This window comes from Staurois parvus, unplaced genomic scaffold, assembly GCF_062004578.1.
Source record: "Staurois parvus isolate SC_StPar_1 unplaced genomic scaffold, SC_StPar_1.0 ptg000151l, whole genome shotgun sequence".
Taxonomy (NCBI): domain Eukaryota; kingdom Metazoa; phylum Chordata; class Amphibia; order Anura; family Ranidae; genus Staurois; species Staurois parvus.
In genome coordinates, this window is record NW_028317947.1 from 7,966,827 (window position 1) to 8,091,407 (window position 124,581).

Consider the following 124,581-nt stretch of genomic DNA (forward strand, 5'->3'; position numbering starts at 1 on the left):
GTAAAGGAGAGCGACTGAATGCCAAAAAGGCTACAGGACAAATAGGGGGACACAGAGAGGGGGGATTAGAGAAAGAATCCCTGACATAAAAAGGGAATGGAATAAAAGGGGGAAATGGGCTGGAAAGAAGGGAATCGTCCAGAAGATAGGTGGTGAAAAGACTGAGGATGCACAGGGTGATGAAAATCTAACATCACATGGAGTAATATTGGCTATATTTTGTTCGAATTTTGGCTGATTCCTGATGAACTTGCTGAAATTCACCCAGTGGGAGACTCTGTCATTCACCTACCCCCAACCAGGGGCGGACTGATCATTTGGAAACTCGGGCACTGCCCGAGGGCCCGGGGTCAGTAGGGAGCCCCATGAGATGCCCCTGGTACCTTTTTCATAGGCTTTTTTGAGTTTGGGCAAGGACACAAGGGCCCCATGATCCCCTATTGCCTGGGGGCCCCATGAGTTGTCAGTCCGCCCCTGCCCCCAACCGACATCCTTAATAGAACATCAAAGGAGTCAAGTAAAAAATTGTCAGCTCAACAGTGACTGCGTCCAATCAGATGCAGCCGCTGTTTGGGTATTTTGACAGCTGGTGGAGCTGGCTGTCAGAATAGAATAGATGCCATGTGAGATTCAGCCATCTGCGCTGTGTAGGAGGAATCTGTTGGACCTCATGCACACGAGATTTTTTTTTTCTTCCCTGGGCACCTTTGCTACAGCGGAGGAAACCGCAACTTAAAAAATGCACCCAAAGCCTTGTTTTGCATGCACGTTTGGCGGTAATGGTTATGAAAATTCTATTGGCCAGAACATTATTTCAATATGGTCATTAGAAGACATTAACGCACAAACGCTTTCAAACATGCCTAGAGTTAGTATGTTTGGCCTTTTTTTCATCCAAAAGTTCCTCTTTAAATGTACAAGCGATTTTTTTTTCTGCCTCTAAGCCTGTGTTCACACTGATGCAGTGCGAAATTTGCACCGGTTTCTGTGCGATTTCTGCACCGCATCATAATCGCACCCCGTTCACATGAACCATTGCGGGTGTGTATTTTAAGTTAACGAGACCCCGAAATCAGTTCGCAAAAACGTGGTGCGATGTGCAGAATCGAACCTCATGTGTGTGAACACCCAATGCGATCCAATTCTGGTGCAGACTAAAAAAGGGTGCGGATGCCATGCAATTTGAGCCATACAAAATGTATGGCTCAAATCGCAACGCAAAGAAATAGCATGTGATTTGCACAGGAATGCGGTGTGGTTCCTGTGCGAATCACATGCGATGTGCCACACCGCATCAGTGTGAACCAGGGCATGGACGCATAGGCTAGGATAGAGGACCATTTAGATGCAAGAAAAAAAAAAGTCAAACGCTTGTAAAAGCACCATTTTTTATATCCTGTTTGCGCGAGGCCTTAGATTTAGATCTATATTTGTACAGCCAACTTAAAGGCTCATGCACGCAGACGTAAAAAATGCTGCCCTCAGATCTGTAAATCATTTTATTTATTTCAGGTACTTATATAGCGCTGTCAATTTACACAGCACTTTACATATATATTGTACATTCACATCAGTCCCTAACCCTCAAGGGGCGTACAACCTAAGGTCCCTAACTCACATTCATAAATACTAGGGCCAATTTAGACAGGATCCAGTTTACCTACCAGCATGTCTTTGGAGTGTGAGAGGAAACCAGAGTACGCAGAGGAAACCCACGCAGGCACAGGAAGAACATGCAAACTCCAGGCAGGTGGTGCTGTGGTTGGGATTTGACCCAAAGACCCTAGTACTGCCAGGCGGAAGTGCTAACCATTTAGCCACTGTGCTGCCCATAAAGTTTCTTTACGGATCTGGACACAGCAGTATTGTTTGCTATGAGCCCAGACACACAGCTGCGTTTACATTCAAATTGTGCTACGTAAAAATCCGTAAAAACAAAACAGATCATTCTGTATATGTGGTAACTTCTGTTTATTCTCATGTAAATGCATGTACATCCGCACACATGTAAATTTAAGCTAGAAAAATGGAAGAAGAATTTTGTGGATCTTTATGGTACCTTAACACCTGTTTATAGAATCAATTTAATGACCATTAGCTGCACTTTCTTTATGCAGGATCTTGCTGCCATCCTCTGTCAACAAGATCCTGTGTAGATATTAGGGAATTAATTACAGCCATGTGCATGAGATCTAAAGTATATATCAGGGGCAGACTGACCAGGGGCGGACTGACAACTCATGGGGCCCCCGGGCAATAGGGGATCATGGGGCCCCTGCGTCCTTGCCCAAACTCAAAAAAGCCTATGAAAAAGGTACCAGGGGCATCTCATAAGGCCCTTTACTGACCCCGGGCCCTCGGGCAGTGCCCGAGTTTCCAAATGGTCATTCTGCCCCTGGGACTGACAACTCATGGGGCCCCCGGGCAATAGGGGATCATGGGGCCCCTATGTCCTTGCCAAAACTCAAAAAAGCCTATGAAAAAGGTACCAGGAGCATCTCATGGGGTCCCCTACTGACCCTGGGCCCTCGGGCAGTGCCCGAGGTTGCAAATGGTCAGTCCGCCCCATTGCTCATGGGGCCCCCGGGCAATAGGGGATCATGGGGCCCCTGTGTCCTTGCCAAAACTCAAAAAAGCCTTTGAAAACGGTACCAGGAGCATCTCATGGGGCCCCCTACTGACCCTGGGCCCTCGGGCAGTGCCCGAGTTTGCAAATGGTCAGTCCGCCCCTGGGACTGACAATTCATGGGGCCCCCGGGCAATAGGGGATCATGGGGCCCCCGTGTCCTTGCCCAAACTCAAAAAAGCCTATGAAAAAGGTACCAGGGGCATCTCATGGGGCCCCCTACTGACCCCGGCCCTCAGGCAGTGCCCGAGTGTCCAAATGGTCAGTCCGCCCCTGGTATATATGTACTGTGCAGTCTAACATCCCATGTTGGTGTAAGGGATCATTTACACCTCAGTCTCCATGCTTATCACATGGTTCCTCCTGTGCGCTTGCATGCATTTTTAAGATGTTTGCAGCAAAACAATTGCAGTGCGTTTTTGCGATTTTCCTTAGGGCTCATTCACACAGTGACCTGCATTTTCCTACATGGCATTAATGCAGTTGTTTTGTATTTGTGCTAATCTCATTGCAACACAGCTGGGAAGTGTAGTGAGCTGCAGTAAAATGCAGACATGTAGCCTGTTACGGCAGTGGAATGGAATGCAGAATGCTTGTAACTGCATTTTTGCGTGATTACAGGGCAGCACAGTGGCTAAGTGGTTAGCACTTCCTCCTTGCAGTACTGGCACCACCTGTCTGGAGTTTGCATGTTCTCCCTGTGCTTGCGTGGGTTTCCTCCGGGTACTCTGGTTTCCTCCCACACTCTAAAGACATGCTGGCAGGTGAATTGGATCCTGTCTAGATTAGCCCTAGTATGTGTATGTATGAATGTGAGTTAGGGACCTTAGATTGTACACCCCTTGAGGGTTAGGGACTGATGTGAATGTACAATATATATATGTAAATGCACTGCGTAAATTGAGCTATATAAGTACCTGAAATAAATAATAATAATTACATAAATTTACTCTAGGTTCACACCTATGCAGGTTACGTTTGACCCGTTTTTGCATTTTAAAATTTTTCTTGTTGTGTCTTATCTCTAGTCTAACCCTAGGCTTGTGTTTCTTTCTGTTTTTTTTTTCTCATCCCCCACATCTCTTCTAACATTCTGCTAAAACTTTGTAATAGTACTGCTTGGACCTTGAAGAAGGGGACATACCCCGAAAGCCTGTTCTCAAAATTGTATGTTAGTGCAACTAAAAAAATTCACGGACAGTACTCAATTGTTTCTTGTTGCTAAGCAGGTTTAAAATGCAAAACGCATCAAAAACCTGTAAAAAAAAGCCTCAACAATGCACTACATGCTTTTCTGCAGCATCGCCATTGAAGTCTGTAGAACCAAAAATTGCAACGCTTTGCGTTTAAGAAAGTCCCTGACCCTGTCCAAAAAACACACCGGGTGAAAACGCATGGATGTCAACCTGTCCCATAGGAAATCATGTTAAATGGACTGTACTGCGTTTCTGCAAAGTGCTGCGTAAAACGCTTAGGTGTGAACCTGGGGTTAGTGTTACTTTGTGACACTTCAAATACAGTTAAAACAAAAACGGTTTGCACTGAAACATTCGCTGCACTTGCAGCCTCACTGACATGACAGCAGCCTACATTCACACTCTGTGCATGTCAGAAACACACGCCAAATCGCACGCTTTCCCAGCTCATGCAGAAATGTGCTGCATTTTAGCACAGTGGTGTCATTACTTCCTAATGGCAGCCCCACACATCTGCTAATACACACATTTTCGTATGTGCCAAATCGCATGATACTGCAGCACCATGTGGTTCGGTGTGGCGTGATTCTGCAAAAGGATCGGGGACTGCTTTGCACGTTTCTTGCCCATAGGCAGCCTATTAAAATGAAAGAGCTGCCCTACATGTGATGTGCGGAAACTGCCTCTCTGTTGCACCTTCACGGTGTGAATGAAACCCTATTAGGGCCTATTCACACCAGATGCAGTTTGATGCATTTTTGACTGCATTCCAATTGCAAAGACCGTCCAAAATCTAGGCTATCCTATGGGTATAGTTCACACCACTACAGTGCAGTGCAGTGAAAAAAAGCACAGCATGCTGCATATTTCCCGCACAGCAAATGAGTAAAAACACATGTAAACGTGCAAAAATGCACCTGAATGCTTTGCAGCGCACATAAAACCCCACAGAATGAAAGCATACCTCCCAATTTATGAACTTCAGAATGAGAGACATCCGAGGGAGGAAGTGACCTGTGGTGTGCGTAGCGTGCCATGGCAAAATGGGTGTGGCTAAATACAGTGGGAGGGGCCTAAGGGGTGTAGTTGAACAAAACCCAGGATTCCTGGTACCTATAAAATAAGATTTGATTGCTGTGCCACAAGCAAGTGTCTCACGGACACAAACCCCTGCACAATCATTAAAAAAGAAAAGAATAAAAAGCTTCTATTACAAATGGTTTTGCACAAACTGTGAAAGAGTGTGTTACACAAAATGTGGAAGGATTCAGCAATGCATGACATACAGAGTGCAGGATTCAGGAATGTGTTACATACAGAGTGCAGTATTCAGGAATGCGTTACGCACAGAGTGCAGGATTCAAGAATGCGTTACGTACAGAGCGCAGGATTCAATAATGCGTTATGTACAGATTGCAGGATTTAGGAATGCGTTACGTACAGACAGCAGGATTCAAGAATGCATTACGCACAGAGCGCAGGATTCAGGAATGCGTTACGTACAGAATTCAGGATTCAGGAATGCGTTACGTACAGAGCGCAGGATTCAGGAATGCGTTACGTACAGAGCGCAGGATTCAGGAATGCGTTACGCACAGAGCGCAGGATTCAGGAATGCCTTACGCACAGAGCGCAGGATTCAGGAATGCGTTACGCACAGAGCGCAGGATTCAGGAATGCGTTACGTACAGAGCACAGGATTCAAGAATGCGTTATGTACAGAGCGCAGGATTCAGGAATGCGTTATGCACAGCGCAGGATTCAGGAATGCGTTACGCACAGAGAGCAGGATTCAGGAATGCGTTACGCACAGAGCGCAGGATTCAGGAATGCGTTACGTACAGAGCGCAGGATTCAGGAATGCGTTACGTACAGAGCGCAGGATTCAGGAATGCGTTACGCACAGAGCGCAGGATTCAGGAATGGGGTACGTACAGAGCGCAGGATTCAGGAATGCGTTAAGTGCAGAGCGCAGGATTCACGAATGCATTGCATATAGAGTGCAGGATTCAGGAATGCATTACGCACAGAGCGCAGGATTCAGAAATGCGTTATGTACAGAATTCAGGATTCAGGAATGCGTTACGTACAGAGTGCAGGATTCAGGAATGCGTTACGTACAGAGCGCAGGATTCAGGAATGCGTTACGTACAGAGCGCAGGATTCAGGAATGCCTTACGCACAGAGCGCAGGATTCAGGAATGCGTTACGCACAGAGCGCAGGATTCAGGAATGCGTTACGTACAGAGCGCAGGATTCAGGAATGCGTTACGTACAGAGCGCAGGATTCAGGAATGCGTTACGCATAGCGCAGGATTCAGGAATGCGTTACGCACAGAGAGCAGGATTCAGGAATGCGTTACGCACAGAGCGCAGGATTCAGGAATGCGTTACGTACAGAGCGCAGGATTCAGGAATGTGTTACGTACAGAGCGCAGGATTCAGGAATGCGTTACGCACAGAGCGCAGGATTCAGGAATGCGTTACATACAGAGTGCAGGATTCAGAAATGGGGTACGTACAGAGCGCAGGATTCAGGAATGCGTTAAGTACAGAGCGCAGGATTCACGAATGCATTGCATATAGAGTGCAGGATTCAGGAATGCATTACGCACAGAGCGCAGGATTCAGGAATGCATTAAGTACAGAGCGCAGGATTCAGGAATGCATTAAGTACAGAGCGCAGGATTCAGGAATGCATTAAGTACAGAGCGCAGGATTCAGGAATGCGTTACATACAGAGCGCAGGATTCAGGAATGCGTTACGTACAGAGCGCAGGATTCAGGAATGCGTTACATACAGAGCGCAGGATTCAGGAATGGGGTACGTACAGAGCGCAGGATTCAGGAATGCGTTAAGTACAGAGCACAGGATTCACTAATGCATTGCGTATAGAGTGCAGGATTCAGGAATGCATTACGCACAGAGCGCAGGATTCAGGAATGCGTTAAGTACAGAGCGCAGGATTCAGGAATGCGTTACATACAGTGCGCAGGATTCAGGAATGGGGTACGTACAGAGCGCAGGATTCAGGAATGCGTTAAGTACAGAGCACAGGATTCACGAATGCATTGCGTATAGAGTGCAGGATTCAGGAATCCATTACGCACAGAGCGCAGGATTCAGGAATGCGTTAAGTACAGAGCGCAGGATTCAGGAATGCGTTAAGTACAGAGCGCAGGATTCAGGAATGGGGTACTTACAGAGCGCAGGATTCAGGAATGCGTTACGCACAGAGCGCAGGATTCAGGAATGCGTTACGTACAGAGCACAGGATTCAGGAATGCGTTAAGTACAGAGCGCAGGATTCACGAATGCATTATGTATAGAGTGCAGGATTTTCTCATGTGAGCTCCATTTACATGCCTTTGCAAGCCTTTGTTGAGTTGCGTTTACTTGTGTTTGCAGTGCGGTCACGTGCGTTTCAATGCAAAAAAATGCAGCATGTGTTACTTTTTTGAATGCATGTGAAAGCGGCTCAGTGGTGTAAACTAGGCTCACTGAAATACATTCTTTTTTTTTGTACTGTGTTTAAAAACGCGTTCGGTAGCATATGGCGTAAACGAGCCCTACAGCAGACAGTTAGGTAATATTTGGGCAGCGTGCAGCCAGGAGCGTCCTTTAGGGCACAAGGCCAACCAGCAGTGTGGATGAGGTGCAGAGTGATACATTGAGGAAGCAGACACACAGGTAAATCCATGGAGGGAGGGAGGAGAGAGATCAGGGCAGCAGAGAGGGAGGGGACAGACGCAGCACGCAGTCCCTGTCCCTGCCTCCGCCACACATCCAAGGTCCTCTCCTGACTAGCTGGGGTAGAGCTTGTCCCCTCCTACACTGCACACACCAGCATTGGCTGCACCTAGACTGGGGAGCATGGAGCTGATGGTAGGACTGCACACCTCTCTGCCAGCACAGGGTTTTCCTGCTGTCAGTTTCACAGCTTTTAATTAAAGCATCCCCCCCCCTCCAACCTTAGCCAGCACTCCCTCCCTCTGCCTCACTCCCTCCCTCCCTCCTCTGGGAAGCTAGGGGGAACAAAGGAGGAGGGGGACAAGCAAAGAGGGGCAGACTGGGAGAAAGAGGGAGACAGGCTGCAAAAAAAAGAAGAGAGGGGGGCAGGTGAAAAATCAGACCAGGATTAGACATCCTTGGAGAGAGACAGCTGAGGCTGCAGAAGAGCGCACCCTGCAAGCGAGCGGAGAGACAGCTGGCCACACGAGGCTGCGGGAAGAGACAGGTGCTATCTATGTGCGGAGAGCGTCTGGCACCTGCTGCAAGACAAGGGAGACAGAGGACAGTCATCTGATTTCAAGGAGACGTCCCCCCTGCTTCTCCCCCAGGGACTATCACAGCTCCACGTTACAAGCCCATTTCATTTTCCCTTTATTACAGCCAGCCCCAGGAGACAACCGGGGGGTGGGGGGGGGGAATCCTACCACTATTTTTGGAGGGAGGAGTTGCCATCGTCAATTTTTGTCACTTGTACCCTCTATCCGTTTTATACAATTGATCTGGTAACACCGGGATTTCATTTTCGGTGCTCAGGAATTCCATCGTTATTGGACGCCCTCTCTTAATGCCTCCTCGTTTTTATTCGTAAAAAAATACACCGCAGGTTTTCATAGCCATCAACCTAAATTTCAGGCGTTTGCCCATAGGGATGCTCAGTGTATCTTCTTAGCCTTCTAGTGCCTCGATCTTTTGGGGGGGCTTAGCCCCCTTTTCTGTTCCGCTTGACCATCGTTACCCCCTTCAAACCATGAAGCCTTTGGAGAAATTTTTAAAGAAGCAGAGCTCCCACATCTCAGGTCCCAAGCACCTTCACCGAAGGCAAAGTGTGTCCAAAATTCTGCCCTCGTTCCTGAGGGATAACCCGGGAGACTCTTCTGGTGGGGAGAAATGTGAGGAAGACCCCAGTGCTGGACCCACGCCTTCTCATGACTGCTTGGAACTGCCAGATGGACTGCGTTCCCCCCTCTCCTTTTCCTCTGATGAACTGTCACCTTCAGAACCTGTGACTCCACCACCTGGGTCTGGTGGATGGACACTTTCTCCTCCTGGACTGCTGCTTGCCCCAGATACCCCAGAGGCTCTTCTGGGTAGGGTACTGGACCAGTTACTAACTGCCCCAAGACTAAGCGATGCAGCTGGTAAGTAAAGAGTGAAGGGATGAGCTAAGATATAAGCATATCTTGTATGACCAAAGGTTGAATTTTCTAAGTTATAGCAATTCTTATGTGCCATAACAGTTGTTATTCTCAACAGTAGCTGAAGATAACAATCAGATTGCTGAAATAATAAATGTTATGACCAATTACACATTTGTTATAGCTTAGTGAATTAAGCTGTGCGTGGTTTTTTTGTGGTATTGATGGTATCAAAGCTACATTTGACAGTGTGGCTATCCAGGACAATGAAATGGTGCTTCTGTGCTGTAGTTTGAATAAAATCTAGTTCAGTGGTTGACACTTCTATACAGAGTCCAAGAGCCAGTCAGTCCAACTTAGCAGCTAGCTGGTACTGGAGCGAGGAGTATGTACTTTCCCTTAGAGCAGCCTTTCTTTTTAACATGGAGGAATCCTTGAAATAACTTTCAGGCCTTAGGGAACCTCCAACAACAGTTGCTATATCCACAACTCTGGGGATATTAGCATGGTGGTCAGAGGGAAGAATACTCCTTACATTAGTGGTCATTGGGAAGAATATTTCTTACATTTGTGATAATTGGGAAGAATGTCCCTTACGTTGGATATCAGCATGAAGAAGGCTGCTTACACTTGTGGTCAGTGAGAAGAATGATCCTTTCATTGGTGGTCAGTATTTGTGGTCATTGGGAGGAATGCCCCCACATTGGTGATGTGTGGGAAGCAATGCCCCTTACGTTGGATATCAGCATGAAGAAGGCTGCTTACATTGGTGATCTATGGGAAGCATAGTCCTTGCATTTGTGATCATTGGGAAGAATGTTCCCTACACTGGTGGTCAGGGGGAAGAATGATCCTTACACTGGTGGTCAGTGTTTGGGGTCAGTGGGAAGAATGGTAATACCAAGATTTCATTTTGGGTGCTCAGGAATTCCATTGACATTGAACACCCTCTTTTATTTAATACCACTTCATTTTAATTTGTAAAAAGCACACGGCAGGTTTTCATACCCATCACTCTAACTCTCAGGACTTTGTCCGTAGGGATGCTCAGTATTTCTTCTTAGCCTTTTAGTGCCTCAAGCTTTTAGGGGGCTCAGCCCCCTTTTCTGTTCTGCTTGGCCATCTTTATCCCCTTCAAACCATGAAACCTTTGGAGAGATTTTTAAAAGAAGAACATCTCAGTCCCCACATCTCAGGTCCTAAGCACTTCCAACGAAGATAAAGTGTGTCCAAAATTCTGCCTTAGGCCTTAGGGAACCTCCAACAACCATTACTATAACCACAACTCAGGGTAAATTAGCATGGTGGTCAGAGGGAAGAATACTCCTTACATTAGTGGTCATTGGGAAGAATATTTCTTACATTTGTGATCATTGGGAAGAATGTCCCTTACATTGGATATCAGCGTGAAAAAGGCTGCTTACACTTGTGGTCAGTGGGAAGAATGATCCTTTCATTGGTGGTCAGTATTTGTGGTCATTGGGAAGAATGCCCCCCACATTGGTAATCTGTGGGAAGCATAGTCCTTGCATTTGTGATCATTGGGTATTAGTGGTCAGTGGGAATAATGCTTCTTAGACTGGGGATCATTGCGAAGAATTCTTCCTACACTTGTGATCATTGGGAAGGATACTGCTTACATTTGTGGTCATTGAAAAGAGTGCACCTTTCATTGGTGATCAGTGGGAAGAATGCTTCTACCATTGGTGGTCAGTGGGATGAATGTGACTTACACTGGTTATCAGTGGGAAGAAAGCTCCATAGGCCTGGTTCACACCTATGCAGTTTACTTTTGATTAATTTCAGTGCTTTTTGTGGTGCATTTTTTACATGAGTTTTTGATGTGTTTTGTGGTTTTTTTATGCTTTTTTTTGGACAGTTTGTTGTTGGGCAGATTATAAAATGCATAAAAAATGTGTCAAAAACGCACTACATGATTTTCTGCAGCCTCTCCATTGAAGTCTATTGGACCAAAAATGCACTGACCTTTTCCAAAAACGCAGTGGCTGAAAAAAGCATAGATGTGAACATGTCCCATAGGAAACCATGCTAAATGGACTGTAGTACGTTTCTGCAAAAAAAGCACCAAAAAATGCATAGGTGTGAACCAGGCCTTACATTTGTGGTCAGTGGGAAGAATGCACTTTACATTGGAGGTCAGTGGGAAGAATGCTCCTTACTTTGGTAATCAATCAGAAGAATGCTCCTTACATTGGTGATCAGTGGAAATAATGTTCCTTACATTGGTGATTAGTTGGAGGAATGTGCCTTACATTGGTGGTCATTGGAAAAATGTTCCTTACATTGGTGGTCAGTGGGAAGAATGCTCCTTACATTGGTTGTCAGTGGCAAGAATGCTCCTTACATTGGTGATCAGTGGGAAGAATGCTCCTTACATTGGTGATCAGTGGGAAGAATTCTCCTTACATTGGTGGTCAGTGGGAAGAATGCTCCTTACACTGGTGATCAGTGAGAAGAATGCTCCTTACATTGGTGGTCAGTGGGAAGAATGATCCTTACATTGGTGATCAGTGGGAAGAATGCTCCTTACATTGGTGGTCAGTGGGAAGAATGCTCCTCACATTGGTGGTCAGTGGGAAGAATGCTCCTTACATTGGTGATCAGTGGGAAGAATTCTCCTTACATTGGTGGTCAGTGGGAAGAATGCTCCTTACACTGGTGATCAGTGGGAAGAATGCTCCTTACATTGGTGGTCAGTGGGAAGAATGCTCCTTACATTGGTGATCAGTGGGAAGAATGCTCCTTACATTGGTGGTCAGTAGGAGGAATGCGCCTTACACTGGTGGTCATTGGAAGAATGCTGCTTACATTGGTGTTTAGTGGTAATAATGCTCCTTACAATGGTGGTCAGTGGGAGGAATGCTCTCCTTTAGGCCCCTTCAAATGGGCAATGCTGCTGATTTGCAATCCATGGTGGATCGCTTTACCAGCTGTAGCTGGCCTGCAGTTAGTAGGCCATAAGGAGGCAATATGTCGCCTCCAACACACCTGTTTGAAGAGGAATTTCACCCTGAAATCCCTCTTCTCCACACTGCAACTGTGTAATTAAGATGCAGGGGCGATGTGGTAGTAGCATGGCCACTGCCTTGTTGTGGCTGCAACAAGGTGTATGGGCCATCCGACAGCCATTGCAGAGTTTTAACAGGCGGCTGAGATGTGTTAAAAAAAAACCATGTGCAAGGGGCCCTACAGATAGCTAAAAACATTCACGTTGTCAGTAATTACTTATCTTAGAGGCAGAAATTGCTCATTGCTCAAAGAACCTCTAGAAACCTCTGGAGGAACTTTAGGGTTCCGTGGAACTCTGGTTGGGAAAGACTGCCATAGAGTAAAAGAAAAGCCAAGGATAGGTGAGGATGGCAGACCTGATATACTGAATTATTAACATGCTCTTAATATGAAGTTGACCAAAGGAGGCTATAGACATACTGTATAAGTTACCTTTTTTTGACGTGGTTTGTAAAGGTACCAACTTCAGGGCTGTCATCCAGATCCTGACTTCATTACCTATTAAGTCATCGACCCAGAACAAGCCTTGAAGGACTTTGCAGACCTTTCAAATTTTGCCTGGCTGGATGCTTGTTCCAGAGTAATGATACTCTAGGGCAGTGTTTCTCAACCGGGGTTCCACGGGAGAACTCCCCAGGGGTTCTGCGGATATCTACCCGTCAATCACAGACAGCTGACGGGTAGATCGATTCTCAGCAACACATGCAGAGTAGTGCTGTAATAAGACCGCTCTCGTAGCGCGATGATTCTCGTTGGCCCCTCCTTTCCTCCCGTCCACCCCAGGTGCTTGTATGTGATATCACCTGGGGTGAACGGGCGGAAAGAAGTGCCCTGTGCCCTGTACCCTGCTGTATGCCTGTACCCTTCTTTGTGCCCTGTGCCCTTTTGTTTGCCCTGTACCCTACTGTGTGCCCTATATCCTTCTGTGTACCCTGCTGTGAGCCCTGTACCCCTCTGTGTGCCCTGCTGTGTGCCCTGTACCCTTATGTATGCCTTGTACCCTGCCGTGTACCCCATGTTAAGTTGTGTGCCCCATGCCCTGCTGTGAGCCCTTTGATATGCCCCATATTCTGCTGTGTGCCCCATGATGTTCCCTATGTTCTGCAGTGTGCCCCATGTTCTGCTATGAGCCCCATGACGTGCCCCATGTTCTGCTATGAGCCCCATGATGTGCCCCATGCCCTGCTGTGTGCCCAGTGATGTGCCCCATGCCCTGCTGTGTGTCCAGCGATGTGCCCCATGCCTTGCTGTGAGCCCCATGATGTGCCCCCTGTTCTGCTGTGAGCCCCATAATGTGCCCCATGTTCTGTGTGCCCAGCGATGTGTCCGATGCCCTGCTGTAAGCCCCATGATGTGCCCCATGTTTTGCTGTGAGCCCTGTGATATGCCCCTTGCCCTGCTGTGAGCCCCATGATGTGCCCCTTGCCCTGCTGTGAGCCCCATGATGTGCCCCTTGCCCTGCTGTGAACCCCATGATGTGCCCCTTGCCCTCCTGTGAGTGCCATGATGTGCTTCATGTTCTGCTGTGTGCCTCATGATGTGCCCCATGTTCTGCTGTGTGCCCTATGATGTGCCCCATTTTTTACTATGAGCCCAATGATGTGCCCCATGTTCTGCTGTGAGCCCCATGATCTGCCACATGTTCTGCTGTGAGCCCTATGATGTTCCCCTATGCCCTGCTGTGTGCCCTATGTCCTGCTGTGTGCCCTATGATGTGCCCCATGTTCTGGCGTTTGCACCATAATGTGCCCCCCATGTAATTTTCCCTATTGTGCCTCATAATGTGCCTTGCTGTCCCTCCTGTATTGTGTCCTCCTGACCTCCTGTGCTCTGTCCTGCTGCCCGATGTACACTGCTTATCTCAAGTAAAACCCAGAATTGAGCATCTGTGCAGAATAAATACAGCATAAGTTTCACATAAAATAGCTAAGTTTTAATATTTTTTTCTATTATTTAATGCTTTTTCTTTATAATTATATATCACAGCTCGCTTATCACACCAATATTCCTTGAGCTATAGATCTGAACGTTATTTCAGGGTTCCCCGAGATCTCAAACTTTTTGCCAGGGGTTCCTCGAAAGTAAAAAAGGTTGAGAAACATTGCTCTAGGCCAAACTTTCTAAATAAAGGGCCAGTTTACCATCCTTCAGACTTTAGGGGGGCCAGACTGTGCCCAGTGGGAGTGAACAATGTCCCATTCCCCATTGTTGGTGTCAGTTTGAGGAATAGTGCCTCCTTATTGGTGTCAGTAGAAGGAAAAGTGCCATTGGTGTCAGTGAAAGGAATTATGTCGGTGTCAATAGGAATGATAGTACCCTAAGGTTGATATCAGTGGCAGGAATTATGCCCCATCGTTGATGTCAGTGGGAGGAAAAATGTCTCAAGGGCCAGATATAGGCAAGCAAAGGGCCACATCCGGCCCCCGGGCTGAAGTTTGGAGACCACTGATCTAGGCAATTAAAGGCAGGATTAGGATGACCAGCAAAGGGTCTTGCACCTTTAAGAACCAAGATAACTTATTTCTATCCACTGACAGCTACTCCGATATTTGTCCTCACAGGCCTGTCTCACATGAGCAGGTATGTATTGTCACCTGATTAGTAATATACAGAATTCTATTTCTGGCACTCTTGAGTAGCCCATGATGTGTCATGGACCTTAGAATGGAAGGTATGACATCATGAAGTGCATGCTCCAATGATTACAAAGACTAGGTGTGTAAAGCATAATGTAAGTGGTATATATGAAAGGGTGAAACAGAAGACGTCAAAATGATGAACCTTTTTTTAAATCCTAACTTTAATTTGCCCAGTGGCTGAACAAAAAAAAAAATCTATGGCCAGCTTTGGGCTCCTTTCACACTAGAAGCAGTGTTTACTACCCCCCTGAAAAGCGATCTGGATCGCTTTTTAAAGGAAGTTGAAAAGGTTTGCAGGTGTTTAGGAAGCAGTACTACTGCCTGTTTTTTTTACTGCCCAATTGCATTGCGGGACCACACCATGTTGACCAGCAAAGCACGGACCTATTCACCTACATGGGAAAGTTTGACAGATGATGCCACCTGTCCAGCTCAGCATGTCATGTTAAAAATTACTTCTAGGTGCATGCTTAGGGGATGGTAAAAACATGGATCTATCAACTGCTTTCTACTGCCCCCTTGCTCATGTAAATGGAGCCTAAAGCTGGGTACACTCCGTGAGTCTTTTTTTGTTCAACCAGCAGGCTGAATGAAATAGAACTCACAAATTCACACATCTACATGCAGGGGTGTATTTAACACAAGGCATTTGCCTAGGGCGACATTTTTCAGGGGGGCAGCACCACCCCCCAAAAGAAGGTCTGAAAGGAGGGACACACACAGCATGGGGACCAGGTGGGATTTGAGAGAGGTTGTGGGCTGCTTGATAGTGTATGCAGAGCCTAACTCTTGTTCCCGGGGATGTCCGGAGCTGTGAAGGTGGGTGTCTTATCTCTTTCCAGGGTGTTTGGTTGCCAGTGTATGGGCGGCGGTGGTAGTGGAAGGCTCTCTCGGTTGTATGGGGGGCTGGGGTGTTGTTGGTCAATGTCAGGCTCTCTTTGTGGGGGAGGGAGGTGGTAGTCAGTGTCAGGGTCTCTCCTTGGGGGGGGAGCCAATTTGTGTGTTGCCTAGGGCAGCACGAAACCTAAATACACCACTGTCTACACGGGTGATGTGGATGCAGGGATCTCCCCCACTTTTGTATTCTGTTCTGACAGTGGGGACTCCCCTGTTAGAATACAAAATCAGCACTGCAGCCAGTGGCTGCAGCAGCTGATTGAATACTGCTTTTCCAGCAGGACTGTTCCACAGAGACTGGTTTAACAATCAGCTTCTGTTGCACAGAGAGGGCTACACATGGATTGAAATTCAGCCATTTTATGCTCAACCAACCTAATTTAACTAGGTACACACTACAAGAAAAATCGTCCGGTTTCACAGCAAGTCGAACCCAAGGATGGTGCTAATTGTACAAAAGTTCTTGAACGACACAGCCTTTTTTTTGTTGTTTGTTTGAAATAGAAACATTGTAGCGTAGATTATTGTTGTTTATTGTTTCTGATCATGCTCAGTCTTTTGTGTCTGATTGTTCTTGTACAAAAACAGGTAAATGAAAACCGTTAGGCTGGCCACACATTATACAATTTTCTTGAGATTTTTGGTTTAGATTTTCCAAAAACCATATAATAGGAGGCCAGAACTAACAACACTTCCAATTGTATCCAATCAGGCAGGCTCTTGCTTTACATAGTTGAAGATAAATATAAAGGAAATTGGACAGAAAATTGTATAGTGTATGGCCAGCCTAAGTTCTGTTCACGTACGAGAACATTTTTAGAGATTGTTCCTTCAGAAATTTTTGTTTGGAAAGTTAGAGTGTCGAAAGTTGTGAAAACACTATGCGAAAATCAAACGATCATTCCTCGTGTGGAATTTTTCTTCCAATTTATGTATCCCGCTTTTCAGTACGTCTCTTCTCACCTTACAGCGAAACTATACTCACCTTGGATCCAGCGATGTGGGGTCCCAGATCTCTACGCTGACATCTTCGGGTGGCTGGCTTTTTGGGGGCGATTTCTGACCGCTGGCGTTGACTCGGGAGGGAATGACGTGACTTCTGTGCACGTGCAGGAGCTCGGTCAGTTTCAGCATTGACTGATTTTGTACAGAGAGCTGCGCCTGCGTGGCTCACTGTACAGGGGTGGACAGGCAGGTAACTAACTTTAATGCAGAAGAGACAAATGTATTTCTCTTTTGCACTCATTTTTCTGCCTGTTCACCGTTTTTATTTTTACCTGAAGTTCCACTTTAATTTTTAGCATTAGCTCCACTGCTAGTGGCTGTATCAGTGCTAAGCTGGCCATATATTGCTAGTTTTGGAGACTGAATGAAAAATATTGAATATATTATTCCTCCATCCACCCAAACAGCGTGGATGGAGGAATAATATATTACATTTTTTTCATTCCCTCTGTTGGGTATTTGTTGTCTGACAGCCTCCGCCACATGTGAAATTAGGCACCAGAGTGCTAAACCTGCAAAAGACACATAACTACACTTTTTAATCAGAGTATAGCATCAAGTCATTTAAACTCCTGGGATATTGATCTGGTCAGTAAGGCTACGTTCACACTAGCGTTGTGTGCAGGCGGCAGAGAGGCGTTTTGGAAGCGTTTTTACCAATTCTGCACATTGCAGCACATGGTGCTGTTCTAATGGGAGCATTAGCATCGCGGCAAAACTGACACCTCTGGTCGAGTCAGGAGGCGTTGAAGCCTCCTATTCTAGTCTATTGTGCTGCTCTGCAAACACCCGGCTGGCGTTTGCGGTGCGGTTGCGATGCGGTTGTGGAGCAGTAACACCATTTAAACCTCATTATTGGCGTTTGCGGAGCATTTTTAGTGCTCCGCAAACTCCTAGCAACCGCCGCTGAACTGCGCATGCAGAGTTTGCCGAGCGTTTGCTGAGCGTTTGCCGAGCGTTAAGAAAACGCTCCGCAAACGCCGGACCAACGCTTGCCAAAAGCTATAGGGGTGTTTGGCAAGCGTTGGTAAAACAGTCAAGTGTGAACAAGCCCTTAAATAGACAAGGGGGTTGTTTCAGCTGCTTTGGTGTTAATTAAATTAACAACAGGTGGACTAGATGGGCAACAATGAGACGACCCCCAAACCAGGAATGCTTTTACTGGTGGAATCCACTGACATTTTTTTCCTTACTCATCTTTTCTGACTGTTTTTAACTAGTTTTGCATTTGGCTAGGGTCAGTGTCACTGCTGGTAGCATCAGGCGATACCTGGACTCTACAGAGGTTGCACAGACTGTCCACCTCTTCCAGGATGGCACATCAATACGTACTATTGCCAGAAGGTTTGCTGTGTCTCCCACAACAGTCTCAAGAGCATGGAGGAGATTCCAGGAGACAGGCAGTTACTCTAGGAGAGCTGGACAGGGCCGTAGAAGGTCCTTAACTTATCAGCAGGGCCATTATCTGCTCCTTTGTGCAAGGAGGAACAGGATGGGTACTGCCAGAGCCCTACAAAATGACCTCCAGCAGGCCACTGGTATGAATGTCTTTGACCAAACAATCAGAAACAGACTTCATGAGGGTGCCCTGAGGGCCCAACGTCCTCTAGTGGGCCCTGTGATCACTGCCCGGCACTATAGAGCTCGACTTGCATTTGCTAATGAACACCAGAATTGGCAGGTCCACCACTGGCGCCTTGTGCTTTTCACAGATGGGAGCAGGTTCCCCCTGAGCACATGTGACAGACGTGAAAGGGTCTGGAGAAGCCGTGGAGAACGTTATGCTGCCTGTAACATCGTTCAGCATGACCGTTTTGGTGGTGGGTCAGTGATGTTCTGGGGAGGCATATCCATGGAGGGACGTACAGACCTCTTCAGGCTAGACAATGGCAACCTGACTGCCATTACGTATGGGGATGAAATCCTTGGACCCATTGTCAGATCCTACACTAGTGCAGTGGGTCCTGGGTTCCTCCTGGTGCACAACACTGCCTGGCCTCATGTGGCGAAAGTATGCAGACAGTTCCATTGATACCATTGAATGGCCCCCACACTCACCTGACTAAATCCAATAGAACACCTCTGGGATATCATATTTTGGTCCATCCGACGATGCCAGGTTGCACCTCAGACTGTCCAGTCAGCGATGCCCTGGTCCAGATAGTCCTGGTAACTGCAATCCTACTTGAAATACAGGATTTTGCTGCTAAATTTCCAAGAGCTTCTACTGTACAAGAGACTGCTAGAGACATGCCAGCTATAACAGTGTTATGTTAGAGACTGCTAATAAATTAAGCTGCTGAACTGACCAAAATAATTTTCATGGGTGGCCCTTTTGGCACCACTTGGCTCAACAAAAGTCGATTTTTCAACCAACTTTTGTAGAAAAAAGTCTGGTGGAAAATTCTTTGTAAATGCTGCTAGCAACAGATGCAGCCACTGGTTGGGTATTCTGTCTGTCAGAATACCGTAACTAGCACTGCAGATTCATCCATCTACCGTGTTTAGCGTGGACGGGGGAATCAAGTGATATCTTCGGTGGGACTGAACGGGAGAAATCTTAGGAAGGCCATAGAGTATGCAATTGTCTTTCCTTCCACCACGGCAGAATACAATGATTAGTGTTGCTGGCTATAACCAGCACTAATCGTTTGGGAAAACCCTGACATGCTGGTTGCACACAAGAGATATATTCATACGTAGGTTTTTTTTTTCAGCATGAACGTAGGGGAACAGTTCCACCACTTCCAGCACTGAATAGGGTGCTGGAGTGTGCTGGAGGGTCTGTTGTTGCTAGGGGGGGGACAATTCACTGCTGGAGAGGTCTCTTGTTGCTAGGGGTGGGACATTTCGCTGCTGGATAGGTCTCTTGTTGCTGGTGGGGGATCTATTTTTGTTGGGGATTATTTTCTACTGTTGAAGGAGGGCTCTATTGTTTTTGGCTTCTGGAGAGTCTACTGATGCTGGTTGCTGGGAGATCTATTGTATTGTTGCTGGCGAGGGGTTAGTGTTGCTGGGGAGATCTATTGTTGCTGGTGAGGGATCTACTGTTGCTCAGGGGATCTATTGTTGTTCAGGTGGTCAATTGTTGCTGGGAGGGAATTCCTGTTGCTGGGAGGATCTATTGTTGCAGGCTACAGGGGATTGTGCTCGGAGCTGGGTATGGAACAGAGACAAGGGGTGACTTGGAATGAGGAGTATCTGCACCTCTTCTCTGAGAAAAAAGCCCTGCTCATACATACATACCAGGGGCGGACTGACCATTTGGAAACTCGGGCACTGCCAGAGGGCCCGGGGTCAGTAGGGGGCCCCATGAGATACCCCTGGTACCTTTTTCATAGGCTTTTTTGAGTTTGGGCAAGGACACAGGGGCCCCATGATCCCCTATTGCCCTGGGGCCCCATTAGTTGTCAGTCCACCCCTGATACATACATACAGTACATACATACATACTATTACTCAAAAACATAGTCATCGATATTTACTACTCCTACTAGTTGTTCCAAAATGAATGAGAAAGCTGATCTATGGTTCTTGATATCCTCCTGTATTCTCACGTAGAGTGGACTTGAAGAGGAAAGGCCAGCACTAAGATCCAGTTGGGCTCTGCCACAGTGTACATGCAGACAGGAGGGATAGCAGTGTTTCAGGATGGACCTTACCTGCTTTTCAGCAATACAGTATACTGTATAGTGCAGTGGTAGTCAGGGATTTGGCTGTGCTGTCTGGAAGTCCCTAACTCACGTTCATACATACTCATACTAGAGCCCAATTAGATGCAAGCCAATTAACCTACCAGCATGTCTTCCTAGGAAACCCACACAAGCACAGGGAGAACATGCAAACTCCATGCTGCTACTGATATACAGTATAATAAAAATTAACAGTGATTACCAAACCCTTCAACCTGGGTGGAATAATATATTACAATGTATGGCATGTCTTAGAATTTCTATGCAGAGTCTTCAGCACAAATGCAACTTTAAAATATCTCCTTAAAAAATAATAATACTAAAGACTCAAAGCCAAGCTAAGGAAGGCTTATAGACCAAAATGTAAAATCTGGGTTGAACTTCCACTTTGAGTCCATATTAGAACTCATGGTTGTGCTCCCATATATGATCCAATAAATCAGGACCGATGCCTTGTCCATAAGTTCTGACATACTCCCGTCATCTTCTCCGGACTCTTGACACAGAGTTGGCCTGGAGGCATTCTGTACACTACTGGTATGTGGAACACCCACAGAAATGTATTTCCTGCTTGTGTGATTGGCTCACTGATTTCCCCAGATGTCTGCACAAAGAATAAGATCAGATTTTAGGCATCCTCTGCAATAGGAATTGATTCTCTCCAAGGGTGAAATATTTCCGAAGGGATGCCGACACTGCAGCTGTTCTCATCACATTGAGAGTGTATCTGGTGATTATAATGAACCAGACCCTCTCATTCTGACGCAGTCTGTAGGCCTCATGCACACAGGACGTTAAAAAAAAAAACTCTCCTAGAAGCTGTCCTCCTGGCAGCAGCATTTTTGCAGAAAAAACACCTGACGCTTGTAAAAGTATTTAACGCTCTTACAAGAGTTTAGGTGTATTTACAAGCGTCAAGCGCTTGGGCGTTAATTCATTTCATTGGCCAGAATGCTATTTTATTCTGGCCATTGAAATTAATGCTTAAGCGCTAAACGCACCTAGCGTTTAGATGCGTTTAGATGTGTCAAGTGCTTTTTCTGCCAAAACACTGCTGTTCCTGGACGCACTGGCCCTGGGGGTTTTTTTCCTGCTAGTACACTCTACTGCTACTAAAAGCTTCTAAAAGTCTATGTGTGCATGGACACATAGGATAACATGGAGGGCTGTTTGGAAGCAGTAAAAAAAACGCATGACACCCCTAAAAGTGACTGCAAAAATGCCCTGTGTGCATGAGGCCCTAAAGAACATGGAGAGGCAAACAAACAATTTTTTTGGAAAAAAAAAAATAAGAATCTGCTACAAAGTTTGTTAAAACCCTTACAATCAGCAAAGATCAACCAGATAGGATTGTTTTTTTCTCAACAGAAATGAAATTACACCTTAAGAAAGGGGAAAAGTAGCACTGGACCCATAAGGGCGTTGCTATCCAACAGAAGTGTAATAGTATTGGTGTGGGTCAGGGGTATCAAACTCCATTTCATCACGGGCCGTATCAGCATTATGGTTGCCCTCAAAGGGCCGGTTGTATCTGTAAGACTAGAGGTCCAGAGCACCCTACCCCCCATTACATCAGATATCAAGAATCCCACATTCTAACATCACCGTGCGCCCCCTTTGGGGGCAGAGCTGGAAAGCAGAAAGTGCAGGGTCTGGAGGAGGACCAGAGGAGGAGTGGAGTCAGTTACCAGAGTCTGCTGAATGCTGAGACCAGGGGAGGCAGAGATGATTGGGTGCTGCAGCTGCAATTAGAGGTGCAGGATTTGGCAGAGGAGTTCTATTCTCCTCTCTGCTGCTGACTGCTGAGACAAAGTGGGGGGGGGGGAGACAAGGGAGTTCCTGCAGGAGAGGTGCAAGGGCCAAATGAAATGGCCTGGAGGGCCGGATTCAGCCTGCGGGCCTTGTGTTTGACACCTGTGATGTAGGTGATCTGATTACTGGGTAGACAGTTTCTACACCCCAGAGGATCAGCTCAGTTTTCTTGGTTTGTAATGTGCTCATTGGGAGTAGACAATGCCTCATCATTGGTGTCAGTGGTAAGAATAGTGCCCCATCGCTAGTGTCATTGGGAGGAATTTTGCTCCATCAATGGTGTTAATGAGAGGACACATAGCCAATTGTTGGTGTCATTGTGAGGAATTGTGCCCCATTGCTGGTGTCATTGGGAGGAATTGTTTCCCATTGTTGGTGTCACTGGGAAGAATTGTGCTTCGTTGTTGGTGTGATTGGGAGGAATTGTGCCCTATCATTAGTGTCAGTGGAAAGAATTGTGCCCCACTGTTGGTGTCATTGGGAGGAATAGTGCCCCATTGCTAGTGTAATTGGGAGGAATTTTGCTGCACCAGTGGTGTTAATGGGAGGACATATAACCAATTGTTGGTGTCATTGGGAGGAATAGTGCCCCATTGCTAGTGTAATTGTGAGGAATTTTGCTCCACCAGTGGTGTTAATGGGAGGACATATAACCAATTGTTGGTGTCATTGTGAGGAATTGTGCCCCATTGCTGGTGTCATTGTGAGAAATTGTGCCCCATTGTTGGTGTCAGTGGGGAGAATTGTTTTCTGTTGTTGGTGTCATTGGGAGGAAATGTACCCCATTGTTGGTGTCATTGGAAGGAATTGTGCCACTTCATTGCTGTCCGTAGGAGGACATATGCCCAATTGTTGGTGTCAGTGGGAGGAAACATGCCCAATTATTGGTGTCAGTGGATGGCCAGATAAAAGCAAGCAAAGGGCCGCATCTGTATATGTTTTGAGATATGGTTTTATATTTTGTAATAAAGATAAAATAATGTTTTTATATATATTTTCTGTTTTTGAATTATATTTGGTGCCAGGAAAGTCCCATACATCCATGATACAATTTGTCAGTTAAGAATTACACTGTCAGTTACCCTCCAACATTGTCTCTGGATTTTGGCTGCTGTGGATTACAGAGAACTGAGATGACTTCAGCATATATGTGATGTTTACTGGATGTACATTTTGCCATGCAGGCTCCTGTGAATGTAGCCTAAGGGTTCGTTCACACTGTGCAGAGACCTGTGTTTTTCTGCACTATGTGCCCTATTCAAAACAAAACCCTGGTGGTATGTTCAGTACAAGGCTTTGCAGAAATATGCAATATGTCTGCCATTCACAACACAAAGGAAAGTGAAAAAAAAAAAGAAAAGTTGTCTGATATTTTGACCTTCCCACCACTGAAAAATGGAAAACAAAGTGATGACAGAAGAGTAAAAATGCATGAAAAAAAACAAGTGATGTAAACGCATATGTATGCATGTCAAAATCTGTGCATCTTTTATTTCATGAGTTTGTGATGCAACATATAGTGTGGACGAGACATTTAAACAACAATTTTAAAGGCTCAGAAATTAGGGATTATTCATATGGGGGCACTGATCTGTACACCAGCGCAGAGCGCCGCATTTATCCACCCAGGAGGCACAGATCTTCACTGATCTTCCCGCACATCTCTGCCCGGCCATCTGAACGTGCACTAAGCACTGCATGGACCATCACATGGTCCTCTGCACAGGAGTACGGATCCTTGCACCCACATGAGTGAGACTGTTCCATTTCCACTGTATGAGTGCAGGACTTATTCTAGGGCTTATGGATATACAGAGTCAATCAGCTACCTGGATGTAGGCTGGACCTGTCAACTGCCAATTATACATCCTTTTTGGAAATCTCCAGTGATGGTGATGAGGACACAAGGAGGATTTGAGTATTGATATTCTATCTGGAACTGTTGTATTCTCTTTTAGGCATATCTGTTGCACTATTGTCTATTGCTCTTCTCCGCAGAGGACATACACCTACCTGGCCCCTACACTACTAGCCGGACAAACCTTGGCTCTTGGTGGATTTCAGCACACATCATAGCAGGGTCTTTCAGGGAGAATCTACATCTGCACAGCAAGGGGGATTGGGAGACTAGTGGGGGGCTGGCCCTAGTCACCTTGGTTTGGGTAAAGGGGGGGAGAGTCAGGGGTGTACTGGGAGGGAGAGGGTAGGGTAGGATTGGGTGGCACTTCTGGGGGGGTCGGTACAGGGTGGGGGGGTCGGTCAGGTAGGAGCGGGGGGAAACAGGGAGGGGATGCATGCACTTAATAAATTACATGTTTTTGCTGTTAAGTCTGCAATAAATATTTGCCGCTTTTAAGCCTTTGAGGTGCTTTATCCTTTTGTGGGGGTTTTCTTTGCTACAGGTAGTCACATTCACATCTGGTGTTGGGTTTGTTATCTGTTTCAGTCTATAAGTTCACCCTTAACACTAATGCAGGCCTTAGACGGTTCGTTTATTGGCCGATTTTTCGTCCGAAAGAATATTCGGACGATTTTCGCACTGTTCGTGGGACAATGTCATCGGCTGATTTTCGCGGTTCCTCCTCATTTTGTTTATCGGTCATGCTGGAAAATTCATGAAAAACGCCCGATTTTCACAATTATTGGTGGCAACATCGGTTTACAGAAAAAACGATGTTTCATTTTTCAGACGAAAAACGAACTGTCTATGGCCTGCATTAGTGGACTGTCTGTAAACATCCTGGGGAAAGAATTTATAAAGTGCCACTGTTATATTATTATTATTATACAGGATTTATATATTATTATTATTAGTATTATTATACAGGATTTATATAGCGCCAACAGTTTGCTCAGCGCTTTACAATATAACAGGAGACAATACAGCAACAATACAGTTCAATACAAGAGGGATAGGAGGGCCCTGATCCTTGGAGCTTACAATCTAGGAGATTTCTAAAAACTTCAAAATAAGGTATCCCTGTAAAGAATCTGAAGCCACTGTACAACAGACTGTGAGCAGGCAGGCTAATATTGCAGAAATGATATGCAATGTCTCTTCTACAATAAAAAACACCTATCTGTCTGCTTGCAGTCTTTTGCAGCATGTAAACTGAGCTGTGCATGCGCAGCTCAGCTTATATCGCCAGCTCAGTTCCTGTGTGCTGAGAAGAATGACTCCTGCGCATGCACAGGAGTTATGTCCACCTACACCAGCAGATACCTGAAGACCAACTGCTGGGGAGAAGATGCCGGCGAGGGACCTGGACCGTTAGAGAAGGATTAAGTAAAGTGCCCTCAGTTTCTGCTTTAAGCTGGCCATACATAACTCAAATTTCACAGGAAAATGATGAAAATCGGCTCTTAGTGGAAGAAAGTCTGGTGGAAAATAGTCGGCTAAACAGTGACTGCAGCCAATCAGATACACTCATTATTTGGGTATTCTGACGGCTGTGGGTGATGGCTGTCAGAACACAATAGCTGGCAATGGGAGTTTTGTCCATTAGTGCAGTTTAGTGTGGATTGGGGAAATGTATGGATTTCTCTTGTTTTGCCCTCTGGACTGAAGAAGATAAATCCAGCTTTAAAGTTGAGCACCAAGTCTACTATGACTTTGAATAGTTCATTTATCAAAGCCGACTGAGAGCTGCCCAGCCATTTATAGGAAATGTATTTTATGAATGAATACAAGCCTTCCAAGGTGGTGCTGAAAGGGCCGCCTACAGTGCGAATTTTGGCTTCTTCAGCAGTATATGTGAACCCTTACCTTATAAAATAATTAATTCATTTTCAAATAGAAATGAAAGTCAAAACATCTGTGTATATATAAAGAAAAATTATAAATACTTTTTATTTTTTATAAGTGATCACATACCCTCTCTTTTCAGCTGAGTAAGGGGTTTAGACAACTTGGGGTGGAGAAACAGTAGTACATTGATCTTCCCAGTGAATGGCTTGCAGGGGGGTGTGTCAGCACAAGTCTGACAATTGGTGCACTGGCAGGCTGTTCTCCTAGCACAGCCAGAAAACTGACCACACTGGGATGGATGTGCTGCCATGCCTAGTGTGGTCAGTTTGAAATAGGAAAGCAGGGGAACTGGCAAGATCACCCAAAATTTCACATACCAGCAATACACTATATTGCCAAAAGTATTGGGAAGCCTGCCTTTACACACACGAAATGTAATGGCATCTCAGTCTTAGTCCTCATGGTTCAATATTGAGTTGGTTCACCCTTTGCGGCTAGAACAGCTTCAACTCTTCTGGGAAGGCTGTGCACAAGGTTTAGAAGGGTGTCTATGGGAAGGTTTGAGCATCTTCCAGAAGTACATTTGTGAAGTCAGGCACTTATGTCGGTCGAGAAGGCCTGGCTTGCAGTGTCCGCTTTAGTTCATTCCAAAGGTGTTCTATGGGGTTGAGGTCAGGACTCTGTGCAGACCAGTCAAGTTCCTCCACCCCAAACTCGCTCATCCATGTTTTTATGGACCTTGCTTTCTGCCTTGGTGCGCAGTCATGTTGGAACAGGAAGGGGCCATCCCCAAACTGTTCCCACAAAGATGGAAGCATGAAATTGTCCAAAATGTCTTGGTATGCTGACGCCTTAAGAGTTCTCTTCACTGGAACTAAGGGGCCAAGAAAACCCCTGAAAAACAACCCCACACCATAATCCCTCCTCCACCAAACTTTACACTTGGCACAATGCAGTCTGGCAAGTACTGTTCTCCTGGCAACCGCCAAACCCAGACACGTCCATTGGATTGCCAGACAGAGAAGTGTGATTCATCACTCCAGAGAACACGTCTCCACTGCTTTAGAGTCCAGTGGCGGCGTGCTTTACACCACTGCATCCGACACTTTGCATTGCACTTGGTGATGTAAAGCTTGGATGCAGCTGCTCGGCCATAGAAACCCATTCCATGAACCTCTCTATGCACTGTTGTTGTGCTAATTTGAAGACCACACTAAGTTTGGGGGTCTTTAGCTATTGACTCTGCAGACAGTTGGCGACTTCTGTGCACTGTGTGCTTCAGCATGCGCTGACCCCGCTCTATCATTTTACGTGGCCTACCACTTGGTGGCTTAGTTGCTGTTGTTCCCAGTTGTTTCCACTTTGTTATAATACCACTAACAGCTGACTGTGGAATATTTGGTAGCAAGAAAATGTCACAGATAGTCTTATTGCGCAGGTGACAACCTATCACGGTACCACGCTTGAATTCACTGAGCTCCTGAGAGCGACCTATTCTTTCACGAATGTTTGTAGAAGCAGTCTGCATGCCTAGGTGTTTGATTTTATACACCTGTGGCCATGGAAGTGATTGGAACACCTGAATCCAATGAATTGGAGGGGTGTGCCAATACCTTTGGCAATATTGTGTATGTAATGCAGGGGTAACATATTCTTTAATACTTGTATATAGCCAGCTTTACCTGAGATTTATGCAGGCCATAGACGGGGAGAAAACCGGCCATTTTTTTTTTAGAAAAACGAAAAATCGGTCGTTCAATCAGCCGATGTTACCACCATTGGTAATAAAAAGTCAGCTAATTTTCGTCCCGTCTACGGCCGGTAAATATAATAGTGAAGTGTCCCTGCAAAGAGCTCCACTATTATATTTGACATTTAAAAGTATAGCAAAGTTGTAACATTGTATCTATTTGTATCCATTTCGGATACAGATGTTTCTATTTGGATACAAATGGATACAATGTTGCAACTTTGCTATACTTTTAAATGTCAAATAGAATTGCGGACGGAGCTCTCTGCAGGGACACTCCACTATTCTATTTGACATTTAAAAGTACAGATATTCTTTTTCTTTTGTCTTCATCTTCTTCTGTTTCTTCTTTTTTCTTCTTCTTCTTGCAGGTCACGGCTCATGCGCATTTTTTTAATCGGTAAAAAGATCGGCCGATTTGCCCATCATTGCCGTGAAAATCGGCCGATCGGCAAATTCGGCCGATTTTTTTTCCAACTTCACCGATTAAAAAAATGTGTCAGAATCACGAAAAACTGCCGACAAATTCACCCACTAACGATCCGAAAATCGGCAGATTATTCTTTCAGACGCATTTTCGGACGGTTTTCTACCCGTCTATGGCCTGCATTACAAGCTGATCTGGTACAGCAATTGTGTCTTTTGAGTTACCTTCTAAAAGACAACTTACCTACCTTTCAAAGATAAATCCACTTAAACATGCATTTCAGTTGTAGGTATCTAGCTTTATTGCCCAACGTCTTCCTTTATCTCCTTAAATTTCTGGTAAAGTGATCATTCACCTGAATTTCAGGAAATTCCCTACCCTTGCCCCGTAAAGTCTTTATCATTCGCTATGATGTCATTGAGAAATCCATTAGTATTCTATAAACCTTCGAATTACCCTAAAACATTAGGATCATATGTACACAGATATCACATGAAGAATGGAAAGAAAACAAGACTTCCACCAAAGTGTACAAAAGTTCAGTTCACTTCATCGATGTAATAAAAGGACTTTATTCACATTTGTACACTTTGGTGGAAGTCTTGCTTTTCTTTCCATTCTTCATGTGATATCTGTGTACATATGATCCAAATGTTTTTGGGTAATTTGAGTATAACTGAGTATAATATGAGGACGGTTTAAACTACTCATCTATTTGTATATTTATTATTATTTTAAACAACTGCTTTGTTATAGTTTATATGATCTTATCAATTTAGTTTTGTTTTTTATCTTTTACCATTATTTAAGCGTGGTGATATAAAGTTGATATTTCAACTTATATGTTTTTATTGCATTCTATAAACCTTATTGTCAATAGAAGAAGCTCCTTTCCCTTTCAGGTGTGTGGCGGTCAGGCAAGCCGGTACCTGCACATTTGTTCTTAAGAATACTAAGCTGGGAGTTTCAAGCTTGAAGAATATGCAGACGCTCAATTCTGCATGGATGCAGAAGATCTTGATACTTTCATGACCAACTAGGTGTTACTGATACGTCCTCTTTATAATAAAGCATAAATTATTTCACCCGTTCCTATAGGAGTCGTACAGCATCTTCACTTCTGTGCCAGTCCTGACCCTACTGTGCAATCCGGATCCTGCTGTGCCAGATTCTGTATATTGTGCAATATTGTTTAATGAAGCAGCTGTCTTCAGCGTTGGTAACAATAGAAAGTACATAAAAGCTCTGGCTGAAGCAGAAAATCAGTTTTGGGTGTTTTTTTCTTGATATATACAGTTCAGAACAACTAAATTGAGCTCCTTCAATACGTAGGGGAGTCTGATGATTTGGCAATGAATGATCAAACCCCTCTACGTGTTTCTTTTCATCTACAGAGGATATTAGGTGGTCTTTTTGCTGCTGAGAAATGGGGTTGCAGTAAAGCAGTTAGCGTTACATGTAGTTGCTTTATGACAGAAGCTGGCTGTCTACCTACAACACAGTAGAGAAACGCAAAAAAAGTTACCATTGGCCATATAAATAAAAGCTCAAAAAAACTAATTCTTCAAGTGCTAATAGTAACCAGGGATACTAAAATGATTTGAGGTCAGTTTTATTTCTTTTTAAATATATATATCTCATACATGACAAAGGTTTTCCAGAGCACTGCGGGTTTCCAAACCCATAGAGTGACAGCACAGCAAGCAGAGGTGCTTGCTTTAGGTGTAACTTATCTGGCTAAAATCTGTGCCTGACTGCCTGAGAAGGAATGTGAGGTGTCCGTTTATGACACAGATAATAGCTACGATTCAGAGGATTGCAGCTATTCTCTGGTCATTCACAGTTTATGACACTCAGGAGATCAGCGGAGAACATGTTCAGCCCTTCACTGGAGATCTGTGTTCTCCCTCCAGATTCTCCAGCCCAGAGCTGGAGAATTGGATGAACCGCAAACTAAGCAGCGATAATTTACCTCTGTTTAGTAAACTGATCTTTTACTGTAATCTCGTGAGATCGTTCTCCCTTCGTTTGGAGAACTGATCTACACCGCTTCATAATAGGCATTCACAGGAGAACTGTGCTCTCCAAGAATTCCGGAGAACTGAGCAGCGATCATTTACCGCTGGTTCATAAACGGACACTTGAGTCACTAGTAAAGAGTCATTCAGTTGTGTAAGCAACAGGGTTCTTTCATCAAAGAAGCAAACTGAGAGCCTTTAAAGCAGAGCTAACTCTCTCAATCAACATAAACTATTTTTGTAATTAGATAGGAAGGTATATCATATTTACCTGTTCTAAACTTTATGTTTAGATTTATTCAGTCTTCTGGGCCAAAATGATGTCATACATCCCAAGAGTCTTCATGGGAATTGTTTCCTTCATCTGGAGGAGGGGAGGAGGGGCTTTCTCAGCTAAGGACACCCTCCCGCTTGGATGCCTGAGCTAAAGGCAGGCAGACAGACTGCAGGGAGTAAATGCTACACGAGTCATCTGCCCTTACTTAAGATGGCCATGGCTATAAATGTTAAGCAGTGTTTTTCTCAAAGTTATTTCCTAACAAATGAATGCAGTTAGACATGGATAACTGATAAAGGGGGCTCCCAGATTCTAGTAAGCCTCTCACCAGCAGACTCCCACAATCACCATCCTAGGGTTGTGGGAAGAAACTCTTGTCCTTATCAACATAGGGACAAGATGTCCACTGCCAGGGGAGGCTTCTTGCTCTTTTTTTTTCTTGATTTTTGTGTGGGGTTCCCCACCTAAAATGTGGGCGTAACCCAAAGGCTGCTCTGTACACAAACAGAACAAATTGGCCAGGAGCTGTCATTTTTGCTAGCAATATTTCTTGGCAAATGTCAGTGTAGCTGTAGTAGGCTGTATATATGTACTGTATAGAATAATAATAATAATGTGCCACTTCACAGGCAGGGTTATGGCCCCTAGGCATGTAAATTAATGGAGTTTTGCATTTTTAAGGTTTCAATTTGAGCATCACTAAACTAACTGCTCACTGCAAAGCAGAGTTTTAAACATTTTTTCTACTTTGGTACATGTCCCCCACATCAGTGCCAATCCTCCCATGCCATTTGTTTGACAGTCCCTTGTCTTAAATACCTCTACCTTCACTTTCTGTGTACCAGAGGATATTTTTTGGTTAATTTGATGCAACTATAGCCCCGCTTTATAAAAATGGCACTTTTTGAACTGGCCAAATCTGCCGCAAGTTTCAGTACAGGTTTCAGTACAGCTATCGACATTGGCAGCAGGGCTTTTTTAACCTGGCAAAGGACCTTTTAAAGGTTCCTACCACCAGAAAAGTGATGCAAATGTTTATTAAATTTCCCCCATATGTCTTCAAAAGGATCCATGTAAATAATGCTGATGTGGAACAAGTGAACAGGTTAGTTACAACTTCACTGGTTGCATACTTGATCCAAGTTAATCACTCAGTGACGCGAAGTAGAGGAGTAGCATGACAGCCTGGTATTTTTTTAGGAACTTGGGAATAGTAGCACAGATAGTTTTCTCATGATTCATACCTTTTTAATACTGTTGGTCCAAGAGCAATATTGATATGCAAAGCAAAGTTACCCCTTTCAACTAGGGAATGCCCAGTATTTTAACAATCCTTTTCCTTTCCCTTTTCCTTTCTCCTTCCTTTCCCTTTTTCTTTCTCCTTCTTTTCCTTCCCTTTCCTTTAATTTCCTTCCCTTTCCTTTAATTTCCTTCCCTTTTCCTTTCCTTTCCTTTTCCCTTCCTTTTCCTTTTCCTTTCCCTTTCCCTTCCTTTCCTTTTCCTTTTCTTTTCTTTTCTTTTCCCTTCCTTTTCCCTTCCTTTCCTTTCCTTTTCCCTTGCTTTCCTTTCCTTTCCTTTTCCCTTCCTTTTCTTTTCTTTTCCCTTCCTTTTCTTTCCTTTTCCCTTCCTTTTCTTTTCTTTTCCCTTCCTTTTCTTTCCTTTTCCCTTCCTTTTCTTTCCTTTTCCCCTTCTTTTCCTTTCCTTTCTTGTTTCTTCCTTTTTTTGTGCCAAATGTAAATAAGATATACAGGTTGTAGGAATTGGATCAGACTGAATACCACCCCCTCAGCATACATAAGCTTCCCACTTGGCCCGTCATAATGCACACTTGAATAGCACCCTAAAAGTGGGAAAGTCATGAGGGTGTTTGCTGTCCCTTCCTTGAATATTAGGTCAAGCTACAGAAGTCTGTGGTTGCCCCTCGCTATCTGGCTCTTTGACTTCTAGGGTCCCTGCACTCGTCCAGGGGACATTTGTCAGTTACAATGTATTGGTTGAACTCACAGTCATCTAAAGATAGCCTCAGGTGTCCTGAAGAAGCAGTGTCTGTAACCAAGAATCGCATTGAATGAGAAGGATCCCTATCCCATCCCATTAGCCAAATTATAAATATTTTGGATAGTCAGTTGACTAGGAACAAAAATGACAGGAATGCAATAATAGGGAGTGCGGGGTGGTGATATCTACACAACTGAGGCTAGAGTAAATGAAATGTTTTGTTTTAACATTTTAAAATTATTTTAATAAAATGGTATTTTATTATTATTACTATTACTATTATTATTATTATTATAATAAGTGAGTTACAGTATATTTCTTATTTACATTTGGCACAGTGGATGTGGTACCCTATGTACTACTATTTCATTTTTTGGTATCTATAGCATTCTTTCTTCTTTCCTTCTGTTTGTGTTCTTCTTTTCTTCCATGTTGACCTTTCTTCCTTAGTAGAAAGGATTATTATTTATTAATTACTATCTGGCTGGATTTTCACATTTTGCCCAAAGTTGGCCTTAAACTTGTGTGTACAATGTGTTTGCAATACATTTACCTTGCTTTTGTAATGATTTCTTTAGAGTAAAAAATGCAGATGAAAAGCAGCAGAATAAGACATGATGACTTTACAAAGCATGAAGCAATATATGCAACATAATAGTTTTTCTTTGTATGCAGTACAAATACCGAATTTAAGATCCTTCCATTCGGGTTTGAATGCATGTCTAATTCCTAATGCATATATGTTGTACAAGATGCCAGGGATAGGTCCCGGATGGATACATGCCCCCGCTATTTGGGTTGTGGTCCCTTTTTTGGTGGTGGTGGTGGTGGTGGGCGGGGTTGGGGGCATGAGACACAAGTTGAGTACTGAGGGGGTTCTCACCCATGCAGGGTGACAGGTTCTGGGATAGTCTGGTTGGAGTGCAGAAGAGTAATTTACAGTAATTTTTCTGGATTGGTAGGTCCTCATTTGGAACCCGGAATTTGGAGACTTTGGGTGGGAATATTATTATTATTATAATACAGTATTTATATAGCGCCGATAGTTCGCTCAGCGCTGTACATTACAAAGGGGGAAAGAACATGTGACAGAACAATACCAATACAATGCAAAACATGAGGGGATTGAGGGCCCTGCTCTTTCGAGCTTACAATCTAGGAGGGAGGAGATGGTGGCACAGGAGGAGATAGCTGTGGGGGACGGAGTGGTAGGCAGAGTGGAGGAGGTTGGCAAGTTAGCAGGGGGTGGGGTAGGCTTCCCTGAAGAGATGGGTTTTCAGGGTGCACCTAAAGGAGAGGAGAGTAGCTGATAATCTGATGGGTTGGGGCAGGGAGTTCCAGAGGATGGGTGACACCCTGGAGAAGTCCTGGAGGCGGGCATGGGAGGAGGAGACCAGGGAACTAGAGAGAAGGAGGTCTTGTGAGGAGCGGAGTGTGCGTGCTGGGTGGTACTTGGATATTAGGTCAGTGATGTAGTTCAGGGCAGTATGGTGGACAGCTTTGTACGTCAATGTTAGGATTTTGAATTTGATCCGTTGCGCAATCGGAAGCCAGTGGAGGGATTGGCAGATGGGGGTGGCGGAAACGGAGCGGTTGGAAAGGTGAATGAGTCTGGCAGCCGTATTCAGGATCGACTGAAGCGGGGATAGCTAGAGGCGAGGCAGGCCAGTGAGGAGGGAGTTGTAGTAGTCGAGTCGTGATATGATGAGGGAGTGGATGAGCTGTTTAGTGGCTTCTGGGGTTAGGAACGTGCGGATTTTGGCAATGTTGCGGAGGTGGAGTCTGCACGAGATAGTTAAAGATTGGACTTGGGGCTGGAAGGATAGGTTGGAGTCCAGAATGACACCAAGTACTCTGGCCAGCGGGGCGGGTTTGATGGTGGTGTTGTTGGATGTGATGGAGAAGTCAATGGAGGGTGGTGTGCGGGCTGGGGGGAAGACAAGAAACTCGGAATAGAGCCTGAAGTCCCTGATTACAGGGATGTTGGTCTCTAGAGGGTTAACCCTTCTGCAGGAGAGTCCAGAAAAGTAACAGTAAACAGCCAATAGGAGTCTATGAGGTGTAATGTGGAACAGCAATAGTTATGAAAGGACTGTAGACTGTTGATTATTCGAGACCCTGCTAACCTCTTGCAACCTTTCCGAACCCCTGGGACAGGAGAGGACTTTAAAGGAGAAGTATAGCCAAAGCTTTTTTGCCTGTACTTCTCCTGGATCATGGTTGTGCAGTTTGTTCCGGACTGCTGTGACCTGTTTTCAGTGAGCTAAAGCCTGCTGCCAGCTGATGTCACAGAGCCAGTTCAGGCTCTGAAAAGATCCTGACCATATGATTGGGATCCACTCAGGATCCTGGACCAGCAGCTGGCTCAGCCTCCCAGAGAGCCTGAGCCAGCCATTCCTGCCCCCCTCCACAGCCCAGAACTCCAGGGAGCTCTGGAGGGGCAGAGAGTCAGAGACTGACAGTCACAGCTTAGAGTGGAGGGGAGAACTGAACGATCAGCGGAGTCGGTTCTGACTGTAGAGCCGGGGGGGCAGATGCAGCATCAGATCAATGCTGCATGCACGTAGGTGAGTATTATTTTTTTATTTTAACAACCCCGTTAAGGGACAAGTGTTACTCACGGTGACCTGTAATTTACTTTTGGCGTACCAGAAGTTGATAGACTGTTTTGTTTGCTTATGCCATGCTGAGGATAATCTATTTTGTAGGAACCCTCTGGCTCCTAGAACTGACTGACTTATTCCTGAATTCTGCAGTATAGTATCCATGACTGTGATCTAATCGCATACCAGCCATGAACTAGTCAAAGAGAATTAAATGGACAATTCCCACCTTGACCCTTCATAATGAGTTTGGACCTGAGCATCTCTATTTGTAGGTGATATATAGTTTAGGTTATATTGTTACTGATCCCATCAGAGCCAGGTTGGAGAGATTGACCAGCATGCTGGCAAATTACTTGATCTAAGTCTTCCATTATCCTTTTTTCTGAATGTGCCAAACCATGCCAGGAACAATAATTGTCAGTACAGCGAAATGACCAAAGACAAAGTTGAAGGGCAGTAATCTATAGCAGACCATCAAACCTCAACTTGCGGTGAGATGTAAGACTGTTGCTGATTGGTTGCTGCGGGTGTCTGCGCTTTGCAAATTTTCATTATGATTATTGAATCAGCTTTGCTAGACTCACAGCAGGCAAGCTTGTATTGATCGATTCGCATCTGAAAGCTTTATTATTTAACAAGAGCAGAGATTCTGGGAGCTCCAGGACTGTACAGAACACTGAATCCTCTACGTTAATACAGAACAGATTGTACAGCAGGTTGAAGCAAGACATGAAGTTCTGCTGAACATCCCCTCCCCCCCAAATACCCACCCCCACCACATCACTGAAACATGAAGCCTGTTCGCCCGACACATGTACCCCAGAATATAGCAAACAGGCTGCATGATGTAGAGAGGAGCTGGAACGTGGGGGGTCTGTCACCCCTGCCCCTGAGCTAGAATGAATGTCATACAGCAGGCAGATATAGACTGTTTACTAGAATAGAAACCAGTATTTATTGTACAGGTTAAATTATATACTAGAGCCCCATTTTCATGTTGCCACTTGTTATACTGAGCTATTATTATGGCGGTTAGTGCAGAGCTGTGGGGCTCTATGAGTAGTAGGCCGGTCCTATTCTTTAACTAACAAGGTGCGTGGGCAGAAGGGACTGTCACTGTGTTTGCTCTACCCAGAAACCGATGGAATAGAAAGATTTAACCTTTTCTTGACTATAAATATGTATGATTAATGTAATTCCATGTAGTACTGAGTATTGCATAGTGAATACTGATCCTTATTTATATCTGATGTGGACTAAATGCTGTATTATGGACAGAGTTCTCCTGACAGGATCACACAGTGCTTGGGGTCTATATAATATACCGTGATCTCTGGATTGCAGATATAGGACAGGTCACGTTGCTGGATGTCTATATAATATACAGTGATCTCTTGAAGATTATAGGACAGGATCACACAGTGCTAGGGGTCTATATAATGTACAGTGATCTCCTGATTGTAGATTATAGGACAGGATCACACAGCGCTGGGGGTCTATATAATGTACAGTGATCTCTGGATTGCAGATATAGGACAGGTCACATGTTGCTGGATGTTTATATAATATACAGTGATCTCCTTATTGTAGATTATAAAACAGAATCACAGTGCTGGGTATCTATATAATGACCAGTGATCTACTGACTGCAGATTATAGGAAAGGATCACACAGTGCTGGGTGTCTATAAATGACCAGTGATCTACCAACTGCAGATTATAGGACAGAATCACACAATGCTGGGTGTCTATATAATGACCAGTGATCTACCGACTACAGATTATAGGACAGGATCACACAGTGCTGGGTGTCTATATAATGTACAGTGATCTCCTGATTGTAGATTATAGGATAGGATCACAGTGCTGGGTGTCTATATAATGTACAATGATCTCCTAAATGCAGATTATAGGACAGGATCACATTGTGCTGGATGTCTATACTATAATGTACAGTGATCTGAATGCAGATTATAGGACAGGATTACACAGTGCTGGATGTCCATATAATGTACAGTGATCTCCTGACTATAGATTATAGGACAGGATCACATAGTGCTGGGTGTCTTTATAATGTACAGTGATCTCCCTTCTGCAGTTTATATGACAGGATCACACAATACTGGGCGTCTATATAATGTACAGTGATCTCCTGATTGTAGGACAGGATCACATAGTGCTGGACGTCTATATAATGTACAGTGATCTCCTGATTGTAGATTATAAGGCAGGATCACATAGTGCTGGACGTCTATATAATGTACAGTGATCTCCTGATTGTATATTATAGGGCAGGATCACACAGTGCTGGGTGTATATATAATGTACAGGGATCTCCTAAATGCAGATTATAGGACAGGATCACACTGTGCTGGGTGTCTACACAGTACACAGTAAATCTGACAGCAAAATTGGATCAGATGGTGATTAACTCATATGTGTCATGAAACAGATTTTGTAACTTTTCCTGGTCTGGAAATGCTCAGGTCCTTTTTCTCAGTAGTCACATGGATATGTTAATCTATTGAGCACATTGTGTTATGCAGGTACTAGTTGGGCGTGCCGTACCATAGCACATGTAAACATGCGCACATACAGGTATATTCTCGTGTTGCATAACCAAAGCTTTGGGAGTGTGCAGGTAAATTGGGTCAAATTGAACATGTGAAGTATGTCACATGATGAATGGTAAACCTTGGAATAAATACTGGGGAAAGCATACCTCTCTGAGATTGAAGGCAGATGCATTTTAACACCAAAAAAAATTCCCCATTATGACCATGTTATATCTCTTAAGCCAACCACACTTATTTCAATTCAATTGTGCAATTTCCTTTTGATCTACAAGCAACTACACTGCTCAAAAAATTTAAAGGAACACTCTGAAAACACATCAGATCTCAATGTGGAAAAATCTCCTGCTGGATATCTATACTAATATGGACTGAGTAATGTGTTAGGAACGTAAGGATGCCCCATCGTTTGATGGAAATGAAAATTATCAACCTACAGAGAACTGAATGCAAAGACACCCCGAAAATCAAAGTGTAAAAAAAAGATGCAGCAGGCTAGTCCATTTTGCTGAAATTTCATTGCAGCAACTCAGAATGGTACTCAGTAGTTTGTATGGCCCCCACGTGCTTGTATGCATGCCTGACAACGTCAGGGCATGCTCCTAATGAGACGACGGATGGCGTCCTGGGATATTTCCTCCCAGATCTGGACCAGGGCATCACTGAGTTCCTGGACAGTCTGAAGTGCAACCTGGCAGCGTCGCATGGACATGATATCCCAGAGGTGTTCTATTGGATTTAGGTCAGGCTAGCGTGGGGCCATTCAATTGTATCAATTTCTTCATCCTCCAGGAACTGCCTGCGTATTCTCGCCACATGAGGCGGGCATTGTCATGCACCAGGAGGAACTAGGAGGAACCCAGGACCCACTGCACCAGCGTAGGGTCTGACAATGGGTCCAAGGATTTCATCCCAATACCTAGTCAGTGTGCCATTATCTTTTATTAGCTTGTAGAGGTCTGTGTGTTCCTCCATGGATATGCCTCCCCAGACCATCACTGACCCACCACCAAAACGGTCATGATGAATGATGTTACAGGCAGCATAACGTTCTCCACAGCTTCCCCAGATGCTTTCACGTATGACACATGTGCTCAGGGTGAACCTGCTCCCATCTGTAAAAAGCACAGGGTGCCAGTGGCGGACCTGCCAATTGTGGTGTTCAATGGCAAATGCCAATCGAGCTCTATGGTGCCAGGCAGGCAGTGAGCACAGCTCCCACTAGAGGACGTCGGGCCCTCAGGCCAACCTCACGAAGTTTGTTTCTGATTGTTTGGTCAGAGACATTCACACCAGTGGCCTGCTGGAAGTCATTTTGTAGGACTCTGGCAGTGTTCATCCTGTTCCTCCTTGCAGATAATGGTCCTGCTGATGGGTTAAAGACCTTCTACAGACCTGTCCAGCTCTCCTAGAGTAACTGCCTGTCTCCTGAAATCTCCTACATGCTCTTGAGACTGTGCTCGGTGACACAGCAAACCTTCTGGCAATGGCACGTATTGATGTGCCATCCTGGAGGATTTGGACTGTCTGTGCAACCTCTGTAGGGTCCAGGTATCGCCTCACGCTACCAGTATTGACACTGACCCTAGCCAATGAAAAAACTAGTGAAAAACAGAAAAGATGAGTAGGGAAGAAAATGTCAGTGGCCATTCCTGTTCTGGGGGTCGTCTCATTGTTGCCCAACTAGTGCACCTGTTGTTCATTTCATTAACACGAAAGCAGCTGAAACTGATAAACAACCCCCTCTGCTACTTAGCTGACCAGATCAATATCCCAGGAGTTAATTGACTCGATGCTATACTCTGATTAAAAAGTGTTCCTTTAATTTTTTTGAGCAGTGTATATAGTGCAAGGGCATGCAAATTGATTGGATATTTTAGGTAGGGCCTCATTTGGCAGGTCTAAAGTTTATTTTACAAAAAGTTGTATGATTAATATTGTAATATGTACAGTGTGTCTTCAAAAACGTTCCCCGTAGTTTGTGTCCTTATTTTACATTGGAAACCCACTGGTGGCACAATCATTGAGGTAAAACTGAACATTTCGATGGGATATGGTGTCATCAGTGTCCTCAGGGGATGTAAGAAATTAATTTTAGGTGATGCTGACTGACTTGTAATTTGCCTGTGGGATGGGATGACAAACCAAGGCGATAGGGATGTATCAATGTCACCCTGTTATGTGTATTAAAGATTTTAAATTTTACTTAAATTAAATTTAAATACTTAAATGTACTTAAAGTTACATGACCATGTTAAATGTATTTTAGATTTTAGTAATTAGGTACATACATTTGAAAGTATATCTGAAACCAACACTTTTTTCTTTTTTACTTTTGGTCAGGGAAGCAAAGGGTTAGCAACCCTGTCAAGCTTTCATGGTGTCTCCAGTGAGGGGCGGGACTGAAAATTAAGGAAAAATTGTGAATTGTCATTGGAACTGGAATAGAAGGGGACATAGTCCAGTGGGGATACTTGTTCTGGCAACAGCTGTCCAGTAGAGCATTCCCCTCATTTTGGTGAGATTTCTTCTCACTTGTATCTATCTCTGTCCAGGCTCCTGCATAATTTGTACATGCCTGCTTGGGTTCCACCTTACAGTCCAGGACAATATGCCCTGCCCCATGGTTATTGCTCTACAAGCCCTGATAATGATGGTGTTGAGCCTCTGAAACATGTTATCTCTTGCAGAAAAAAATCTTTTATGGAGTGTGTGAATTAGTGTTTTAGTAATCTCCTGCAAAGGTCCAGCAGGATACTATGGTGGTTGGTCTTCAGGCTCCAAGACACTACATATACAATATAACGCACACTACATACTATAAACCAATACAACCAGTCACCACAAGGTTCAGAGCTCCTATACCATTGCCCATTGTATCTATGAGAAAGGAAGTAAAGGCAAATCTCCCCAATGGAACACAGATAGAAACATATTTATAGCAACAAATACAATGACCTATAAATTGGTGGCCTCTAACAAAGCAATATTAGCACTTTTAATGTAAAAGAAGGATAATAGAGAAGGGTAGGAGAAGAAAGTGTCTGTGTTGCCCATATCAACCAAATTCCATCTGTCACTTTCACATACTGAAAAATATTACACTGGAAATCAAATTAATTGGTTTCTATGAGAATATATTTACTTCTGTTTTTTTCACAAGCCTGCTTTTTAACAATATTCCACATTCATGTTTTTTTTTTTCTCTTACTTTTCCACCAGAACTAGCGTTGGACGATTTCATCCTCACCCATACTCTGTTTCTGCCTACGGATGAACTTCTGGTCCAGTTACAACAATAATATCCTTCTTGTTTTATTCTGTACATTGAAATACTAATTAGGCCTTTATGTGTGATTAACTGTTCTTTTAGGTTTGACATTAATGTGCAACTCCTATCCAAACTTTTTGCTTTGGGCAGAAGATGGAAGGGATCCTCTGAGAAGATTTGCAATGACTTGGGGACACAGGGATTCAGAGACTGACAGGTTATATTGCTGCCTATATGGTATATGAACATTGGTAAACAAAGAAATCATGGGACAGTCCAATATAAACCTTTTTGCTCACGGTACTGATACTCAAAGCCATTAAACCGCCCATCTCTGTGGTTTCAGGTGCTGCCAAATGATGATCATTAATGCTTCCCACATGGAAAGAGCTAGCAAGTTGGTTGCACTCTAATGACATTAGCCTTTACAAAGCTTTATTATACTGGAACTAAATAACAATAGAGTTCACTTGGACCAAGCCTCGTTCTTGCAAATTTCACCCAAAAGGGGCTTAATGATTGAGATGTAAGATTAAGCTTTTTGGGTAAAACTTGTCAGAGTAAGGCTTTGTCTGGGCAGACACTTCTGAGATCTAGTTCTGCAATAATAAAGCTTTGTGAAGGCTGATATCATTGAAGTGTGGCCAACTTCTTTGTTTCATAACCCTACCTACTCCCAGTAGGCCTCCATTTTATGCTACTGTTCATGGGGCAGCCCAGTGGCTAAATGGTTAGCACCTCCACCTGGCAGTACCAGCGTCATTGGTTCAAATCCCAGCCACAGCACCACCTGCCTGGAGCTTGCATGCTCTCCCTGTGCCTGCATGGGGATCCCCCAGGCACCCCAGCCTCCTCCCACACTCCAAAGACATGCTGGTAGGTTAATTGGCTCCTGTCTAAATTTGTTCTAATATGTATGAATGTGAGTTAGGGAGCTTAGATTGTACACCCCTTGAGGGTTAGGGACTGATGTGAATATATATATATGTGTGTAAAGCACTGCATAAATTGACAGCACTATATAAGTACCTGAAATAAATAAGGAGGATCTTTTCTCTGCGCTGTACTTTTTTTTTTACTAGCTATTTTTTATGTTTTCTTCAATCCTGTTCCTGCTACATACAGTAGTTGCTGAGCTGGTCTCTTTAAAGAATTATCCATATTGGTCCTTCCTAAGGCTCATTTTGAAGTGCTGTATCCAGAATACCCTGGACTGGACATGCGTGTTAGCTTGGAATTTGTTCTTTAGGCACTGGGCTCTGAGTTGTAGTGCTTTCCAGATCTGAGGGTACTGTGTTAGTGGTGGGACACTCTCCAGGTTCAGAGGTGTGGCACTTCCCCAGCAGGGATCTTGTCTATGAAAACTCATTTTGTGCATAGGCCACGTGAGATATAAAATGGAGCCTCCTCAGTACTATAGGACTACTCGTCACCATTTCAAATTCCCGCTTACTGGAAGTTTTATGACAGAATTATTGCAGAGGGATTGAGCGCTGGCATCTGCTGGGTGGTGTTATACATGTGTGCATGACACTTGCGCTCTGTCTTGTTTGCTAGTGCAGAGGAACAACCTCTCGCTACTGCTCCTGTCTGAAAGTATTGCCTGGAAATCAGTTTTTGCTACCCATATACAGTTATAATGACTTGATCACCTTTGGCCACCTGGCCCTCTCCTGCTATCAACAGCTGGATTCTTGAGTATTCAAGCTTTTACCTTGTATTACGTTTGTCCCCACCTGTGTTATATCCTGGAAACATGGGGAACAGTCCCGCTTTCACGCTTATGATTTACTATCAATTATGGTACTGCCTGCAATGTTCCCAATGAGGTGCCTGACACTAAGGGCCTGGAATTTTGCTACCTAAGCTATCTTCTAAGTCACTGGCTTCATAGGGCCTCCTCTTGGCTTTTTCCCTGGAGGATTTCACCACAGTCATACAGGATTTCATACGCCAAATTGCTGACACTGACCATAGATCTAATAACCATTCTTCCATAACCTTCCTGCAGTATGTCTGAAGCGTTGTCTAATCTGCCCATGATTTATTGGATATCTGAGCCTTCAGCTACAGAGACTCTGTCTAACATTGAGTTCCAAAAGTCCTTAATAGCCAACACCAACCTGAGGAGTCACAGACCTCTGCCATTACTCCCAAACTTAGAGATCATCATGGTCCTTATTGACACAATAAGATCTCGTTACTTTTCCTGTGTCTTTCAAGGAGCAAGAAAGAAAATGGGATTTTTGTAGAATACATTTCTTTGAGTTCATTTAGGAACACAGGTCCCACCTCTCTGTGTCTTTGATTATGTTGTTGGTATTACTTTGCCAGAAAACGAAGGCATGCTGGGATTAGGTGGGTTATCTTTGGCTATCCCACAATGTGTTTGCCAGTGTCCAATCTTCCTGTAGGTGGCAGTAAACCTGAAAATCCTTGTCATGTAGGAGATAGAGGAGTGAGTCACATGGTCCCCTATGCCTGAAACTACTGGGTATTACCCATCCCTCATGGCTGAATGGAGCATGAGAGAGTATGTGCTGCTGGAAAGTGTGGCATTAAAAATTAATCTGTTGCTTTGCCTTGCAAAGGCAAGCATAGGTTCACTTTAAGACCTGTTGATATAGTGTACAGCTTAATGGATAAGCTAATACAATAATTGGATTCTACCTAAAAAATAATGTCATTAGGAGAGAGCGTCTGTTTTTTATAATTGTTCTAGTGACGTCAGATTGTAAACTCCAACAAAACAGCCGGAGCACAAGTAAATGGTCTTGTGCAATTTGTTAAAAGCTTTGGAGCTAATAAACCAAGATAGTAAATATTCAATACCACACAAAATCTGTCTTACAGTAATAAGAATTTCAGGTTATACGATACTCTTCAGGCAGTACATATGTGCGTAAACTATTTTGGAACATATACTGCATATTAAAGGAAATCTATAATGAGGGAAACATGGGGCCTGGCTATTGAAGTTGTAGGTAGGTGGAGTCTACCTTCTCCACTGTAGGTGGCGCTCAACTGCAACAGCATTGTAGAAGGAGAGTCAAGAGGAACAATGCTCCTCTATGGTTTCTTGGGTCACTGGGGAAGCTATCTGGTTGGATGCTTCCACTCCATGTGACTCTGGTGGCCATCTTGGGTTAGTCAGAGTCTACTTAATACCTTGGCTCCCATGTTTGGTGCACATTTTTGCGAGTGGGTATCGTAGGGACAGGTCAACTGTCTGACAGGGAAAGTGAATAGTGGAAGGGAAAGGTTCCAGACTAGTAGGAACAGGATAGAGACATGCCATGCGCTCTGGAATCCTCCTATTTGGATACAGACTGGCCAGGCTGCATTCCACCCTTTGAGACAGATGCTGTCGGCAAACTCCAGACCTGCTCCATTCTACATTGCCCTTACAACCTGTGGGTGTTCCCGATCAGGTGCCCTACCGCCGGGCTGTTTGTAAAGTTGAACTCTGACTTTAATACAAGTTCTGTTCCTGCCATTGGACTCTGTGTATTTACTGCTGCAGCACCACACTGTACCTCCCAACACGTGGTCCCCTTTAAAATACAAGGGACCTTCTGGGTTCTATACGTTAGATATGCAGATAAGGAATTCTAATTGTCTCTGACTTAACATGGCTGCACACTTTTTCCAGGTCAGGGACTCTTCAAGTAGCAAGATATTTGGTGTAACATCCTTGAAACTAGTGTTTTCATAAGGAGGCCAGCAACGGCAGCCCTCAGTTTTCATTCATGACTGGTTAACTTTAAGCAAGTGAAGCTGTAAAGAGGTACAAGATGAATTGTACACCAGGCAATCATTTGCTTGTTTTTGCAGCACTAAGACAATTCTCCTCTATATCTCATCAGGATCTGTCTTAAAACTATAAAAGTCACTTTTGCATCCACTGATTTATTGCTGTTCTGTGAGAGATAACATCGTAATTAGTGAGATGTCCCTCCTGCTAAACTGCCTGAGATGATTAGAGAAGACACATTTCTCTGCCCTTGCACCAACATTCAGGACAAATCGGACAATATTTATACAAACCACACTTTTCTATTGGCTAGCTTGTCTAAGCTTGGACTGTGCATCCAAATTAGGGAGAGTTGGAAGAGTTTTCAGTGGGCATCCTTTTTACCTGTAAAAATATAATTCCTCTATTTATCGTTTAACAATCGTTCCAGCTGTCTATACTTTGCCCAAACATACATCATGCTTTGGTTTCAAGTTGTGTTTTTCCTTAACTGAAACACTTTCTGTGGGTGTAGCCGACATACATCCCCGACGTGGGAAGGAGGTGATGCTGTGCAGAAGAAGCAAGCTGTCCTCTGTGCTCTTCTGAATCTCCTGGACACATATAAGGACTCTCTGCAGGAAGAGGAGCGCACATTCCAGCTAATCAAGGTAAGAGCCAAGAAAAAGGAGCCTTCAGCTAAGTGCAACATATCTATGTTCAAAAGACAGGCAGTTCCACTGCTGTATATCACTACACGTCAAAGGTCATGATGCGGTACTCTATATAAGGCCAAAGGGTCACTTAAAACTGTATTTGAGGTTAGAAGGTTACATATTACTGAGGTTAATGGCTCAAGGTCATATTGTCAGTATACAATGGCATACGCTCTATGCAAAGTGTGGGAAGGTTACACATTGCTGCCATATGTTATTGAATTTTTGCTAGTAAAGATCCAATCTGAGCATTGTTAGAGATAGCTGCACATTGCACTATGAAACAACATCTTTTGTGATGAATCTGTTACAAAGATGCATTAAAAATTGGTGCCACATAAAGGAATTGAGTTACTAAAACTGGAGAGTTGAAAATCTGGTGCAGCTGTGCATGGTAGCCAATCAGCTTCTAACTTCAGCTTGTTCATTTAAGCTTTGACAAAAAAAATCTGGAAGCTGATTGGTTTGCTATGTAGAGATGCACCAAAGTTTGCACTCTCCAGTTTTAGTAAATCAACCTCAATGAATACTTTATAAATAAATATCAATTTGTTTTTCTAAAATTGTACATTCGTGACCCGTATACTGCTATAAGAGCCAGTTAATGAATTGAAATGATCAGTTGTTAAAAAAAAAAAAAAAACATTCCAGGACCTCGAACCTGAGGGATACTACTGCTTATCGTGACTAGTATTATAGCCTGTAAAAAGGCTTTCCTGTTCTTGGGAACGTGAAGGGTTTGCATAAAAATCTGCCAAAGCTTCCATTTAATTACTGTTTTCCCTGCAGGATTTCTATGTCTTGGTGATGCGGGACGCTCCAAACCTTCCACAGCTCGAGGGGAATGTCATCAGGCTGCATCGACTGGTGGAGACAGCTGAACTCAGGTAGAAAAATACATAACAAAGATTGACATGTTCTATCCCAACAGTATCACATTCCACAGTGCTAATGTTCTACGGGAGAAGCAGAGAAGTCCAAGCAAATTGGCAAAAAATTTAATTTTGTCTGGTGGGAAAAATGCTGAATTGATTTTCGAACTGTACTATATATTGCATTCTTAGTAATCTGTACAGACCAGGTGAAATTTTAGATTTGCATGTCCTGGGTTCTGAAAACAGGTAAAGGGCAGCAGAGCTGGGGTGACTGAGCCCTGGTTCACATATATGTGAATTGAATGCATTTTTAATCTTATCCGATTCGCATGATGTGAACCAAACCAGCTTTTTATGGAGGTGGACTGGCCACAGTGCATTTTTAAAACGAGCCAGGTACAATTTTCAGTCCAGTTAAATTGCGGTTGCAAGCATCATACACTTTACAAATTTGCACCTCAATCACACCGGAACCACTGAATGAAACAGCACCGGACTCCTTTGAAAAATCGCACTGAAACCAGTCCCACTGCGATCCTGGTCTGACACTAATTCCTTTAGTGCCCTATTAGCAGGTCTGCCAGCGTCACTATTTATGCCTTAGGAATGGGTGCTGAGGAGGTTAGCAGCATTCAGAGTTCAAAATTCTGGAATCTTTCAGGTGACTGTAGCCACGTCTGATAGAGAAATTAACCCTACAATTAAACAACAATTAGAATTTTACACGTAGCAGACCAAAAGGGAGCAAATAGGAGAAGTTGATTGTTAGGGTGCACATACACCTTTATTTAGGCTTAGGGAATGGAGATTCAGTCTTCGGAGTAAACCTTCTATATAGCAAAGTGGACAAAACCAAAGACAGAATGCATAGGAAGCAAAATTATTCTATAAGTTGGCTATGGCCATTATAATTGCTTGTGATTTTAAGGTAGTAGACAGGCTTCCACTTAAAAAAAAAATGTCAGTTTTTTGGGCACCAGAGGTCCTGGATCTTTTTTTTAATTTCTGAGTCCAATTGAAAAATAACAAATTGAAATCTGAGAAAGGCGTATATAGGCAATTTTTCTGTTTCCCAGAGGATAACACTTTTGGTTGGCTTCATGCTTATGGGAAATATACAGTGATAGTTTTCAGGCACATTGCTGATCAGCTGCAGAGACATACCAAAAGTTGCCAAGAGCCGCCCAAGCCACTGGGTAGGGACCACAGCTCTGGGACCTCCTGAATTAGTACAGTATGGCCTTCATCACCTCTGTCATGTTTTAGTATCACTAGTATTAATGCTGTTTATGGTTTGGAGCTTGTGCAAGCAACATATGCTACCTCCCTGCATGAGAGAAACGGTTTCAGATCTACTGACCAACGTAGCGATTTGAATCCTACTCAGCCTTTTCTGTCTGCATTTCTGGTGCAAATCCTTATGCTATGCAATCCCCATCTAATACATTCTATAGTATCTGATCAACACACTGCACAGAGTGTATACAAGAGCCTTGTAACGACTTACCAGGCAGCGGAGGGAGCAGGGGTATTTCAACTATGGACCAGAACTGTCTTCTTCTGTGGGCTCCATTCTGTTCTTCTTTTATATATCAGAGTTTGCTTTTTGCTATGCTCAATGATTATGTATTTCCATTGGTATATGTCCAACCCTTTAGGAAGCACTGTACAGAGAGTAGTGAAAAATATTTGGTGCTAATTTTTTGTAACTTGAAGGTTAACACTTGAGCCTTATCCTAACATGTCACATTTCATGCAGGCTTACAGATGGCAGTGCGGCTCCCTGCTCCAAACAAGTCAAGCCCCTATTCCGCCATTTTCGACGGATTGACTCCTGCCTGCAGCCACGGGTAGCATTCAGGGGTTCCGATGAAAGTAGGTTTTTATGTCTTATTGTGTGTTGTTTCTGATTGTGTTACTGTGTTAGTAGATCATAATTTTTCCCCCAGCCCTTCCCCCTTCCCCCACTGACATCTCCATCAAGACCAACAATACCACCATCAGTCCCTGGGCTCAAGCCAGAGTACTAGGTATCATCCTAGACTCCAATCTGTCCTTCCAGCCCTAAGTCCATTCGCTGACTAACTCATGCAGACTTCACTTCCGCAACATCTCCAAAATACATCCGTTCCTAACCCCGGAAACCACTAAGCAACTCATTCACTCCCTCATTATATCACGCCTCGACTACTGTAACTCCCTCCTCATCGGCTTACCCCACCGCAGGCTATCCCCGCTTAAGTCTATCTTGAATGCCACCCCTCTCTGCCAATCCCTCCACTGGCTTCCGATTGCCCAACGGATAAAATTGAAAATGCTAACATTGACTTATAAAGCTGTTCATAATACTGCCCCAAACTACATCACCGATCTGGTATCCAAATACCACCCAAAACGTACTTTCTGCTCCTCACAAGACCTCCTACTCTCTAGTTCCCTGGTCTCCTCCTCCCATGCCCGTCTACAGGACTTCTCCAGGGCTTCCCCCATTCTCTAGAACTCCCTACCCCAATCCATCAGACTGTCACCTACTTTCCTCACCTTTAGACGCACCCTGAAAACCCATCTCTTCAGGGAAGCCTACCCTGCCCTCAGCTAATTACTGAACTCCTCCACTCTTCCTACCACTCCATCCCCCACAGCTATTTCCTGTACCACTATCCCCTCCCTCCTAGATTGTAAGCTCCAAGGGGCAGGGCCCTTGAACGCCTCGTGTATTGAATCGTATTGTTACTGTACTGTCTCGTGTACTGTCTCCCTTTATAATGTACGCTGTATAAATCCTGTATAATAATAATATTGAAGATTAAACTTCTGTGTCTGTGAAGGTCTTTATTCAGGTCATGATATAGTTAGTATAAGTTAGTTACATGTACCCTGACTTGTTAGGTAATATTTAAGATACAGTTGCAGGAAAAAGTATGTGAACCCCTTGGGATTATGTGGAGTTATGCATGAATTGGGCATAAAATGTGCTCTGAATGTCATCTAAGTCACAGCAATAGAAGAACACAGTCTGCTGAACATAATACTACACAAACATTAGATGTTGCCATGGTTTAATTGCACATAACATGTAAACATTCACAGTGCAGGGAGGAAAAAGTATGTGAGGCCCTAGCTTAATGACTTCTCCCAGAGCTAATTGGAGCCAGGAGTGAGCCAACCTTGACTCCAATCAGTGTGATGATATTGGATGTGTTGCTGACAGCTGTCCTGCCCTTAAAAAACACACACCTGTTTTGGGTTTACTGGTTTCAAGAAGCACTGTCTGATGTGAACCATGCCTCGCAGAAAAGAGCTCTCAGAAGACCTACCATCAAGAATTGTTGACTTGCATGAAGCTGGAAAGGGTTACAAAAGTATCTCCAAAAGCCTTGATGTTCATGTGTCCACGGTAAGACAGACTGTCTACAAATGGAGAAAGTTTAGCACTGTTGCTACTCTCCCTAGGCGTGGTCGTCCTGTAAAAATGACTGCAAGAGCACTGCGCAGAATGCTGCATGAGGTAAAGAAGAATCCCAGAGTGTCAGCTAAAGACCTACAGAAATCTCTGGCACATGCTAACATTTTTGTTGACACATCTACAATAAGGAAAACATTAAACAAGAATGGAGTACATGGGAGGACACCACGGAGGAAGCCATTGCTGTCCAAAAAGAAGATTGCAGCACGTTTGAAGTTTGCAAAAGAGCACCTGGATGTTCCACAGCACTACTGGCAAAATATACTGTGGACAGATGAAACCAAGATTGAGTTGTTTGGGAAGAACACACAACACTGTGTGGAGAAAAAAAGGCCCAGCACACCAACATCAAAACCTCATCCCCACTGTGAAACATGGCGGAGGGAGCATCATGGTTTGGGGCTGCTTAGCTGCCTCAGGGCCTGGACGGATTGTTGTCATTGATGGGAAAATGAATTCCAGAGTTTATCAAGACATTTTGCAGGAAAACGTACGACCATCTGTCCGCCAACTGAAGCTCCGCAGAGGATGGGTGATGCAACAGGACAATGACCCAAAGCATACAAGTAATTCAACAAAAATATGGCTGCAACAGCACAGAATACGCCTTCTGGAGTGGCCCAGTAAGAGTTCTGACCTCAACCCGATTGAAATGCTGTGGCATGACCTTAAGAGAGCCATTCACACCAGACATCCCAAGAATATTGCTACACTGAAACAGTTTTGTGAAGAGGAGTGGTCCAAAATTACTCCAGAACGTTGTGCAGGTCTGATCTGCAACTACAGGAAACGTTTGGTTGAGGTTATTGCTGCCAAAAGAGGGTCAACCAGTTATTAAGTCCAAAGGTTCACATACTTTTTCCTCCCTGCACTGTGAATGTTTACATGTTATGTTCAATTAAACCATGGCAACATCTAATGTTTGTGTAGTATTATGTTCAGCAGAGTGTGTTCTTCTATTGTTGTGACTTAGATGACGTTCAGAGCACATTTTATGCCCAATTCATGCAAAACTCCACGTAATCCCAAGGGGTTCACATACTTTTTCTTGCAACTGTATATCATTTTCTGCATGTTTAACATGCAGAGTCTTCTTAATTAAAGTGTTCCTATTGCCCATAGCAGCCACGCTGTCTTTTTTCTAGTTTAGGACATCGTAGATAATAAAGGGAATGTGGGTAATTGATCTGACCATCACAGATGGTTCACTAAATGATAACTGGTGAGGCAATACAGTGCTAGAATTCTCTCCATGTCTGTGCAGGTTTCCAGTGCTCCAGTCTTGATCTGCAACCCAAAACCATGCAGAAAAGTTGATTGTCCTTCATTTATCGTGGTTTAAGTGTCTCTGTATGACTTTGGTAAAGACATGGTAGGAGTCTATTAGCAGAAGCTGATGGTGGTGTGTAGTTCAAAACGGAATGTCATGCAAATTTAAAAGAAAATCCTTAGTATTATTATTTGGTCATTAAAAATATTAATATGTACTTTACGTACAGTTAATTCAAATACTTATTTCTATAGTACATTCTGCCTATCCCCTGCGCAGAAACATTCAGAGGAAGAGTTCACAGGAAGAGTTCAGAGGAAGAGTCATCTTTCATGAGCCTATTGCTTTGTAGTTGTGTCAGTCTAACACTGAACATGCTTGCAGGAGGGGAAAGCACAGAGATGACATCATCAATGTGTTTCTGCTTCTTCAATGTTTAATCAGCTGAAAGCAGGAAGCAGAACTACGGCAACATTTTTTTTCTGTATTCACCAATCCGTTGTGTCAGTACTTTTGCAATGATTTTATGGAGGAAGGATGTTAAACTATGCGCTTAGAGGATGCTTGTAAAAGCGAGGTAGAACATTTATATAGGGAGCATAAGTGTGATCCTGAGATTATGGAGAGATTTACTAAAACTGGAGTGCAAAATCTGGTGCATTCCTGCATAGAAACCAATCAGCCTTCAGGTTTTATTATCAAAGCTTCTTTAAACAAGCTGAAGTTTTAATCTGGGGCAGCTTTGCATGGTGGCCAATCACCTTCTAAGTGCTTCAGTTTTAGCAATCTCCCCCTATGTTTTTAGACGGGAGAGCTGTTAAAAACAAGCCTATGAGACCCTATGTTTTTCTGTGTTTGAGCATGATGGACCTTCTTTGATTTTTATTGAAAATTTTATAGTGGTCTAGCCTGACAATATCATTATTATTTTCATATTCAGTCTTCTGCAGGGTCTATATGCCGGACCACTCCTATGTTACCATCCGAAGTCGCCTGTCTGCATCAGTGTCTGACATTCTCAGCTCTGTCTCAGAGAAGCTGCAGTATTCAGAGGAGCAAGGACAGAGGGAGGAACCCCTAATATTAGTGGCAGTTACCAGTGCTGGAGGTGAGTGCAACTTGTACCATTCTTTGAATTCATCTGAGTGAACATATTTAGGCTGACTGTGAAAGGCTGTGCAACTAGCACCAAAAAAATATAAAGCATTGGTCAGTGTTTCTTATTAACAAGATCATAAGGCTGGTAGATCTGTGCACAGAAGAGGTAGATTTTGGAACCCATATTTCTAGCACTTGGCTGCTGTAGCAGCTGGGACTGTGTTTAGATTAGTGGAGTAGACAATGGACTTTCAGGTGGAAGTGATTTGGGTAGCCATAAAGCTGCCTGATCACTTCCACAAGCCACAGATGCCACTGCTCCTGCTCCCCTTCCCCAGGCTCATCCGCCCATGTATCCCAGGCTCTGCTGTTCCACCTGTGGATCCAGGACTGGCATGGCGGGTAAAGCAGAGGGAAACCAGTGAATGTCTGTTCACTGATCTCTCCTCCAGTAAATGAACACGGAATCGACATGTATTGCGTCACTTCCAAGTTCAACTGGAACTGACATGTGCTGCATTAGCTTCAGTGGAAGGCAGGGGAGACATCAGGGGTCTAATAGATCTCTGATGTCTCAATAAAGAGAACCTGTCATTACAGTATGATCTCACATAGGGAACTACTGGCTTCCTATGTAATAGCAATAAAGTTGATTGTAAAAAAAAGTTAAAAACAAATAAAGTAACATAAAAATATTAAAAAACACACACACGTAACATAAAAATATTCAGTTCTAGCCCTTCCCCACTCTACTACAAAAATTGTTTTTTGGAGAGATTTCCTATTACTTCCTGTCCTGACAGGAACTAAGGTGAAGTCTTCCCAAACAGAACCACAGACAGCTCTCAAAATGTGACAAAGGCTGCAATCCTTCTACAGTCTATCTAAAACAAAATGGCGTGACTGGTATTCAGTTTTAAGGCTAGGTTTAGGGAGTTAGGTGATGAGTGAAGTTTAAGGTTAGGTGTTTAGGGTTAATCTTAAGTGTTAGATTAATGGTTTGGTTAAGGTTAAAGGATATGTTTAAGAGATCGGGGAGATTAAGGGTTATTTAAAGCAGTTTTAGCAGTCAGGATAATTGTTGGGTTAAGCTTAGCTGTCAAGGACATGTGTATATTAGTGCTGTATTTAACACTGACAGCCCTGCAGTTGGTTGCAAAACTAACACACAGTGCAAACTCTGTGTTTAGGCCTGAAACTTATCAGTTCCGGGCTCCCATTGTGGTAGCCCAATCACCTATAACTGTGATCTATTGCAAGCAGTCGAATTTTAATTTTTGAACTCAGATCCTTAAATGGTAAATTCTGGTTGGCTTCTATGTGTCAGTTCTTGTAGCATGTGATTATGACTCTTTGTTCTACTTGACCTAATAAGCCTGTTACCGTGTGTAATACTTACATTGTAGGGTGTAGCGGTTGGAACTGATGGAAGAAGTACGGGTACTCTGAGGTTCATTCATTCAGACAGATCTACATAAAGGTGTCTGTTTATCAATGTTTTCACTGAAGATTCACACAACTTGACTAGGGTATTAAGGATTATTTAACCTAATTTAATCTGTCATACTGCTTGACCGCCTCTTCAACACCTATCCCACACACAAGACACAATTATAATGGCCATAGCATCCCTTTATTACATTTTATTCAATTCAATACGAATGGAGCCCCAAGGTCCACGTAGGCATTTCAATTTGAGTACCTCCTGCATGAACCTGTAAGGCGGGCCTCTAGCCTCACCAACACCAGCTCAGAGACACTTGCACCAATAACCACAAATATTACTTTAAATGACCCCCAGTTCACTGTCACTGAACTATACTAAATAAGTGGGGTTGTTCAGGTCCCCACCACATTACATTTTACCATAGTGACCACCTTCAAGCACCTTGTATCCCGGCAGCTGTTATGACATATCCAGACCAAACCAGTCAACAGCAGAAGGCCAATAACTATCAAAATATACTGTACTTAAGATGGGAGGGAGCGTGGGAAGTTTTCCCAATGCAAGCTGAAAACCTTCTTGAGACTATCCTCCGAAGCCCTTCTGTTCCTATCTAACCCACCAATCATGTAAGCACCCTAACTCCATATTTTCCTTACATTTCTAAAACTCCTTCTATGCCAAACCCCCTTTTTACCCATTCATATAGACCCTACATCTATGTCTGTCTTCTTTTACTTCGGGCCTAATATTCACCCATTTTTCTAATAAAATATTTTGGGAAACATGGGTTAGTCATGAGTAAAAGGTTTGTAAATCTTTGGTAAATCATTGATAACTATACTCTAAAGTGCTCATTGAACTATATGGATAGCGGTAACCATAGTGTAAGGTAAAAGGATACTTGTGGGCCCTCTGATATATTACAGTCTGTCCAATACATGTATGTGAAATAAAAAGTGTATAAATGTTTCCTTTTAGGAACTTCATCTGCAGTGTATTGCTTAGATTGATATATCACTAACCATCATTACAAGAGGTGCTCAGGGAAATAGTGAATACGGAAACTCCTTCCCGTTACATAGGGAGGCTGGCCAGTGTTTTACAGCTCATTAACTTCCACAGGAAGGCACTGCTTTTTATAAGAAGTGTTAAAATATATACTTGAATAACTAGATGGGTTTCTATGGCAGCACCTTCTCGAACAAGCAGTGTTGACGTAACCCGTAAGGGCTGAGGCTGAAGACAATTTTTTCTCTTATGTAAAAGTTAATGAGCTGAAGGCTGTATGTCCTAGAACACCATCCTTCAATAAATATGGGGAGTAAGGAGGAAAAGGCTGAATTCTTTATTGAAGAACCACAAAAATCACCAAAAAGTAACACATACGCAATCAGCTGCAAGGGACTAAATTATGTAATCTTTGGTGTGGGATCCAAGTTCTTTCCCCATCAATGATGTGTTGAGTGAAAAGAGCTACTGCATACTTGGGGACCATTCACACTACATGCATGTTGAAAGGCTCCTCTTTAGTGTGCAGGATGGTGTCTGTTTTACTGGACAGAGAGGGGGCAGTGTGATGTTTACAGTTTTTTTTTTTTAAACTTTATTGAGATTGTACAAAATATACATGTAGCACGCTCCTAGATAGGTGCAAGGCTAGGTAAATTTAGTTCTTTAGCTCTAGTAATCAGTGGAGCTGCTTGTGATTGCTCTGGTCTGCTCTGAGATTCACAGGCTATGGGTTTGACTGCTTCCCCCTGCCTTCTGGATAGTTCTGGAAGGCAGTGGGCTGGATCAAACAAATAAGAAGCTGAATATTTATGTTGTCCAAGCCAATCCATGGGGGAGCGTGCCCAGGTGGTGGCTGGGAGTGAGCATAAATATTCTGAAGCCTGGGGCTGCCCTCTTCTTCCCCAGGAGGATAGGTTCCCAGCCAAAAGTACTACTGCCGTTCCTGGCAGTCCAGCTGAAGAATCTACCAGTCTCATTGAAGTCCCAGCTATGCATACCTGGGAGGCCTATTCTGCTGTAAATTCTTTGGAAACTAAAAGAGGAGTATTGTCGAGGATCCGGTCTGGAGGTTTTCCTGAGGAGACTGTCTGCCTGAGTCTGGAAGGAGACATCCATATCCCAGGGATACTGTGAATACAGACCTTAGAGAAGGACCCTAGACTCTTGCTGCTGTTAACTCCTGGTGCACTAATATTAGGGCTTGCCTGGCCTGAGACATTGCCAGTGGTGTCCCAGTGCGGTCTACTGTGTCCTACTGCTGAAAGGACTGTTCTGACTGCAGTCCTTAAATTCTTGTTCAGTGTTTTGGTGTATCCCACAGCTTCTCTAAGCCCCATCTATGTTAATCTGCAATAAACATTAAAAAGGCAACCCCTAGACTGTTTATTGGATCTAAGGAGTGAGTGTTGCTGTTTGCCTGGCTGCCGCTACACTAGTGGGAGAAGAACCTGGGACACAAATCAGCGGCCCTTGTGAGGGTTAGTGCTACATACACTTCATTCAAGTCTCTGTACAGCAGTGCAATGAGATGTGCTACTGCATGGTGACCTATAATCCCATCCAACACCCTGCAGAAAAATGCAGCATATCTGCAAATTTCACATACTGCACATCACATTGTAGTGTGAACGAGGCACATTAGAAACAATTGTCGATCAATCGACTTGGGTACATCCAGCCTGCCTATAGATCGATCGAATCTTCAGTCCCTGCTGAACTAGCCAATATTTGATCCATCTATGGCCAGCTGTACAATCACTTCTCAATCAACTTCATTTTAAACACTAGAGCACAAAAATACACTGGCTACTGTGTGAAGAGGGTTAGTTGGATTACAGTATGCAACTGCTCCAGAAGCAACTCTGTAGCCAGCTAGAAATCACTACAGGAAAAAAAACAGATTTATAGCTGCAACAAATCTAAGCTGCAAGGTGACATGGTGGTAATGCTTTTTTTTTTCACCAAAGCAGATTGTGATAAACAGGGAACACAGAGAATGAGCACATTGAGATTAAGCAAATAGGGATCCAATTGTATGGGGTGCTTATAAGGGGTATTTTGTACACTTTGGGGTGGGAAGAACAATAGTGAAGGAGGAAAATGTAACAAGCTGAGGATCATATGCCCAGAAATTTCCAAACAGGAGCCTGGGTGTATATTGAAGAGAAGATGGGAGTAAAAAAAAATTGGGTTTCTTAGATTGGAAGGGTTCTTTTTTCCAGCTGCTGTTTTGAGTTCTATCCACATGTGCTGTACAGGATTGAGATCTGGACTTAAAGCTGGCCAGTTCAGTACTCTCCAGCGCTTTGTGTGAAACCATTTATGGGTGCTTTTTGACATGTACTTTGGAAAGTTGTCCTGCTGTAAGACCCATGACCTTTGACACAGACCCAACTTTCTGACACTGGGTCCTACATTGCACCCCAGAATTCTTTGGTAGTATTCAGATTTCATAATGCCATGCACACGGTAAAGACATCCAGTACCTGAAGAAGGAGAGCAACCCCAAAACATTAATGGACCTCCACCATGTTTGACTGTAGGGACTGTATTCTTTATTTAGATTAAGATCTCTGGAGATGGACTTCTAACCTTGAGATTGTCCATGCTTTTCCACAATTTGTGTTCTCAAATCCTCAGACAATTATTTGCTGTTCTTTCTCTTCTCCATGCTACGTGTGGCACACAGAGACACACAGCAAAAATGTTGAGTAAATTTTTACCATTTTTACTTTCACACTAATCCGACGCAAAAACACAGCAAAAAACGCATAGGCATTTTTACTGCGTTTTCTTGGCGTTTTTTAAAGGACACGTGACATACAAACTGCATCAAAAACACTTCTCAGAGGTGTTTTTGAGGCGTTTTTAAGGCACTTTTCAGGCTTTTTCCATTGATTTCAATGGGAAAAGGCGTTTTTGGGGCGATTTTTTTTTAGCTCACCAAACATGCCCCAAAGATGCTGCAAGCAGGAGATTTTACACCGCACAGCAAGTGCAACACCTCAGTGTGAAAACATACATAGATATACATTCACATACACGGAAGCAGTTTTCTTGAGCTTTTGAGGCTCTTTTTTTAAAGCAAAAATGCTTGCAAAAACTCCTCAGTGTGAAAGCAGCCTAACTGGTTGCCAGCGTGATTTCTATATTGGCAGCACCTGTTAATTGATACAGGTGAGTTTGATTACAAATTACAGGAGCATCACAAACTTGGAATACAATTATTTCTTACAATTTTGAGAAGGTGCCAATAAATTTGTCCAGTCCATTTTTGGGGCTTTGCATGGAATCTGTCAGATTTGGCTTTTTGTTTCTCCACTTTTTGTGTCATGCAAATACAAACAAAAGAAATAAACAATGGAATGTCTAAACATTTGTAATTGCAACAATTTTCTGGATGAAGTGGTGCATTATCTGACAGAAATGCAGGGGTGCCAATATTTTTGGCTATGAGGGTAGTTGATATCAGTGGGATAAAATAAGCCTCCTCATTGGTGTCAGTGGAAATAACATATATCCTAACATTGGTATCAAAAGAATAAAATATACCCCATTATTGGTGTCAGTGAGAGTAAAATATGTCCTATCATTGGGATAAAATAAGTCTCCTCATTGGGAGTAAAATATGTCCTATCATTGGTATCAGTGGGATAAAATACGTGCCATTTTAGGTGTACATAGCATAAAATAGGACCAATTGGTGTCAGTGGCAGTGAAACAAACTCCATCATTGGTGTTAATGGCAGTGAAATAAACCCTATCATTGGTGTCAGTGGGAGAAAAACATGTCCTATCATTAGTAACAATGGAATAAAATAAGCCCCTCTCACCATTATCAGTAAGCTCAGAAATAAAGTCCCATCTTCAGGGTCAATGGGATAAAATAAGCCCCATCACTGGTGTCAGTGAGCTCAAAAATAAGTGTGTATTTGTTTATACTGGCGTTTAGTGGTTACTTTCCTGATTATATGCTTTTGCATGGCAGCTCAACCTCTCTCGTTTGAGTGGAACTCTGTTACCGTTGGGCTGGAGATCATTCCACCTAAAAGTACCAGCACTTGGCACCTGCTACCACATTGTACATTGTCCCGTATTCTGTGGGACAGCCTGTGGAATGTGACTGCAGCAGTAAAGTGTCCTAAATTCTCAGACACAATAATGGCAACTATGACATAAATTTCAAATAAATTCTTTTTGCACACATGGCCATTAATGCTCCTGCAAACATGGTCATTAAGGCCTTTAATGATTGATTGCTACGTTGTATGCAGTATCAGCATAGTGATCATCTTTAATGAACTGGCTTATGCAATGTATGATGGAAACAACAAACCAATGTGAACAAGAATTTCACAAGAAAAAGCGGTTACATAAAGGAAAATGCAATACTCAACTTGAAACAAAAAAATTTGCTTTTATTAGCAAAGTAGCAATGTGAAACATTGAGTAAAGTCTGCAGATAGCCATCATCTCAATATATGACAGTACAAAAAACTTCTGCATTGATATTACATTTTTGTATGATACATGTATCCCCACCACGGTGGTGCACCACGATGTGTGTTGCTGTATGAGTCTCTGTTCTCTACAGCATATTATATTGTATGGCCTAGCCATGATGTCTCTTTTTATTTTTATTTTTTGGTTTTATGTTTTTTTTTGTACTGTCATGTATTGAGGTGATGGCTATCTGTAGTCTTTACTCAAAATAAAAACTTGAGTATCACATTGTCCTTTATGTAACTGCTTTTTCTTGTGAAATTCTTGTTCACATTGTTTTTTTGTAGGCTCTTTTGGTTATTGGGCAATACCTTATACTTCAAGCGATACCTATTACCTTCAATGCCTCCATTTTTTATGGTTATTAAAAATGTATGATGGAAAGCCTGCAGTTCATACTATGTCTGGTATGTGTGGTACGGCATCGTTACCATATGTGACATTGAGGATACCACTATGGAAAACACGAGCTAGATGTTCTACTTGAAAACAAATGCTGACGCACGCATCTCAGTGGAGCCTGGATATGACTCAATCTACAAAACTGGGAAACCTGGTTGGAAGACTTCATTGCCTGTATGTCCTTTTTATTTCCCCTGCCTAAATAGTGTAAATGCAGTTAAATATATTTTAACAAATATGACAACTGACCCGAAATAAAAATGAATGGGTTGATTTGAAGAGCCGCTGCCCATAGTCAAATCCTTTGTTGCTCTGTGAAGGCTTGCAAATAAAAAGAAGAAAATTAATTGCCTGCTCTTAGAAGAAAACTGATCTTTGTTCCCTCTACTGCTCACAATTCTGGCCCATTAAATGTTAAATGCCTTCCTAAAGAGACTTAGAAAAGATCGCAGGAATAGGATTGGGGGTGGGTGACTATTTCTGGAGCAGGTCTGTCAGTACTAGTGAGAATGTGTCACAGCTTGAGCACGTGATCGAATGTGTGTGGAGTGATGGGAGGGGGGCTAGGCTGCCATAGCGTGAGCGTACATGTGTGGAAAGCCGTACAGCCTGGATCTGTAGATCTATGTGTGTGTTTGGCTCTGGATAGGGAGGCAGTGCTCATAGTGCCTCTGTATCTGAGAGGCATTCTGTCAGTGCTTGTGAATGTCAGTGTGTCAATGAGATGAAAAGGGACTGGCAGAGCTTGTCTCTGTCTATTTGAAGAGTGACAGCATTTGTACCTTCATAAAGATTCACTTCAACCAAAACCAACATTTCAGCTTTAGGTAGGATCTTGCTAATCCTATTTGTCAAAGGCTCAGGTGGCCAGGTCTCCAAGGTCCACCAACCAAGGTAATTGCAAGGGGTTGACTTTCTCTTTTCAATCTTACTTTATGAAGAACGAAGTAGAAAGAGGGAGACTTTGGGGTTGAAAGCAAAAAGAGTGAGACTCTAAAGTTAAAGGTAAATAAGCTGCCCACTTTCCTAGGGAATTTTTACTTTTCATGGGGATTTTCCCTTAGCTTAGTGATTAATGTGATGCTCCACTGACTTCCATCTTCCAGTTGTGTTAAAGCGAAAATAATACGTTTTTTTTTGTTCTCCCTGCATATAAATGGATATTTACAAAGTTAATTTTCACTGCATTTACTAAGCTAAAGCCCCATACACACAATGAGAATATTGGACGAATGATCGTCTGTTTTTTTTGTTTTTTTCCCATGCTAGTCTACTATCGAAAGTGACGAGGTTACTAAAGTTATGAAAATTCTTGTACGACAGAAAGAAAATTCGGAAGTGATGTAATGTATTTTCAGATGAAAACTGTTTTCGTGCTTGTCCCTTCAAATAATTATGGACAAAAGCTGTGTACTCATGATAAGAATATGATGCGATTGCTTCGAAAGCAGCATTTTTCGTATGATTTCCTGATCGTGTGTACTAGGCTTAAGGGAACAAATCTATTTGCCCCTAGTAAATTAACCTGTCTTTGACGATAGCTGGAAATTCCAATAAAGAGACCTCAGAGATATCTGAGAAACAGAATATTATCCTGTTTACTGATAATTATTTGTAACAGGAAGGGCATATTATCTGGTTGAATACACAATACCAGCATGCCTTACATTACCCTTTATGTAGCTGCCAGGGAAATGAGCGAAGGGGGATATGTCTGCTGGGGCTGCTGACATGATATTCAAGATGGTGGCACCCAGCAGCAGTCTCAGGACTTTTGGATATCTACAAAAGTAAAGCTTTACATGTAGTGTATGTATGTATACTGTACATCTGTTCAGTTATATCTGTTGCTCTACAATACTATGAGCCAGCTCTCTTGGCACCATGTCTGATATATACGCTTGGAAGCTTTTTTCTATATAATTTTCTTGGCAAATTTTCTAAGAGGTATGTCACTAGGTCTTTCCTCAACCCTCTCCTATTACTCGTGCTTGGGCCTAGTATGCAGAATGTGATAACACATGGGCACAGCCAATTTGTTTACACTCATGCCAATTTAGACAGGAGCCAATCAACATAATAGCATGAATTTGGAGTGTAGAAGAAACCCAGAGTACCCAAAGGAAACCCAGGCGAAAGTGCAAACTCCTGGCTGAGATTTGAACCAAAAACCTAACTGATGCAAATAAGTGCTAACCTCAACCACAATCAAACACCACTAATATCATAGCTCTCTACAGTCCCTCATTTGGAGGCATTGTCCTTCTTATGGGACCAAGTCCCTCTGTTCCTCTTTTCCTCTTAGCTGTCCCAATTTTTTGGCCTGGTATGTAGAAATCTATTAACAATGTACTATTATCAAAAGTATTATACTCCAATAAACATTCACCCAACCCTTATATTATTGCATTTGGCAATATGAAAAACCAGTAAAAAGACAATAGTGGTAAATTCCAATCATTGTTTTGAATATTAATTCTTCATGGGCCATGTAATTGGGGACATGGTAGAGGTGTGGCTACATCGTGTCCCTTTTTCCCATCTCATAAAGTTGAGAGGTATGACTAATGCCCATAAAATTTTATAGGAAGTTTGTTGTTGAAATAAATGGTGTAGCAGCAGGGTCCCTTTTAATAGATTAGGGAATTATTGGAAAGTAGTAGCCACCATTAGCTTCTGTTGAACAGAGACGACCACACACTGAGCGAAACTCAGCCGATCCCTAATGAACTGGTTGAATTTCGATCAGGGGCGGACTGACAACTCATGGGGCCCCCTGGCAAAAGGGGATCATGGGGCCCCTATGTCCTTGCCCACACTCAAAAGAAGCCTATAAAAAGGTACCAGGGGCATTTCATGGGGCATTTCATGCTCGAATGGTCAGTCCGCCCCCTGATTTCGATCCATCTATGACTAAACTGTACCCCCTCTGTTTATGCTGTAAAGTGATGTGTAAATTGTTGCGCTGTATTAATCCTGTATAACAATAGCATTATAATAATATAAATAGCTGGCACACCCTCTCTACACCCTGTAGAAAGCTGGGACCCCCAAAACTGTCATGTTTTGAAATACAATTACTGTATAAGCTTTTAAGTTACTGGTACTGGTCCCATCTCCTGTAGGTGCCTGCCATTTACAAGAGGTATTCCTTTAAATATTCCCCACTCCCCACAGGTGCACTTCATGGCATTCCAAAGTGGTCTCTCAAGCAATATTTGTATCATACATATGATCATATTTCTAGAAAAGCCACTTTAACATGCCTTTACCTGCTATTACAGCTTGATGTATCTGGCTTAATGCATCTGAGAGTATCTTTGCTATTAGCTAGTTAAAAGAGGAGATTTTTTTAATCTGCAACTAAGCTTTTGAATCAGGAAATGAAATTCAAAGATTTCTTCAGCAAAGTGATGGAAAGAGCAATTGGGATAAGTTATCCATAGCAACCAAATCTCTTAGCATATTTAACAATTTTATATATATATATATATATATATATATATATACACTGTATATCTATATATATATCTCAAACATTCCAACGTCGACATCACCACCAGAATTCCCAGCTCTGCCAACTGTAGCAGCCACTACAAGCTTAATGTGGGCACTTTCATGTGATGGCTTTTCCATAAAGAGATCATTGGGGAATTAAATTGCGAGAGAGGGCACCTTCTATATGGTTTGTAAAATGGAGAGAAGAAGGAAACCAGAACAGGGAATCCGCTTCACTGGAGTCCGTAATAAATACAAAGAGAAGATGATTCAATCCATTGGTGCCCACTCAAAATTGAAATATCAGTTGTACACCAATTTGGCTTTTAAATAATATCCTCTCTGCTGATCCAATAATATTTTTACACATTCTTTGGTTAACAATGTGATCACTTCGTTTACATAAACTAGCCAGTATTTGTAACTTTAGTGGCACTTTAAATGTGGAGGAATAGGATGAGATTTTGCAGTAGCCTATGTTAAAATTTACAGTCATGATTAAAGAAAGCTTATTAGCAGGGAGCTAAATTCACATAACTGGTAAGTCAGAAAGGGTCCCCAGAGAATCTTGTTAGGAGCCAGAGAAGCTAATCAATCTTGTTAGCATGCTGATGGCTTGGCCTCCTCTCTGTTGGTCTCCAAGCGGTGTGTCAGCACTCCCATCATTCTAGAACAATGAGGAGCTCTGACAGTGAAGGCATGGAGCAGGGGTGCAAGTGCTGAATTGACAGAGCTGCCTAGTGAGGAAACATTTTCTGTTTTAAAAAGTGCACCTGTCATGTGGGTTCAAACACCATGGGAAAATATTTAAGGCTCTCTGCACTTCATTTACAACCAAAACTTTCAATAAGTATACAATTTAATAATTAGCTCACAGGTACATAGTTTAGGGCAAAGGAGCAGTTTCACTTAACTCCCCTCTTTTGTAGCAGCAAAGTGTTCACCCCCCTTTGCTCTGCTCAGTCACCAGCAATGAGGAGAGGATACCCTCTCGAGTTCACTTGGTTCGCTCACTTCTATGACAGTGCTGGAAGGAAGAGAAACAAGTCACTGCCCTTCATACTAAGGTGAAAAAAAGGCCACCTTATGGGACAAAATCAGCAATGGAATCTCTCCGTACAGTTGCTGCTAATGCTTCCTCTAACCCTTACGTCAATTAACTTTGAGAATGACACTATCATTGAGTTCATTTTACATTACATTAGTTCTTTCTGTTGTTCAGAACTCTGACGAAGAGGTACCCTTGGAGCTCCCGAAACGTGTGGGATTTCACTTTGGCAAAAACACAATAAAAGATTTGGATCCTTCATGTCTGCTGTTGCAGTCCATTTTTTACAGTCACTGAGTTAGGCATCTTTTGGAATGTTCTTCATGAGTCACTACACTTCACCTTATACATCCCACATTGCATAGTGAGAGTTAATCTGGTATCCAGCGTTTCTACTCTACACAACTCTGAATGTTGTTCTGTGTTGGAGGTCATTTCAGGTTAACAAAGGCTTATCAGCAACTGTTTCCAGTATTCTTCTATGGGATTACAGAGCAGGAAATAACATAACGCTCTACACTCCCATCTGTAGCTCACATGGTTTTAGAAAACCTTCAGACATTTTTGTGTATTTTATCAGTTTCGGTACAAATTTGATATTTATACAGTGGAATTGGGTACCTGAGTTGAAAAGAACAGTGTGTAGAGAGGGCTCCATTGAAAAACAGGTTATTAATTCAACCCAGTACCAAACCAATCTGCCTCAGAGTCTTTTAGTGGTGGCCAGGAGCAGCTTCCTCACATTTTAGAGTAATCTCTACACATTCTGCCCCCACCACAGCCATTATAGAGTCAGAAATGAAAAATATAGTGGCCAGATGGCTGCAGCATGTGGCAGAGATCTTGCTTCAATAAGTTCAAAAAAGATATCAGTGTAGAGTGTCCACCTATATATGAAATTTAGCTTTGGGTAGGCTTAACCCTTAAAAACTTGTAATTTTTCGGTAGCAGCTTTGAGTTGCAATATGGGGTTTGTAATATTTTCTATGCTTAGTCTTTTACTATCTCTCTTTAGATAAGGTTCTCCTGAAGCCGGATGACGGTTGTATCTTTACCACTTTGGGCATTAACAGTCATTTGTTTGCGTGTAATCGGGACGAGCTATGCTCTTTGGTAAGAAACTGTATTTTTTCTGATATACTTATTTTATTTATGTTTTTATCTGAATTCAGAAAATCTCAGAAAATAGCTTTAAATGATCTCGGCCTAAAAGCTGACCTGGTGTTTTTGTTCCACAAAAGTTTTATTGGAGCTTAGCATATACATAATGTATTCAAAAACAGTTGTTTGGACAATAAAGACACTAATAAAATCCAGCATGTGTATACGCTATTCAAGATACAGTTAGATGAAAATACAAAATAAAGCATAAGCCACCAATTATATAAGGTTCAACAGTAGGAAGACTAGTGTTGCCCGGACGAGTCCCCACGAGAGGGGAGGTGGCATAATAATCATGCTGGGTCCTATAATTTGGCAGGGCAAGTATCCAACCAATGAGCTAGAGCCAGCGGCCTTAGCTCTCAAATGGCTTATTAGCAGTAAGGGGGAACAAAGTAGCCTGGTAAGAGGAGGCATTACATGAAGCAGTGGAGTTTTAGTGCAAACACCTTTAACCTCCCTAGCGGTCTGATTATGTCCATATTTCTGTGCTGAAAGCGGTACATTGTTTTGCATGGAAATATCTATTTTTTTTATTGTAGGCCTGTAATTTTTAGGAATAACTCACTGAAATCTGTCCGAACAAGAGTCTAGTAAACATTCGGGGTAGGCTAAAACTTGAAACACGAAATCATAAATTATAATTTAATAAATAATCATAAAAAATAATAATAAAATAATAATAAATTTAATTCAATAATATAATCAAACTAAAAACACTGAAATTTGAAATATAGCGCCAAGTTCGCACATCACTAAGCATAGTCGCAAAATCGTTTTCAGTGTCTGATGACGAATTTCCCCACAAATCATTATCACTCAATTCTGCAAGTGGTTCTGATTTACTATCTCTGTTCTCTAGCCGGTCTAAAACCGCTTTTGACCTAAAGGGACGCTTTTTGGACGCCATGGACATGTCTCAGTTTCCAGGCAGAAAGAACAGTAAAAATGCAGGCAGGGCACAGGACAAAGCACTCGGGACAAAATGTATGTGAAATGGTTTGATACAGTAATGTTTTACTATGTGATTTTGGTGATTTTAGTGAATGTCACTTTTTGTCATTTTCAAATTTCCTGCCGTTCCGTCCCCCGTACGTCCCAACGCTCGCAAGGGACGGAACCCAGATGACAGATACCGGCATCCGCCGGATTACATTGCCGGGGACACTGCAGGAGGGACATCGCAGGAGCGCAGGACAAGGTAAGTGATTGAGGGATCGCAGAGTAGCGCCACATGGTATTCCCAAGTGCAGCTCGGGGTTACCGCTTGTGGTACTGAAACTTTACCCCGAGCTACACTCGGGAATACCGCCAGGGAGGTTAAAGTTTCACTATAGACTAAATTTTTTTTTTTTTTTGCTGCAGTACTTGTTTTTAATCTAGAGCTATTCTCCCCAGTACCTCTTCTTCGTCCAAGATGTCCTCAAGTTTCCGGGTTGAATGACGTACAGGGTCACTCAGCTTGGATGACTGAGTAGAGAATGTGAGTGCTGGGAGTCATAGCTTTACAGCGTATTGAGGAAGAAAGTGGCACTGATGCCTATGCATGCCCTATCTTCATTCTCGCCTAGACAAATGATGTGTCCTTGCTCTTGGTGTCTCCTGTGATATGCAAGTCACATATCCCAGAAGCTTCAGAGTTCACAGTACACAGGACTGGAGGTGGATGGCCACAGCGCTGGAGGAGGGTGGACCTGTAACGCATAATCAGAGGACAGCCGGCTCCCGATGATGTCAGAAAGTTGGTTCAGCAGGGAATGGTGGATCACAGCAGAATATTGTGAGTATATTAATTGATGATAACCCAGTAAACCAGGTAAGGGGGGATATGGTTGGGGGGAATCCCTCTTTAAGTACAGTATATGTGAGTCTTCAAATTATTTCTGAGTCCAAACAGAGCATGTTAATTTTCCAGGCCAAGACTGTACACAGAGAAACTTCTCTCCAAGTCAGGATGAAAACCTACCTTCATTTGATGCTAAGCCATAACTCCTGCCCTACCCCCTGTCTACCCCTTGTGATTCATCTGTCAAGTGCTAGAGCTTCAGTGGGCAGTAAAAACTTAGCGCTGGCAAGGTAATCTCAGCTTGGAGAGAATTCAAAGCTCTATGTACAGACTGAGCATAGGACGTAAAATCATTGATACAGATTGCAGTTGCACAGGTGCAGTTGTGTAGCTGCAGTGTGCCATTGATGGTATGCCTGCAGACTGTCAGTGGCCATCACAAGAATATTTACCATTCACTTCTTTGATCATCTCCAAAAACTGGTGTGAAGGAGTGGGATTATGTCTTTGATGCTGTTGAAAAGATATCTGCAAACATGTTGCATATTCTAGTGAATGTCTTTGTAGAACCCCCTTATATTGGCAGGATATAAATACAAGCACATCATTCTACCTTAGGTTCCCTTGCCAGAAGAAGTTCAATTGCCTCCTGAGGATTCTCATATTCATCGAATAGAGGCAGAAGATCTAGCCAATCACCTGAGTGCTTTTCATTGGGAACTTTTCAGCTGCGTGCATGAGGTGAGCCAGTCAGACAGAACTAGGCACCGTTTAGCACTGATTGATTGATGCTGGCAGGCGGTTTTATTTGCATCATTGTTTGTAAGCCAGTATACACCTGCTGGTTGGAACTGTACTTGAAAGCATGCAGAACCAAGCAGCTTTGCAAATATAAACTCTAAGCCCTGAAATTTCTTTCCCTGTGCTCTGAAAGTTCTGATCACAAGCCTAGGTCCGAAATTTGATTTGTTTACATTAAGCTGTCTGCAGTTCACGTGCAGACTGCAAAATGGATTGAGAGCTACAAAGGAGGAATCAAGAATCAGTCTAGATCTGAATCCTGCCTTCCAAAATTTACTGTCTAGGGTCATATGTGATGTGGGAATGGGTTGGCCATATATAAACTCATGACCAGGGTAGATCAGAGGTCCCCAATTACAAATAACCACCAGCCTACATCCCCAAACTCCACGTCCCACTAACCCCAAATAAAACACTTTACTCAAAGTGGAGGTAAATGGCCATAAGGCCTTTTATTATAAACAACATACCAATAAATAACAAAAACATAACATTATAGATCAAATTAGGTTGCAAGTTCTTGAAGATACCATTTAACTAATAACTTTGTGTCTAATGCACCATTTAGCACTGCCTATGGGCCACTCCCAGCTGACCTCAGACACCTTACAGGTCTACTACTACTTGATCACTATTATTGGACAGCACCAACTAGAGGACACTATAACAAAAGTTGGGACCCCACCTTTTTCCCAAAACACCAGATGTGAACCCTTTCAAAGACCCCAAAGCACCATAAACATCCACGGTAAAATACATCCTACCACTCGCTAACCAAAATAACATATGGGTGGGAGGTAAGGACGTTCATCCAACAGTTTCAACTCTCCGACTGTTTCTGTCACACTCCTCCCTGCAAACTGTCCTCCTACTGTCCTCCCCATCACCCATCTCCTCAGCCAATCCAGTAAGTATTATTACTTTCCTCCCACATTTAAAACATTTAACCCAATGCTGCTTGGTTCCTCTTCTACCCTGTCATGTATGCTCTGTGCTTAATTCATTTTTTTCATAGCTTCAAGCCTTCCTTAAAGGGAATGTCTTTCCACTGCAACTCCTTGTCCTGTTATTGCTTAGGTCAGGGCTTAGTAAAAGGATTAATTGCCAGCACTCCAGCAACCTCATGTTTTCTTAGCTCCCTGGTGTTTTTTCACCAATTGGAGCTAATATCTGGTCCTTGAGGGTATGGGGAGATATGTTACTCTCCCCCTTCTCCTATGATGCAGCACTGGTTGCCAGGCCACAACATTGTCAGATGGGTTGGGTAGAGTGTCCTTAGGCTCAATGCACACATTACAATCTGATAGTACAATCTGCTTTAGATCTACCAACAACTATATAGTGCAAAGGCTTGACTGAATGGATACAAATTAATTGTTTAGTTTAGATAGGTCCTTATATTACATTGTTTTAGTAAATCCAAAGTTGATTGTACAAAGATTGTAGGGTCAGATCGTAATGTATGGTGAGCCTAAGTCCTGTGTATGACCAGCTGGACACGGAATTTACGCAGGGCTTTTTCACGTATTTATTTATTTATTTCAGGTGCTTATATAGCACCGTCAATTTACGCAGCGCTATTACATATATATATTGTACATTAACATCAGTCCTTAACCCTCAAGGGGCATACAATCTAAGGTCCCTAACTCACATTCATACATACACATACTAGGGCCAATTTAGACAGGATCCAATTAACCTACCAGCATGACTTTGGAGTGTGGGAGGAAACCAGAGTATCCGGAGGAAACCCACGCAGGCACAGGGAGAACATGCAAACTCCAGGCAGGTGGTGCCGTGGCTGGGATTCGAACCAACGACCCTAGTACTGCCAGGCTTGGCTTAAATGGTGGAGTAATCGTTTATTCACTCCACAAATATCCCTGTCTGTTATATTCTTCCTGTCCGCATGTTATTTGCTGTCTGCCATTTAAAGATTTTCTCCAATTTTCAGTCTGTCAGGACAGATGTGGACTTATTCTAGTACTAACTTTGTTGGAGGTTAAGAAAACATATAAAAAATATAAAAAAAATACATATAGTATGAAAAAAACAGAGCAAGCTCCACTTCTTATTTGTGGTAAACCCTGAATTAGCAGGTATCACTTTTTCACTTACAAGACTAATTCTTCAGAATGGAGAACAGTACTAGATATTGAAGGAAACTCGTTTTACAAAGATTGTTTGTTTTAAGTCAGTCCCAGTGATCACATGATCAAGGCCTGTGAAGTGATAAGTAGATTCAGCTGCGCACTCGCAAGCACTTCCAAGAATCAAGATTACACGATAAAATCTTTGTCCTATCGGAGACTTAAATGTGTTTTTTCAGATGCAGATTTAGTTTTGTTCAGCCCTGCAGTTTGGATTCAATATCTTCAATACAACCTGGCCATAGGCTTGGTAATTTTAGGTTGTCCAACATTTGGATCAAGTAACAGGTAGGTGAGCTTAAATAAATTGGGTCATAGATCAGGCTGTAACCATGAGGCAAAGGCACAGGTCATGGTTTACTGCCCATAGTGCCAGAAATCTATATGCTCACTGTTCCACTATTCCAAGCAACATGATTCTGTTTCTTCCAAGATGGCAGCTCCACATGTCTGTAGCATGTCATTCTCTGTCTATGTAACTTGGTGGTTTTTCCTTCTTCAGTTGGGCAGTCTTGCCTCTCCCTTTTGAGGTTCAGAAGTGTCTGTAACATGTAACCTCCCTCATACAAGGCAGATGTTACATTTAGATTTGGGTAAAACTGTTGCTTTGAAGTCCATGGGCTGGGTTTCAGACACTATCAGCTGGATTGGAGCAATCCAGAAGTAAGCTGTGGGTTACAGTTTGGGTGCTTCTATGGAAATAGACCTGCCAAATTTTCTGTCCTGAAATTCTTCCGGTGAACTTCTTATACTGCTCTTCCTTCCTATTTAGGTTTAAGTGTCAGCCCAGCTAACCTCAGTGGGGAATTTTCTAAGATCCAAGCAGGCCAAAACTTGGTGGAGAGATTGAAGAAGGAAATAATATGACTTTGAATAGTTTGTTAGGCCCAAGTTGGTTCAGCAGCTGTCAGCATTGTAGAAATGCATCAGCTACATATGTTATACAACACTGTTTTTGGGCAGTGGGATGGGGACTTTCCGTCTCGGTCCCGGAACAAGGTTGAGCCAGATTGAGAGGTGCTCATCCATTCACAGGAAGCCATGTGTTTTTATAAGTAAAGAAATAAGTGAGGGCTTTTAGAGTTAAAGCAGCTAGGCACATAGGATAACCAAAGAATCCTCACATAAACGTATAAATAAAGTGCAGCGCTAAAAAAAAAAAATGCGTCCTATCAGATGTAGTGGCCGCCGGAGCTCCACGATGCTCCGACGGCATGACGTCACGGCGTATGTAGGCTCCTCCTTACGTGTTACGTGCCAAGCACATCCTCAGAGAAAGAACAAATCAAGCTCCGGCGGCCACTACATCTGATAGGACGCATTTCTTTCCCAGACATCGTTTTGCCCAGTGGAGGAGTTGTGCTCTTTTGGTGGAGCAACGCCCGTTCCTTCCTATCACCAAGTGGAATTTCTCCTGCTCAGCTCTGCACCATCTGAGGAACTTTTTTTGATCAGGGGAACATCTTTATCTTTTCCATTCCGATGATCACTCCACGAGCCTAATGATTACTACACTGCACATTTAATGTGCACATCTGGTTAGTGTGCATTTATACTGCAAGTCACCTTTGTTGGCACTTTTTTAAACAATATTTACTTATTGTGACATATTTTTATGCATTTGTTTTTTACGTTTTATTTTAGCGCTGCACTTTATTTATGTGTTTTTATGAATGAATACAAGGCTTCCCTTGATAAGCGGTATAGATCACAACTTTATCCGCTCACCTCTCCAGGGTTGAGTCAAGATATTTAATACTGGCAGGGTGTTTACAATGATAGGGCATCCAAGAGGCGCTGGGACGTTTATATAAGTTTAAACAAGGGAGGACAAAACAGTTTGAAGTGCCCACTGGCTCAGGTTAGGCTGCTCGCAACAAACAAGGCTACGCTCCAGCGGGTTATCAGAAAAAAACATGCACATGTGGCAGGAGCTCCAGACCAAAAGAGTCCAAATTAATTTATTGATATTGTGTTAATATAGTCAATGCGTTTCGGGGGTCAAAATAACTTGCACTTCATCAGGGCTCCAGTTAAAAATGAGAATTTTTCCTTGACTTAAAGTAAAGGCTTTCCTGTTTGAATCTATGCAGGAAAGCTGATGGATTAGGATTGCTGGCCAGCGGTATCTGCATCAGCAGTTAAAATATTTTGATTGCTGATGCAGATACTGCTGGCCAGGAATCCTAATCCAGCAATCAGCTTTTCAATGGTCTGCTTTTATTCAGTTATATAAAACCTTTATCCCGAACGGAGAAAAGAAACTATTGATATAGTTGCTTAGAAAGTGTTAGCAGGAGTTCGAGTTTAAGTAAGTCAAGTCCATCTAAATGTACAAATCATCTAACACTACCCTGTACCCAGATTGACTGCTGCTTTCCAAGGGTGTCTCCATTGCTTCGCCAGAAAATGGAGACACTCTAAGACCGGATGTGTGTTAGTGGCCAGATCACCAGCTGAAAATAAAGGAATAAAGCATACAAAAACAGCCATTACATTTCTTCCTCATGCACACTGGACATTTTTACAGCAGCTGTTTTTGGCTTTTGATGTTTTTTTCTACAGCCAGTAAACCCCCCCAGCATGTTTTCCTATGTTTTCATGCACACATAGTCTGTAATCAATGCTTTTTGGCAGCGTTATCAAAACGCCCAGTGTGCATGGAGACTTAAAGTGAAATTAAACCTTCCTATCCTTTACAGCCAAAGAAGCAGACATCTTAGCTTCTGTTTGATGCAGTTGCCATGGTGCTGCACATGTGATCAGTTATGACTCCAGCCATTTGGCAAATGTGACAGTTATCATTAACAGCATACCTGGAATATAACTGTTCTGGGAAACAGTTAATTCAATGGGTTTAGTTCCGCTTTAACCACTTCAGCTCCAGAAAGTTTTACACCTTTCATGACCAGGCCATTTTTTGCTATGCGGCACTGCACTACTTTAACTGACAATTGCGCGGTTATGCAACGCTGTATTTATATTTTTTCACACAAATATAGCTTTCTTTTGGTGGTATATTATCACCACTGGGTTTTTTTTTTAAATGAAAAAAGACCCAAATGAAGAAAAAAACAATATTTTTTAATTTCTGGTATATAACATATCAAATAAAAAAAATCTAATTTCTTCATAAATTGAGGCCAAAATGTATTCTGCTACATATTTTTGGTAACAGAAAAATCCCAATAAGTGTATATTATTTAGTCTGTCAGAAGCTTATAATGCTCGCAAACTATGGGATACATATTTGAAAATTGATCAGTTTAAGTACTGACAGCCCTTAAAATGTCAGCATAGTACAATTACTGCTTTTTGGAAGGTAGACATTTAGTAAGAGGCATGGCGAGTTTTTTAAAGTTGTAATTTTTTTGTCACAATTTTTTTTGAAAATTAAGAAATTAAATACATTTTTTTCCACAATGTATTTTTTTTACATACCGTCACCAGCGCAGTACAGCATCATGATATGACTGGTGTGGTGCTTATCAGGGACACTGACTGGTGACAGCATGTAAAAAAGAAAAAAAACTATAAAAAATACTTTTAAAAAAAATTGTATTCATTGTTATATTTTTTTTTAACATTCATTTTAATTTTTTTTGCTATTTTCTTTTTTTTAAATACTTTCATGAAAGTAGTTCAGTGTTACCATAGTAATATTGTACTACTCTGTGGGGTGATCAGGGATTTTTTTTTTTACACTTTGATTGCTGGTGCAATGAAGATCATTGCACCAGCAATGCTTTAAACTGTCATGAATGGGTTAAGTTCATGACAGCTCAGAATACTAGTGATCTGTGATTACAGCTAATCACATGCTGTGATTGGCCCAGGTACCATGTGATAGCTGTGGGCCAATCACAGCTCACTAGCAAGGGAAGCAAAGCTGTTATGAATTACATTAATTCATAACAGCTTTGTTGACATTGTGATCATGTGATTGCATAGTGACCACATGATCAACAGGTTCCGAGTACCGGGACCCACATTCCGCTATATCCACTGGGGGGGGGGCACACCAGAGCGAGTGCACAATGCCCCCCCCTGTGTCTGTACAGGATAAATGATGTATGGGTACGTTGCTTTGCCTGTACATGCCACCCACACTAAAAGTATTGTGGGCAGTCAGCAAGTGGTTAAAGCGGAGCTAAATCCATTGATTTAACAGTTTTAAAAAACAATTACATTCCAGGCATGCCGAGAATGCTAACTGTGATGTTTACCAAACTGTCAAACTATCAAATGGCTGGTGTCAAAACTGATCACAAGTGCAGCACCATGGCAGTTGCAGATCAAAGAGAGGCTAAGATGGCAGCTTCCTTGGCTGACAAGGATAGGAGGGTTTAGTTCCACTTTAAAGATTAGCAAGTTGCAATAACTTAAATTTTATAATTACCACTTTAATTTAAAACATAGAGTTGATTCAGTGAGCATCAGAAAACCATGGTGGAGAGCTTTAGTTGCTAAAATAGTTAAAGTGTTACTAAACCCACAACAGCAAAATCAGTCTGTATATGCAGTAAAGCATGCTTGTAATACTCTCCGTGGAACCTAAGGGCTTAATCTTCTACATTGTGCAAAAAAGCCACTTAATCCTGTCTTCTCTGCTCCTCCTCTTGTTCAAATGTCCACGTCTTATCTCCTGATAAGACAGACTGAACTGTAGGCGTTCTGCACATGCTCTGTTTAGTATGTATTGCTAGAAAAGTTTTTTTTTTTCTTGGGAGAGTGCATGTGATCAGCACAGGGCCAATCAGCACTGTCCAGACAGTGCTCAGAGGTTCTACATCCTCCTAGAACAGAAAGAAAACGCCTCCTGCAAGCTTTAACCAGTGCTCAGCTGGACACTGATAGAAGTCACAAGACTGCTCTAACTGCTGATGAGAAAAGGTATTTAGCAGTTTACATCTACTAAAATAATTGCATTTCCATGTTGTGTGTACTGAAGGAGACCGGTTATAGTGAATCCTGGGTTTGGTAACATTGGTAAAATTCTGAGACAGGAGCATGTAGGGTTGGGGCTAGCTTGGTTTGCGCACAGGACAGGCTCCTGGACAGGTGGGAAATCAGGTAACAGCATGTGTGAGAAATAAGGAGAGCTAATAACCTGGTGTGAGAAGAGAGGAAAGAAACAGCTTGTGGTAAATATAGTCTGGTAATAAGTCAAGTCTCTGATTGCCTCAGGAACAGCCTTTTACCCCCACTGAAAGTAACATGTTACTGGCCTATTTATAGTAGGGATGTGTCAGACAGAGCACAATATGGGGGATCTATAGATTTTCTAGCACAATAGCTAATGAACAGTGACTAGAGTGACTAACCAGAGATTTTGTCACTGGCATCATTGTGTAGCAGCTACTGGGTAATCAGTGAATTGAAAGGCAAGGTGAGTCACACCCATGTGTTTCAAGATAAGTGGCCCTCTGTGCTTTCATAGCACGCAGGAGTCCCAGCTTTATGGGGATTGGCTCAGTTGTTTGGGTCCTAAAAGGGTGAGGCATGTCAAAAGTGGGAGTGATCTCTTCAAATAGGGCCAGATTAGGGACAGAGTTTGGTGCTTTGGGTGGGAATGATGTGTCCTACTTGAAGGGATACAAGCTAATAAATGCTGCTAGATATCTATGCAGGGAAGGAGGAATATGCTGTAGCACATCTTACTGCTTACAAAGTAACTTAGGATGGCCATATGCTAGTAGATTTTTTAACAAATGTTCATAGGAACTTTCATATGAAAATACTCATCAAAAAAAGTTTGCTTTTAACATTTGATTTTGGAACGAATTAACAAAAAACACATTTAGGCTCCATGCACACGGGGCATTTTAATAACATTGGTTGCGTAAAGTCACGTTAAAAATGTGAGTTTTCAACTTTTTTAGTGTTTTTCGACGTTTTTTCGCGTTTGAGTGTTTTAGAGTTTTTTTGTTTGGTCAACAAAAGTCCAAAAACGCTGGTTTGCCGCGTTTTACCGCATTTTTCACTGTTAGAACGTTTTTACAGCTAAAAAACTCCTTTAGAAACCCACTAGTCCTGGGTTTTTTTTCCAGTCAAAAAATGCCTCTGCCAAAAAAACGTTGATTACAGTCTATGTGTACATGGACACACAGGATAACATGCTGGGGGTTTACTAGCTGTAGAACAAAAAACGTCAAAAGCCAAAAACAGCAGCTGTAAAAACACCTAGTTTACATGAGGACTCACTGTTAGAAATGCTTGTTCAAGGAAAGTTTTCCATCCTGCTCCTTCGAATTTTCACTGCAGTCAAAAACCAACGTTGATTTTTTAAAATTATTATTATTATATCTTTTATTAAATTATTTTCAATACAAAAAGAGGATCTAATGCACACAAGAATAAAAAGTACTTCATACATAAATTCCTATTGCTTCACCTTATCCCCTCCCCACCCCCAATCACACAGGTCCATATCCAAATTCCTAGTTTCTATCCCATTCTTGTGATTATCTATCTATACAGGTGTACCTCGGTTTACAAATTTAATGTGTTCCCCGGGACGTTTCGTATTGCGAACAAATTTGTAAACCGAAATGCGGTTCCCATAGGAATGCATTGAAGACCAATTAATCCGTCCCAGAGGTCAGAAAAAAGTTTTTAAAAAGTCGCTGTCACTATAGGTCAGTGCCGGTTTTTAAATTTAATTACCCGCTTTTTATTTTCTTCACTATAGCTCAGAGAATCAGCTGTGACTTCCCCCCCAGCTAAAAGAAAGAAAGTACCTTTTAGTTTATTTCCCCAAGTTAAAAGAAAAAAATATTTCCTTTTAGTTTCTTAAAAGAAACAAAGTTTCCTGTAACTCCGAGAAAAGTGACAGCTAATCCTGTGAGCTATAGTGAAAAAAACTCTTCTAGAAACCCACTAGTCCTGGGTTTTTTTTCCAGTCAAAAAATGCCCCTGCCAAAAAAACGTTGATTACAGTCTATGTGTACATGGACGCACAGGATAACATGCGGGGGGGTTTACTAGCTGTAGAACAAAAAACATCAAAAGCCCAAAACAGCAGCTGTAAAAACACCTAGTTTGCATGAGGACTCACTGTTAGAAATGCTTGTTCAAGGAAAGTTTTCCATCCTGCTCCTTCGAATTTTCACTGCAGTCAAAAACCAACGTTGATTTTTTTTTTTTTAATTATTATTATTATATCTTTTATTAAATTTTTTTCAATACAAAAAAAGTATCTAATGCACACAAGAATAAAAAGTACTTCACTAGTACATAAATTCCTATTGCATCAACTTATCCCCTCCCCACCCCCAATCACACAAGTCCATATCCAAATTCCTAGTTTCTATCCCATTCTCGTGATTATCTATCTATACAGGTGTACCTCGGTTTACAAATTTAATGTGTTCCCCGGGACGTTTCGTATTGCAAAAAATTTGTAAACCGAAATGCGGTTCCCATAGGAATGCATTGAAGACCAATTAATCCGTCCCAGAGGTCAGAAAAAAGTTTTTAAAAAGTCGCTGTCACTATAGGTCAGTGCCGGTTTTTAAATTTAATTACCCCCTTTTTTTTTCTTCACTATAGCTCAGAGAATCAGCTGTGACTTCCCCCCCCCAGCTAAAAGAAAGAAAGTTTCCTTTTAGTTTATTTCCCCAAGTTAAAAGAAATAATATTTCCTTTTAGTTTCTTAAAAGAAACAAAGTTTCCTGTAACTCCGAGAAAAGTGACAGCTAATCCTGTGAGCTATAGTGAAGAAAAAAAAAGCCGGCAATTGCATTTAAAAATTGCACTTCGTATTGTGCAAAACATTCGTAAAAAATTATTAAACCGAAGCATTATTTTCAATGGATTTTCATTCACAAACCGAAAATTACGTTAACCGAGGCGTTCGTAAACTGAGATACACCTGTATCTGTATCCCTTCCCTTGTATCTCCTTCTCCATGTCCTGCATTAGATCGCTGATGCCATGCAGGTCTCCTGCAGACCTGTCAGAATATCTGCTTGCCGTATGCAATGTACGAACAAGCAGATATTCTGACAGGAAGCTTCAATGAACTACCACGGCGCTGTAAACTTCATTGTAAAGTACAAGCCTACAGCCGCTAAGGGTGTCAGGACTTGCAGTTCATTCATTCACGGAAGTCTGAGAAAGAAAGACACGGCCTGTGGGCAGAGGCCTGCACGGCCGCGCTGTTTTCACATTTGACAGCTAGGACGGGGGGAGACTTCTCCCCATACTATCTGTCATAGGGAGGAGGTGCAGCTATGGGAACATGTTACATGTTCCACCCTAAAAATGGGGGGAACATGTGACATGTTCCAAAGGTGTAGTTATCCTTTAACTTGTTTCAGCCAATTTCTGGAGTTTCAATCACTTGGTATTTGCAGGTATAAATCTGCCCAAAGCAGCGTTCATCCAAGGTGTCTCATTACATGTAAAGTCTTGTATAAATCTCATATAAGCCATTAAGAATGGACAAACAGAGCCGCTGATTGATATTATGTTACCAAAGATCTTCAACACATATTGCTAGTTTAGTGCAGTTCGGCTTAGTATAGCTAATTTCCCACAAAAAATATTGTCTTTATAATGTTTGGTACTAAAAATAACATTTTAAAAAATATTAATTTGGATTTAGTCAGATAATAAATATTTTAGGTGACTATTTAAAGCTAAACTCCAGGCAAGCAGCTAAATGCACAGTTGAAATACGTTTGTTGTTTTTACTTCCCATAAGCTTTGTAGTTCTGTACAGTCAATCCTATGATTTACATATCTTTCCTAAGCTGCACAGTCAGACAGATGAAACATTTAATTCCTTAGCCTTCTCACTGGTCAGTGGATCGGCATCTTCACCCTCTTTCAGTAAGCAGGGAGCTGGCGCAGAAATGTTAAACTGGAAATAACACAGTGACCTGTGAGATGAGCAGTGTGTATCAAAAGAGAGACTGACAAAAATGAAAAATCCTGTGGCAGGTAAAACCATTAACATATATGTACGGTATTTCACCCCTGTATTTGGTAGTTTGCCTGGAGTTCCACTTAACCTTTACATTTCCAGGCAAGGTGGAGCACTGCACTCCCTTTTTTTTACATACTTTTTTACTTATTTGTAAGGCTAAGCTAAAATTAAAAAAAAAAAGCTTTTCATCTACAGGGCTCAACAGCTGAATCGTATATATTTTAACCCCCACCTGCCCTGTTGATAAGAACGCTTCAATAAGAGAAATACATTCTTAAAGCAAACTGTTTCTGGTGTGCTTTCTGGACTCTGGCAGCACAAACACTTTGGAGGGACCTAGTTCCTGCAAATTTTGCATGGTTCAGGTGTCTCAGGTGGTCAGTGTTAGTAGCTGTGGTTCAACTTTGGGCGAGGTCAAAAGCCTACTCCCTGTGGGGCATTGTTCCTTGCTCATCTGTCAGGAAATGTCCCCCCTTTTGGGGTCAGTAGGGTGCTAAAAGAATACACTCCCCATGTGGCCCCCATTTCTATTGACTTTCAGTCCAGTTCAGCATTCTTTTCTGTATCTGGGAGCCTGGATTTGGGGTGAGACATTTGGATGGTCTCTCTGAAGCAAAAAGTTCCTGATGCTACCTGTCAATATCTTGGTGGAAGAACTTCAATTGCTGGTATCCTCATACCTGTGGTTTCAATCAGGTAAAAAGTGTGACTAAGATTTCTGCTCCTCACTCCTCAATAAGGATTCTTGACTGGATTGGGACAAGCCTGATACTTCTTGGAACCATGTATTTCTGGATCAAGGTTAGACAGATTTTGAGAGTTTCCTATGTCAGATCCAAGAACGTTTACAGGTGTTAGGCAGATAGGTCTCAATTCATCCTTATGTTTGTGGTGCATTGTACCCAAGTATGGGTTGTGGAACTCCCTCATCCTTGTCTACACTTGTGTGGGTGTCTTGTTTACCCTTCTCACTCTTCAGTCAGTGTGGACTTGAGGGGGTATCCTTGAGGGTTTTCTGAAGTCTCAAGGGTTATTTGACTATATGTTAAAACATGCTGTGAGGGCTCTTTCTTTTCATAAAACCTTTTTCTCTACTGTTGAAGAGTTTGGATTGAGCTTGGGCTTTCTCATGCAGTCCTTTTTCTGTTGACCACTCCTTGATGCCAGTCTACATTTTCCTTTCTACAGCCTCATGCTGACCTCATCTCAGTGTTTATTTTTCCAGTCATTTTTATTAAGGTTTTCACAATTCAAAAGTGAAATACTTCAGTACAAAAGATAGGAAGGTACCATTACAAAATGATAAAATTTTTATGCATTCTTATACATGAAAGTTCCAGTGTGTAACCTGTTGGGCTGAAGTTATATTCTCCAAGAATAACTATAATAGTTTTCTAAAAGGATCCTCTTAAACAGGGGCCACCATCGTCTGAGATGGAGGATAGTCCCAACCATAAGGAGACCTTAAGGTCTGATCCTTTTGACTTAAAGTTCAGCCTTCATTCCCTTGGACAGTGGAATGTATGTCTTAGTCTGAAGCACCAGATAGATCCTCTTTGATCTCTCCTTGGTAATGGCAGTTCTCCTGCCCTGCTAGGGTTCTCCTCATTTGGTTCAGATTTGGGCATTGGTACTTCAGGTACCTCTTTGTGTCTCAGATTACTCCCAATTCTTTGCATCTGTCTGTAGCTGTTGTTCACCCCTAATCTGGACTGTCATTAGACGACCAAATGTTTCTGAAACTTTGTGTCCCACAATGGATGATGAAGAAATATAATTTTTTATAATTCTACCATCAATATATTTTTCATTTGAGAAACACAGCTTCTATTCCTCTGTCTTTGTTTTGCTGGCCCTGTGTTTTGCTTTATCACAAAAATATTTTTCAGTTTGCCAGCATCCCAACCTCTTGTAGGTGGCAGTATAACCCAACGGTTTCTGATTTCCTGTGTCCCTCAATGGCATTGCAGAAAAAGATTTTATGATAAGTGTCTTCCGAAAATGCAAATATTTTGATTTTATCCATCGCATCATTATACTTTCCCCTCCTCACTCCATCAACGGTGCCAACATCTTTGCAAGGTCTTTTTGTGGGTTCAGGATTTTTGGCTATCTTGAGTAGCATGGCCGAGTGGCATAACTCCCATTAATGTGCATGGGAGTGCATTCATTCCAACACTGAGGTTTCCTGAACAGGCAGGTAACGGGATTGCAACCAAGCAGGAAAGTTTATTTGCAGAGGGGACATAGCATTTCTCTTGTGCAATAAAGAGCCTGAGTGCTCCCAGTTTTGACTTTTTCAGTTTAAGTAGTAGGAATGAAGACAGCATTACAACAGGAGCAGACGTGTTGTATTTCTATGTGGCTCTCCATGGCCTGAAGGAAGAAGGGTATGGATTGAAGTGTCAGCTGCTTTGTGCATGCATCTGTTGTGCACATCTAATATTCATAGACACAAGCTGCTGTGAGGGTACTGCATGTTACTTTAATCAAGTGAGTTTGGGTGCTGCAAGATCATGTAGCTCCCAGTACAAGGATTCTAGCAAAATACCCAAATTATGGCAAACTCCTCTTAATTTTTCAATCGACAATTGTCCATCCAACATTTTAAAGGACAACTGCACATTTGTTTTAAAAATCAATATTTTAATGTGCCTAACACATTTATTAAATCAGCCAAATAAAGGCTATACATTTTGTCCACATAAGCTATGATTTTGCATGGTCTGACTAACTTTGTTGCCAAAATCAGCAAAATGGTTGCCTCTAATGTCATCACTAATTTTGAGCCTCCTGTGGATCAACAAGTACACACAAAGCACTATCCAGTTATCTCAGCAATTAATAAACCTGGAAAAACTCACTGCCATTCTGCTCTCTCCCCCCACCCTATTACTCCCCCCTGCCTGTTATTCTATTTCATTATTAACATTATGGAGAATTGAACAGTAAAGGCACATGCACACATATGCATTGAAACATTTCTGTAATGTTTACATGTGTACAAACATACAACACAGATGTGCACTATTGGTTGCTAGGACTCCAAGAGGCCCCAACTGCTTGCATCCTAGCAACAACGTGAGTGGAGCTAGTGCTCCTTAGTTATGCACAGTTGGGTGTTGCGGTTCCCCATCAGGTCTATCTGATGGATTTTAGGCAGAGACTTTCTGCCTATGTTGACTCTAATCTATTAGCATTGTGCCCTGCTCTCTTTCCAGACTACAGATCACCTCCCCCTATGCTATTGAGAAGGAGAATCATTCTGTAGTCCTATCTTCTTGTCTTAGGGTGGCAAAGCTGTTCCTTCATAGATACTCTAGGGAGTGTTGTCACCCTAGGAGAGGAACTGCATTACTGGCCAGGTTACCAGGTGAAAGTAATGGAAAAAGCCTGAAAAAAAAACTAAAACATTTTGTTCTTGGGTTTGGATATGCTTTAACTAAATGGCAACTGTGCAGTGAGATAAACATATTGATGCAGCCATACAAGGAATGACCCCTAGCTGCTAGGATTTATACATTGAGATTGTCATCATGTATGCATCCTTTCTACTTGGGTTTAGGCATTCTTTGTGCTTCTTGAGATGTTTGTCTAAATAAAACAATCTTGCCATTGCACTCCACTTCATTGTCTTTTACACATGCACATTACAGTGAATTGCTTGGGAATGTTTTTATAGGTTACTCAAGATGCTCAGCAGTTTAGAAAATTATTTAGTCAGACCCCATGTTGTTTCACAGCAGGACATGCTGCAATTGTCTTGCTTTGTTACTCCCAATGTAATCAGTTTTTACATTTCAGAGACAAGCACTGGTAGACAATCACGTACCTGCCTATTATGCCCCCATCACAACCTGAAAAGTTTAGAGGATCTGTGAAAGTATAATTAAAATTAAACATTTTTAACAGATAAACATTTGACAGCCTCCCATTTTGGTTAAGTGGGTATTTTCTTTTAATATATCTTCTCATATAAAGTATAAGTCCATGGAGAATAGATCTGTAAATGTGGCAGGGCATGGGGATTTAATTAATTCTATATTTCCACAGCTGGAGTTTGTAGATTACGTGTTCCATGTAGAGCGAGGGCGCAGAGAAACGGCCAATCTAGAGCTCCTGCTGCAGCGTTGCAGTGAGGTACAGCACTGGGTCAGTACGCAAACCCTGCTCTGCGAGGCTCCAGCGAGGAGGACTCAACTTCTCAAGAAGTTCATCAAGACAGCAGCCATGTGAGTTAGCACCTCAAGAAGACAAGTGTATGTACAATATGTGTACAATATGTGTGTGTGTGTGACAAAGCAAATGAAGGAGGGAATTTAACTGCTATGGGTGAGACCTCCCATATGTATAAATCAGCCCCTAATGGAAACTTTGGTTCTACAACAGCTAGAAAGACAAAGATCAAAAGTTAAACTGACATTTTCCAATGGCTTCCATGATGGTTTTTATATGCCATTGCACAGTGTGCTCTGTGTATTATCATTTTTAGTGTGCTTTGTTTCCTGGGGTTTAGACCTCCATTGGACATAGACTTTTGATCTACCATTAAACGTACCCAATACTCATGACTAAGGGTGAGGATAAAAACTAAATCCAGCCATACACTGATAGTTTTTTTTTTTGTTTCTTTGTACAGCCTGCAGGTTCCTTTGATTGTTCAATCAAAGGATTTTGCAAATTTTGACCAGTTCACTAGAAACTGGATGAAATTCACTTAAGGTATGGCCAACTTTAGAATAACTGCTTGACTTGATTCTCATTAAAGATAGTGGGAGAGTATGAAAGGCACAGCGAGTGTGCATTGGACTATACAGAAAAAGAGAGAAAAGAGTATTAAAATGGTCAGAAACGTGAAATTGTATCTGCTGTAGATTGGGAGACTGTCACAACCAGGGGTGGACTGACCACTTATGGGGCCACCGGGCAATAAGGGATCATGGGGCCCCTGTGTCCTCACCCACACTCAAACTTCACCCAAAAAAGCCTATGAAAGGTACTAGGGGCATCTCATGGGGCCCCCTACTCACCCTGGGCCCTCGGGCAGTGCCCGAGAGCCCAAATGGTCAGTCCGCCCCTGGTCACAACTGTCCAGTTTTCTTTTCTTCTTGGTCAATTCTAAATTGAACAGGTCATTTGGCATTCAAGTATTTAGGAGAATAGGAGAGTCACAATTTGTTTATCACATACTGAATTTGTCTGGTCCACCCAATTCACAGCAAATCAAGAGTCCGGTTGCACTTGTAAAGTTGCATCTTGTAAAGCTGGTCATACACTGATAGAAATTCGGCCGGATCTGCAGGGACCAGCCAAATTTTGATTGATGTATGGCCTAGCTCAGGGGTGTCAAACTGGCGGCCCTCCAGCTGTTGCGAAACTACAAGTCCCATCGTGCCTCTGCCTTTGGGAGTCATACTTGTAACTGACAATCTTGCAGTGCCTCATGGGACTTGTAGTTTGGCAACAGCTGAAGGGCCGCCAGTTTTGCACCTGTGGTCTCTAGCTGATTATACACAAGAAAAACTATCAACTGACTTGTGTACAACCAGCCTGTTGGGTATTTCCGGAACGATCAGTAGCACTTGCTATAGCTTAGTGGGATCGATTCACATCACATGTGTGGATGGGGAAATCGTTTTTTTTTTTTTTCGTTTAACCTGCTGGTTGGATGAAAAAAATTAGTTTTTGTCTATTGTTCATCCATTATGACTTATAAAACCATGACTTACCATAGAACAACCATCACCAAACCCTTCTCCCTCTGTGTTCTTTTCCATTGTTTCCTCACCGCCCCTTTCTGCAGATGTAAACAAAACCAGGACCTCTTATCGTTTTTTGCCATAGTGATGGGATTGGACAATGGTGCAGTAAGCCGTCTACGTGTCACCTGGGAGGTACAAATAAAATTCAGATTTTCCTTATTTGTTCCCCTATGTGGATTTTTAAAGAGATTGTGTAAAAAAAAGTATATATTTTATTTATTATGTTCATGAATATTCAATAAGTATTTTGTATGTATTTTCTGTCTATTGAATATGAAATATTATATATAAATATTTAATATATATGCCTGCAGCTTTATTCAAAAGAAGAACAGAGCAATAAGATGACACAGATTGTGGAAAGACTTAAAGTTAAAGCTAAACTTTTTTCTCATTTTGGATAGAGTACAGGAGGGTTACAACCCCCTGTCAGTTTTATTTTTGCTATAGATTTCCCATTGGGGAGATTTCCCCTTTACTTCCTGTCCCATAGCCAAAGCAGGAAGTGAGAGGAAATCCTTCCAATCCAAGAGAATGCTTGGTTGTCACCAGGGTCGGCAAAACCGTCCAATGTTAACCTTATTCTCCTGTTCTTTCATCAGAAACTACCTGGGAAGTTTAAGAATCTGTTCAGGAAGTTTGAGAATTTAACAGTAAGTATGGAGATGCAGTAGGATCATTTTTTTTAGAGAGATTTATTAAATAGGGATTCTCTTTAGGTGTATTTACCGAAAAACGTCTGAAAGTAGCCACAGACAGTCATATATTGATCACCAAATTTTGCAAACAACTATGTAGTGTGATCTCTATCTGTTATTTGAATGTAAAAGTGTATCTGAGCCCAAAAGCAAAAGTTTAATATGTTGCAGTTTACCAATCGTAAGACTGGATTCTTGGTGGCTGGATTATTTTTCTTTTTTTTATGCTTTTCTTTTTTTTTGCTTAATTGTCACCTACTGATCCTGCCAGTAACACACTTTCTGTCCTAGGGTGACAACGCTCGCTCATTGTACTTTATTTATTATGGTGAAGCTGCGTTGTCACCCCTAGGACAGGAAAGTGTGTTAGAACTCCTTCCTCTCTCCCCATGTCCGCATCATAATAAAGAGGTGTTCTATAGTCCCCATGCCTAGGGCACAGCTTGATTATAGGCTTTTGTGTGTGTTATTTACTCTTAATTTGCATAATTTACCATAACCATTTTGCTCTCAAATTTGCAGATTATGCTTGTTTTCCATAGATGTGCTTTGAGATTTTTGAAGATTTTAATAGAGCTTTTCCCCTCTTTCTTTAGGATCCATGCAGGAATCACAAATCCTATCGTGAGATGGTGTCCCGCATGAGACCCCCAGTAATCCCATTTATTCCCCTCATCCTGAAAGGTAAGCATGGGCAAAACTTAACCCCTTGTCCATGATTCCTCACACCTCTACCCTACTTTTCATCTTTACAGTCCCCACATAGATCCCAAAATTCTAAAATATAATAAATGCCATATCTGCCCTAATCTGGCCATACATTGTCAGAGTAGAAGAATACCCCATGAAAACTCCAAACAACTAGACAGATCTGTCTTTACTGAAATGTAAAAGCACCATATTACAGCAACATTAGTGTGAGGGCTAAGAAAAGTCAACGCGTTTTGTGCTATGATTAGGCTATGACACCACTAACCCATCGTTTTCATCTTTACAGTCCTCACATAGATCCCGAAATTCTAAAAGATATTAAACCCCATCACTGCCTTAATTTGACCATACATGGTCAGAGTAGAGAAAAACCCCATGAAAACTCCAAAGAGACAGACAACTGCACTCCAAAGACATCCGTCTTTTTTGAAATGTAAAAGAACCATATAGCAACAACACTGTGGGAACAAGAAAAGTCAACGCGTTTCGTGGTATGTGAGCACATAGCGCTGTGATTAAGCTATGACATAGTGTGAAACGCGTCAACTTTTTTTAGTCCCCCCAGTCTTCTTGCTGCAATATGGTACTTTTGCATTTCAATAAAGACGGATGCTTTTGGAATGCAGCTGTCCAGTCCTTAGGCGTCTTTTATTGCATTCAGCAAGATGAGCCGAGCTTTTCCTGACAGCTGCCGATACAGTTAAAGTGTTACTAAACCCACAGCAGTAAAATTGGTCTGTATATGCAGAAAAGCATGCTTGTTATACTCACTGTGGAACCTAAGGGGTTAATCCTCTGCATTGTGTAAAAAGGTCGTTTGATCCTGTCTTCTCTGATCCTTTCCTTTTTCAACAGTCCCCAATCCATCTGCTGATAGTACAGAGCCCTAAGAGGCACTATGCAAATGCTCAGTTTGGTGTGTATTGCTAGATGGGTTTTTTGTTTGGGAGGGTGCATGTGATCGGCACAAGGCCAATCAGCACTGTCCAGAAAGACGGTCAGGGGTCCTGCAGCCACATAGGACAGTCAGAGGAGAATGCAAATTCCTCCTACAAGCTTTTACCAATTCACAGCTGGCCCCTGATAGAAGTCACAATACTGCTATATACTGCTAATGAGAAAAGGTATTTAGCTAAAATAACTGCATTTCCATGTTCTATGTAATGTGGGAGACCAGATATAGTGAATGCAGGGTCCTGGGTTTAGTAACACTTTAAATTAAATTTAGTTTGCTAAAGTATTGCATACCATAAACAATTTCCAATTTATTTAAAATAAAATCCTTGGTTTCACCTTCTTTGTGGCATCTTAGCACTGCTGATCTCCTGCAGCCTCCTTGTAGTTACTTCTTGTCTACATGTATACTCTCCAGCATTGTCTACATGACATTTCCCAGGGCAGGTTTCCTGATGGTGTCAACAGTGGACCATGTTTGTGTAATATGTTCCCACAAGTGGTCTCCATCAGAAGCCAGGGGGACAATGAAGATGCATAACTGGCAGACAGGGACAAAGCGTTGTCACCCTATTACAAGTGCCTGAAAAAGCCCATTCATGGCAAGATCACCAGGCTTTATTTTAATGAAAGCTGCAGATTTGAAAACAGGTTCCCTCTCTTCAATTTTTGCATTCCATTTAATCCTCCTTTATGTCATCTTCATGATTGTCCCCCTCAGACAGTGATCATCATTCTTTCTGTTTCTTCCCTCAGACCTCACATTTCTACACGAGGGTAGCAAAACCTTCATTGATGGGCTTGTGAATGTGGAGAAAATGGTGAGTCCTGGGGCTGGTATCGTAAAAGCCTAATTTCAGGCAAACAGCTGAATACTCAGATGAAATGCATTTAGGTGTGCTTTTACCTGCCAAACTCTGCATATATCTGTTCATCCAATTCTGAGATTTGCACGTCCCTGCCAGACAGAACAGCCAGACAGATGACACTACTTGCTGTGTTGGGGCCCAATCACACCATATGCCTTTCTCAACAATCCCAACGCACAGACAAGGCAATTTATTTTGAATCCAATGAGTTCAGCTCACACTAATGCAGAGCCCCCCCCAAAAAAAAAAAATAGGACCTGCCTAGAGATTGCATGTTCTCCCTGTGCCTGCATGGGTTTCCTCCGGGTACTCCGCTTTCCTTCCACACTCCAAAGACATGCTAGTAGGTTAATTGGCTCCTGTCTAAATTGTCCCTAATATGTGTATGTATAAATGTAAGTTAGGGACCTTAGATTGTACACCCCTTGAGGGTTAGGGACTGATGTGAATGTTCAATATATATGTAAAGCACTGCGTAAATTGACAGCGCTATATAAGTACCTGAAATAAGTATCTGAAATAAAAGCAAAAAAATTTTTTTCAGCACAGTATGCTGTATCGCTCAACACTGCTTTGCAGTGAATAAAAAGGAATCAAATCATTTGTGACATTTTACCAAAGCTGAAAAAAGTGCAATGTGTTATCACAATGCATTGGCACTGCTCCCTTCACAGCATACACCAGCGGGCGCGGTATAATGTGGCCCCTGCTGTGAACACGCCTTTACAGTTTTAAAGCGGTTGTAAAGGCTGAAGGTTTTTTTTACCTTTGTGTATTCTATGCATTAAGGTAAACAACCTTCTGTGTGCAGCATCCCCCCCAGCCTCCTTAATGCTAACCTGAGCCTCATCATGACTCAGCAATGTGAATGACAGCCTTGGTTGTCCCAGGTCTCTGCCTCCTCAGTGGCTGAGACAGCAAGTGGGAGCCATTGGCTCCCGCTGCTGTCAATCACAGCCAGTCAGCCAATGAGGAAAGATAGGGGGCGTGGCCAAGCCCTGGCTCCGTGTGTGAATGGACACACGGGGCAGTGGGTGCCCCCATAGCAAGCTGCTTGCTGTGGGGGCACCTGACAGACAGGAGGAGCCAGGCAGGGGACCCCGAGAAGTGGAGGATCCAGGCTGCTCTGTTCAAAACCACTGCACACAGCAGGTAAGTATAGACATGTTTGTTATTTTACAAAAAAGAAAAAAAAACATTAACCTTTTAGAATCGCTTTAAAAAGGAATGCAGTGGTTTCTCATTCCTCCCTCAGCCTGCTGATTGGACCATGAAGGAGCAGCAAGAAACTGAATTCTGCCCACTGCTCCTATCTGCATGTTTCTTGTCAGCTATTTTGCATGCAGCACATCAGATTGGCTCCCTGTCCTGCCATTCCTTCTCCCCATCTGAGTGATGCCGTATTCTGAATTACCACAGGCTTAAAGAGGTTGTAAACCTCTGAAATGAACAAAGCATATCCTTCCATAGTGTGCCCTTGCCTCTATATAAAGCACCTAGTGTGATTTCTGTGTCCTCTCTCATTATTCTGCTCTCTGCATGAGTCACTTCTGACAGGCTATGCCTACACCAGACAATCCCGGGAGACAGCCCCCCCCCCCTCCTCCAGAACACAGCAGGAGAATGACAGCATTATCTGTGCATGTTACCCTATGAGACTATATAGAGGGGGGTGGGTCCATTCCCTTCACTCAGGTCTCAGATTACACTCAGCTGTCTGCCCTAGGCTGTGCAGTGTATGCTGTCAGATTGTCCCCTGCCTTGTGAAACTCAGAGATGCTGTGTAAATTCTGGACTTTAAATGGATGTAGAGGAGAGAGGGCTATGGATAAACAGGTACAACGTAAGTAGGAGGATTTGTTTAATCTCTGTGTATCTTCTGAGGTCAGTCACTTCACTGGGTTTATTCAGGCTCTCAAACTAGTTGCTTTTAAAAAAATACATTTAACAATCTATTAATAAAAAACTAGCTGCAAACACGTGTGTCTTTTTTATATGCCTGGAGTTCAGTAATCAAATAAAACCGTACTTTTGGGATGTTTTCTGTTTGAAAAATAGGAACCCTTTCAGCTTTTTACATCTACAGCCAAAATCCATCCAAAATGTTTGTAGCTTTGGTTGTTTTTGATGGAGTGGGGAAAATCTGAAACTCTGCCAGGCTTTTACACCTGTCTGTAACTCCAGGGGAGATTTCCTCCCAGTGACAAGACTGAACAGGAAGTGATGGGGACATAGACAGCAAATATTTGCTTTTTAGTTGAACTGGGCAAACTGTGTCAGTTTTTATTGCTGCCTGCGTCTTCTTATTCCAATGATCCCTATTTCCCTTCTTTGAGGTCCTGGTGTCACAGCAGGCATTTCGGATCATTTCAGGTTGCAGTATTTCATTACATGCTTCCTGTCACTTCATCAGAGACCAGGGGCGGACTGAAAACTCATGGGGCCCCCGGGCAATAGGGGATCATGGGGCCCCTGTGTCCTTGCCCAAACTCAAAAATGCCTATGAAAAAGGTACCAGGGGCATCTCATGGGGCCCCCTACTGACCCAAGGCCCTCGGGAAGTGCCAGAGTTTCCAAATAGTCAGTCCGCCCCTGTTAGAGACTATTAATGTGATTCTAAAGGTATGGGGTTTTTTTTACATAATAAGCATTTTCTACTTACTTGATCTGTGCAATAGCTTTGCACTGAGTGGCCCGAACCTCCTCTTCTTGGGGTCCCCTGCCGGTGCTTTCGGCTTCCCCTCATTTCTGAGTGCTCCCATAGCAACCACTTGGTATGGGAGCGCTCGTACAGGCTTGATTCTGAGCTTAGCTGTGTGCATCTATTGACACACACAGTGTAGCTTGGCCCACCGCCCCTCCTCAGAGGATTTGATTGACAGCAACAGGAGCCAATGGCTCTCGCTGCTGCCTCCTGGTCCAGTGAGGACAGTGTGGCACCCCTGCTCTCGGGCACAGCACTGGATTGAGTTCAAGATCAGGTAAGTATTTAGGGGAGGATCTGGCCATGGAAGATTTTATACCTTAATGCAGAGAATTAAGAGAAAAAACCTTAAGCCTTTAGAATCACTTTAACTGGGCGTTTAGCCCATGTGCGTCCAACCCTGGCTTTTTTGGCAGGCTGCTGGCAGAGGGGCTGGACGTTGCAGCTGTGCCTCCCAGGCACCCTAAAATGTGCCAACAAAAGCAGGAGAGTGTAAAAAATGATCTTTCCTGGGTGTCATAAATGCTAGGTATGCCAAATTATTTATTCTTATATTTAAATCCTCTCTTGGATGAGCTATGGGATTTGCAGTGTACATAGAGTCCACAACTGCTCATTCCAAACCAGGGGCGGACTGACAACTCATGGGGCCCCTGTGTCCTCGCTCACATTCAAACCACACCCAAAAAAGCCTATGAAAGGTACCAGGGGCAGCTCATGGGGCCCTCTAATGACCCCAGGCCCTTGGGCAGTGCCCGAGTGCCCAAATGGTCAGTCCGCCCCTGTTCCAAACAAGTGAGGGGGGGGGGGGGGGAATGAGAGGTTCTGGAACTCACAAAGGACATTACAAGGACACTGAAACACACAGTAAGGGACAATTTCATGAAAAATAGATTACAAGACCATTAAGTAGTGGAGGTGTAGAGGCTGTTTTTGGAGAATTATATCATTTAGTGTCACTTTAGACGTACGACAGCCACCTGTACTGGTATTAATGTAGCATTACAGACTCAATGTTCCTCCATAGTTGTCAGAGGAGAACTGTGTGAGTTGTGATTGCTGTTTTATTTTTAAAGGTGCAGGCTCTGCAGTCTCAGCCTAGCTTCACTATCTAGTTATTCACTGACCTAGGGATAATGTGCAGTATGGGAGTTTAGACTTCACTGGCTGCATGCTTTTTCCATTTTGATGGTTCAAATGATAGTGAAGCCAAGATGTCATAGTTAATTAAAATGGTTATTTTTTAAAATTATTATTATTAATATTAATAATAAATAACCAAATTAAAATTATTACTTCAATATAAACCTTTAGTATGGACAAAAGTTGGAGTTATAAGGTGCAAGGTTATCCACTTCAGCTACATTTCTGGACTTTCAGTGGCTATACCAGGATGATGCCTGCAGATGCAGGCATCACCCTGGTACCGTTTTTTAGAGCTGGCTCTCTTTGTAATAGCAATCGGAGCAGCTAACTAGCCTTTTGATCGCTATTGCAAGCAACAGGAGGGGACGTCTCCTCCCACTGCCATCTGGCGCTTGTTTGAGATTTCCCACCAGGGCTGGACAAACTTTGATCGCCTCTCCGCTATGGTAACCCGAAAACGATGACCTGTCAAAACTTCCGGTTTACCCAGATGTCAATGGAGCCATTTTCAAAAACTCAAAAGCATTTGAAAACACCGATCTTGGTGTTTTGAATGCTTTTAAGTCCATAAAGAGTACCTGTCATGTGCCTATTGCTGTCACAAGGATTTTCAAGGAATTTCTTGTGACAGCAAGAAAAGTGATTAAAAAAACTAAAGCAACAGTGTAAAAATAAAAATAAATATTAAAAAAAAATATTAAAGTGCCCCTGTCCCTCCGTGCTGACGCACAAGTTGAACGCACGCATCGGTCCCGTAATTTTAGCACCAGACCTCCTCTATAAGTGGTAACCTATAAAGACTTTTAAAGCATTGCCTATGGATACTAAAATTTACATTGTTTGTCACCATTGCACGGTCATTCACAATTTTATAGGTTGACATGTTTGGTATCTATTTACTCGGTGTAGCATCACCTTTTATTTTTTACAAAAAAATTGGGTTAAGTATTGTTTTGTTTTTTTCATTAAAATTCAAAAAGTGTAATTTTTACAAAAAAGTTGTGTTTGAAAACCGCTGCACAAATACCATGTGACATAAAAAAAATTGCAAAACCCACCAATTTATTCTATATAGAGAAAAATATATATTTATATATATATATATATATATATATTTGGGGGTTCTAAGACATTTTCTAGCAAAAAATACTGATTGTAACGTAAACAAAAGTGCCAAGAATGGCTTGGTCTTCAAGTGGTTAAACTTTACTGGTTGACGTGGTTGTCAAGGCTTAAAGTGCAACTTCACTCTTTCAATCAACATGGGCTATTTCTAATCCTTATGCTGCTATGGTAAATAGATAGTAAAGTATATCATATTTAGTTGTTTTAACCTTTTGTTTTGCATTCCTTCATTGACTTCCTGGTTTCAGTGCCTAGGCAAATGATGTAATACATCCCAGGAATCTCCAGAAGGGGAGGGAGGGTTCTCAGCTCAGCCTATGTCTGAGCTAAGGACAGATGGATTCCAGGAAGTAACTGCTGCATGAATCATCTGCCCTTACTCAAGATGGTCACTGCCAGAAATGCCAGGGGGTGATTTTCAAAATGATTTCTCAGCAAAATAAAACATGGAGACATAGATGGATGGAGTGGAGTTCCACTCAAAAGTGGAAGCTCCACTTGTTTGCCTCCTCCCCCCCCTCCACTGTCATATTTGGCACCTTTTTGACAGGTACCCGCTCCCACTTCCGGCTCAGTTCGCTGCAGAAAAATGAGCCGGACGTTTGCCCCCTCCACTCTCCTGCAGTCTCCTGGGAACTTTCACAGGTCACAGGAGACTGCCGGACCAATCAGGAGGCGCAGCACGACTTGCGCATGTACAGTGGGCACCAGGTTGTGAAGCCGCAAGCTGTCACAGCCTGGTGCCCACAGTTGAGATGGCGGAGCTGGGGTGGAGAGAAGGGGAAAAGGGACCGCGCGGGTGAAAACAACGCTGGACCCTGGGACAGGTAAGTATGTGTTTATTAAAAGTCAGCAGCTACAGTTTTTGTAGCTGACTTTTAATAAACACTAAAACAGCTGGAACTCCGCTTTAGTGCATTCTTTGCATTAGGGTAGAAAACCTTCCATGGTTAACTCCCCCCCAGCCCCCCCACCCCACCAATACTTACCTGAGCCAGTGCCTGAAAGCAGCAACTCTGCTCTCTCTCCTCATTGGACATGGAGGCAGTCTCCCATTGTTGACAATCAAATCCTGTGAGGAGGGAGCAGGGGATGGGGTTGAGTTGCACTGTGTGTGTCAATAGACACACACAGCCTGGTCCGGGATCAAGCATGCATGTGTGCCACCATAGATAGGAGGAGGAGCCTAGAGTGCCAGCGGGGGACCCCAGAAGAGGAGGTTCGGGGCCACTCTGTACAAAAACAATTGAATAGAGAAAGTACGTATGACGTTTGCTCTTTAAAAAAAAAAACCACACATTTTTAACTTTACAATCACTTTAAAAAAGCCTCCTAAATCAACGTAAACCCACGTCTATCTGGATATGGCATGTTTATAGGAGTCGTGCTTTAATCGTGGTTGCCTCAAACTGTATGAGCATCAGATAGAAGGATAGGGAGTGTGAGGTTGTCATGGTAACTGGCTCTCTTCCTGTTCACAGCACGCCATAGCAGAAAAAGTGAGGACCGTTCGGAGATATCGGAGCAGCCAGATGAGTAAGTACATGAGGAGGGGGTGAGGAATGTGCAAAAATATTCTTCTCTCCTGTGTAGGATCGTACATTAATATTCAAATATATGTGACTACTTACAATGCATTGCTAGACTGCTAGCTGAGTAGTATTTTTACAGCAGCAATCTTCTATTTTTGGGGTAAAAACTCTCATTAATTGCAACAGCCTTAGATGTAATTGACAGTCACGTGTCAGTCCTTTTCTATGTGTTTCTACAAGTAAAATGGCCACTACTCCATGTTAATGATGTTCCCAACTCACAATTTCACAGAAAATGTTCTCATCAAATGAGACGGCCAGTATTAGCCACTTCTAGTGCTGTGTCTCCATCTGCTGGTAGATGTGATATTGCATTAGGCATGTATATTGTTTCCATGATTGCATATCACATACTTGGGAAATGCCATATGAAGTTGAAAGTCTACTTTTACGTTGCCAAATGAAAACTTTGGGATAATCTGCTGAGGTTTTCAACTCACATATTCATTTTTTTTCTGATTTTGGCAGTCCATGGTCCTTTTGTAATTATACATATTTATATTGTAAAGTGCTGAGCAAACTGTTGGCGCTATATAAATCCTGTATAATAATAATATGCTCCAAGTATAATACCAAACGCACCATACACATGGAAGAAATGCCACCCAATGGCTGGGTTGTTCAGTCGGTTTCTGGCCCACCAAGGCACCTAGAACTACAGTTTTGTAGAAATGGAGTGGCATGGCCCAAATCCTTCCCACGGGCTCTAACTCACATACGTGTTCCAGTCACCAGTCCACCACCTGGCCTGAGCTGACTGCTGCAACACTCCCAGTCTGTGCTCCCGGCCTCCTTGAGGCCTTCTCCTGTACTCTCCTTGTACAATGCAAAATGAGACATTTATGTCTTTTTAAGTTCTTTACTGAAATAAAATTGGTGTTAACTGCTACAATCCATGTCCTACACAAGCTATAAAGAGGATTGCTGCATTACCATATGCTCCATTATGTTCCCAAATGCTTGAAGCTCACCCTATGTCAGCTGAGGTGTCTCATCTCTCATCTCCATTCATGTTATTGTCGGGTTGCCGGTTAGAAGAAGCCCACCAAGGTTAAAGAAAACACATGGGCTCATGAAACAACTTAACATCTAGTATCTTGGACACACAACTCGAGACCCTCTAGTAGTTTCACCCCCCATTCTATAGCCACATGCTACATCAGGGTTTCTCAACCAAGGTTCTAGGGTTCCTCCAGAGGTTGCTGAGGGTTACTTGAGCAATGAGCAATTCCTGCCTCTCAGATAAGTTCCCACTGACATCATTGACCATTCTGCTAAATATATATATATATATATATATATATATATACACATATACTGTATATATACAAGTTGTAGATAGAGTACATAGTACATAGTCAGTCTGGCTAAAAAAAGACAAAAGTCCATCCAGTTAAAAAAAAAAAAAAGTTATAATCCTACAACCACAGTTGATCCAGAGGAAGGCAAAAAAAACCCAGCAAAACATGAACCAATTTGCTCCTGCAGGTAAAAAAAATTCCTTCCTGATCCCCAGAGAGGCATTCGGATATTCCCTGGATCAACTTTACCTATAAATGTTACTTATAAATGTTAGTTTCCGGTTATATTCTGGGTATCCAAGAAAGGCCTTTTTTAAAGCAATCCACTGAGCTGGCCAGAACCAACTGTTGAGGGAGTCTATTCCACATTTTCACAGTAAATTTTAGCAGGGGTGCCCTAAGACTGGAAAGTTATTTCAAGGGTTCCTCTGTGTTGAAAAGGTTAATAAAGGCCGCGGTACATGCTGGAAGCCCAAAAGGCTTGCAGAGTAGACCAACCCTTCTTTACACAAGTTCACAACAATCATGTGTGTGCCTTTCTCTTCCGTAATTTGTGGTTCTTAATTACGATTACCATTTTTCTATGTCTTTCTCTATCACCCAGGACTGGACACAGATGTCTCCCCAACTCACCTCCAGAATAAAGCTTATGTGCGCCAGTTCCAGGTCATCGACAACCAGAACCTCTTGTTTGAGCTGTCCTACAAGCTGGAACCCAGTGCCCAGTGATCAGACTGTGGAAGACAAGCTGCTGATTGGCCATAGACCTCACTACATATTGTACTGCCTACGGTACAGAAGTACAGAGGACATTCCGCAACCTGTGCCATATAAAATGCTGTATCATGTTTACCCATACAGTAGGTATTGCCGCCTACTGTACTGCTGACAATTTTTCAGCCAGGACTCGACTGGATGGGTGGCTTTGAAAGGGTCATGGACACAGATATTTTTGTAAGAAGATGACATGTATAGTCTCATTTGTGCTATTTTCTTATGGGGGGATCAGAATGGAAATAACAGTATATATAAAAATTATATATATATATGGTTGCATTGCTGCATATGAAGGTATGCAGGCTACAGAATTGTGTACATACTTATTACTGGGAGTTCTTAATTCTTGCTATGTATGTTATGTGTCGTTTGGAGGTAGATGTACAGGGGTTTATTTATATAACAGAGATTTTGCTCTTTTTGTGCAGCAAAAAACAAATGCTTAATGAAACTGCGTGTTGTGGGAACTTGAGCGATATATGTAAATGTGCATATGAGAGGTGGTTAATGTCAGAAACAGACTCTGGCGGTAATGTAAAGCATAGCTATCCACACCTCAGTGTATTCATTTAAAGTCCCCAATAGCTACAAGGAACCCTCCACCTCTGTAGTTTTGGGAGGAGGTTGGTGAGAGCTATATATGTGTATCAAATTCTGATATCAGCTGCTGTTCACAGCTAATATCTGAAAAGCCATGATAATAATTCAGGCATATTTAATAGCGCAACACAAAGAGCAAGAATGGTGTGCAGAATGCAGCCTATAGCAACCAATCAGATTCCATTTACTCTTAGATCTGTTGAGAATTATTTCTGACTGGCTGCTAGGGGTGGCTGCGCTGTGCACACCAATAAATGTTAATAGCTCCAAGTCTTCTGTGAAACTGCAGTGAACAAGCCCCTGATGGGAACCCACCTCCTTCTCCTCCATTGAGAAAGGTTGTTTCATAGTGCACACCGCATGTAACAGGAATTGTGAATGGGGTAGAGTACGATGAGTCACAAGATTCACTCCCCTATTCACAGATCCTGTTACATGCAGTATAATCAATGAAAAAAGCTTTTCTCAATGGAGGAGAAGGGGATGGGTCTCCGTCGGGAGCTTGTTCACTGCAGCTTCGCAAAAGATTCAGAAAAGCTATTACCCATGGCAGCAGGAAGAGGACAGGCATCCTTGCACAGAAGATTCCTGCACAATGTTGTCCATACTTCATTACAGGTAGGTTAGGTCACTAAAGCTTTAGGGATTTTTTTTTTTTTGGCTAAGTTTCAACTTTCTATTGGCCACACACATGGCAATGTGTGCTATCAAACTTTTCATTCCATTATTTGCTGAAATTGCAAATCAAGTGACTAGTGTACTTGACCATCCACAAGGAAATGGAATCAAAATTGCCCCAACTGAATCCTGCAGAAAAATATGATCGCTTTTGATGCTATTACTGTAGTTTTTTTTTCTGTTTTGATGTGCTTTTTCACGAAGCTGTACTGAAGCGGTCAGTTAATTGCACTTCAATTTCACAATTGACCAAATTCTCGAGGTAGATTGCATAGACTCATGGGGCAGCAGATTGCCTAGTTCCTGGCAATTACATGCAATTTCATGTGTAGTTCCGGGTAAATGGAAAGTGGTTCAAACTGACTGAAAATTGCCATGTGTATGGCTAGTTTTAGAAAATGTTTTACACAAACTGAAATGCCTATTGCAAGAGATGCTTTGACTAGATTGAGCCAGTTGCACAGCAGGAAATTAGAGATCATTTGCTACACTACCCATGTACAAAACCCTACTCAGATTGCCGTATTGCAGTGAGTGGCATTTACCTTTTTTGGGGGGCTGCTTAGAAAGTTACATTGGCTATAAAGTGAAATTAAAAGGTCATTTTAATAGCATTCAATTACAAAATGTTTTTTTGTAGCAGTTATTGTATTTTTTAGCAAAACTGGAGCTTTCTGTTAAGCATGGGTGAAAACTATATATTCTGATATACAGATGACCACTACCATTTACAGATACAGTCTGTATATAAAATACAAGCTGGAACAAAATTCCACAACATGGAACAAAAGGCGAGAGTCACTTCAAAAACTACTTTACAGGTGAATTGGGTTGCAGATATACAGACACTCAATAGGCAGATTTAGGTGAGAGTCAGGTCACTTGCTGGCTTGGTTTTGTCTTTCCATTTTACAGTACTTTTATTTAACACCTCTTCAGCATATACCAGCTAGGTAATAAACCAGATATTCTCTACCAGGGTTCTGTGGAACCCTAGGGTTCCTCGAGAGATTGCTAGGAGTTCCTTGAGCTGTGGCTGATTGACCTCCCAAAGATGGTCTTTGCATAGTTCTGGGATCAACACCACTTGGCCTAGTCAATGGCACAACATCAATGGTCTATTCAGCTAACTGTAAGGGTGACATTCTTCCCACAACCGACAAACATAGTTGGCTTTTTTTCCACTGACTCCCAATTATTTGGTTTTGACAGGGGTTCCCCAAGAGCAGAACATTATTTTAAGAGTTCCTCAGGGCTGAAAAGGTTGAGAATGGCTGCCCTGTTACTAAACCAAATGTCTCCAGAAAGTATGTACCTGTAAAATTATTGTGTAAATCAACCTTTCTCAACCTTTTCAACACAGAGGAACCCTTGAAATAACTTTCTGGTCTCAGGGAACCCCTGCAATACAACTCATGATATACGTTGCATTAGTGTGATGGTCAGTGGGAAGAATGCTCCTTACACTTGTGATCATTGGGAAGAATGACCCCCTTACAGATAGCTAGAAAGATCAATGGTGTCAGTGGGAACTTATCTGAGAGGCAGAAATTGCTCATTGCTTAAGCAACCCTTGCAACCTCTGGAGGAACCCTTGCATTCCATGAAACTCTGATTGAGAAACCCTGGTGTAAATACTTCTCCTGCTCTCTGTGCTGCCAAACATTGTTCCACTGAAGAGTCTGTTGGAAAACCAACACTTACAGGAGTATCAATTGCCTGTGACCCTTGCACTGCTAAATGACTTCTACGGGACTATAAGATGTTTCCCAGGAGACATTGGGGGGACCAATTTCTCTTAAGGTGAGCGGCATTCGGCATCGCAGGTGGCAGCGGATATAAGTATTTCCACTAATTTTTTAAGATGTACAGCATGTCTGCAGAATTTTTGGTTTAATGACAATGTCCCTATAACCCGCACATAGACGTGATAACAATTGCCTGATCCCACGTCTATGATAGCCGGCAGATGCAGTCAGCTATGAGCTGTAAAAGGGGCAAATTAGAAAAGCCGTGCAGATGGCTGATTTTCTTCCTTGCACCACTGTCCTCCTCCTCTTTCTCCTTTTTCTTTCTTTGATGCTTTCCAATGCCATAAATGATCAAGGTTTGCACAGCTAACCAAATAGGTTTATAAAACGCCATGCAGCATTTTGCAGATTTGCTGCTATAATGGGGCTCGGTTCATACTTGGATGTCCTTCTGCCTCCCTTTATATAACACACGAAGAATGCTCAGCAGACAGACACACTCCACATAATCAAGTGCCCAGCAAGAACATATCCACTGATATAACAGTAGCTGACAAGTGCTTCATTTTAAATGACAGAATAGCTTTAAATAAGCTACTTCTTCTTCTTAGGATCTTCAGTTCTGACATTATCCATTGCCTAAGAAGCATTTCTACAGGGCAGCAAAGAAAGCAAGAGCCAAAATCTACTCATTTGCTGTGGGTTACCAGTTTATTCCATGAACCTGTATGGCTATATGTACACCCATATCTGCAGACAGGCTAATCCCTCTGTATAGGCAGATACGTATGTTCAAATATACGGTACTTATTGCAGTGTTTGAGTGCGTACACACCTGCGCCTGTGTACAGCCATAGGCCATGTCACTGGATTGTATGGTGTGCCCGGGTTTGAGCCCGTCTGGACGGGTTCTGTTAATATGTCTGAGTTTATGTAAAGGGATTTTTTTTGTACGGAAACTGTATAAATGTTTTTATATCTGTTTATTTTAAGGTTATGGCAAAGTAAGGTAATTTAGCACTTAAGTGGGCAGAAATAAAGGGGTAGAGACACTGGAAATAAAGAGGAAGCACTCAGCCATTAAAGTGTTTACAACTTGCATTTTGGCTCATGCGTATATGTGCAAGTATGTATGTATGTATGTACAGAATATATATATATATTATGTGTAATGAATTAAGGACAGCACTGCTCCTCTGTGTACAAAGAGAAGGGCAAAGGTGTTAGATGCAGCAAGAGCCTTGCATTTACATTTGCAGCGTCATTTGAACTAAATCCATTAACTGGTATCCATTGAGGTATACAAAAGCTTTAAACGTTGGGTTATATTGCCGTTTACAGGAGGACACTGGCAAACAAAAAAAAACATGGGCCGGCCTAAGACAGCCCTTCCTACTACCAGCATGCCCCTGCTTTTTGCTAATGTCCAAGGAGGATAAACATTGTTTCTTTAGTTCTGCTGCTTTAAAGCGGAGCTCCACCCAAAAGGGGAATTTCAGCTTTAAAGACTGGTCTCTCGCTCCCCATTAAGGATTGGCACCTTTGGGGAGCGGGTACCCGAAATTGACAGATACCCACTCCCACTTCCGCGGCATTTGCTTAGGCAATCGGAAGCGGAAGTTGTCCTCCTACCCTCCCTCCCCGTAGTCTTCTGGGACTTGTAACAGGTCCCAGAAGACTAAGGGACCATTCAGGAAGCGGAGCGCTACTCGCGCATGTGCAGTGAAGCCGCAAGCTGTCACAGCCGGGTGCCCACACTGAAGATGCGGCGCCTGGAATACCAGACAGCTGGTGAAACGGGCTGCGGGAAAGACACCACGGGATTGAGGGACAGGTAAGTGGCTGTTTTTTAAAAGTCAGCTGCTACAGTTTTTGTTGCTGCTGACTTTTATTTTATCACAATGTGAGTGGAACGCCGCTTTAAAGACTAACCAATTATTTTGCTAGCACTGTTATATTTTTTTTCTTCATTTGAGACTCTCTACACTGGTGCTAGAGGCTTTCACTATGATTTGCAATGATACAGCAAGGTCAGCCTTGGCTTAGCTTGGTACTGCATCTGAGCCCCGCTGGACTGCACATCGAGGAGCTAACCTGGAAGTAATCTTTGAGCACTGACTTCTGCATGGGATGCTTTGCAGACTGAGCTCTGGTTAAAGTGGAGTTCCAGGGAAAAAGTAAAAAATACTGTAGCTGCTGACAAAAAACAGCCACTCACTTGTCCCTCGATCCCGCTGTGTCCCCACTGCAGCCGGCACCGGCTGTCCTGTGTTCCCAGCGACGGCATCTTCAGTGTGGGCACCCGGTTGTGATAGCTTGCGGCTTTACAACCGGGTGCCCACTACTCATGTGCAAGTAGCGGTTCACTTTTGGAATGGTCCCGTAGTCTTCTGGGACCTGTCACGTGTCCCAGAAGACTACGGGGAGGGAGGGGGAAGGACAACTTCCGCTTCCGATCATCTAGGTGATCGCAGTGGAAGTGGGTACCTGTCAATTTCAGGTGCCCACTCCCCAAAGGTGCCAATCCTTAACAGGAAGTGGGAGACTAGTCCTTAAAATGGAACTTCCCCTTTTGGGTGCAGCTCCGGTTTAAGTTAGCTGCAGAGCACTTTCCAGGTCCAGAATCACAGACATGACCTCTGTGCCTGCTCTGTCCCTGAAGACTCACTTAGTGAGTAGGTTGGTCGGGCTATCATTGGTTGCTGAGTGCCATCATCCTCTGTTTCCCACCAGCACTCTGTTCCACAGCGGTAACTCCTTTAATGGCAGCTGCTGGATACCCAAACAGTATCTTTATCTCATTGAATGAAGCTGCTATTCGGATGACAATTTTCCATCTGGGTCCAATTTTTCACTAAAAGGGCAGTAGTGGACTGACAGCTTTAGTCTGAACTTCATAAATACTCAACAGATTTTTCATGTTCCTCATAGCCCTACTCTGCAACTTATCTTTACAAGGTCCTGTGCTGTCCAACATCTCTTTCCTCAAGGCTGCAGCGGACTTTGAGACTGGTGAACCATTAAACTTGCCTGCATTTTCACATACTCAGATTTAGTGCCATTGAATATGATTCACTCTTTCTACTGCTGCTGACATATGGTATGTCAGTAGCAATGAGGGGTTTTATACATAGGAGGGAGTGCATGTAAACCTGACAAGCCAACTATCAACTTTCAGGGGGCAGTAAAAAAAATTAAAGGTATACCCAAGCAATTTAAACTCACCCAACAAAATGTTAACTTCCTTGGGTGCCTCAATATGAAAACATTGATGGCAGTACATGTTGCATGCCGTAATCCCCGTTGGAGTGAGAGCAATAAATATTGGGCCATTATTCACAGTTAACTCTAACCTGATGACATGAAGAAGCTTGTAAAGTGTCAGCTATGGAAAATTATGTGGAAGTTCGTTGCCATTTCACATCAGGAAAAATCTGAAGGATTGACATGTTGGGTTTCAGTTTGTTCAGAACAACCTCATTTTTTTAATTTTACCAAAGAGTAGATCAATATGTTGAATGTGTGTAATTTTGACATATTTGTACTGGAAATGTGTGGTTGAAACGTTTTATTCTCCAGGGCCTGGAGCATTTGAGGTTTTTAACAAATCTTTAGGCCTAAAATGATTTTTTTTAACGTATGCAAAAAACACATAAACAGCGGTCCAGCATAAGGGTTAAGCAAGCAACGGGCGTATGGAGCAAACAGGTAATCCAAAAATTTACCACCAAGTCAGTTTAATGTTTGACTGGAGTATATATTTGAACTGTTGACAGGTATGAAAACAGAGCTGATTTGATTATGACAATGACATCTTGGAGGAAACCATGAATCAGCAGTTCTGTCTTTATTCATAGACTATTTACATTGTACATAACCACTATTTACATGTGGCATACTTGTCTACAAGAATAACTGCATTTCCCCCCTTATTGTCCTGTGGTTTGCTTTTCTGAAGTGATCACAAGGAAATATTCGATCGTATGACTGGTCTGAGTATAAATAGAGAGATTTGGACTCTGAACTTACCTAATAAAAATAGTTTCAACCTCCAAAACTACACTCTTAGCATTGACTGGGAACTGGTTGGTCTCTAAACCTGCAACTCCACAAAGTACTATATGTACCCACAATAAGTACATGCAATTTCAGAAACAATCTTTCCTGGGGAAAACAATACAGTATGTGGGGTACTCATATTTTCTGAAGGCAAATTTTTCAATCTCTAGAAATACTTTCCTTTTATCACTATACTCTACCCTTTAAATTATTTCTCAGCATTCAATATGCTAGACCAGACTTTCTCAGCGATGGTTCTGTAGAGCACTAGGGTTCCTTCGGAGTTTGTTAAGGCTTCCTTGAGCAATGAGCAGTTTCTGACTCTCAGATAGACAACCGTGGACAACAATGACCTTTTTAGCTACCTGTTATTTTCCCAACGAGCACAGGCATAAGGAACATTCTTTCCAGTGGTCACCACATTAATTTACCCTGAGCTGTAGATATGGTAATTTATAGCAAGTGTTCCATGAGACTGAAAAGTTATTTTTAAGGGTTCCTTTGTCTTGAAAGGTTGAGAAAAGCTGTTCTAGACACGGGGGGGGCTCCATTTTTTAAATGTTTTCTCATGAGATTCACACAGTTCTCACCTAGAATTAATATATTTTTCAAATTAAACCCAGTTATAATGTTAATCTTTGGTGAAAAGTGTATAAATCTTATGTGAAAAAGATCCCTCTATCTCAGCCTTAAATTATGTAGCAGGTCCTATAGACTGCAGTCAGGAGACAATGAGAATCTTGGCCTGAGTGGCAAACACACAAACACAATTAACTAGGGTTTTCAAGATAAAGGTGAGCTGCTGTTGGCTAAAGAGTGCATAACATGAAATGGGGTTGATTTACTAAAACTGGAGTGCAAAATCTGCACAGAAACCCATCAGCTTTCAGGTTTTTTTGTCAAAAATTGAACAAGCTGGCGTTAGAAGCTGATTGGCTACCATGCACAGCTGTGCCACATTTTTGCACTCTCCAGTTTTAGTAAACCAACCCCAAGGTGTGCCATGATGCCTCATTCACTGGAGGGCATAGTAAGAGGTGGTGAGGGGGGGGGATGTCATAAAGCACAAAGTTTATTTTGATTAATTATTAGTTTTAGCTCAAGAGGCGAATGCCCCCCTAGTCCTGTCCTGACCTGACTATCTCTCTCTGTCCAATGTCTCTCCTTGAAATATGACAACCTTGAGGTATTCTGCAAATTGAAAGTGTACAGACCATGCCAAGAAATTCAATTCCCTACTTTTTTGTTGATCTTGCCAGCAGTCTGTCACTGTCCTGGGTTCTCTGCAGACTTCCCAAGTTATGTCAAAGAGCATCCATACTTCTTTGTCTTGGACTACAGAATGATTAACCTTTATGTTGTAGAGATCTGAGAGTGGAAGTGGTTAAGTAGTTTAGTAAAACAGACTAGACAAGGCTGATGACACTCAGTCCATAAACATGCTGTGGGTAGTCAGCCCACAACAGGGCTTAAGAGCTGAGTGCATTTCCAGCAGATCAACAAGTACTGTATTTCCATATTTGCAGGTTTTTAAAAGCAAATGTTAAATTTTTAAGAAAATAGCCTAAGCACACAAATAGCACTACTAGGTTAAATACATTGTGTAACATGTTGTTTAATGGAACTGCATACCTGTAGGTCATTTCCACTCCTCAGATGTTTAACCAAAAAACTCACAGTTAGTGTTAACTTGTCCTGGCCGGGTCCCGGGACACTGCAGCCATTAGACTCACCCTCCCAGTATCACAACATAAGCAGTGTTCCAATTTCAAATCTCAGCAGCAAAGCTTCAGTTAGGCCGCTGATGTCATCTAGGGGGTGCATGAGCACAATGTTCTTCTCTGGGGCTTTGCAGCAGGATGGCTGATTTAAATCACACTGTCAGGTCCTTTGGAAGCTTTTCAAAGGGTTAAATAAAGAAGAGGAGCAGCTTGCTCCATGGCGTGGAAGGCTTCGGCAATATGATTCAGACAGAGCAGAGAGTAGAGCTTCTTGGAGGCCACTGGCAATAAAGGAAAAGGCATCATTGTGGAGAGCATTGTGCTCTTCCTACTCTGCCTTATCTTGTCAATCAGCTTGGTATCAGTGCAAGGAGCTGCATCACCCTGAGCAATGAGCAGCCAGCTCTCATACTATGGCAGCAGGGAGTCCACACTCATTCTGGGAAAGAAAACTGAGACCAGAGTTCTTTAGACCTGTAACCAATGGTACAGGAACACACAAGCCAGTTTGAGCCATACTAAGATAACTAGCAGCTACCTCTCCTAAATAAGAAGACTATGGACCACCTCTACTAAATAAGAGGTCTATGGGCCACCTTTCCTAAATGTGAGGTCTATGGGCTGTCGTTTCTAAATGAGAGAGATATGGGTTGCCCCTTCTAAATGAGAGGACTACGGGGTACCTCTCCTAAATGGGGGGACTATCTCTCCTAAATTGGAGGGCTATGGGCTGCCTTTCCTCAATGAGAGGGCTATATTCTGTCTTTTCAAAATGGGAGAGCTATGGACTGCCTGTCCTAAAGAAGAAGGCTATGTTCTGTCTCTTCTAAATGGGAGGACTATGGGCTGTCTCTCCTACATAAGAGCACTCAGGGTGCTTTTCCTAAATGAAAAGGCTATGGTCTGCCTTGCTTAATTGAGAGGATTTTGGCCTGCCTCTCTTTAATGAGACGACTATGGGCTCAACCCCAGTTGGAATAATAATGCCAGAGGTAGTTGATCCAGGGAATATCCAATTGCCTCTTGGAGGATTAGGAAGGAATTTTACCCCCACTGGAATGATTTGGATCATGCTTTACTGGGGTTATTGGCCTTCCTCTGGATCAACTATGGGCATAGGATAGTGTATATGGAGATTTTCTATCTGTGTTTTTTTTTAATTGATTGAACTAGATAGATTAGTGTCTTTTTTCAACCTAACTATGAAACTGAATTATCCACACTAAAGTGTGAGTGATAACACCCTGAGAGAAGAAGAGAGAACACCACCCCCCCACCTTGAAGAGACACGCACCACTACGAAGGCCTCCTCGACAGGCAAGGCCACCACCACCAGGTTGGGGCAGCCAAGAAGTCCTGTTCCATCACTCTTTTCCCAGTTAGAAAATAATCTTGGAGACTCTGTTGATCTAATTCATGGCTGCCAACAAACTCCCCATAGAAGTAGTGGGGATCACCTGAATGAGAGTAAAACTCTGAAGACAAAACCCTCTACAGGTGTTTTTTATACACATGCCTGGAAAAGGGCCATTGCAGGTGATCATGGGCTGAACATCATTCAGGGATGGAGGAATGGGAGGGATGCCCTACCTCCTTGAGGCAGCCTAAAGAGATTAGACAATTGATTGGAGTCTTGAAAGCACTGGAATGCTAGGGTGCAGATTCAGTCAACCTTTGGGAGACAGTTGGAATCATTTGGGTGTCTTTTGGAATGTTGCAATACTGCCTCACCATAAACTCATATTTCTGTTGGACTCCATAGAACCACTGCGCCTAAAAATACCTCATTCATCGCCAAGACTCTCACAGTAGTCAGGTGGGGCATAATATTGGTTAGAATACACACAGTAGAGAACATCTAACACCACTTACCACCCAGGGACCCCAGTGATGGAACTGACTCTGATCTCAGACATGGTTTCCCCTGAATTTAAACACATAGAACTCCAAGAGTTTCACGGTCCCCTCTATGCATGATGTGGGTGTGATAGCGCTGGACTGATAGAAGTAAACATTGGTTACGATGGATCTAACATAAAGTAAGTTCGTGATTTACTTTAGCGCTTGAGCAAACAGTGTTAATAAAATCACAGCAGAATGCACAAAGGGACTCGTTAAGGCTTGAAGAAAGAATACAATGCTGCCATCTGTCTATTAGCCAAAACTTCCACTTCAACGTTTTTGTTTACCGTTTTTTGTTTACCAGTGTTCAAACCTCCTCCTTGACAGATCGAAATGTAATACGATTTGCAATGACTTAGTACAGGCAGAGCTCCATGTTCAAAGATGGCTGTGTGGATCGCCGCTATTCCTTAGATAAACATGATGAAATGGCCATCCGGGGAAGGACAGGAGAACAGATACTTCCATCCTTACAACTGAAAGGTGGCATACTGTACTGTAGGGTGACGATCTCCCATGACTCATTGGTAGCTTGGCAGGTTCTCCTGTCAAGAGCCTGAGCTCTCCCCAAGTCTGAGAGAATCCATGTGGAAGCAGAACACTGAGGTGTACATAAGACAAACCATGTGTGTAGGACTATTCCAGCTGATCGAATAGCAGGGCTGAATCTAGCTGATTTGATTTGGGGGTACAGTAAAAAAGATCATGGGGCCGAGGACAGGAGGTCATTAGGGCAGTATACAAAAACAGGAATAAATAGGACATTGTACTGGAGGTCAGCAAGGCAGAGGATAGGGGTTAGTGGAGCAGAGGGCAGGGATCGGCAGTTTGTAGGGCAGTTTATAGGGACAGCAGGGCAGTGGGGGCAGCAGGGTGGTGTGTAGTGGGTTAGCAGGGCAGAGGATGAGTGCTCAGCATGGTAGAGGATGGGCTGTCAGAGCAGAAGATGGGCGGTCAGCATAAAGGAGGACAGGGGGTCAGCAGGGCGGAGTACAGGAGTGTCAGGGAACGAGAAGATCACCACGACGCATGAATCTGCACATGCGTAGGATTCCGACAAGAGATAGAGGCAGGCGGGCACTAGGACCCAGGTGCGCCTGTGACCAATGACAGTGCTGGCAGGCACTAGGACCCAGGCACGCCTGTCAGTGCCGGGCGGGCTATTTAAACCAGCTCTTGCAATGCTCACATTGCCGTATGGTCTTATTCCTGTGTTCCTGTTCCTAGTACCTGAGATTGCCTTTGTTGCCGAACTTGCCTGACCCGGATTATCGTGATTCTCTCCTGCCCTGATCCCTGGCTTGTCTGACCATTCTTTTGCTTTCTCCTGTTTACCTGACCTCCTGTTGCTGAACCTGGACTGTGACCCGTTTATCCTTTTGCCTGCTGATCTGTACCGTCTGCCTCTGCTGTTACCGACCTGGCCTGTCTGACTACGTTACACGCTACCTCTTCACATCTGACTCTCACTTGTACCTACCACTGGCAAATCCACCTCTACCACAGCTGGTTGAACTTGGGGGTTGCAACCTGGTCTCAGACTGCTTCAAGTCCACCCCCACCATCAGGGGTTCTGGTGAAACAGCAGACTGGGGCTTAGATTCCGCGCCCTGAGGGATTCCGGCCTGTGGGTCGCTAGAGGCTACCGCCAGTCGGTCCTTAACAAGGAGTCAGCAGTGGACAGGACGTTGTGACATGGCCTATGTTAATAAAGGCAAACTCAGCCTCTAAACATTATAAACAATAAATGAACCCTAAGTGATTCAGTGGCGCTGTGAACAAAAAATCAGTCTTAAAGTGGCAAATTATAAAATTGATAAAAAACTGATAAAAGTCCATAAATTCATTCCAACGTAATAATCTTCTATTTACTTCCCAAAACCGAAATCACCACGTATTCAAGAAAAAGCATTTCCCCTTTTGGGCATACACTCACCAAATTTCCATGCCTCCCACTCTCATGGTCGGCATCAGGGGCGGACTGACAACTCATGGGGCCCCCGGGCAATAGGGGATCATGGAGCCCCTGTGTCCTTGCCCAAACTCAAAAAAGCCTATGAAAAAGGCACCAGGGGCATCTCATGGGGCCCCCTAGTGACCCCGGGCCCTCGGGCAGCGCCCGAGTTTCCAAATGATCAGTCCGTCCCTGGTCGGCAAATATCGCTTTGAAAAACTCCAAATAGGAAGGTAATATGACAATATCAGCATATCCACAATCCTCCTTGCTCCTCTCCCCCAGATGCAATGGCCATGAAAGAATAAAAGGTAAAAACTTCAATGACGGAAGTGACTCAACACATCAGGTAATTAAGGACTTAACAAAGAAAAAAAATACAAAAACTCTATTAGAATACTCATTATAGTTGCAGCAAACTCTGCAATCTACAAACATACAAGCATTGCGAATATACTGTATCTCTACCCTTTTGATCAAGGCTTGGACTATCCATTTTCATTTTATTTTGAAATAAGGACCTAAAGATGTAGCATTTAAGGAATTAGATGCTAAGACTGAAAGTGTTCCTAAACCCAGGACCCTGCATTCACTATATCTGGTCTCCCACTGTACACAGACCATGGAAATACAATTATTTTAGTAAATATAAACTGCTAAATACCTTTTCTCATCAGCAGTTAGAGCAGTCTTGTGACTTCTGTCAGTGTCCAGCAGAGCACTGGTTACAGCTTGTAGGAGGAGCTTTAATTCTGCTGTAGGAGGATGCAGGACCCCTGACCTCTGTCTGGACAGTGCTGATTGGCCCTGTGCTGATGACATGCACTCTCCCAAGAAAAAAAAACCTTTCTAGCGATGCAAACTGAGCATGTGCACAGTTGCTCCACACAATATGTCTTATCAGGAGATAAGTGGGGAGCACTGGAAGAAGGGGAGGATCAGAGAAGACAGGATCAAACAGCGTTTTTACATAATGCAGAGGATTAACCACTTAGGTTCCACAGTGAGTATAACAAGCATGTTTTACTGCACATACAGATTCATTTTACTGTTGTGGGTTTAGTAACACTTGAACTACTAAACCTTTGGTTCTTCCATTGTCACATGAACCATTTGTGATAATTACACCTGGCATTGCTGACCTCCTCCTGGAAACACAGTTTTTCTGATTGTCATCCTAGCCCGCTGGCTTTGATGCTTTCAGAGTCACTGACTCAGAACAAGAATGCTGATCTGGAATTTGTAACAAAAATTAGAACTGTTGATTACTTTATTTACATGCTTGTTTCAGGTCAGTGACTCAGTACTCATGTCATGGGGTCAGCATGATAGCCAAGCCACTACTATTTTCTAAGGGAAAGGTCAGCAAAGGCTGCCTCCATTTTTATGTATACAGTATTTAGACCCCTATATAATTGGAACAATACATTTCTTTCTTTCTGTGGTATTCTTGTTCTTTTCTATTTCTTCTTTAAAAATTCCCTCCCCATTCTCACCTTCTTTTTACCCACTCAAATGGTAAGTAAGGACAAATTTAAAAGCAGGGGGACGTTGCAAGACCCTGGCACCCAAGACATGTGCCCCAAGTAACCCTGGCACCCAGGACATGTGCCCCAGGTGACCCTGGCACCCAGGACATGTGCCCCAGATTACCCTGGCACCCAGGACATGTGCCCCAGGTGACCCTGGCACCCAGGACATGTGCCCCAGGTGACCCTGGCACCCAGGACATGTGCCCCAGGTGACCCTGGCACCCAGGACATGTGCCCCAGGTAACCCTGGCACTTAGGATATGTACCTCGGTTGACCCTGGCACCCAGGACATGTGCCCCAGGTGATCCTTGCACCCAGGACATGTGCCCCAGGTGACCCTGGCACCCAGGACATGTGCCCCAGGTGACCCTGGCACCCAGGACATGTGCCCCAGGTGACCCTGTCACCCAGGACATGTGCCCTAGGTGACCCTAGCAACCAGGACATGTGCCCCAGATGACCTTGACACCCAGGACATGTGCCCCAGGTGACCCTGGCACACAGGATATGTGCCTCGGATGACCCTGGCACCCAGGACATGTGCCCCAGGTGATCTTTGCACCTAGGACATGTGCCCCAGGTAACCCTGGCACCCAGGACATGTGCCCCAAGTGATCCTTGCACCTAGGACGTGTGCCTCAGGTGACCCTGGCACCCAGGACATGTGCCTCAGGTGACCCTGCCACGCAGGACATGTGCCCCAGATAACCCTGGCACCCAGGACATGTGCCCCAGGTCTTCTAATGGCCTTGCAAGTTGGGTGTCTATTGCAAACTGTTGCTCTCATCCCAAGAATGAACCTGTAGATAAATGTATTTCAATCTTGGTCACCCATTTTTACCTCCACTGGTATCTGGTGTCTACTTGTTCACAATCCATATTATATTTCTAAACAAATTAATGCTTAATACTTAACAATGACACATTATTATAATTTTATTTACACAATATATATATAAAAAAATATGCCTTTGGAACATCCTTTAGTTCTACAACTTTTTATTTAATTATATATATATATATGTATATTAAGCAGTATCACGCATGATTTTGATGTTGAGTCAGGATATCTTGTATGCAGGTGCAGTCTTTATTCTCTACTGCAAGTGGCGCTCAGCTGTAGTGGCGGAGGAAGTTGAGAGAACCGGGATTCTATGTGGTTTCCTTAATCACTGGGAGCAGTGATCTGGTTGCATGCACTGGACCCTGGTGACCCTGACAGTCATCTTGGGTCAAGTGGAGTCTTTTTAAGTCCCTTCTCCTGGGTTTTGGCGCACCTTTTGCAAGTGGCTAGTGTAGGGACAGGTCACCCGTTTGTCAGGGACAGTACTAGTGGTAGGGGAAGGTTCTGGGGGAGTAGGGAAAGAGTAGGGACTACGTCTACCTCCTCAGAAAGCTTCCCAATTGGGTTGCACTGGCCAGGCCACACTCCGCTCCTCGTGGCAGACACTGTCGGCAACTCGAAAACACACCACTGTCTCTGCTCTGAACTGTTCTAAGTGCCCCAGTTGGGTGAGCCTCCCCACTGAGTCTGTTTGCACTGTTATACTATCTCTTCAATACACCATTTTTTGGTGATTTACCATATGTGATTCTTACTTATGACATGTGCAGATTATGGAGATCTACCTTTGCAATCCTTTGCAGTTGGCTGTAGTACTGTGTTAGGAGGATCATAACACAGTTCCCTGGTCTCCTCCTCCCATGCCCGCCTCCAGGACTTCTCCAGGGTGTCATCCATCCTCTGGAACTCCCTGCCCCAGCCCATCAGATTATCACCTACTCTCCTCTCCTTTTGGCGCACCCTGAAAACCCATCTCTTCAGGGAAGCCTACCCCACCCCCTGCTAACTTGCCAACCTCCTCCACTCTTCCTACCACTCCATCCCCCACAGCTATCTCCTCCTGTGCCACCATCCCCTCCCTCCTAGATTGTAAGCTTGAAAGAGCAGGGCCCTCAATCCCCTCATGTTTTGCATTGTATTGGTATTGTTCTGTCACATGTTCTGTCCCCCTTTGTAATGTACAGCGCTGAGCGAACTATTGGCGCTTTATAAATACTGTATAATAATAATAACACCAATGCTGTATCCTATTTACCTGTATGTACACAAGGTACATGGTTAGCTCTGATTGTTTCTAGGACCCATTGACTCACCTTTTCTTGTAATTTTTTTTATTACTGTCTTTTTTTCCCTTCATATTGTTGTTTTGTACTCTCAAAATTTCTAATAAAAAGAGATTATACAAATTGGGATTTACCGCCCGCCACACCACTCTGCACATACCCAACAATCATACTTACAAAATCACAGATCAGGTCCTAGAGTGTGTCTTTTAATATCAGTGAATTAAACAGGGAAAATAAGCATCACCCTCATGGCATACTATAAACTGTACAATATTTTAGTCTAGGTGCCCCAGGTCTTTTAGGACACAGTTTCAAAGGTATTACAGGAATAAAATATTGAACAGAAATCTTAACCCTTATGCAGGCCATACATGGTTTGAATTCCGAACGATTTTCCGTTGGAAAATCGAAACGTCGTTCGTTCTGTAAACCGATGGTGCCACCAATAATTAAAAAAATCTGTAATTTTTCACAAATTTTCCAGCATGCCCTGTGACGATCGCGGCGTCAGACCCTAGCCCTTCTCACCAAACTCGTGACCGAAGGACTAGCCAATCTAAAATCGCGCTGTCACATGCGTAACAATGCCACGCCCAGCTGCACCCTGCACAAAGATTTTCCAGCTAATGGGCCACAATCTGTGTATCTGCAGCCTCGGAGCGATTGTTACTGGGTCAGGTTAATTACGCAATTAACCCTTCACACTGCCACCACCTTCTTTTAGTACAGAGAAAGAGGAAACTCAGCAATATCAGCAATAACACTATGATGTTTGCATAAGCGTCGATATACCACTGTCACCGCAGGCAGAGATATACCGAAGTTTAAAACACACACACAGTAGCGCTCTTCAGAGGCAGGGGTTCTTAGTTTGCATTAAAGAGCTTTCAGAAAGTAAGATTTATTACTAAGAGGTCAAAAGGGTGCAATAAAAATATTTACAGAAAAAGGTGTAGCCAATATATGTATATATAAATATACAGAAAACAATAGCGCAGCAAAGAGATAACAGAAAGAAGTTTAGAGGGATAAAGTACTTGCCGTCAGCCTTGGTTTAAGCAGATCAGGTTTCAGAGCCAAAAGGATGCCTTAACTCCCAAAGTTAGTTCCAATGTTAAAAGGGAGAATCTTCAACTTCAACTCAGCTCACCTTAGCTTTTTCTAGGAACTCAGCAGGGTGTCACCTTAAAGAAGAGAACCAATCACCTCATTTGGGGAGGGGTGTTGGGGCGGAGACCCAAGCTAGAACCAAAGTCATGGTTCATAACTTATTCTCGGTGCATTTAGCAGCCTTGCCACTAGTAGATTAATACGCAGAATACCCTGCTGAATGTCTAGGTATGAAATATGACATACCTGCTGGGATGGTTAAGGATGCCAGCTAGGGGATGTAGACGACTTGTATTAACGAGACCGATCTGAATATATGCCCGGTTTTTATGTAAGTCTTTCATAATCCAAGATATGTAATCATAGGGGAAAATGGATGTTGAATGCGGTGTCTGGTTTACTGTTTATCTGGAATGTCTTTGAGCTCAGTGAAGGACTTGGTTTATGGCTTTACGATATCCCAGATTGAGAAGTTAACAGACATCTAGGCACCAGCTCAGTTGGAATTTTATAGCCCTGGAGCTCTCCCGCTGAGCCTTGACTTGCCTGTGACCTCTGCCTTATCCAGACCACATGTCACTCAACAGAGAGGGAGGGGGGATATCGGAGGAATCTAATTTGGGAGAGAGAGATACAAGATGGAGGGGTTTGGAGCAAAATGGATGACCGCGTCCATCTCTGTATGCACGATTGCTACATGCCCAATAAACAAAATGGGAAGGAACCACAAAAACCAGCCGATGCCATTGCCCCACTAACAGAGCGAAAATCGGCCAATTAGTCTTAGGTCAGATTTTAGTACGAAAATCTTTCGGAATTCGAATCATGTATGGCCTGCATAACCCTTTCTATCCAAAATTAATTGTCACCAGTTCAAGTATAACAGGAACTCTTTAATCCTTAGCCCTCATGCATACTTGACATTTTGTTAACGCTGGTAAGGTTAACTGTGTACAGTCACGATAAAAACGCGAGTTTTTCAGATTTTTTTTAGCATTTTTGCGTCTGTGTTTTTAAGCATTTTTTTTAATCAAAAAAAATAATTTTGTGGTGGTCAACAAAAATGTCCAAAAACGCTGCTTTGCTTTTGCCACATTTTTCAGCGTTAGAGCGTTTTTACAGCTGAAAAAACCCTCTAGAAACCCACTAGTTTTGGGTTTTTTTCCAGCCAAAAAACGTCCCAGCCAAAAAACATTGATTACAGTCTATGTGCATGGACACAAAGGATAACATGCTGGGGGGTTTATTGACTGTAGAAAAAAATGTCAAATGCCAAAAACAGCACGTCCAGTGTGCATGAGGGCTTTTGCTGATTCCAGGATAGACATACATTTGAATTCAAGACAGGGCAGTTAAAACAGTTATCTATTTACTAGTAAAAATAATTACATGTATTTTAAAATACAACTAGTATAATTACCTGAATTTGTGCCTTCTTAGAATGGACGAGGGAGGGCAAACACTTTGAGCCAATCAGGATCTACTTTAGTCCACATGTACTAATAATGAACATGCTGACAATAAGTGGGAGCAGCTTTAAAAGAAAGATGACTTTATCAGTGTGCTGCTGCTTTTTCACTGTCCAATCAGCAGTCTAGAGGTGTGTTCTTGACCAAGCTGTGCGGCTGTAGTGCAGGTTCAGATCTTTGTCACTGTCCCTGAAAGGTTGTCTGAATAGAATTATAAGTACTGTGGTACGTACAAACAGTTCCCATTTATGTGGTTCAGCTGTGCATTGAGCTTTGTGTACAGTTCAGCTGTTAAATCTTTAAATGATTTAACATTATTTATATGAATCTGGTTATATTGTATTACAAATAATAGAAGCCAAGCTCAGGTAAAGCAATGGGAGTTTGATTCTGTTCCATCAATCAGCAAAATGCAGTGGAGACAATGGGCATGTACCAGGGGTGGACTGACAACTCATGGGGCCCCCGGGCAATAGAGGATCATGGGGCCCCTGTGTCCTTGCCCAAACTCAAAAAAGCCTATGAAAAAGGTACCAGGGGCATCTCATGGGGCCCCCTACTGAACCCGGGCCCTCGGCAGTGCCCGAGTTTCCAAATGGTCAGTCCGCCCCTGGCATGTACTTCTCTGAAGTCATCATATACTGGCTGCTCATTAGTATTGCTTCCATTAAAATGTTCATTGATTGGGCAGCACAGTGGCTAAATGGTTAGCATTTTCCGTCTGGCAGCACTAGGGTCATTGGTTCAAATCCCAACCACGGCACCACCTGCTTGGAGTTTGCATGTTCTCCCTGTGTCTGCGTGGGATTCCTCCGGGTACTCTGGTTTCCTGCCACACTCCAAAGACATGCTGTTAATTGGATCCTGTCTAAATTGGCCCTGGTATGTGTATGTATGAATGTGAGTTAGGGACCTTAGATTGTACACCCCTTGAGGGTTAGGGACTGATGTGAATGTACAATATATATGTAAAGCGCTGCGTAAATTGACGGTGCTATATAAGTACCTGAAATAAATAAATAAAATATATTTATCAGTTTCATCATCTCATTTTAAAAAATCCTGCTTTTGATTTTGCTGGAGTTGTCCTTTAAATAAGCTTCTTGCTGCAGTGTGAGCAGAATTGGAGGCAGACCAAAGGCACTCTGCAGGTAATAGTCATAAAACTACAGGGAAGGGGAATCTTACACAGAGAAACAGCTGGAGACGGAGACATTTACAGATGATGTTACAGTCTCGCTTGCAGGCACCATTACTGTCACTCTGCTGATGAGCAACAAAACAGCATGCAACCCAGTAGCTCAATGTGCAATAACTTGGGCTGGGGTGCAAATTAAAGATACACTTCAGTCAAAATTGAAAATTAAATGTCAAAGTGCATATAAGAGATGTGGCTTACAGGGATGTTGTTGATCATCAGGCATAGCTATAGTGGAACAACATAATTTAAAGCCACAAAATTCGAAAGTGAACATGTGCTCAGGGGCGGACTGACCATTTGGAAACTTGGGCACTTTCCGAGGGCCCGGGGTCAGTAGGGGGCCCCATGAGATGCCCTTGGTACCTTTTTCATAGGCTTTTTTGAGTTTGGGCAAGGACACAGGGGCCTCATGATCCCCTACTGAGGGCCCGGGGTCAGTAGGGGGCCCCATGAGATGCCCCTGGTACCTTTTTCATAGGCTTTTTTGAGCTTGGGCAAGGACACAGGGGCCCCATGATCCCCTATTGCCTGGGGGCCCCATGAGTTCTCAGTCCGCCCCTGCATGGCTTTGCCCATGCAGGGCAAAACAACAGGTTTACTTAAGCCCCCTCCCCAGAAGCACATACTCACTGCTGTCAGAAACGAAAAATACGTGGAACTTCTGGGTATGGAGGAGAAAGTTAATTTCCTCCCACTTGACAGTACTTGTGCTTGGTACATTGACCCACAATTTTCTGCCCTCATGGACCCATAGCCTGGTAGGCTTGATCCTCATCCTTGGTAAATTGACCCACAAATATCTACCCTGATAGACCCATAGTCTGGTAGGCTTGATCCACATCCTTGGTGGATTGACCCACAAATATCTACCCTGATGGATCCATAGCCTGGTAGGACTGGTCCTTATCATTGGTGGATTGACCCACAAATATCTACCTTGATGGACCCATAGCCTGGTAGGTTTGATCCTCATCATTGGTGGATTGACCCACAAATATCTACCCTGATGGACCCATAGCCTGGTAGGCTTGATCCTCATCCTTGGTAAATTGACCCACAAATATCTACCCTGATAGACCCATAGTCTGGTAGGCTTGATCCACATCCTTGGTGGATTGTTCCACAAATATCTACCCTGATGGATCCATAGCCTGGTAGGACTGGTCCTTATCATTGGTGGATTGACCCACAAATATCTACATTGATGCACCCATAGCCTGGTAGGCTTGATCCTCATCATTGGTGGATTGACCCACAAATATCTACCCTGATGGACCCATAGCCTGGTAGGCTTGATCCTCATCCTTGGTGAATTGACCCACAAATATTTACACTGATGGATCCATAGCCTGGTAGGCTTGGTCCTCATCCTTGGTGGATTGACCCACAAATATCTACCCTGATGGACCCATAGCCTGGGACTGTCCCAGCCGACAGTTAAATGGGGCTGTGCGGAAAGCTGTCACATTCATGATAGCTACCCTGTACAGCTATGAGTACTGGTGTACTCCAGCTCTGAGTTGGTCTTAAAAGTGGAACTAAACCCATCAACTTAACTGTTTCCAAAAACAGTTACATTCAAAGCATGCCATGAATGCTAACTATCACTATTGCTTGTGTTCTCAACCAAACTGTTCAGTCATCAAATGGCTGGTGTCATAACTGATCACATGTGCTGCATCATGGCAGCTGCAGATCAAACAGGCTAACATGGCAGCTTCCTTCCCTGTGAAGGATAGGAGGGTTTAGTTCCACTGTCATTGTCCTAATCAGTGAACTCATAGCAATTCTTTAAGAAACTACCGCTGTCACAGGCAACACAGAAATCGGCGCCCCCGAAGAGAGAGACTGACATTGACCAAGAACACCCCTGCCTCCCACCCAAGAGAACCTTCTACTACCACTGCCCCCCATACACCAGCCACCATCCCCCATGGCGAGAGAGAGAAAGACACTCACCTTCACAGCTCCAGACGAAAGTCGGGCTGTACATACACCGTCATGAAACCCGCAGCCTCTCTCGGAACCCACCAGGTCCCCATTCCGTGTGTGTCCCTTCTTCCGAGAGCCAGTGCTGCCCCCCCCTGGAAAATGCCGCCCTAGGCAACTGCCTTGTTTGCCTTGTGGTAAATACACCCCTGCCAAAATATTGTTGTTAGGAATATTTTGAATGCTTCTGAATATCTCTGTGTTCTTTATGGAGTAACCTGGAACATTAAAACATGGGAAACAATTATAAAATGTCTGCCTAGTTGATCCAAATAACTTAGCTATGCTAAAATTGTACAAGATGAAATGAAGCCTGTCTCTGCGAAGTCTGCTGTTGTAGCTAAACTGTTATTACCTAGGTTATTTCAAAGTCAAATTTACATAAACGCACTTGATTGCAGGTTAATGGTGTATATAAGTGCGGTATAGCAGGGTGCTCATGTTGTGAACACACTGGGGATAGAAAAATTAATTTATTTTACAACAACTCAAGTAAACTTTTAAAATTTCCAAATATATTCTATTTTATTACTTGCGGGAAATGTAAAACTGTCTCTATTGGAGTTTAGCAGTCCTTAGATGGGGTTACCGCAATAGTTTTCCTTTTTCAGACATTTTAGGAGAGCTCAGAAAATATCTATCAATCTTGCCAGAAAGGAACTGGAACTTGTCATTTCCATGTAATTCTGATGTAATGGAGATTATCAAAGGCAGACATGTTTACAGTGTATTTATGCTTTTGTAGCCAAATTGGGATTATGCCTACTTTATATTTGTTACATGTTCCCATTCACATAGCACGGTTTAAAAATATTTCAAAATTGCTGGTTACCTTTTTTCAGTGCTTTTTACTTGCTTAACCACTTCAATACTGGGCACTTCCACCCCCTTCCTGCCCAGGCCAGTTTTCAGCTTTCAGAGCTCTCACACTTTGAATGACAATTGTGTGGTCATGCAACACTGTACCCAAACTACATTTTTATCATTTTGTTCACACAACTGGTGGTATTTAATCACCACTGGGGTTTTTATTGTTTGCTAAATTACTGAAAAAAGACCAAAACTTTTGAAAAAAACCCCACATTTTTCTTTGTTTCTGTTATAAAATATTGCTACTAATAAATTGTTCTTCATAAATTTAGGCCAAGATGTATTCTGCTACATTTATTTGGTGAAAATAACCCAAATCAGTATTTATTATTTAGTTTGTAGGAAAGTTATAGGGTTCACAAACTATGGGATATATCTGAAAATTAATAAATCCTGAAGTACTGACAGCCAATCGAATTTCTTGATGCCCAAAAATGTCAGAACAGTACAGATATCCCCAAAATTACCCCTTTTTTGCAAAGTAGACAGTCAAAGGTATTTAGTAAAAGGCATGGAGAGTTTTTTAAAGTTGTAATTTTTTTGTCATAACTTTTGGGAAAATTAAGAAATGTTCAATTTTTTTTTTTTAACATACTGTTACCAGTGTAGTACAGCATCATGATTGGTCACAGCAGGACACGTGGTACTGGCAACGGGCTGCTACACAGATGTCATCGGCTGTGTCCAAGGTACACAGCTGGTGACAGATCTCGACAGAGCACGGGCATGTGCGATGCGCGTTTCGGGAAGGACGTCATATGACGCCCACCCGGATCGACGAGAGTCCCGCTCAGCCGCCATTCTGCTATTGGCCAGGCAGAAACAGGTTAAAAATTTTACATGCTCTCCCTGCTTTGGGCAATTAAGAAGGATGTGTGGAGTAATCTGTAACTAACTCTTTCTGTGTTCGCAGTTCTTCATTATCAGCTGTAAACTAGATTTGAATATGATCTGTCCTAATATAGTGTTAAAATGTTAGAAACCGCCCTCCTCCTTGCATTTTATGTTATTGAGGGATAGTGTGGGGACAAAGATATCCTATACAGTATATACAGTAGGTTGGCTAACAAGGGGAGGGGGCAACGCGTTAACAACTGAACTAGAAAAATGTGAAAATTGATTTTTGAGGTGCTTTGACACAACGTATTTACATTAAACAACAATTTTTAATACATGGAAAATATAAAATCCAAACTAAAATTAAAATGACAACCAGTATCTATATACGGTAGTGAACACTTCCCTGTGCAGCAGCTAGTACACTCAGGCAACCAAAAGAAACCTCAGAAATACAATGAAAAATAAAGTGCAGCGCTTGTAATAAAACTACGGTGGAGGAATCAGTCTATAAGTATGAGTACTCCAAAAATCCGCCAATATAAATAATAACTGTAGAAAATGGTAGGATTGTGCGCTTACCAGATGCGCATCGAATATGCGCAAATAAAGAAATTCCTCCTCAGGGACTAATGGTAATGATCAGGGGTGGACTGACAACTCATGGGGCCCCCGGGGATAGGGGATCATGGGGCCCCTGTGTCCTTGCCCAAACTCAAAAAAGCCTATGAAAAAGGTACCAGGGGCATCTCATGGGGCCCCCTACTGACCCTGAGCCCTTGGGCAGTGCCGCCCTGGTAATGATGTATGATGGGTGTCTGTAGGGCATCCGTTTAGGAATGGGCAGCTCTGCGGTAAGTGGAAGATGTCTGCTTGGCTCCAGAGGTCTCCTTTAGGGTCAGCCACCTGTTTACAGGGATTCCCTTCCTCTGGATACTTGTTCAGACTGGTACTTCTGCAGGCTTAAAGGCTCCATATAGAAGCCATAAAAATTGCGCCCATAGTGTAGTAGTTTTAAAAAACACTGAATGTTATTGTAATGACATTCATATAATAAAAGAGGTGACAGGTACACTGACCATAAAAAGATGGCTGCCGGACCAGCTCGTGGCTCCGGCGGCTTGACGTCACAGCTAGTTGATCTCCTGAGGGCTTTCGTGCAACCGCACATCTTCAGAGGAAAAGCAACTAAGCTCTGACAGTTGTGTATCGGGTTTATATACGGTCCACGCATGCGCACCGCGTCACCGCCAAAATGACAACCACCCTGTTGCAAACAGGAGTGTTCCAAGTACCTTCAAAAAGTACCTTCTACAACAGTACCTCATATTCACTAAATATAGTATTCAATTATATAACCAGCAATGTAGCTAATAATTGAAATTCAGTAACAATTGTTGCTTGAGGGGTGTCCAGATGGGAAGGGAAGTCTTGATGCGTTTTGTGGTTGAAGCAGAAAGTGACCTAGTAACTGTATAGAACATATAATACATATATACTGTAGATACATAACAAATACATATGAACAATACAATAAGGGTAACAAAACTGCAGGGTATCACTGGCTCATCAACAATGTGTCCAAAAGAAGCCAAGATCAGGACTAATTGATGCTATAACCTGAAAGGGTCTAACCCTCATCAAAAAAGGAGGGGAACGATAAAGCTACATTGTCTTGAAAACAACTACCTGTAAGTGGTGTGCTGGAGGTCCCAAAAGGTGACCATCATCAAAGACATTTCCTGCATCCATATTTATCTTATCCCATTAGTTGATGGCCCACATACCCAATATCATCAAAAGTGAATCTTTATGTTTCAAAAATGCGCACAAAGGACCAGGGGTGGACTGACAACTCATGGGGCCCCCGGGCAATAGGGGATCATGGGACCCTTGTGTCCTTGCCCAAACTCACAGGAATAACTGCGTTTCCCCCACCCCATTAGTGTGAACCAGGGCTAAAAGTAGATGCTTCACAGATATGACATCGCTTTAGTGATGTATAAACTGTTCTAATCAATTTTCTGCTGTCTTATGACGGACTATTAGGTGATCGCTGGTAACTCTTGTTCAGGGGTCTGTATCTCACATATGAGAGTTTACAAAAATAAAAATAAATAGTGAAAAGGAGAGGGGAGATGGAAAGGAAAAAAAGAGGGAGATATTAATTAGAGGGTATTGTTGTCCCCAGGGGCGGACTGACAACTCATGGGGCCCCCGGGCAATAGGGGATCATGGGGCCCCTGTGTCCTCACCTACACTCAAAGCACACCCAGAAAAGCCTATGAAAGGTACCAGGGGCATCTCATAGGGCCCTTTCCTGACCCCGGGCCCTCGGGCAGTGCTCTAGTGCCCAAATGGTCAGTCCACCCCTGGTTGTCCTTCATGGATTCCTGAGATGTTGCAGGGAGCTCTGCAACAGTATACTGTATATGTACGAGAGGCATTTAAGTCAAGCCGGGACTTTTCTTTTTCCAGGTATAAAAAGGAATGCTAGCACAGCGGTACTACACGTAGTGGTGGTAAGTGTGTCCTATTACTGATAAGCTGCACACATGTCGTGGGCCAGTCGAGAGACCGTTAATCAAGATGGCAGACAAAAGTGTTAGTGCGTGCATGGAACAGCGTGTGGTGATGACGTTTCTTAAGAACGAAGGCGTAAAACCCGCAGATATCTACAGAAGACTTCAAGCTCAGTACGGTGATGAGACGCTCAACTGCAGTAAGACACTTGAATTGTGTAAACGTTTCAAAGATGGCGGTACGTACGTCAGTGATGATCCTGGCCATGGTGGTTCCCAGCCCACAGCAGTCATTCCTGGAAAACCTGATCCTGGATAATCGAACCATAACCTCTTGTAAACTTGCACAAGAGATGAATCTTTCTGTGGGAACAGTGAACACAATGATGACGAAGTGAAGCCAGCTGTCCTGGGATGGTCCAGACGAATGGGCAAAACTCTCTATGCTGAAGCTTTCCAAGTATTAGTTAAACACTGGGATATAAATGTAGCAGGGGAGTATGTTGAAAAATAAATGCAGTTTCCACTCCTTTAAATTTGTTCTTTTCTTATATAATCTCAAAATGCCGGTTTTACATGAACGTCCTTGGTATATTAAAATTATAAATAATTAGACAATGTGTTAGAGGTCCAAACGTATTCCCATTGGAACAAGACACTGGAATCGGTTCCTGTTCCTGTCTGTGTGTCTCCTCCATAGATTTATTCTTGTTCATCACACAAACCCATTCTGTCGTATGGGAACTTCGGGCTGGATGGTGCTCTAAGTAATTTCTTCTCAGCTGATTATTCCAACCACTCACCGGGCTCTTTGGGATCGGGCCATTATTTGATGCATTGGTTGGTCACAGGGGCGGACTGACAACTCATGGGCCCCCTGGGCAATAGGGGATCATGGGGTCCCTGTGTCCTTGGCCAAACTCAAAAAAAGCCTATGAAAAAGGTACCAGGGGCATCTCATGGGGCCCCCTACTGACCCCGGTCCCTCGGGCAGTGCCCGAGTTTCCAAATGGTCAGTCCGCCCCTGGTAGGTCATCATTTCAAGGAAATCTTGTACTATCCCAAGCAATACCTGCAGAGAAGAAGTGGCGTCTTGGGTTTTGCTGAGGAAGGCACTCCTTGGAGTTTACCTGGAGGGTTTACTGGGTGACTTTTTCAGCACAGCAATGATTTTGGCCATATGTTAACCATGATCACTTGGGTCTCTTACAGATTCTCGTTCCCCTAAGGAAGAAAAACAGTCTATTCAAAACATGTTGGAGGTGAAAAGAATTGTCCCCAACACGCTTTGATCATTATCATAGCCTGATATATTGTTTTTATTTTTATCTATGTTATTTTAACAAGTTTCTAATAAATAAAAATTTAGAATGACATGTGCGTGTATGAGCAGAGTGCCTGAAAAGTCCCATCTAAACATAGTAAGATATATTTAAAGATTCAGGGATGTTGGCATTTATAACTAAGGTGTGACCACTTGGTTGTTGTTTCTTATATTTTTTTATATTATAAGAAAGGTTTGCAAACGGACAAAGAGTAATACAACATGTCACCATGTATAAGTATATAAGACAAAAATCTGACAAAACGTTTTACACGGGACAGGTTAATCAACCAGAGGGAACCTTATCGTTCGGAATACTATATAGTTTTGAACATCTAACTTGGGGTATATGCGGATGATCAGAGGCATAATTAGACACTTCAGGGCCCCAGTGCAAGAAATCATGAAGGTCTCTCCTGACCCCCGGCTGGGACCCTTCCCTGTAGGCCCAGGGCCATTTACGTCTGCTGTGGGACCCTTTTTATTATAGTCTCACAACGGGTCCCTTTCACATGTTCTGCAGCAGGCCCCCTTCCTGCCATCTTGAGCCCCCACCCTATGTTGGCGGAACGCGACTTTCACAGTTTCACCACTGGTATCAGTAGTTTTGTATTTATTTTTTTTTATTACTACTATCTACTACTTCTACTACAATTTTTTTTATCATTTTATTTTATTTA

General features: G+C 42.8%; 1 protein-coding gene across 1 annotated transcript; it reads left to right on the plus strand.

Annotated features, from left to right (window-relative positions):
- Nucleotides 1-7,599: 7,599 nt before the first annotated feature.
- On the plus strand, nt 7,600-100,381 carry RAPGEFL1 (Rap guanine nucleotide exchange factor like 1). The gene is made up of 15 exons (XM_089674386.1): nt 7,600-8,973; nt 40,664-40,742; nt 44,966-45,116; nt 45,951-46,048; nt 47,796-47,911; nt 51,713-51,880; nt 64,795-64,892; nt 67,345-67,467; nt 82,666-82,844; nt 84,416-84,506; nt 84,977-85,027; nt 85,669-85,756; nt 87,494-87,558; nt 94,063-94,117; nt 96,079-100,381. The coding sequence occupies exons 1-15, from the start codon at nt 8,583-8,585 to the stop codon at nt 96,201-96,203; spliced, it is 1,878 nt and encodes a 625-aa protein (XP_089530512.1). The 5' UTR covers nt 7,600-8,582; the 3' UTR covers nt 96,204-100,381.
- Nucleotides 100,382-124,581: the final 24,200 nt, after the last annotated feature.

Coding starts and splice junctions, on each gene's coding strand:
- RAPGEFL1 (XM_089674386.1), top strand. CDS start 8,583: ATGAAGCCTTTGGAGAAATTTTTAAAGAAGCAGAGCTCCCACATCTCA. Junction 51,881..64,794: donor GGCAGTTACCAGTGCTGGAG/GTGAGTGCAACT, acceptor ATCTCTCTTTAG/ATAAGGTTCTCCTGAAGCCG. Junction 84,507..84,976: donor GTCTACGTGTCACCTGGGAG/GTACAAATAAAA, acceptor TTCTTTCATCAG/AAACTACCTGGGAAGTTTAA.